This window comes from Salvelinus fontinalis, chromosome 26 (genome assembly GCF_029448725.1).
Source record: "Salvelinus fontinalis isolate EN_2023a chromosome 26, ASM2944872v1, whole genome shotgun sequence".
Taxonomy (NCBI): domain Eukaryota; kingdom Metazoa; phylum Chordata; class Actinopteri; order Salmoniformes; family Salmonidae; genus Salvelinus; species Salvelinus fontinalis.
The window spans coordinates 20,818,082-20,962,260 of record NC_074690.1 but is presented as its reverse complement, the minus strand read 5'-3'; the positions used below and the strand labels follow the sequence as shown (position 1 = coordinate 20,962,260).

Genomic DNA, 144,179 nt, shown 5'->3' with positions numbered 1-144,179 from the left:
TCTGTTGTCCGGGCCTCTGGCAGTCTCTATGGGGGTGCCACAGGGTTCAATTCTTGGACCGACTCTCTTCTCTGTTTACATCAATGATGTCGCTCTTGCTGCTGGTGATTCTCTGATCCACCTCTACGCAGACGACACTATTCTGTATACTTCTGGCCCTTCTTTTGACACTGTGTTAACAACCCTCCAGGCGAGCTTCAATGCCATACAACTCTCCTTCCGTGGCCTCCAACTGCTCTTAAATACAAGTAAAACCAAATGCATGCTCTTCAACCGATCGCTGCCTGCTCCTGCCCGCCTGTCCAACATCACTACTTTGGACGGCTCTGACTTAGAATATGTGGACAACTACAAATACCTAGGTGTCTGGTTAGACTGTAAACTCTCCTTCCAGACCCACATCAAACATCTCCAATCCAAAGTCAAATCTAGAATTGGCTTCCTATTCCGCAACAAAGCATCCTTTACTCATGCTGCCAAACATACCCTTGTAAAACTGACCATCCTACCAATCCTCGACTTCGGTGATGTCATTTACAAAATAGCCTCCAAAACCCTACTCAATAAATTGGATGCAGTCTATCACAGTGCCATCCGTTTTGTCACCAAAGCCCCATATACTACCCACCACTGCGACCTGTACACTCTCGTTGGCTGGCCCTCGCTTCATACTCGTCGCCAAACCCACTGGTTCCAGGTCATCTACAAGACCCTGCTAGGTAAAGTCCCCCCTTATCTCAGCTCGCTGGTCACCATAGCAGCACCTACCTGTAGCACGCGCTCCAGCAGGTATATCTCTCTAGTCACCCCCAAAACCAATTCTTCCTTTGGACGCCTCTCCTTCCAGTTCTCTGCTGCCAATGACTGGAACGAACTACAAAAATCTCTGAAACTGGAAACACCTATCTCCCTCACTAGCTTTAAGCACCAGCTGTCAGAGCAGCTCATAGATTTCTGCACCTGTACATAACCCATCTACAATTTAGCCCAAACAACTACCTCTTTACCTACTGTATTTATTTATTAATTTATTTTGCTCCTTTGCACCCCATTATTTCTGTCTCTACTTTGCACTTTCTTCCAATGCAAACCAACCATTCCAGTGTTTTTTTTTTTAGTTTTTATTTTACTTGCTGTGTTGTACTCACTTCGCCTCCATGGCCTTTTTATATTTTTATTTATTTATACATATATCTGTTTGCCTTCACCTCCCTTATCTCACCTCACTTGCTCACATTGTATATAGACTTATTTTCTTTCACTGTATTTTTGACTATATGTTTGTTTTTACTCCATGTGTTGTTGTATGTGTCGAACTGCTTTGCTTTATCTTGGCCAGGTCGCAATTGTAAATGAGAACGTGTTCTCAATTTGCCTACCTGGTTAAATAAAGGTAAAAAAAAAAAAAAAAAAGGGACTTCAAACATTGTCTTCCCCATTCACTTTCTGAATGGCACACATTCACAATCCATGTCTCAATTATTTCAAGGCTTAAAAATCCTTCTTTTACCTGTCACCTCCAATTCATCTACACTGATTGAAGTGGATTTAACAAGTGACATCAATAAGGGATCAGATTTCACCTGGATTCACCTGGTCAGTCTGTCATGGAAAGAGCAGGTGTTCATAATATTCAGACACATAACAGACATTCTTATTCTAATAGAAAATGTTCCTCAATCTACACACAATACCCCATAATGACAAAGCGAAAACAGGTTTGTAGAAATGTTTGCAATTTCTTTTTTTCTTTTTTTAATGAAACAATTAATTTACATAAGTATTCAGACCCTTTGCTATGAGACTCGAAATAGAGCTCAGGTGCATCCTGTTTCCATTGATCAGCCTTGAGATGTTTCTACAACTTGATTGGAGTCCACCTGTGGTAAATTCAATTGATTTGACATAATTTGGAAGGGGACACACCTGTCTATATAATGTGCCACAGTTAACAGTGCATGTCAGAGCAAAAATGAAAAGATGAGAACGAAGGAATTGTCTGCAGAGCTCAGAGACAGGATTGTGTCGAGGCACAGATCTGGGGAAAACATTTCTGCAGCATTGAAAGTCCCCAAGAACACAGTGGCATCCATCATTCTTGAATGGAAGAAGTTTGGAACAACAAGACTCTTGCTTGAGCTGGCCACCTGGCCAAACGGAGCAATCAGGTGAGAAGGGCATTGGTCAGGGAGGTGACCAAGAACCTGATGGTCATTCTGACAGAGCTCCAGAGTTCCTCTGTGGAGATGGGAGAACCTTCCAGAAGGACAACCATCTCTGCAGCACTCCATCAATCAGGCCTTTATGGTAGAGTGGCCAGACAGAATCCACTCCTCAGTAAAATGACATTATCCATCACGGAGACAGGGAATGTGTCAAAGGGTGTATAGTTCATATTTGTAACATGTTAATCAGTTCAGTCACAAACACATACAAGGCAACATGTAAAGAGGCACAGTAATAGGGGTGATGGCGGCATCGGCATGGAAAAACAAACACAACACTTATCATCCTCTATTTAGATGTCCGCTGTTGAAAAAAGGAAGAGGAGTGCCCCTCACTGCACTGAAGGCAAGCAACAGAGTATTACATTTGATGCAAGCAGCCTCAGGAAGCCAGTGGAGGAGTGGTGTGACATAGGAGAACATGGAAAGGTTGTAACACCAGATATTGCTACATTCTGGATCAGTTGCAGAGGTAGGGAGCTGGACTAGCGGGGAGTTGCATGCAGTAGGGTGCAGAGACAGCAAGGTTGACTCAGAATGGACAGCTCTATGGAACCTGTGGGAATAGCATTACAATATTGAGTGAGATGTCAACTGGGTCACACACACCACTTGTTACTCAGAACAAGACAAATGAAATACCCTGTTACTAACCAATATTATCACGTTTTTAAGGGCATCTCCATAATTACGCTGAGAATCAGTTTCACTTTAAAATGTATGCCAAAAAAAACCATTGATTTCAAAGTTTAACAAACCATACAACTACGCACAGGGACTACATTTAACAATTTCCACCGAACATTTTTCAAAAACTAATTTAGTGGAAGAACTATTTATACTTTGGTAACACAATTAAGGCAGAATTCCCCTCTGGTTTTTATCCACGTTTACCAAAACCTCTTATACTGTATATCTGCTCCGAATTACGAGTGAAGTGGATTTACACACAGTAACAGAATTACATCATGGGATCTGTACTACACATAAATGCATAATTGTGTATATAAATGTCATTCTCCTGATATTTCACAAGTTTGAACATCACAGTGCAGCACAGCAGAGCACAGTAGTTTACAATGCAGTAGAGCAGGGTAGAGTAGAGTAGAGTACAGTGCACTAGAATAGAGTTCAGTAAAGTATAGTAGAGTATAGTTCAGTACATCAGATTACTTGAATTTGAAAACATCTAAACTTTGATTTTGAAGTCAACTTTCCCTTTTATATTCCTTTTGAAAAGCAGGGAATTTTAGGGAATGCACTTTGAAAGATATGGTATAGAAATCAGAGAACGCTCACCTATTTCTCTAGGAACTGGTGTGAGGGACATTGAGGAGTGTCTAGCTTTTGGGGTAGAGCTGCTTGGTTGAGGTCAGCTAAGAGGGAGACACGCAGAGCAATACAAACTCAAAGCATGAAGGGACACTCACAACTGAAAATGATACAATATTACAATTCAAAACCTGATACGGCATCTTCACCTTTTCCTCATCCCAATTTCCCTCGACTGTGCTGATCTTCAGCAATTGAGACAGAAATATACTTTTATTAAACGATGTACAGTACAGTACGTATATTTCTATTATAACAAGGAATGAGCACCCTTATCAATTTACCTGCCAGGTTCCAAAGACTGCATGTGCATTGGATTGTGCTGCAGTAGGTAGCATCTGAGCTCTGATTGGATACGTGGCAAAGAGGGAAATGCAGACCTAAATTCTGTGACGAGCAGTGACAGGTTGGCCAGGACTTGACAATCAAAAGGTAGACGCATTTCTAACAAACTATGAAAGTAGATTGCTCGTGGTGCTACAGTACTATCCTTCTTCAATGCCACTCCTTTCAACCCATGCATGCTCACACACTTGGAGCGATAAACAGACAAACACACTTCTACCCACTACTCTATATCTTTCCTCAAATTCTAATAAAAAACACAACATTCACCAAGCACTATCAAAAAAAATAAGAAAACCACGTTGTAGCCCTGTCGTCTACTTACGGTCTTCCAGGTGGTGAGCAATTGCCTCCACATATGGACACCTGGGGTTGATCACCAAGGAGACAGAGGGACACACGTTGAACAGCGGCGGGTTCTGGAAGTGGGTCTGGTGGAGCCAGATGTACACTGGAATATTGTATGTGTTACTTGCTTGGACAACAAATGATTTTCATGGGTCACTTCAATAAGATGGAGGGAGAGAGTAGTGAACATTTTCTCAAAGTGGCAAGTTAGATAAACAAACTATACTGAACAAAAATATAAACGCAACATGTAAAGTGTTGGTCCCATGTTTCATGAGCTGAAATAAAAGATCCCAGAAATGTTCCAAAAGCTGATAAAAACAGCATGATCATTACTCAAGTTCACCTTGTGCTTGGGACAATAAAAGGCCACTCTAAAATGTGAATTTTTGTCAAACACCACAATGTCACAGATGTCTCAAGTTGAGAGAGCATGCAATTGGCATGCTGACTGCAGGAATGTCCACCAGAGCTGTTGACAGATAATTTAATGTTAATTTCTGTACCATAAGCCGCCTCCAACATCATTTTAGAGAATTTGGCAGTACGTTCAACCGGCCTCACAACCGCAGAGCATGGATTCGTATGTATGGACTCGTATGGGTGAGCGTTTTACTGATATCAACATTTTGAACAGAGAGCCCCATGGTGGTGGTGGGGTTATGCTATGGGTAGGCATAAACTACGGAAAATGAACACAATTTCATTTTATTGATGTCAATTTGAATGCACTGAGATGCAGTGACGAGATCCTGAGGCCCATTGTCGTGCCATTCATCAGCCGCCACCACCTCATGTTTCAGCATGATAACGCACGGCCCGATGTCACAAGGATCCGTTAACAATTCCTGGAAGCTGAAAATGTCCCAGTTCTTCCATGGCCTTCATGTCACCCATTGAGCATGTTTGGGATGCTCTGGATTGACATGTACGACAGTGTGTTCCAGTTCCCGCCAAAATCCAGCAACTTTGCACAGCCATTGAAGAGGAGTGTGACAACATTCAACAGGCCACAATCAACAGCCTGATCAACTCTATGCAAAGGAGATGTGTCACGTGCGTTAGGCAAATGGTGGTCACACCAGATACTGACTGGTTTTCTAATCCTTCCTTTTTGTAAGGCATCTGTGACAACAACAGGTGCATATCTGTATTCCAGTCATGTGAAATCCATAGATTAGGGCCTAATTTATTTATTTCAATTAATCGATTTCCTTAAATGAACTGCACCTCAGTAAAATCTTTGAAATTGTTGAATGCTGCATTTATATTTTTGTTCACTATATTTATTTTCTCACCCATCTACACACAAGAGCTTTGCACACCTGGATTGTACAATATTTGGCAATTATTTTTTTAAAGTATATATTCAAGCTCTGTCAAGTTGATTACTGCTAGACAACAGTGGCGGTCAGTGCCGTTAAAGATGAGGGAGGACAATTTTTACAGCATATTGGATGACTGTTCTTCATATTCCATTCACCCAGTTCAAAGTAACATCAACAGCTTTAGGCTACTACATGACACAACATGTTCCCTATACCCATCATGAGGTTGCTACAACCTAGCCTATGAATGAAAGATTACAGTGTAGGTTGAGGCTATAGCCAGTGACAGATGGACAGACAGTCACACATTTAATACCACCTTGCACACTCTTGCATACATCTAGCTGATCTGGGGTGTAATCATTAGTCCAACCGTTGCAAATGAGTTTCTATTGAACAAATTCAGGTATGTACAGTATATTACCGTTTCGTTCCGTTTGCGTCTGTTTAAGAAACACTTAACAGAATCTGTGAAATGAATACACTATATTTTGTTCACTATATTTATTTTCTCACCCATCTACACACAAGAGCTTTGCACACCTGGATTGTACAATATTTGGCAATTATTTTTTTAAAGTATATATTCAAGCTCTGTCAAGTTGATTACTGCTAGACAACAGTGGCGGTCAGTGCCGTTAAAGATGAGGGAGGACAATTTTTACAGCATATTGGATGACTGTTCTTCATATTCCATTCACCCAGTTCAAAGTAACATCAACAGCTTTAGGCTACTACATGACACAACATGTTCCCTATACCCATCATGAGGTTGCTACAACCTAGCCTATGAATGAAAGATTACAGTGTAGGTTGAGGCTATAGCCAGTGACAGATGGACAGACAGTCACACATTTAATACCACCTTGCACACTCTTGCATACATCTAGCTGATCTGGGGTGTAATCATTAGTCCAACCGTTGCAAATGAGTTTCTATTGAACAAATTCAGGTATGTACAGTATATTACCGTTTCGTTCCGTTTGCTTCTGTTTAAGAAACACTTAACAGAATCTGTGAAATGAATACACCTCTGGTAAACACATTCATAGCAGCCACGTTGTATTCCTTCTCGCATCTATGCGCTATCCTCCTCTCACCTTTTCCCTTCATTTGTGGACTTCAATGCACAACACATTAGCTGTAGGTGACCAGGTGAAAAAAACTTTCCAAACCAAACCATATCATAACCATATCATACAGCCTACATCGATGTCACCATGTTAGCTAAAGTAACATCATAGTCAACATGGCTAATAGTACTAACGCGTTAATAAACCCGCTACAATCATGCAGTAACTTTATGTATAGTCAGTAAGCAATTTAGCAGTTACACCGGCTGGCACCGGCAATAAATTAGTAAATCCAAAAGCTTACCTTGACTTGGAAGAGTTCCAGTGTTGGGTTGGATAGTCATAGCCAGCTAGCTAACATAACATCCCTCTGTTTGAGCCAGGTGTTTGAGTAGGCTAAACTAGCTAGCTGCATTTGTGTCGGAGGAAACACCGTACACCTAGCGACCTGGTCAGCGTGCACTGCGCCCAACCCGTCACAGGAATCGCTAGTGCGCGATGAGACAAGGATATCCCTGCCGGCCAAGCCCTCCCTAACCCGGACGATGCTGGACCAATTGTACGCCGCCCCATGGGCCTCCCGGTCGCGGCCAGCTGCGACAGAGCCTGGGCTCGAACCCAGAATCTCTGGTGGCAGAGCTAGCACTGTGATGCAGTGCCTAAGACCACTGTACCACCCGGGAGGTCTTAGTTTAACCATTTTAAACAAATTAATTTCTTAAATGAAGGAGAAGCAAGAGAGAGAGGTTTCGCAATATTTTTTCAGTATCAGTGAAATGTTCTTGTTACTTACAACCTCATGCTAATCACATTAGCCTATATTAGCTCAGCTGTCCCGCGGGAGGTGAACACCGATCCTGTAGAGGCTATTAATGTGTGGTCCTCAAACACCACATGGGTAAATATATGCATACCAGTGGAGGCTCCACAGAGAAGGAAGGGGAGGACCATCCTCACAGAATTTCATATTTTTTCCTTCCTTTTAGATAAACTATACTTCACTGAACAAAAATATAAAAGCAACATGTAAAGTGTTTGTCCCATGTTTCATGAGCTGAAATAAAATAAATGTTCCATACACACAAAAAACGTATTTCTCTCAAATGTTGTGTACAACTTTGTTTACATCCCTGTTAGTGGGCATTTTTCCTTTATCAAGATAATCCATCCACTGGACAGGTGTGGAATATCAAGAAGCGGATTAAACGGCATGATCATTACACAGGTGCACCTTGTGCTGGGGGCAATAAAAGGCCACTCTAAAATGTGCAGTTTTGACACAACACAATGCCACCGATGTCTCAAGTTGAGGGAGTGTGCAATTGGCATGCTGACTGCAAAAATGTGCACCAGAGCTGTTAAAAGAGAATTAAATGTTAATTTCTCTACCATAAACCACCTCCAATGTGGTTTTAGAGAATTTGGCAGTACGTCCAGCCGGCCTCAAAACCGCAGATCACGTGTATAGCGTTGTGTGGGCGAGCGGTTTATTGATGTTAACACTGAACAGAGTGCCCCATGGCGGGGTTATGGTATGGGCAGGCATAAGCTACGGACAACAAACACAATTGCATTTTATCGATGCCAATTTGAATGCAGTGACGAGATCCTAAGGCCCATTGTCCTGCCATTCATCACCCGCCGTCATCTCATGTTTTAGTATGATAATCCACGGCCCCATGTCGCAAGGATCTGTACACAATTCCTGAAAGCTTAATTAAAATGTCCTAATTGTTCCATGTCACCCATTGAGCATGTTTGGGATACTCTGGAATGATGTGTACGACAGTGTGTTCCAGTTCCTGCCAATATCGTACAACTTCACACAGCCATTTAAACAGGTGTGGACTAACAGTGAAATACTTACTTACAGGTCCTTTTCCAACAATGTAGAGTTAAGTTATAAATACAACATTTAATAAAACAATTGACATAGTGGCACAAGGAATAAATGCACAGTGAATAACGATACAAAAGTGAGAATAAAGTGACTAGGCAAGAGGCTAGATAGACTGTAGAGGCTGGGCAGGAAGCTTAGCGGTTAAAATGGGGAAATCTGCCGTTCTTCCCTTGTGCAAGGCAGTTAACCCATAATCGAATGTCAGGGCAAATCCCATTCTGCTTCCTATTTTAGACAGCTAATTTTTTTTAGAAAAAAATCTATATTTGAATTCCAGTCTGAAAACCATAGTGGCTCATTAATCTATCAACCTTGATTATTTGTGCCATTTTATGATCGTTGTCGACCGGCTCGAGTCATTAAAAAACAAAGAAACATAGGCTATTCATAAACTGAAATGCATGTTTTTTTGTTTGTATTATCTTTTACCAGATCTAATGTGTTATATTCTCCTACATTAATTTCACATTTCCACAAACTTCAAAGTGTTTCCTTTCAAATGGTGTCAAGAATATGCATATCCTTGCTTCAGGTCCTGAGCTACAGGCAGTTAGATTTGGGTATGTCATTTTAGGCAATAAAAAAAGGGTCGGATCCTTATTAAACCAAAAAAGTTAAATTACAACAATTTTATAAAATGGATATATAGCATTTTGGAATGAAACTCTTCAAATGTTAATTGATAATTGGCAGTTCTCTTTCCAAGTGTTTTGCTAGTAATGATATGGGTCCTTTAGTCCTCTGAATAGCACACCTGTAAAATGGAACTGTTAACATACACTGGGTGGACAAAACATTAGGATTAACTTTCTAATATTGAGTTGCACCCCCCACCCATTTTGCCCTCAGAACAGACTCAATTCGTTGGGGCATGGACTCTACAAGGTGTCGAAAGCGTTCCACAGGGATGCTGGCCCATGTTGACTCCAATGCTTCCTACAGTTGTGTCAAGTTGGCTAGATGTCCTTTGGGTGGTGGACCATTCTTAATACACACAGGAAAATGTTGAGGTTGAAAAACCCAGCAGTGTTGCAGTTCTTGATACAAACTGGTGCACCTGGCACCTACTAACATACCCCATTCAAAGGCACTTACATATTTTGTCTTGCCCATTCATCCTCTGAATGGCACACATACACAATCCATGTCTCAATTGTCCTAAGGCTTACAATTATTATTTAACCTGTCTCCTCCACTTCATCTACACTGATTGAAGTGAATTTAACAAGTGACATCAATAAAAGAGCATAGCTTTCACCTGGATTCACCTGTTCAGTCAGTCTACAGTATGTCATGGAAAGAGCAGGTGTCCATCATGTTTTGTACACTCAGTGTAGTTCCTGAATGTTTTAAACAGTAAGTATTTGACAGATTGTAAACTCTGATCTGACTTATTCATCTCATTGTCCAGTGACAGTTATTTTTCCAGTCAGTCATACATTGCGGTTTAGATGTTAATCCCAGTAAATTGTGTTTCTTAGTGTCAACCTTATTTTAAGACATGATCATCCCCGTACATTTACTGAGAGGCATTCTAAGAGGATTCAAAAAGTGTTCTACATCGGATAGGTTTTTCTCCCAATTTAACAAGGTTGTGCTAATGATGCAGGAAATGTGTATTTTGTTCTAAAACAATTAATCAGTCTTAATTTACTCAGTTTAAAATTAGGACTGCATGGGGACAAAAATAAAATAGCAGATTTTTATTAACATATTAAAAATACAAAAGATATCTACATTTAAAACATAGAAGGAGCAATCATCGATGTTAGTATGATAGTAGTTTAACCTTATACTGTATCAAGGGTGACAAACAGTTTTTGATGTAGGGCACATTTTCTACAGCTCAATAAAGCTCAAATGGTTAGTATGCCGTCCTTCTGTCTACCTCCTTCGTGTATAACTCATGCTCCATGCAATGTTAATTGTGATCTGACAGTCACTTGAATTCAAGTAAGCCATATATACATGCAAATTACATCAAACAAATATAAATATATATATAAAAATATATAAATAATCTGTTGAAGGGACAGTTCTTACTTATCTAGGGTGTTGTTGATTAATCTAAACAATTAACAAACAGTTTGTTAGCTGGTTCAAAAGCAACGTTGTGCCATGCTTTAGAATGATACATTTTCCATGCTTTCCAGGATTTTCTGAACAATGTTAAAGAGCAATTCCGCTATTTCTCAACCTTATGTTCATCAACTCCAAGACAAAACCAGTGTCTAAATATGTGAAAACAGGGCATTTCTATGATCTGTGGTTTAAAAGACAAGGTCCTTAAAAAGGCAGAGGTTAGGATTAAAAGTGATTTTCACAACCTTCAACAAGTTTCTAGCCCAATGGAGGCTATTATCTTGCTCCCCAGGTTACCGTGAAAATCACAGATTTTTAAATGTTTTAACTTTTGATGTCTTTTTATATCATTTTTCTACAAAACGCGCAAATGTGCCGTTTTCACATATGTTGACACTGGTATTGTGCTGGACATAATGAGAATGAGGTTAGAAAGTGGTGGAGATGCCCTTTAAGCTAATATACTTAAAAACACCCTAGGTGAGTCAGAAATAGACTAAAACAACTGTCTCTTTCAGGCCTAAGACCTGATGTAACATTTGCATCATCGGCGACTTAGAAAGTGTTGCCTCAACCTTTTCGTGGTTAGGCGTTATACATTTGGGGAGGGACCATAACAAAGGACCTGTTATATCACCTTTTTATGCAGCATGACATTTGATTTCAAATGATTTGTGTAGCCTCTATGCAGGATATTATGAAGGTGTCATGAAGGCTTTATTAGATACAGTACACCTGGTTTAAAGTGTGACAATGTATCTCTGAAGTATACATAAAGCTACATATGTTTCAGTGTGCATGTTACAGCTCTACTCAAATTTGGTGGAATATTTAAGCTATTCCTACGTTTGCGTTGAGAAGAGTCTATGCCATTGTTTTTCACTCTCAATGTCTGATCATCTGCATCTTTACTTATGTAGATCTCAGTTTCTGAACTAAAAAATATAGGCTCATCCATGCTTTTACTACGTTTCAGTTTGTACAAAATCTTTGTCGCCTGCTCAGCGTCAGAAAAATCTTCTGCCTCAAGTTCCACTCCAAAGGACATTTTTACGTCACGCACAATATCAATATTACAAATCTTTTTTAATTTAACCATATATATCTCAAATTACTGACACAGGATAGTACCGGGTTACAGGGTCACCAGTAGCAATCAAAAATAGACTGACCTGACAGGCGTAGAGGTTCTGAACTACAATACAATATATTTACAAAATAACATGGTCACACTTTAAACTCAGCCTGTTTCATTCCAGGAAGATGTTCTCTCCTGTCCCTGTTCACTCCCCTTAATGGATCTGATAGTGGATGTCAAAGCAAAGCTGAATTGTGTAACGTTAGTAAGTGGGCGCTTGTTAAGTCTTGAATCCATGAAGGGGAGTAAACGCAGACTCTTTTATCAGTCTTCATCGCTTCACCTCACATCAAAATGAAGGTAATCCGCAGGAGAGAGAGAGAACCACAGAGAGATATGGAGAGAGGGAAAGAGACGACAGAGTGAACTTGAATTTTATTAAGATCCCCTTTAGTTGACGCCATGACGTCAGCTAATCTCCCTTTGGGGTTGGCGCTATCGCTCGTCACCAGTTACCACAGCCACAAAGTCATAAACCCCGCCTATTTCTACAGTTTATCTTCTTAAAATGTGATTTTAAACCTAACCATAACCTTAACCACACTGCTAACCTTATGCCTAACCCTAAATTAAGCAAATTTTTGTCTTGATAAATGTCTACAATTTAGCCAATTTTGGCTTTGTGTGGCTGTGTTAACTACTGACAACCCAGAAACAGGAGGGCAGCGATGGCACATAGGTCTCCATGTGGTCCATGTGTTCTCCATCCGTTACCTTGGTCCTGGCCCTGGTCCTTGTTACAGCCCTCGCCCTGGTCCTTGTTATAGTCCTGGCCCTGGTCCTTGTTATAGTCCTCGCCCTGGTCCTTGTTATAGTCCTCGCCCTGGTCCTTGTTATAGTCCTGGCCCTGGTCCTTGTTGCAGTCCTGGCCCTGGTCCTTGTTATAGTCCTGGCCCTGGTCCTTGTTATAGTCCTCGCCCTGGTCCTTGTTATAGTCCTGGCCCTGGTCCTTGTTATAGTCCTCGCCCTGGTCCTTGTTATAGTCCTGGCCCTGGTCCTTGTTATAGTCCTGGCCCTGGTCCTTGTTATAGTCCTCGCCCTGGTCCTTGTTATAGTCCTCGCCCTGGTCCTTGTTATAGTCCTCGCCCTGGTCCTTGTTACAGTCCTGGCCCTGGTCCTTGTTGCAGTCCTGGCCCTGGTCCTTGTTACAATCCTGGCCCTGGTCCTTGTTGCAGTCCTGGCCCTGGTCCTTGTTACAGTCCTGGCCCTGGTCCTTGTTGCAGTCCTGGCCCTGGTCCTTGTTATAGTCCTGGCCCTGGTCCTTGTTACAGTCCTGGCCCTGGTCCTTGTTATAGTCCTTGCCCTGGTCCTTGTTATAGTCCTGGCCCTGCAGTGGAAAGAAAGGTTCTCTGTTCAAAAACATGTTCTGTCTCTCAAACAATCAATTATTAGGTCTGAACAGTATGTTATGGATAATGAATTCGCTGATGATAACGATAATAAATATCAAGGTGATGATACTGAGGAGGATTGACATAACAATTGACAATATTTCATTCATGCAACAGAATGGAGCCTTAGAAAATGAAAAACATTACATATTGGATAAAAATATTGGAAATTCATATTTTAGCCATTAATAATGAAAACACATCATCATTTTTTGGACAGTGCTTCAGCAAGATTTGAACCTATTGTCTTCCATTCTCGATCAATGGAATTAGTCCACTGCGCCATGTTTTTTTTTGTTTTTTTTTACACATACAAAGCTGTTAATTGTATTCTATTCAAACAGACCCCATTTCAAAGTAAACAAGCATTCATTAACATCAGGTGTGGCCATGGCCAACCACATGAACATATTTTGATGAGGATAGAGAGTTTTGTTGATGCTGAGAACGGAATGTATATGTTTTAAAATAACATTCTTAGAATGTTCTCTGAACATCACTAAAGTGAAAACAAATTTGCAACATTACTTTAAATAGAACCCTGTAGCAAATGTTGTGATGAAGTACTGAAATTCCCACAGAAGAACATTGTTTCTTAACGTTCTCTGAACTATCTGAGAACATTACCAAAATTGAAATGAAATGTAACCATGTGTGTGACATGTGCTCATCTTAATTGTTCTATGGTATCATGGCGGTCCGTAAACAAATGTTTAAGGTGCATGCCGCCACCTACTTTGCTGGAGTGTGTGAGCAATCATGGTCTGCCTAATAATGTACTACTAAGAAGAAAAAAACATCCCAAACCCCCCAACTCCATTAAACCTGATCTACATCATGCAGAGACAATCCGCCCTTAGGATTATTCAGCATGTCAACAACAATTTGGACAGTAACATCTGTTACCCCCAATAACTATTTTGCCATTTACGAAATAACCTTCAACCTGGCATTTCTGCTTTCCACAATTTCCATGATAAGCTTACCAATGAAAGCTACATATTCACTATCAAAGTGTGCTTTGACACAACTTTCATGAGCACAAATTTTCTGAACAGGCCTCGAAACCATACCAGGACCAGCAGAAGTACCAGCCCTGACAGTAGGTCCACTTACTGCAGGAGCAGCCATGGAAGCTACATCAGGCCATTCTTTAGTTCTACCAATATGTTTCACAGCCTCTGCATGACACATCATGACTGATTTTATATCTCTGAGCTTCTCTAGCCTCTCTCTGCACCTGGCATCCACCAAATGCCAGGTGCAATTACAACACTTCACATTGCATCTAAAACACTGCAATGGGGATGGGACACATTCTCTGACATTGAAACTAAGGAATCCTATCTGTACTTTTCCAGACAAAACCTTCTCAAACCTCAGCAGCACTGATAAGCTTTTTTGACCCGCTTTCCTACTGATGAACCTTTTGTCCTCAACCACTCTGCCTCCCTTCACATTTTCTTTAATATCATCTATGGACATAGATATTGGGACACCAGTGATGACTCCCCTCAACCTAGAATAATCACCAGGGACATGGCTTTTAATGTTCAAATTAAGCTTTCCTTGCTGAGCCTGGCTACCACAAAATATTACTAAACTACCATTTCCAATGAACCGGGCTATTTTGACTTCACTAATCTATTTCTTCACGGCATTGGTTAATCCAAAGCTTTATTTCTCTTGTTCCCTACCCTGGCCCTCTTTGCGCTTTCTATGCGCCACTGCTTTCAGTATCATGATCTCTGTTCTTCTCATTCAAATCTTTGACCTTCATCCTCCCGATCCATATCGTCAGAGCTGTCACCCATATTGATCGCATTCCAGCATAGCTGTTGCTTATCCAACTTTACCTCCATTCGCATCATCGCTTCAACAGTACTACTTGCCACCATTCCATGCGGTCAGGGATTGTCCATACAAAACATGATGCCACAGGCAAGCCAGCAACCATCCTCCCTCAAGCTATCCTCCACTAGCCTGCCCCCAACTTGAGCGGTCTTAATTAACCCAGGTGTATGTATTTGTCTCCAGGTGCACCTCTTTGCAATTAGGGGCAGGGTTGGCTGACATACAGTTCCTTAGGAAAGTATTCAGACCACTTGACTTTTTCCACATTTTGTTACTTTACAGCCTTATCCAAAAATGTATTAATAAATAAAAAAAATATCATCAATCTACACACAATACCCCATAATGACAAAGCAAAAACAGGTTTAGATTTTTTTTTGCAGATTTATTAAAAATGAAAAACAGAAATAACATATTTACATAAGTATTCAGACCCTTTGCTATTAGACTCAAAATTGAGCTCAGCAGGCGTCCTGTTTCCATTGATCATCCTTGAGATGTTTCTACAACTTGACTGGAGTCCACCTGTGGTAAATTGAATGGACATGATTTGGAAAGGAACACACCTGTCTATGCAAGATCCCACAGTTGACAGTTCAAAAACCGTGTCATTGGGTCAAAGGAATTGTCCGTAGAGCTCCGAGACAGGATTGTGTCGAGGCACAGATCTGGGGAAGGGTACCAAAAAATGTCTGCAGCATTGAAGGTCCCTAAGAACACAGTGGCCTCCATTCTTAAATGGAAGAAGTCTAGAAGCACCAAGACTCTTCCTAGAGCTGTCCGCTCGGTCAAACTGAGCAATCGGGGGAGAAGGGCCTTGGTCAGGGAGGTGACCAAGAACCCGATGGTCACTCTGACAGAACTCCCGAGTTCCTCCGTGGAGATGGGATAACTTTCCAGAAGGACAACCATCTCTGCGGGACTCCACCAATCAGGCCTTTATGGTAGAGTGGCCAGACGGATAGCCACTCCTCAGTATACTGCACATGACAGCCTGCTTGGAATTTGCCAAAAGGCGCCTAAAGACTCTCAGACCATGAGAAACAAGAATCTCTGGTCTGATGAAACCCAGATTGAACTCTTTGGCCTGAATGCGATGCGTCACGCCTGGAGGAAACCTGGCACCATCCCTACGGTGAAGCATGGGGTGGCAGAATCAGGCTGTGGGGATGTTTTTCAGCAGCAGGGACTGGGAGACTAGTCAGGATCGAGGGAAAGATGAACGGAGCAAAGTACAGAGAGATCCTTGATGAAAACCTGCTACAGACAGCACAGTACCTCAGACTGGGGTGAAGGTTCACCTTCCAACAGGACAACAACCCTAAGCACACAGCCAAGACAACACGGGAGTGGCTTTGGGACAAGTCTCTCAATGTCCTTGAGTGGCTCAGCCAGAGCCCGGACTTGAACCCAATCAAACTTCTCTGGAGAGACCTGAAAATAGCTGAGCAGCAACGCTCCCACATCCAACCTGACAGAGCTTGAGCAAAGCTGCAGAGAAAAATGGGAGAAACTCCCCAAATACAGGTGTGCCAAGCATGTAGCTTCACACCCAAGAAGACTCGAGGCCAAAGGTGCTTCAACAAAGTACTGTGTAAAGGGTCTGAATACTTATGCAAATGTGATATTTCATTTGTTGTTGTTTTTTATAAATGTGCAAAAATTCTAAAAAAATGTTTTTGCTTTGTCATTATGGTGTATTGTGTGTACATTGATGATGGGGGAAAAAACAATGTCATCCATTTTAGAATAAGGCTGTAATCTAAAAATGTAGAAGAAGTCTAGGCTTCTCCAAAACTGCTCCCTGATGCCACTGATGGTCATTAGTAGCCAGTTACCAAACTGCCAGTTGCTAATGGCCTGGTACTCAGCGCTATATTGTCCATCTAATCACTCTGACATCAATGCAATCCAAAATCAAATCAAAACCTTCATGAGAGCCCCTGAGCTCATGTTACGCAACATTTCCATAGGCTCATGCCTCGAATTTCCTGCCGGCATTGACAACCTAATGCTAAATTTATTTATATTCATTAATGGTCAGTTACCCTGAGACAGGCAATTATTTGCATGACAATCACCAGCTGACAACATTTTGTGACTGCAACAGTCCTAGGCATGCCTCCCTGAGATTGCTGGTACGGATGTTTTTAATGTAACTATATCATGTATCTACATTATGCTGAGCACTTAATGTCAATTGAATGAGCTGTAAACTCTGTGAGAATGGAAACCCTTAGCTAAGAAATTAAAATAGTGTTTCAATTGCAATCATGTCGTCATTTCCATGCTCCACCCCTGATGTGAAGAACCTGTTTTGTTCATGTTTAGTTGTAATTAGTTATTTATTAGAGGTCCTCACCTCGTATGAAAAGGTGGTGAAGCGGCTAAAACCTTAACCTATTACACATTTGAACTTTTAGGTAAGGTCCTGTTAAAGTAAAGTAATTTGTCAAGTTCCTTAAGTGTGCTGAGAATGTTCCAAAGCCAAGCAACTATCCTGTACCATTCCCAGAAAGTTGTGGGAAGGTTGTATACAAAATAACCATAGGACAACCACACTCTCACCAAGCTCTAAGAAACATATGGTTCTCAGAATGTTATGTGATAGCTGGGAAGTGTTCAGTGACCATTACAGTAGAGGAAAATGTATAATTAGTATATTTACCCATGTGGAGGCTGAAGACCACACATCCGGAGGAGTAGTAGTAGCTTGGTCTTTTTGTAGTAGCTCCGACCATCTGCCCTTGTCTACCCATTGCTTCAGGCCTGGATCGGTTGTCATGGCGGAGGAGAAAAGCTGAAAAGTATTTTGGGGTTGCTGATAGAACATACGAAGGCGCTTTGGGGCCTTCAGCAGAATGGTGAAAGTATGGATCGGAGCAGGGATCCAAGCATTGAACCAAACACTGATTGGAGCTTCGATACAAAAATTGATCAGAGCTTCGATCAGAGTATGCATCAGATCATCAGTCTGAAAATTGATCAGAGCATCGATCAGATCACCGATCAGAGCATGTTTCCCAAAATCGATCCGAACATTGCCCTGAACATTGAGCAGAGCATGGATCAGACTATGGATCAGAGCTTCGGTCTGAACATCCATCCGATCATCGAGCAGAGCATCGAGCAGAGCATCCATGAAATCGAACATCTCCAGAAGAGCAAGTGAAGGACGTATGTTGCTGGTGAAGACATCCATCTGAAGCCAGTGGAAGAGCAACACTGCTTTTAGTTAATAATATTTATTTCCATTTTATAATTGCTGAATCTTTTGAACAATTGCTAGAGAATGCAGAGCAACCAATTTTCTCAGATCAAACTATCGTATACTTATAGCTGTTAGACATATACTGTAGAATAGACACTGATAAATATCAAGCACTGAGGTTGTTGCTCAATCAACATGTAGATGCAAATAATATCTAAAATCGTTGCTTTGAGGTTACATGTGTATAGATTAAACAATGTAATATTGTACAGTGTAATAATGTTCAGTCTTAATCAAATAAAACTAATTACCTCAAAACTGGTCAAATCACAGGTTTTAGCCTCAGCAAAGCAAGTTGACAGTGACTCTCAATGACAGATACAAAAATATGCTTCAAAGACGATTTTTATAAACCTGTTCACATGACTGTACGTGTGTTCATGATTGGTTTCTGAAGTAGCCGGATTGTACGTATATGTTCATGATTGGCCCTTGACGGTAAAAAAAAATGAAAACACCCTGTTTTTCTTTGAAGAGAAAACGATAGAAACAAAGGACCTACCAGTGGTCGGAGGTAGGGATGTGGCGGTCATGAAATGTTGTCAGCAGGTTATTGTCACGAAAAAGCCTGCAGGTCTCATGGTAATTGACCGTTAATTAACGTAAACATGTTTAGCATCTCCAGGAATCCACGCTCACAAGCCGCTGATGCGTGCCTTTGGAATATCTACTTTTTGAAAAGTCTAATTAATAAATGTAATATACACCATCACAATACAACCAATATTAGATTTTGTCTGCTCTAAAGAAACATTATGATATCATGAATATGTACCTGTATTTTAGAAGAACAGAATATAGGCGTGATGCAGAATTTTAAAAAAATGCCCGCGCTGAAGACGTCTATAGTGGTCCGCTAATGAAGGATTAGTAAAGGCCCAGTGCACTACTTTTGGGAAAACATTTAAACTAAATGTATTTGAGTGTTTGTCAGCATTTGTAACTTGAGTCTGATAATCATCTGTACGAAAAAGTTAATCTGATAATACTAGTGGAATATAAAAGTTAATTGATATGCTTGATATGTTTTCCAGTTTCTTGAAATACTTTGCAAATGCAATTTATTTCTCTGTGAAAACTGAAATGGTCTATTAATGAATTTTCAGCAGCAGGGGTGTAATGTACTTAGTAAAAAATACTTTAAAGTACTACTTTTTTTGTATCTGTACTTTACTATTTATATTTTTTAACAACTTTTAGTTTTTCTTCACTGCATTCCTAAATAAAATGATGTACTTTTTGCTCCATACATTTTGAATGCTTAGCAGCACATGAAAATGGTCAAATTCACACATTTATCAAGAGAACATCCCTGGTCGTCCCTACTTTCTCTGATCTGGCGGATTCACTAAACACAAATGCTTTATTTGTCAATTGGGTGATTATGCAACTTCTAACACCATTTTACCAGTATTGTACTTGTCTTTGATTTATCTAGAATCTATATCTGATAATGTCTGCGATCGTACTATTCAGGAATTTATATATTTTTGTCATTTTTCCCAGACAGCCATAGACAAATGTAATTTCCATCACGTCAGTAAACATTAATTTTAGTTGAAAAGGAAATATCATACAATTAATTTATAATGGATTTCTTATACATTTGTACACTAACTTGTATTGAATATTATTTAAAGTGATTTTTTAAGGTTTTCCGGATATTAATAATTCAACACGCCTGAATGTATAAAGTGCATACTTACAATAAATATTGATATACATTTTATTTAATTGACTCTTTCTGTAGTACATGACATTATATAATGTGTAATTATTAATGTTTTCTCATAGAAAAACAGTAGAAGCTTAAAAGTCTGGGTCAGAGACAAGGGAAAAATAGTGAAATTGAGGTTTAAAATGCATCTGAAAAGTAGCTAAGATACTTGATAGAGAGGTGTTTAAAAACGTATGGGGTGATTCCAGTGTGAACTTAATATACAAATATTTGTATTTGTTTTATTTTTTATAAAATCCCCAAAATTGACCCGAGGACATGGAAGTGCCCGTAGTTGCAGAATCACCCAATCATGTCTGAGTGTTGGAGTGTGGCTATCCATACATGTAAAAAACAAGAAATTTGTGCAGTCTGGTTGGCTTAATATAAGGTATAAGAAATTATTTATACTTTTGATACTTAAGTATATTTTAGCAATTACATTTACTTTTGATACTTAAGTATATTTAAAACCAAATACTTACATAGTATTTTACTGGTGGAAGTTCAATTAGGTATTTTTACTTTTACTCAAGTATGACAATTCAGTATGTTTTCCAACACTGTTCAGTAGACACACATATCTATAGCAACTTACAGTAGTGAGTGCATATGTGTTCGGTACTGGTCCACCGTGGGAATCAAACAGACAACCGAGCATTGCAAGCCACATGCTCTACCAACTGAGCCATGCTGAAGACAGGCTTCTGTTCTTTCAGAATTCCATTAGAATGACAACCCCAGAGAAAGGGACAGGGCAAATACTTTTACAATTCCAACTATTGAATCTTGCACGATACTGTTCTTAATAATACAACTACCTTTTTTGCCAAATGCAGGTTCGGGAGAAACAAACGCTACAGACCTACGCTACAGACCTCTATATCGGTCTGGTCAGGCTGGGGCTGGGCTCAACACAGTCTCACATTAAATTCGCGCATATATGTACAAAATGTATTTCAGCAGATTTCGTGCGTTTTTGTGCGTTTTCGTCTGGCTTAATTCGTGAGAAAAGACACGAATTTATGTGCTTCTTAATTCGTGCGAAAAGACACAAATTTAACCAGTAGGCTACACAAGCCTTTGCAACAACCATATAGACGTGATAATTTGTATTTCATTTTTGTTCTTCTTAATGGCTAATTCAACGTCATGAATATACAGAAATGTTGTCTTTGTTTAACCATGTTTTAAAATGTGTCGTTGTATGCCTATATGTACTGTTTTAGACTTGCTGAACAGAATTTTTTAGAAAAGACGCACATTTATGTGCGACTTAATTCGTGGGCAATATTGTTTTATTAATGCCAATGCTGTTTTCTGTGCTTGATTTCACTTAATACTTTGGATACTGGTGCACTTGTAATCAGAACGCCTTTTTGTCATGTAGGCAACCATACACGATTTTCTTCATAACCCATTTCATATTTCGTGGAGCCTAAATTACACCATTTTCTTCATAATGCATGTATTACATGTTAATGTAAAATAATGAATTATGTTGGCTTACACTTATGGCCTTTCCAAGGCCTTTCCATACCTTAAGGGAACATTTTAGCACTCGCCATATGGTTAGTGAGAAACGCCACATTGCAAATGTACGGTCCCTTACTAGACGTCCTGCAACGTTTCTAAAATTTGCGGACGGCGTCGGGCCGTGCCCAGGGGAGAGATCTTTCAGGAAGTCCTCAAACGAAATCTCTTGAAAGCTAGGTTTCCGTTTTATAAAAATAACACATTTTGGTCATTTTTCCGCAGTCTCGGAAATTCCCACCAGAGGGAAAATAAATAATATTGCAAATGCACAAGCACATTGCAAATGCATGTGGCCTTTTCTCCTAAACGGAAAATATTTCGAAGACGTAATGGGCAGTTGGCCCCGAACAAGATGGCGTCGAGGCCTCCACGCTTTTTGAGTTATGACCATTTTTCTGGGATTAAAGGTCAAAAACGCAAAGTAGGGTGCTAATTTGACCGCTTCACGTCAAAGTACATAAGCATACGGTGTCAGGAAAAAAAGAACCAGCCATTTATCTATCGTAATTTAAGAGAAATCGTACATTGACAAATAGGTAATGTTCACAAAAAGGAGTTAAAAAAAAAAGTTACAGATCCAGTTGCAGTGTGTTCAGACAAATTTTTTTTAAGTGGGCCTCGAAGCTCTGCCAGAATTCTGCGATTTTATGTGATTTTATGAAATAACACACACTCATTTAACCCCCTGTAAATAAGTCAGTTCTTAACATAAAGACTTAAAACTCAATATTATATAAGAGCCTACCCCAAGGAGGATATGTGTTCACTTTCAACTTCCTACGTCAACCGGAAGTACCTTCAAATGGTGCCATAGGGTCAGTTTCGAAGGGTTAAAAAGGTCAGATCTGCCTCCCGGGTGGCGCAGTGGTCTAGGGCACTGCATCGCAGTGCTAGCTGCGCCACCAGAGTCTCTGGGTTCGCGCCCAGGCTCTGCCGCAGCCGGCCGCGACCGAGAGGTCCGTGGGGCGACGCACAATTGGCCTAGCGTTGTCCGGGTTAGGGAGGGTTTGGCCGGTAGGGATATCCTTGTCTCATCGCGCTCCAGCGACTCCTGTGGCGGGCCGGGGGCAGTGTGCGCTAGCCAAGAGGGCCAGGTGCACGGTGTTTCCTCCGACACATTGGTGCGGCTGGCTTCCGGGTTGGAGGCGCGCTGTGTTAAGAAGCAGTGCGGCTTGGTTGGGTTGTGCTTCGGAGGAAGCGTGGCTTTCGACCTTCGTCTCTCCTGAGCCCATACGGGAGTTGTAGCGATGAGACAAGATAGTAATTACTAGCGATTAGATACCATGAAGAAAAGGGGATAAAAGGATGGAGTGAAAAAGTACGGTGCTTAAAGACACACAAAGCCTGCAATGGCATTGCCATTATCTCCAGGCCGTGCCGAGTTCAACGAGATGCCCCGCTTGACCGTAGCTCGCTCGGTCTGAGTGCAGCGACAGGGACAAGAAGAAGGACCCAAATGACCCTTTGACCTCAATTTCATATTTTTTTTGCTTTTGGGAGACAGAGAGAGAACCATTAAGGTTAAATGCACAATTTGACCTCAGGAACGTTCCTAAGGTCCTCCCGATCTGTGCAAGCCTAACATTGACCGTGTGGCATTAACCCTTAACAGTTAAAAGAAGGTGTTTACATCAAACAGTTTACAATGACATGTCTCCCCATAGGAATACATTGCCTGCTCCCCTAAATTCAACCTGAAGCCTATGTGGGTTAATAATGCCTTATGAACCTGTCTTCGATGACAATCCATCAAGCCACTATGAGGTCTACCTGTGTCGATTCTAAGCTTCCTGGAGCAACCGGAAGTGGTTAAATCACCCTAAAAGTGTTTGCCATACCCAACCTGCAGTTCGTGATATATAGTGCATTCAACCCTGTGTAAATCAGTCAGTTCTTAACGTATAGACTTAAAACTCAGGATTCTGTAAAAGCATACCCCGATCAGGATATGTATTTAGTTATAGCTTCCTGTGCCAACCGGAAGTGCCTTAAAATGGGGTCATAGGTGCTGTTTCGAAGGTTTAAAAAAGTCAGATCTTTCCAAAACTTTAAATGTGAATCGGTCAACCCTCATGAACTGTAAATCAGTAATTTCTCTAAACAAAAAAAACAAAACAAAAAAGCTCTCTCACATACACACACACACACACACACACACACACACACACACACACACACACACACACACACACACACACACACACACACACACACACACACACACACACACACACACACAGCAAGGATGGAGTGAAAAAGTATGGTGCTTAAAGACACACAGAGCCTTAAATGCTTTTAGGGGGGATCCAGACTTCCATACCCGCTCTGGGAGCGCTATACTACCGCCCCAAATCAATGGGTGCTGGCCTGAGTGATTTATGGAGGTTTTCAAAAAATATTCTGTTTTTTCTTCTGGAAAATATTTTATGTTTTTTCTTCTCAAGTCAATGGCCTGAGTGATTTATGGAAAAGTCCAAACTTATCGTGCACCTGGTATTTTTGGGGGGTTACCAGGCGTCATTTTTCAAAACGGTTGAAATTGCTTTTAGGGGGCATCCAGAGTGTCACATGACCGGATGAGGTAACTATTCTTGTTCTTCTTGTAACTTTCCGGTAGGCTACAAGCTTTCCGGTGTTTTGCTGCTCGACACAGGTCGACGCAGGTATTGCACTTGATTTATCGTTATCGTAACCGTAGGTGCAGCCAAGTGGAAATACGAAAGCTTTCTAGCTATTTCGCACTGACGGTAATTTGAACACAAGAACGTTTCTAGTGAAAAGGTGCTTACACTCAGAGCCATGTATTTACACTCAGCCACCCTAGCCTTATTACGGGTTAACGTTTTGGTAATTTTGGTTGGCCAACAAAATGTAAGACTACAATGACTACATACGTTTCCCCAAATGTTATACGAAAAAAAAAAGTTTTGTTATTGATGGACAATGGCAAGGCTGCCATTGTATTTTCCAGTTACATTCTGGTCAATAAAAATGGTTTACACGTTTATTTTTTAAGAAATACATGTAACCACAACTGAATAAAACACCATTAACCATCATGCATTGCTTACATTCATTCTATACTGAAAAGTCTGTTCAGAAAAATCGAAAACAGTACATATAGGCATAAAACCACAATGTTTTAATAGGGACTAAAAAAAGACAATATATATATAACCTCTTATGGTTATATGGTTAAAAAAAGACAAAATATCTATATATTCATAACGTAAAATAAATAAATACAGGCAATCGCGTCTATGGTTGTTGCAACGGCTTTTGTGTCGCCTACTGGTTAAATTCGTGTCTTTTCGCACGAATTAAGTAGCACAGAAATTTGTGTATTTACAAACGAATTGAATCACCCCAAAAATGCACAAAAACGCACGGAATCTGCTGAAATACATTTTGTACATATATGCGCGAATTGAATGTGGGGCTGGGCTGGTCTGGTAATATAAGTAAAGGCCCAGTGCACTACGTTTGTTAAAAAATATATATATTTTCAAAACATTCATGTTGTCTTTTATTCTGATTTTGCAGAGAGTGGGTGCGGCAGCACCCTCAGTACCCTTACTTCCTGTGGCAACTTCTATGTTGACCATAAAAGTGATCATTTGAAACAGGTCCTATATGCTAGATTTAGAGTTATTTGCCAACTTTAGTTGTGAATAATACAAACCTTTGACTGTCTGAGAAATCAAAACATATATGGGCTGCATGATGCGACTATAGGCTATTGATGATCTGACAAGTAGCAAAAATAGCTTGTGCTCTGTTCTTTCCCCCAGGCTGCACAGCTGTTCTCTCATCAAGTGATCATATTTTCACCCATCAGACTCTTCTCAGTTTGATCTTGTCTTTATTAATATGTCAAATTAGTTTCGATTTAGAATTGCCCACCATCAAATAGTCAGGAACAGGGGCAGGGGGGGAAGACAAGTAATCTGTATGCACTCGAATAGCGAATGGAGGCCGCGCGCCTTCCCGCCGGTCCGTTTTGTTGGATACTTGGGTTTTATAGCAGAGCATGTGCTTAATATGAGCAGCTGACAAAAATAAATATAACACTTCTTTCACTCCATGTATCAAACACTGTTTGAGGAGAATTCTCTCGCTGACAACAGGTGATATTCCCCACAAACTCTGTATGCCATGGGCTGTCCAACCTTGTTCATGCAGCTTTCCAGTGCTTAATTTGGGAAACCAGATGACATTGTTTCGAGAGCATGCACAATCAATGAACCCACAGCATCGCCTAGGCTATACGTTCTCTCCAAGACTCATTGATATACAATTTGGAGCGTAACATAAGGTAACCAGTCCATCCAGTATGCACAGTGGCGGTTCAAGCTTGTATGGCTCCCTGGGCGAACCCCCCCCCCCCTCACCCCCCCTTCAGCGCCAAAAAAAGCACCATTCTGCACTAACTAACAGATATTTGTAACAACGCAAATAAATAATCATAACATTTAAAACTATATAAATATAAATATACAAAAGTAAGACTCATAAATATAAAATAAGTAACAAAGACAAATAGAAACAAATTGTAGTATATAAATACAAATTTAAAAAATAATCGATTACCCTATTGCTAACAAAAAACACACAAATAAAACTAAATTGCACAAATCCTATATGACACAAATACACACATAGAATAACACACTTATAAAGAAGAGAACCTGATTAATTCACTATTCCACTTCAAACAAGAAACACAAACTAAATTCCACAACTGCCATCTAAACCCTGACCTTTCTTGCCTTCCTTGATGCAAAGTCATCAATTGCATCACCAGTGGTGTGCAGACTGGTTTTATATTATTCTTAACGATTTCGCACAAACCAGAAATAAATGCAACAATATGAATGATTCTTTTTTTAATTGTTGCAAGTCACTGAAAAACAAATTCTTATTTACAATGCAACAATATGTCTGTGAACTATATTCACAGTATTATGAATATTTATTTAAATATATATATATATTTACTTAACCTTAATTTAACTAGGCAAGTCAGTTACAACTACATTGGGATAGGGGGAAGCATTGGGAAGTTTGGATGAAAAGCATGAGTAAATATCCTGTTACTCAGGCCCAGAAGCTAGGATATGCATATAATTGGTAGATTTGGATAGACACTCTAAAGTTTCCAAAACTGTTAAAATAATGTATGTGAGTATAACAGAACTCATATGGCAGGCAAAAACCTGAGAAAAATCCAACCAGGAAATGGGAAATCTGAGGTTTGTAGTTTTTTTAAGTGATTGCCTATCCAATATCCTGTGTCTGTGGGGTCAGATTGCACTTCCTAAGGCTTCCAGTAGACATCAACAGTCTTTAAACGTTGTTTCAGGCTTGTATTGTGAAAGGGGGTCGAATAAGAGCTGTTTCAACAAGTGGTCAAGCTGAAAGACATTAGTTTAGTCTCGTGCTTGGCCGTGAGCGCGACGCTTTGTGCAAGGAGGAGCACTGCCAGAGCCCTGCAAAATGACCTCCAGCAGGCCACAAATGTGCATGTGTCTGCTCACCAATACAATGGTTCCAAACACTGCCAAACTCCTTCCCCCTATGGAAAAAAGTAGGGAGTGACTGGCGTACAGACATTGTATGAGATAACTAACTGGTTCCCCAATTACATTTACATTTAAGTCATTTAGCAGACGCTCTTATCCAGAGCGACTTACAATTAATAACTCCATCCCGTCACATGGTTTAGGAATAGTTACAGACACGTTCCCATAAGAAAACAACGATCCATTCTGTCCTCCTCCCCTTCTGATATTCTACATAGCACCACATGGTTTAACAGATACATTGACTTATGAAGACAAGCCTGACCTCTCCCCTCTCTGGACCCATTCTAATGACAAGTATCTCACAAGCATATGATGAAAATAACATCTTATCTATGTTGCCTAGCTAAATCTGATTCAGCCACAACACTCCCCAAATACAGGTGTGCCTAGCTTGTACCATCATACCAAAAGAAGACTTGAGGCTGTAATCGTTGCCAAAGGTGCAAATTATTGGGTATTGTGTGTAGACTGATGTGGGGAGAAAACAATTTAATCAATTTTAGTATAAGGCTCTAACCTAACAAAATGTGTAAAAAGTCAAGGGGTCTGAATACCTTCGAAGGCACTGTATATTGTGCAGTGTAATAACATACAGTCTTCATATAATGAAAGAAATTATTTACCTGAAATTGGTCAAATCACGGGATTAGCCTTGGCTAATGCTCTTTGTTCAGTACACACAATGTTAGACTCAATCAAGAAGAACCTTTTATAGAAACCTGTTGTCATGACTGTACGTGTGTTCATGATTGGCCTGTGACTGGGACTTTCCATGAGTTTGATAATAATTTAATAAACGCCCCCATTTCCTATGAAGACAAAAAAAATGCTAACAATGTCTATTCGATTAAATAAACCCTACCACTGGTTGGACCTTATTTTCTGTGTTCTTTGAAATTAATCCAAGAGAAAGTGGCCCAGCCAGAGCTTGGACTTGAACCCGATCGAACATCTCTGGAGAGACCTGAAAATAGCTGTGCAGCGACGGTCCCCATCCAACCTGACAGAGCTTAAGAGAATCCTCATAGAGGAATGGGGAAACTCCCATTTAAAATACAGGTGTGCAAAGCTTGTAGTGTCATACTTCAACAAAGTGCTGAATAAATGGTCTGAATACTTACGTAAATGTGATGTTTCAGTTTTTTTATTTTGTATAAATTAGCACAAATTTCTAAACCTGTTTTTGTTTTGTCATTATGGGGTAGTGTGTGTAGATTGAGGGGGGGGAGGGGGGGACGACGACAATTGTTCCATTTTAGAATAAGGCTGTAACGTAAAAAAAATGTGGACCAAGTCAAGGGGTTTGAATAGGCACTGTACATAGTTATCGTGAGGGCCATAAACAATAACCAGCAATGCTGCATACGTAAAGGTTAAAATCTCATCTTTCTGGTAAAAATAGTTATAAATTGATGAGGTGTAGTCACTTTTAAGGACACAAGCTCAAGTACACAGTACAAATATGACATATTTGATGATGTATTTCCTAAATTAGAAATGCTTTCTAAATATAATATAATCAAATTCTAAAAACAACTAACTGAAGATTTCACCTTCCTTAAAACTGTAAACGACATATTTGTATGATTAGTGTTAGAAAAAATTTACACATTTTCTAAACGTCTTCCCCCATCACCGTTACCGTCTCTGAGCTCTAGCTTGGCTTCCTGAACTTGTTTGGAAGCAGTAGCAGTGCGTGGGTAATATCCATGAGGAAGCCAAGCCTGTAAAAAAGCCATATTACAATCTATGTTGTGATAACTGCATTGTTTGCTCTAACAATTTTTTTCAAACGCCCGTGATATACAATAAGGTAGTGACAAAAAAAAGACAGTCACACAGTGGCGGGAGAAAATCAACTACACATACTGCAGTGGCTAAATTGTCAAATATAATTGTCCCAATACAATTTCCATTCTAATCCTTTAGCCACAACGGAGAGTGCTGAAATGTTAGTCTTGATGCATATAAATCCAATGTCCAGAGTTTGATTCAAGTTGAAAAATACACTTATTTGTCGTTCTTCTGGATAAAAAAATTATAGAATGCTACCAAAACGAATTCTGATCATTAAACACAACAGAAATACATCATGAATTGGAAACATGCAAATATACAATATGACCTAATTGGTTCCTACACATACCATTGTTTCATCACAAAACCTGAGAGCAACATCTGTCCAGTGATGTCCACAAAGCAAATATTGCATGTAACAAACAGTTATATCACCTGCAGCATGGTCTAACAAGTTAATGTTGTCAACAGTTTTGCTATGTAAGGACAACCCACAGTTGAACACAGCTCAACACTGATTGGCTAATTATTTAATAAAAAAATTATGAAGGGAGGCCAAATGCTTGCTGGCATCGACCAATCGAATGCTGATGCGAAAATATGTCATACTCTTGTTCCAGACAGTATAAGATACATGGGCTACACATACTGAGAAAGAGGGTCATCGTTTCCCTCGCTCTGATGATTCTCCCATGAGATACAGCCACTTGCAGAATGATAGAGACAAGACATGTTATAATTCTTATTTTTTATTGGTCAACTATTTTGGGGAAGACTGGCTTCCTTTGGCATCCATGAATCCACTCTCCTTTCAAAATAATCTATTTTTTTTGTCCGTCTATGACAAAGTGTTTGTTTAAAATCTGTGAATTATTTTATATGAATATCTAAAAGTCGATATCTGAATGTGCTACCATGATGAAACCACTGTCCTGCTGCGCTACGATGTAACGATTGCAGGCATTTCCTTTGTCAGTGGCTGTGACATACTGTAGGGTTCAGCCAGGAGTTGAAGGGCGAATTAAATGGTAGGAGGGACAGCCCAGTTTCAAGTGGTTCCAGATTTGACATACTATGTCAAACAGGCTCAGAAAATAGCCCTGGATCCAACGGAGACATTATATCTTTCAATTAAACCATTTTGATCTATGGTATCCACAGATCGATTTATAAATGAACATTTCAGTCAGAACTGGTACCAGAACCACGCAGGTCCTCTCAACAGGGGATGTCACAGTTTAGTGTGAACCCATTTTAACTCCACCCAACACAGGATTGAATGTTCTTCAGCACACAACCCAAACACAGAAGACCAGGACAGGCAAGTTTTATTTTCAATTCATGGGTTAACATGGATTGGACCCAGTTTCTGCACCTCACACAGCAGACTGTACGATTTCCCGGACTGTGTCTACACAATAGAGCTCCCCCTCAGGCAGGGTAACCTCCCCTTACTCCCTCAGGTAAGTATCAGGCATGCGAAAGTGACAATGCATTATGCTGATATGTCACTGCAATAATATGGTGATAGTCACTACAAATTTCACTCCACACAGAATTATTCTGGTACGGTACAGCAACAATAGTTATTCTAAGGGAAGGCAATGAAAATAAAACGGTGAAAGGCACTACAATCTCACTCTAGTGCTGCACACAATATGGGTCTCACCCTTGGCCCTGCTCTACTCTGCTCACCTCTCCTAAAGGACTCTTCTACTATGGTACAAAATAGAGAGGGGGAAAGACAGACAACATATAGAGAGGGTGGAGATAAGTTCTCAATTTCTAGGTACCAACGATAACCATACCCCCCAGATGTGCGCTGTACATCTATAATTATAGGCCTCATAACATGATGCAGAGAAAGAGAGAGAGAAAGAGAAAGAGAGAGAGATGGGTTGCCGTTGGTGTTATCCATACGGTAGCAATTAAGGAAATCAGATTGTGTGCTGTCCATTCGCCACACTGGCCCCTGACCCTGCCCTGGTCCTGCAGTGCAAAGAACAACAACATTTGCTGATGATAACGATAATGAAAATAAAGGTTATGATACTGAGGAGGATTGACATAACAATTTAGAAAATATTTCATCCGTGCATCAGAATGGAGCCGTGGAAAATAAATAGCATTCTATACTGAACAAAAAGGCAACATGTCAATTGTTGGTCCCATGTTTCACGAGCTGAAATAAAAGATCCCAGAAACGTTCCATATGCACTGTTAGTGAGCATTTCTCCTTTGCCAAGAAAATCCATCCACTTGACAGGTGTGGCATATCAAGAAGCTGAATAAACAGCATGATCATGTGATGGAAAGTGTTCTGTTTGTGCTTTTCTAATAACCAATTTGACTGGGTTCATGCAAGTGACTGCTTGATAGTGCCTGGGAGGAATCCTCACTATCAGTATTATCAATTTAGCAGTACGCCCAGAATATTGTTTTAATAACCGAAAGGTATCTCAGTTTCAAGGTCCCAGCTTTGGAGAGAAGAAGCCTCGTGAGGTATTGGTCAGTCATGTGCAGAAACTAAAGTTAATGATGAATTAATGATAAATAATGAATAATGTAAATCATGCAAATATAACTATGTAAGCAGTACATAAGAGAACTAACGAGACTGCCCCGGTGGAGCTCCTGATCGACGTGTACAATGTTGCATTGAGTTGGTTGGAATCTCTCCAGCTAGCTGACAAACAATGGTTCATCTAAAATTGACTTCAGGTGTCTCTGGTGGTAATTTCCACGACAATCATTACACAGGTGCAATAAAAGTCCCACTCTAAAATGTGCAGCTTTGTCACACAACACAATGCTACAGATGTCTCTAGTTTTGATGGAGCGTGCAGTTGGCATGCTGACTGCAGGAATGCCCACCAGAGCTGTTGCCAGAGAATTTAATGTTAATTTCATAAGCCGCCTCCAACATTGTTTTAGAGAATTTGGCAGTACGTCCAACCGGCCTCACAACCGCAGACCACGTGTAACCACGCCAGACCAGGACCTCCACTTCTGGCTTCTTCACTTGCAGGACCGTCTGAGACCAGTCACCTGGATTGTTGATGAAACTGAGGAGTATTTCTGTCTGTAATAAAGCCCTTTTGTGGGGGAAAAGTAATTCTGATTGGGTGGGCCTGGCACCCAAGTGAGTGGACCTATGCCCTCACAGGCCGACCAATGGCTACGCTTCTGCATACTCATGTGAAATCCATAAATTAGGGCCTAATGAATTTATTTAAATTGACTGATTTCCTTATATGAACGGCAACTCATTAAAATCGTTGAAATTGTTGCATGTTGCGTTCATATTTTTGTTCAGTATATATAATTGGTAGTTGTCCTGAATTTTTTTTTCTTTCTCATAGGAATTATATCCTGCTAATCCCTGTGTGCTGCTAAATGGGACAAGACAGCATTCAGTGACTGTTACATTCATTGAATATGTGTATAATTATTTACCCATGATGTGGCTGAGGACCAGTTATCCAGAGGAGCAATGTTGTCATTGTGTTTCAGTATCAAATCAAAATCAAATCAAATTTTATTTGTCACATACACATGGTTAGCAGATGTTAATGCGAGTGTAGCGAAATGCTTGTGCTTCTAGTTCCGACAATGCAGTAATAACCAACAAGTAATCTAACCTAACAATTCCACAACTACTACCTTATACACACAAGTGTAAAGGGATAAAGAATATGTACATAAAGATATATGAATGAGTGATGGTACAGAACGGCATAGGCAAGATGCAGTAGATGGTATAGAGTACAGTATATACATATGAGATGAGTAATGTAGGGTATGTAAACATAAAGTGGCATAGTTTAAAGTGGCTAGTGATACATGTATTACATAAAGATGGCAAGATGCAGTAGATGATATAGAGTACAGTATATACATATACATATGAGATGAGTAATGTAGGGTATGTAAACATTATATTAAGTGGCATTGTTTAAAGTGGCTAGTGGTACATTTTTACATAATTTCCATCAATTCCCATTATTAAAGTGGCTGGAGTTGAGTCAGTATGTTGGCAGCGGCCGCTGAATGTTAGTGGTGGCTGTTTAACAGTCTGATGGCCTTGAGATAGAAGCTGTTTTTCAGTCTCTCGGTCCCTGCTTTGATGCACCTGTACTGACCTCGCCTTCTGGATGATAGCGGGGTGAACAGGCAGTGGCTTGGGTGGTTGTTGTCCTTGATGATCTTTATGGCCTTCCCGTGACATCGGGTGGTGTAGGTGTCCTGGAGGGCAGGTAGTTTGCCCCCGGTGATGCGTTGTGCAGACCTCACTACCCTCTGGAGAGCCTTACGTTTGTGGGCGGAGCAGTTGCCGTACCAGGCGGTGATACAGCCCGACAGGATTCTATCGATTGTGCATCTGTAGAAGTTTGTGAGTGCTTTTGGTGACAAGCCAAATTTCTTCACCCTCCTGAGGTTGAAGAGGCGCTGCTGCGCCTTCTTCACAACGCTGTCTGTGTGGGTGGACCAATTCAGTTTGTCCATGATGTGTACACCGAGGAACTTAAAACTTTCCACCTTCTCCACTACTGTCCCGTCGATGTGGATAGGGGGGTGCTCCCTCTGCTGTTTCCTGAAGTCCACAATCATCTCCTTTGTTTTGTTGACGTTGAGTGTGAGGTTATTTTCCTGACACCACACTCCGAGGGCCCTCACCTCCTCCCTGTAGGCCGTCTCGTCGTTGTTGGTAATCAAGCCTACCACTGTAGTGTCATCCGCAAACTTGATGATTGAGTTGGAGGCGTGCATGGCCACGCAGTCGTGGGTGAACAGGGAGTACAGGAGAGGGCTCAGAACGCACCCTTGTGGGGCCCCATTGTTGAGGATCAGCGGGGTGGAGATGTTGTTACCTACCCTCACCACCTGGGGGCGGCCCGTCAGGAAGTCCAGGACCCAGTTGCACAGGGCGGGGTCGAGACCCAGGGTCTCGAGCTTGATGACGAGTTTGGAGGGTACTATGGTGTTAAATGCTGAGCTGTAGTCGATGAACAGCATTCTCACATAGGTATTCCTCTTGTCCAGATGGGTTAGGGCAGTGTGCAGTGTGGTTGCGATTGCGTCGTCTGTGGACCTATTGGGTCGGTAAGCAAATTGGAGTGGGTCTAGGGTGTCCAGTAGACTACATGTCGCCGATAGGAGATAATCCACTGGACACAGACTTCAGTTCAATGTCTAGTTTTGATTTACATTTGTTTGAGTTGTCAACAAACCGTGAATTCAACATGAGATCAACAACAAATGTCACCATGTCATTAAATGTAGGTTAAATTTGGGTGAAAAAAATCCAAAATGCTCTTAGGTTAATGACTTTTTGTATATCCAACAGTTTTCCACGTAAATTCAACGTCATCACATAGATTTTGGGGGGGTTGAAATTATGTGGAAACATTGATTCAACCTGGTTTTTTTTACCAGTGATGTTGTATAATTGTCTCATGTATGTTTATAACTTGTCTACATTAGCTACCTTTACTCTGCTTTGCTTGCAGACAGCTGGTTCTATTGGTACTACTTCTTATGATAATTATGACAACAACCACAACAACAAAAACTATGTTGTTTTCTAATTATTTTTTAACAAATTAATAACTATGAAACATTAGTAAGCACTTACAATATTTGATTTATTCCCATTTTCACAGATCAACATCAAGCACTGAAGTTGCTGCTCAATCATCAACATGTACGTGTGCATCGACAACAATATAGTACAAATCCTTGCTTTGAATTTATATACATTTTAATTCCATGTTGTGGTGTGTAATTTAAAATATATATGTAATGCTGTGTTGTCACCTTGTCGGCTCTGGGATTCGATAATGCAACCTTACGGTTACAGGCTACCTGCCACCAGACTCCTAACATGCATTCAATCTTTATATAGTAAAATAAATAACAAATTACCTGGATATTGGAAGTGCGTCCTGATTTTGCTGAAAAAAGTGGTGAAGTGACTGAAACCTCTCTGTTTACCAGTTGTCATGACTGTACATGTGTGTGTTTGTGATTGGTCCCTGACAGGTCCTGACTTTATGTTTGTTTCATGATTGGCCACTGCTATCAAAGATAATTTCCTATGAAGGGAAATAAAGAAAATAAAGGCACTTTGATCTGAACCAGACTGGTTGACTGGAACATAGTGGTAAGCACTCCTACTCTGAGACACTTTATGAATATGCACCTTGACCTCCAGCAGACATACTCAATGTTCTCCCTTATTGAAGCTATTCTGACGAGCTAATAACGCCATGATTTTGACGAGACAAGTGACTCCAAGTCATAATTAGACTTTTCTGTCAAATCCAAATCTGACGGTCTAGACAAGTTGATGAAGTTAATGGTGAGCAGTACAGTCACTGATAACTCTTACCCAGTCAGAACGCACACCTTCGGCCGACAAATCAAAATGTGTAGGGAATATGTAGTTTGCACATCGGTAAGATGTCACAGAAACATCAGAATAGAATGTTGATGTCTGGCCGACGTATAAACGATGTAGAACTGTAGAATTTAGAATGTAGACATTCTATATACATCTGCAAGACGTCTTGCCAATGTGTTAACACTCTCCATACTCCATCTTCCCAATGTATCATTTATATACATGCATGTGAGTCCACCATTGTAAAAGAGTTTAACAAAAAAGAATATCATACATCACCATAAATATTCAGAACAAAAATACTTAACTGACATTAAGTTATTCTGAATGAGATAACACAACACTATTATCACTATTATCATAGGTTCAGAACTTTTGTGAAATAGCACAGTTACAAATAGAACTGGACGGATATCAGAAATAGAGGAAGGAGTAAAAACAAACAAAATAGAACTATTGTAAAATAGTTTGTGTCTGTAAAATGTGTATAAGATATGTAAACTGAAGGTAGAAGCCTAGGTGTTTATTGGTTTACTCCAATTGGGGGAAGGGTGGTAGGGTTTGCGGGGAATAATAAAGGTATATTCTAAAAAAAGGAATGTATGTCTATATAGGTATGTGTATGCATATATGTGTACTGTATATGTATGCATGCGTGTATGTATATGGATATATATATTTACCCCAAAAATATATGGGGGATTGGAAATGATGCAGACAATTACATTGATGGATTCTTTACGCAATATTATGCTGATCCACACCTTAAAAGTTAAAAAAATTACATTCAAAATGATCACGGTGCTGAGTTTTTATTCCACACATCGATGTTTGGCTTTTTTCCATACCTTTTTAAATAGTTATTCTAATAATAGCCTGCTCTCCCTCCATCCAACTCCAAGGAGATGACATCATGGAGGTCTTGGAAGGTCATAGGCCACACCTGATAACCGTCTCCTTTTCTTTTTTCACTCTGATGACGACTTCCTCCTCTTGTTTTGGGGAGGGGTGTCAGCCTCCTCAGAGCTCTGTCCGGAGCTCGCTTCTCCTCCCTGCTCTGTGCTCGGCTCAGAGTTCTGAGAGGGTCTCTTCTGGCTTTGTCTCTTGCTGGATGTCGGCCTTCCTCTTGAAGCAATTCAAGACGCTTCGGCAGCATCTGACGGTGCATTTACCTGCCCTTACACCACGCCGGGGGCAACTACTGCTTCCTGCTTGCCCAGGTAGAGCAGTCCCATCCTGGGGTGAGTCAGCATCAGTGCTTGGGGCCACTGGTGGGGCATCATCCACAGACAGACTGGGATCCAGATTGAGGGTCCCAGTGCTCCCACTGATGCTATAGACACTGCCCCCGTCGTCCAGAGCCTCACAGACAGGCTGGGACTTCTCCAGGCTGGGGCTAGGGTCTCCAGAAGACACCACTTCCAGGAGGGGTCTTGGTCCCTGGTTAAGCCATCAGAATCCAGTGGAAAAGCATCTCTGCTGACAGTTTGGGTGGCAGCTTCAATCATGTCCACCTCACTCTCCGATGACGAGAAATCCAAATTGCTGAGATCTCTTTCGCTCTTAGGCGTTACGGACGCAGAATAGGTTGTGTAGTCTTCGTTAATACCGCCCTCGCTCTTTTGTAGACGTGAGGCCAAATCACCTGTACCATCCTCACTCTTTGGCATCAGTGTGGCAGAATAGCTGATATGCTCTCCACTTTTTGATGTGGAAGAGTCTGAGTCGCTATATTCCCCCTGATTCGCTGACCAAGATGAGTCATTGACACTGGATGAATCACTTAGTTCTACATAGTTATCCCTGAAGATGGGAACCAGAGTAGGAGGTGAGGAATCACTTGAGTCTTCTAGTTCATCCCATGATGATGGTGTCTGTAAGGGAGTGAAGGATATCTACAGACTTCTAAGCCATGCTGTGACAAAGCCATCATTATTGAAAGGGAATGGCTTAAATCTTGCTGTTGGTCTTGTTGCATGTCTTGATGATCATTCTGTATTTCAACCTGCTTTGGATCGTTCATAACGTGCATGTCTTGTTGGTGATTTGACATGTCACCTTTTTGGAAGCCTAGTTGGACATCTTGCAGGCTGACTGACTGGGTGTCATGTTGGTTGTCCAGCTGATCGTCTTGGCAAGATGTTATTGGAGGAGATGGTGATTCTTCATGGTGGTCTCTTATAGGATGCTTATCATGATCCTGCTCCCCTCTTGGGACTCTTCAGTGACAGGATTCCCCCCATCAATCTGTCCTTACCATCTCTATGAAGTGGGGATTAGACAATCTAGACAATATATAAACATTATGTTACTTCTCAAAGGTCTCACAGTATTGAAAACTGATAGAAATCAAATGTTTCTGTCTGCCACTGTGATTGCTACGGTATTCTAGAATGTTGTAGAACTTGTAGTTTCCATGGAGATTCACTCTTCTAAAAGAGGGCCAGTGACATCACAGTGCTGCTTTGTGACTTCACATTTTCTAACTGTAGAAGGCCTCCTCTTAGTTTTTTATCAATATCACATATTTTGTAGTAGTAGTAGTTTTGATACATTTACATGTAGGCCGTGATACAGGGCAGCTAAAACCTGAATTACGTACACAACACATACAAGTCATTAAACAATGAAACAAAAACAGTAAATCAGGAAGTCCGGATGGGAGCTGAAGCCGTTTGTCTTGGTAGCATCAAACAATGGCTTGAGTGGTGGGAGGCAACATCACAGGTCACAGGGCTGAAGCTTGACGGTCACCGCCGGGGGGGAATTGTGCTAGTACAAACCTGCTTTATTTTGATTGAAATGTATGTGTCTATCTGTGATTAGGTGGTGTAACATAAATAATTATAGCATGTGTGTGTTTTCCCCCTCTACATTTGCATGAATATCAACATTATTTTAGTGTATTTAAAAAGTCATTTTACATGATACTGTAGAATTAATACGATCCTCATTCAGTCCTCCTCTTCAAACTGATGTCCCAGTGCCCTCTGGTGGGGGAAATAACATGCATGTTTCAGTCAGATATATTTTGGTGGTGACCGTAGACTAGTACATCAGTAGGCTATAAAACATAATGCATTCATGCATCACTCACCATCACCCACAGACCTTGGAGCTATATTTCTGTGGCACAACAATGATGAAGGCTTTTTACTGTTAGGAGCACATTCAAGTAGTAATGGGTGAGATTGTCCCTAAGCAGAGTTGGGATTGGGCAGTTGACAAAACTAAAATCAGTCGTAATAAAGTCTAGAAAGGTTCAGACCTAAACTCACAAAATTCAAGCAATTTTCACTTCAAGTATTAGCAGTGTTTTATTGCATTGATAGAACTGTAAGCGTTGTATAAAGCAGGGATTCCCAAACTGACCCACCGATTGAGGTGTCTTTTGAGTCGTGACCCAACATAAGGGTTGAGCTTAAAAAATAAAAAAAACATACACAGACCAAGAATAAGTACCAAACATTATCTTGGCATCTAGATAAGAAAATGTAGCAGTTTCAAAGCTAATCTCCTGCAATTCCACACATCCTGCCATGGAGCTGAAAGAACATTTAGCCATTTTAAAGTCAATTCCCTGCAATTCCATGCATTTTGCCACGGAGCTGAGGTCATTTGTTTTCTCTTTTTAAGCTAATTTCCAAATGTTGACATGGCTGGTGTTCTTATGCTCAAGCATTTTAACAAAATCAATAGGGTCCTGATTGTCTACCTCTATTTTGTTGATTGTAAATTCTCAAAGATTATAGGCTATTATTGAAAAATATATAGGTCCATTATCTTTCCTACATACATTCTATTTGGTTTTAGTCATTTAAGTTTACACTGAAAAGTTTTTCCACTGTTTGGGAACCACTGGATAAAGTGTTACAGCCTTTACCATCAAAATACAGCAAGCATTTGGTCAGATTATTTTGATAGCAACAAGCAGGAACAAAGTTAGTAGCAGTAGCTATATTGAAAGAAATGATTTATCAGAGTAGTGAAAAGAGTTTGGAGGCGATCCAGTCATCATAAATTGTCAGATAAAGCTCACGCAGAGGTCAAGCCGGGTTCACAGACGAAGTCGTAGGTCAGGCCGTGGGGTCAGCATAGAGCAGGAAGCCGGTGAAGATGCTGTCGTTCTCGTTTCTGGAGTAGACCTTTCTCTCCTTGTCTCCCAAGTTTCCCCGGAGCACCAGGCATCCCCATGTTTCCTTGATCTCCTTTCTCACCTATCATAAGAGAGAGAGAAGGATTGGTATCTGAAACATGTCAACATATGAGGATAGATATCAGTCTCAAGCATGAATATTCTATTTTAGATCAAAGTTAGCGATTTGATAAAAAAACAGCACCAGATAGCGACGTATTCAGGAATGAGATAACAGATAGCATAGCAGCTCACACTTTGGACTGTAAATGTATAAACCCAGATTACATCCTTTAACAGTTGTATATGAGAATTGGCAAGTTTACCTTTATCTCCTTCCAGTCCAGTAGCTCCAGCCATTAAATCCAGTCCAGGAGGTCTCATGAGTCCAACATCCCCCGTCATTCTAGGTACACCTGAAAGAAAGCAGGGGGAAGGAGGGGAAGAGCAAAGGTATGAGGGATGGGGATATGAGGAGATATTTAGGAGTACACACCGTGAAGACAATATAACTGCAAGCACACCACATACAGCCTACAGTCATGGTCACAAGCCACTACAGTAAATCAAATGTATTTATATAGCCCTTCTTACATCAGCTGATATCTCAAAATGCTGTACTGAAACCCAGCCTAAAACCCCAAACAGCAAGCAATGCAGGTGTAGAAGCACGGTGGCTAGGAAAAACTCCCTAGAAAGGCTAAAACCTAGGAAGAAACCTAGAGAGGAACCAGGCTATGAGGGGTGGCCAGTCCTCTTCTGGCTGTGCCGGGTGGAGATTATAACAGAACATGGCCAAGATGTTCAAATGTTCATAAATGACCAGCATGGTCAAATAATAATAATCACAGTAGTTGTTGAGGGTGCAACAAGTCAGCACCTCAGGAGTAAATGTCAGTTGGCTTTTCATAGCCGATCATTCAGAGTATCTCTACCGCTCCTGCTGTCTCTAGAGAGTTGAAAACAGCAGGTCTGGGACAGGTAGCACGTCCGGTGAACAGGTCAGGGTTCCATAGCCGCAGGCAGAACAGTTGAAACTGGAGCAGCAGCACGGCCAGGTGGACTGGGGACAGCAAGGAGTCATCATGCCAGGTAGTCCTGAGGCATGGTCCTAGGGCTCAGGTCCTCCGAGAGAGAGAAAGAAAGAGAGAATTAGAGAGAGCATACTTAAATTCACACAGGACACTGGATAAGACAGGAGAAGTACTCCAGATATAACAGACTGACCCTAGCCCCCCGACACATAAACTACTGCAGCATAAATATTGGAGGCTGAGACAGGAGGGGTCAGGAGAGGAGGGGTCAGTACTATGTATACTTTTAGTCAACCTATACTGAAATAAACACAATGTACACTGCTCAAAAAAATAAAGGGAACACTTAAACAACACAATGTAACTCCAAGTCAATCACACTTCTGTGAAATCAAACTGTCCAATTAGGAAGCAACACTGATTGACAATAAATTTCACATGCTGTTGTGCAAATGGAATAGACAAAAGGTGGAAATTATAGGCAATTAGCAAGACACCCCCAATAAAGGAGTGATTCTGCAGGTGGTGACCACAGACCACTTCTCAGTTCCTATGCTTCCTGGCTGATGTTTTGGTCACTTTTGAATGCTGGCGGTGCTCTCACTCTAGTGGTAGCATGAGATGGAGTCTACAACCCACACAAGTGGCTCAGGTAGTGCAGTTCATCCAGGATGGCACATCAATGCGAGCTGTGGCAAAAAGGTTTGCAGTGTCTGTCAGCGTAGTGTCCAGAGCATGGAGGCACTACCAGGAGACAGGCCAGTACATCAGGAGACGTGGAGGAGGCCGTAGGAGGGCAACAACCCAGCAGCAGGACCGCTACCTCCGCCTTTGTGCAAGGAGGTGCACTGCCAGAGCCCTGCAAAATGACCTCCAGCAGGCCACAAATGTGCATGTGTTTGCTCAAACGGTCAGAAACAGACTCCATGAGGGTGGTATGAGGGCCCGGCGTCCACAGGTGGGGGTTGTGCTTTACAGCCCAGCACCGTGCAGGACGTTTGGCATTTGCCAGAGAACACCAAGATTGGCAAATCGCCACTGGCGCCCTGTGCTCTTCACAGATGAAAGCAGGTTCACACTGAGCACATGTGACAGACGTGACAGAGTCTGGAGACACCGTGGAGAACGTTCTGCTGCCTGCAACATCCTCCAGCATGACCGGTTTGGCGGTGGGTCAGTCATGGTGTGTGGTGGCATTTCTTTGTGGGGCCGCACAGCCCTCCATGTGCTCGCCAGAGGTAGCCTGACTGCCATTAGGTACTGAGATGAGATCCTCAGACCCCTTGTGAGACCATATACTGACACATGCATATTTGTGGCCTGCTGGAGGTCATTTTGCAGGGCTCTGGCAGTGCACCTCCTGGCACAAAGGCGGAGGTAGCGGTCCTGCTGCTGGGTTGTTGCCCTCCTACGGCCTCCTCCACGTCTCCTGATGTACTGGCCTGTCTCCTGGTAGCGCCTCCATGCTCTGGACACTACGCTGACAGACACTGCAAACCTCTTTGCCACAGCTCGCATTGATGTGCCATCCTGGATGAACTGCACTACCTGAGCCACTTGTGTGGGTTGTAGACTCTGTCTCATGCTACCACTAGAGTGAGAGCACCGCCAGCATTCAAAAGTGACCAAAACATCAGCCAGGAAGCATAGGAACTGAGAAGTGGTCTGTGGTCACCACCTGCAGAATCACTCCTTTTTTGGGGGTGTCTTGCTAATTGCCTATAATTTCCACCTTTTGTCTATTCCATTTGCACAACAGCATGTGAAATTTATTGACAATCAGTGTTGCTTCCTAAGTGGACAGTTTGATTTCATAGAAGTGTCATTGACTTGGAGTTACATTGTGTTGTTTAAGTGTTCCCTTTATGTTTTTGAGCAGTGTATATTCTTTAGTCTACCTGGAAGTCCCCTCTCTCCTCTAGGCCCTGGGGGTCCCCTCTCCCCTGTGGCTCTTCCCGGGGGGGCACCATGGCATCTGGTTGGAACTCTGTGGTGGTGGTCTGCCTGAAGCCCAGACAGGCCGGCATTGAACCACCTCCTCCCACTCCACCACCTCTTCCTCCAGTGCCACCTCCGTGACGGCACTTCTTGGTATTCTGAGACTTGGGCCAGCAGGTGTGTCTGGCTGCAGACAACAAGGTTTCCATCAAGACCACCACCAGCAGGGTCATTAGAATGGCGAGCAAACGAAGAGAGTGCATGTCAGCGGATTTTGGTGTGCGATGATAAGGGTAGTAAATCACATGTAGTAACAAGTAGCTATTAATTCATTAACAATTCTGAGCACTGGCCAAAACAAAAAAAGTTACCTCATATAAAAAGTTACCTCAAATGTAGCGTTCAGTGCTTACCTTTAAATGAAATGGTTTGCTGATCACTCCATTCCCTGCATTTGGTGGTTCCAACAACAAACCCCTCCCCTTTTATTGTGTCTGCTAGCCTCTGGACTTCATAGCTTGACCAATGAGAGGAGACTAAGGGACAGATACACTGGGGAATATGAGGAAGAGTGGGTCGGCAGGGACACAAGGTGAAAAACTGAGGGACATGGTAATGAAGCTCTAGGATAACATACAACACAGGACGTTCTTTCCTTTTGCATTGTGTCTCTGTGATATGATGCTTCAGGATATCAGAACAGGAATTACTCACCTCAAACTGGACAAAGATTTTTTATTTAATGAGTCTGACGCGAAGGATATACTGCTTCTCCGAGACCAGGCACAAATCCCTATCTTTCGCGTGAAGAAAAGACGGAGATACAGGGGTGCAGATCCAGGTGCCTTGTGAGAGTTCGTCGGCGAGTGGGTAACCCGTCTCTACACTCCGTTCTATTGGCCAACTTGCAATCACTGGAGAATAAACTGGAAGAGCTCCGTTTGAGAGTATCCTACCAACGGTACATTAAAAACGGTCATTTCTTATGTTTCACCGTGTCGTGGCTGAACGACGACACGGATAATATACAGTTGGCTGGTTTTTTATATATGGCTGCCACAAACACAGACACACCACAGAGTTAGTAATACAACTTATGTATTTATTTAACTGGGCATCACCCTATATCATCATACATCATACCCTATATGAGATGGAGGCTGGACCTGTACGCTCAGGCGTCAGGACGACCACACCACGCTGACACCACCTTAAAGTGGAAGGGTCCTAAACACAACACAAGGGATAAACACAAGGGATAAATGTCTCAAACGAGCCTCCATGACCAGTGACCACCTTGATGCAACATCCTACCAACCTTTAGGAAACCAAAGATTATGGATATACTGCCAAGATACATGTCTCTCCGCCCTAGCAGTGGGAGTCGTTGTCCACAAAGTGGCACGACGGGCTGTCTAGCTCCAGTACTGCTGACTTTTACAACTCCTCTCAGAGGGCATTATGTCCACTTTCTACCTTGACACTCGTTGGGTGTGGCTTGAAGTTGGACAATTGAGCCCACTGGCATGCTGCGCTGTGGCCTGGTCAGTGAAACCAACACCACCTCCTCTATAGGTACACAACACACCCTTCTGAGGCTGTATAGGTGCCCCATGACAGGGTCCTACACATAGAGATATACCATATATATAAAGTATTCAGACCCCTTGACTTTTTCCACATTTTGTTACATTACAGCCTCATTCTAAAATTGATTAAATAGTTTTTATTCCTCATCAATCTACACACAATACCCCATAATGACAAAACAAAATCAGGTTTTTAGAATTATTTGCAAATATTTATTTTTATTTTTTATTTCACCTTTATTATATAAAAAAATATATGTTTTTTAAATATCACATTTCCATGAGCTTTTCTGACCCTTTACTTTGTTGTAGCACCTTTGGCAGCGATTACAGCCTCAAGTCTTCTTGGGTATGCCACTACAAGTTTGGCACACCTGTATTTGGGGAGTTTCTCCCATTCTTCTCTGCAGATCATTGAGAGACATTGAGAGACTTGTCCCGAAGCCACTCCTGCATTGTCTTGGCTGTGTGGTTAGGGTCGTTTTCCTGTTGGAAGGTGAACCTTCATCCCAGTCTGAGGTCTTGATCTCTCTTGAGCAGGTTTTCATCAAGGATCTCTCTGTACTTTGCTCTGTTCATTTTTTCCTTGATCCTGACTAGTCTCCCAGTCCCTGCTGCTGAAAAACATTCCCACAGCATGATGCTGCCACCACCATGCATCACCATAGGGATGGTGCCAGGTTTCCTCCAGACGTGACGCTTGGCATCTAGGCCAAAGTTTTTCAATCTTGGTTTCATCAGGCCAGAGAATCTTGTTTCTCATGGTCTGAGAGTCCTTTAGGTGCCTTCTGGCAAGCTCCAAGCAGGCTGTCATGTACCTTTTACTGAGGAGTGGCTTCCATCTGGCCACTCTACCATAAAGGCCTGATTGGTGGAGTGCTGCAGAGATGGTTGTCCTTCTGGAAGGTTCTCCCATCTCCACAAAGGAACTCTGGAGCTCTGTCAGAGTGAACATCGGGTTCTTGGTCACCTCTTTGACCAAGGCCCTTCTCCCCAAATTGCTCTAGGAAGAGTCTTGGTGGTTCCAAACTTCTTCCACTTAAGAATGATTGAGGACACTGTGTCCTTGGGGACCGTCAATGCTGCAGAAATGTTTTTGTACCCTTCCCCAGATCTGTGCCTTGACACAATCCTGTCTCGGAGCTCTACGAACAATTCCTTCGACCTCATAGCTTGGTTTTTGCTGTGATATGCATTGTCAACTGTGGGACCTTACATAGACAGGTGGGTGCCTTTCCAAATCCTGTCCAATCAATTGGATTGTGCCTTGACACAATCCTGTCTTGGAGCTCTACGAACAATTCCTTCGACCTCATAGCTTGGTTTTTGCTGTGACATGCATTGTCAACTGTGGGACCTTACATAGACAGGTGGGTGCCTTTATAAATCATGTCAAATCAATTGGATTTACCACAGGTGGACTCCAATGAAGTTGTAGAAACATCTCAAGGATGATCAATGGAAACAGGATGCACATGAACTCAATTTCGAGTCTCATAGCAAAGGGTCTGAATACTTATGTAAATAAGGTATTTCTGGGGTATTTATATAAATTGGATAACATTTTTATAAGCCTGTTTTCACTTTGTCATTATAGGGTATTGTGTGTAGATTGATGACCTTTTAAAAAAAAAAAAAAAAATTAGAATAAGGCTGCAACGTAACAAAATGTGTAAAAAGTCATGGGGTCTGAATACTTTCCGAATGCACTGTTTATGTTCCTATGTTCTATATCTATGGTCCTATTTAAGACTCAGATGAAAGCCTCCTATATGACTTGTTTGTCCCATGAATAAACTCATGATCAATGCTGACACAGAGTGCTCCTTTTTCTATATATTTCATGGGATAGTCACCTGGTGAAGTCTCCTGGGGTAAGACATTTTTTGTACCAGCCTTGGGTCGGCCTACATGGATTTTTAATCACATTCCCAATGTGCTTTTTTACTACAGTCTCTGAATGTCTACTAGCCATGTACTACAAGGTGGGGGTAGGCCCAAACATATTAAACAAAATAATGCAATTTTGGCTTTCCGGAATTATGTTCTTCAAGCAACAGAGAGGGAGAGAATAAGTTAGACCAAAGGAAGGAAGTTAACATTGAGGGACCTTTATCAAAAAAATCTAGGCTCACATTTGATATGTAGAGCCTCTTGCCTAAAGATGTTATTCTTGCAAATGAGAATGTCTGATTAATATGCCTGTGTGACCACTGTGTGGTGTAAAATTGTCCTCTAGGAATTGAGTTTGACACCCCAATATGTCAATGACAGTTTCCTAATAATGTGGTCCCATATAAGATTACGTGTTGGTGCTAAAAAGTGTGTTTTCACATTAGTCTCTCTAGACAGACGGGGTTGCCTCCCAAAACAATGTACCAATGTTCCTGTTGCTCCTAGGTCTATGTTTCAGAGACTATATTCACATGGTGCATAGGCCAGTATTACAATGTGTAGGTTCACAGTCACATTGTTGCATAGTACATTAGCCTGTGACAATTTGTTTGCAGTTTGTGGAAGTACAGAATTATTTTTTTAATGTTTATTAGAATAGTTAAATTAGCTGTGGTAAGACCTCCCTTTACTTGAGAATGATTGGTTAGGTTAGTTATTTCCACTGTGAGCTTATTTGCAAATCTTTGAAATTGTGCAAACCACAAACTGGTATATAAGTTATAAGAGTTATGTAACAATATGCAATGTATGTGTCTATGTAATTGCGATGTAAATACATAGGCTTTAAAGTGGGACCAGTTCTGTTTCATCTCAATTGTAGTGCGGCAAGTAACCTAGTGGTTAGAGCGCTGGGCGAGGTTGCTAGATCGAATCCCTGAGCTGACAAAGTATAAATATGTCCTTCTGCCCCTGAACAAGGCAGTTAACCCACTGTTCCTAGGTCGTCATTGTAAATAATAATTTGTTCTTTAGTTCTTAACTGACTTGCCTAGTTAAATAAATAAAATATCAAATAGGACTGGAGTCAGCCGCCAGAGGGCTACAATATTCTTCGTGTTGTGCTTTGGGTGCTGTTTATAGGTTAGTGGCTATTCAATGGTCACCAACCGTTTCCCGGACAGCCTATGGTGGGCGTGCAGGCTTTTGTTCCATCCTAATACTAACAACTGATACCAGTGGAATATGCTTAATAGGCCTAATAATAAAAAAAAATACATTTGATAATAAAATGTGCAGAGAGGAAAGCTATAGACAGACCTACATAACAAATCCTGAATATTAAGACTATTATAAACACCCTCGCTTGCTGCAGCTGTTGTGATCATGATCCATCATAGGACGTTCTGCAGCAGCTGCGCACACTGTCATCACTGGGGGTGCGCAAGGGGGTTGTTGTTGATGCGGGTGAGTAGAGACTCAATGGGAGCGTTTCCCACACAAAAAACGGGGTCACCGCAAAAACAGGCCACCGAAACTGAAACTCCTACTATGCCCCGGGTGACAACTCCTCCTCACATTCCGGTGAGTCGTCTCCCATTATTCGCGAAGCCTACAATGGGCTACAGACGACAGCGACTTCATAACGAGTTTTGTCGGCGAATCCTCGTGCTCCAGCTGTTATTTCGCGAGCCAAGACAGTCTCACTTGTGTCTTTCAAGTCAATGACTCTGCCCGCTTTCGTCATTCGCTCTTCAGTGTTACATTCCGCTGCGCGTTAAGGCTGGGAATAGCCTGCATTGACAATTTAAAGCCAGTTTGATATATTTATAGCAGTTCTGACATCAAACATTGATGGTGGACGTTTTACATTTTTCCCTTGAACGGATATAATGGAGTGAATTGACCTGGACGAGAGGGGCAACCGTCAACAGTTTTCTTGCGTGTGATGATAGGAGACACAATGACGCTGCTGTCTCTTTTGGGTCGGATCATGCGTTATTTCCTCCTCAGGCCAGAGACATTGTTTCTGCTATGCATTAGCTTGGCCTTATGGAGTTACTTCTTCCACACGGACGAGGTGAAGACCATCGTCAAGTCCAGCCGGGATGCCGTGAACATGGTGAAGGGGAAAGTGGCGGAGATGATGCAAAACGACAGGTTGGGGGGCCTGAATGTCCTAGATGCGGAGTTCTCCAAAACTTGGGACTTCAAAAACAACAATGTAGCAGTGTACTCCATTCAGGGGCGGCGCGACCACATGGAGGACCGATTCGAGGTACTCACCGACATCACCAACAAGAGTCACCCGTCTATATTCGGGATATTTGACGGTCACGGTGGTGAGGTAGGTGCAGTGACGATTTTAAGCATGTAAATCTTGATGGGGCAAACTCCCCAAATGTTTTTAGATGCAGCCACTTCACAACACTAAGCAATACATTAATTGCACTAAAACTGTTAGGGCCTACATAAAGCTGTCCCAAAAGCAGCGCTTTCTTTTCAGCACCATGGAGTGAATCCTTACCACCGCTACACCTGGCTATCAGCGGAGCCTTGTCTGGCAGCGAAACAGTTCATTCAGCCTCCTTTACTGCCTTTAAAAAAAACATAACTGATATGACTTAAACAAATGTGGTTTCTACTGACAATTGAGATGTACAAACTATGGCATAAGGGAACAACGAGCGGATAAGAGGCAATCCGAGCTAGGACTATCATAGTCAATAACTATTTGTTCAGTACTGAAATGTACAGCAAAATAATTCAGAACATGGGCCCTTCTTACAGTATTCTCCCAGTACACCAAGTCAGAACCGTAGGATAAATAAAGGGGGCATATAAGCAGCCAATGATAGCAGCCAATGAAAGCTCTTACAATATTTGATGATGACATTTCTCTAAAACAGGCTATAGACTACATGTGCACCACCAAGTCAGAACAGTAGGCTGAGTTATGAGGGGGAAAGGGACCAAATTATTAGGGCGAGGCACATGGGCTACTAACAGCTTACTACACAACATGCACTTAGTATTACTTTCTTAGCTACAGAATATTACACCATTTATGCAGCAGCATAAAATACATTTTTGGACTCACCTGCTGTGCTAGCTTAAACAGGAAGTTGGCGTGGCTGTCCTTCTTGTGGCCAAATCACTGAGCTAGGCTAAAACACATGCATTTTGGAGCTGCCTTACTCAAGAAGGCCTTACTCAAGAAAGCAAAAAAAGAGACCATGTTTGTATGCAGCTTTATTAACTGAATTATTTAGTTTTTACATCGTTTGCGAACTGTTATGTGACACATATTAATGCCAAAATAACATGCAAAACAGGCAACCCATTATTTTTTTACATATTTTTTTAGCTAAACAGGTGGGTCTCAAAACAGGCGGGGCTCTGCCCCACTTGCCCTGAATGATGGGTCCCACTGGGTAGGTGTCTCTCAAATCCATAGCCTAGTAAAAGAGGCCTATATGTTTATCACCATTAATTAGAAATAATAGCTTAAAACACAAAGGATGCTGCTGAACATCATTCGCATCTGTGGTCAGCACAGCATCCTCATTGGATTTGGAATGAGAGAGTTAAGTCCTAACAAAACATCTTCCCACCCCAGCTTTCAGGGTACATAAAACTAGCAAACAGAGCATTTTGAAAGTCACACGGTCTTGGGGCATCCTAACCATGACCAGAATTTAAGTTGAGTAGGCAGCATCTAAATCCTCTGCAGTACGGTTTACAGGGTCTCTCCGCTGGCCTATTCACTATTTAGTAGTAGGCCCTGTGTATGTCGCCTACCACTACTACCCTTTGATGAAACTAGAATCACCCTCTGTGTTTTTGTGTGTTGTCCTCAGCTCAAAGACATAGGAATTGAATTGCAAACCCACACAAAGAACCAGTCTTGAGGCTTTGTGTGTCGCACATGGTGTGAACCATTTTTTCTCCCTTTGACTGTCAAGGGTCAGGGAATGCCCAAGGTAGCCTTCAGACCACATGTCTAGGGAGCCATCTGCCAATTCAGTGTCCACAGTGAGCTTGGAGCCAGGATTCTTTTTCTCACAGACACTATTACACAACTATTACACACTATTACAAAGCTATTACACACTATAACAAAGCTATTACACAAACACTATTACAAAGCTATTACACACTATAACAAAGCTATTACACAAACACTATTAAACATTATTGCAATACTATTACTCTATTACACACTGTTACACATCTGTTTTAGAAGTCACAGATGCCACTTTAGTATGGCGACTGTGTCTATCTCCACCAAATCAAACCAAATCAAAATACTAAAAGATTTACACTGAGTGGACAAAACATAAAGAACACCTGCTCTTTCCATGACATAGACGACCAGGTGAAAGCTATGATCCCTTATTGATGTCACTTATTAAATCCATTTCAATCAGAGTAGATGAAGGGGAAGACAGGTTAAAGGATTTTTAAGCCTTGAGACATGGATTGGGTATGTGTGCCAATCAGAGGGTGAATGGATAAGACAAAAGATTTAAGTGCCTTTGAACAGGGTATGGTAGTAGGTGCCAGGTGCTCCGGTTTGTGTCAAGAACTGCAACCCTGCTGTTTTTTCACGCTCAACAGTTTCCTGTGTGTGTCAAGAATGGTCAAAGGACATCCAACCGACTTGACACAACTGTGGGAAGCATTGGAGTCAAGATCACTTTCTGAGTCAAAATGCAAGCCAAGATCTACCACTCAGATTTTTGTTGTTGTTGCATGACTTTAAAAAACTAAGCTTACTCAACATTATCCAATTAAAAACAGTTATATAGCAATGCGGTTTGTGCAGTAGGCTATAGGCCCAATGCATGATCATTGACTATGAATACTTGAATTTCCCTGCCAATGTGGTTCCTCTGACCATTTTGAAATTATATTACCACAATTTAGGTGTATGAAGACATTGGTAATAGATCATTTGTTGTATTTCTTGTGAGGCACAGCTGAGTGAGCAAAATAATTCACTTTTTTTCTGCATCTGATGGTCAGTCTGAGGTGAGGGAGGGAGCAGCGGTGAGGCTGCCTCTCACCCGACTCACAGTCCCTCCTCTCTCCCTTCCTCCACTGAGAAAAGGAGACAGTCTTCCAGCTGATGGTGAAACTTAAGTCGCATTGCATTATTTCTGCCTCATGCACCAATTCATGTTGTTACTCCTATGACCAGAGAAAGTAAAATATTCCTTTATTAAAACTTCTTACTAAAACCCGTCAGCGGGACACCTGTCAACAACTTCTGGTGAAATTGGAGGGCGCGCAATTCAAATAATTAATCACAGCTATCAAGGCTATTTGTCACGATCGTCGTGAGGTGAAAGAGTGGACCAAGGCGCAGCGTGATATAAATACATCTTCTTTAATACAATGAAGACGAAACAAACACTTTTACAAACTAACAAAACGACGAACGTGAAGCTATACAAACTAAGTGCTAACATGCAACATAGACATAGACAATTACCCACGAAATACCCAATGAATATGGCTGCCTAAATATGGCTCTCAATCAGAGACAATGAACAACAGCTGCCTCTAATTGAGAACCAATCTAGGCAGCCATAGACATACAATCACCTATACTAGACACTGCCCCCATAAACATACAAAAACCCCTAGACATTACAAAAACACATACATCCCCCATGTCACATCCTGACCTAACTAAAATCATAAAGAAAACAAAGATAACTAAGGCCAGGGCGTGACACTATTCAAATAAATAAATTATGGATATTAAACATTTAAGTACATACAAGTATCTTATATCGGTTAAAAGCGTACATTCTTGTTAATCTAACTGTATTGTCCGATTTAGAATAGGCTTTACAGCGAAAGCATGCCATGCGATTGTTTGAGGACGGCCCCCCACATCAAAATATTTTTCTACCAGCACAGGTTTCATAAATTCACAAATAGCGATTGAATATTACTTTTTGAAAATCTTCCTCTGATTTGCAATCCAAAGGGTCCCAGCTACAACATGTAGTGTCGTTTTGTTAGATAAAATCCTTCTTTATATCCCAAAAGTCAGTTTAGTTGGTGCCATCGATTTGAGTAATCCATTCATTCAACATGCAGAGAAAGGAATCCAAAAAGCTACCGCTAAACTTTGTTAAAGCAAGTCAAAATACGTTTCTATTTAATCTTCAGGTACCCTAAAATGTAATTAAACTATAATATTTCATACGGAAAGAGGTATGTTCAATAGAAAAGTGATATTAGCAGGTGCGCATCCTCTTCATCGTGCGCACACAGACTGATTTCCAGCTCTGTGTTCCTGTATCACAACCCAGAATTCTTTCTTGTTTTGGAAGAAACAAGCCTGAAACCTTGAACAAAGACTGTTGACATCTAATGTCAGCCATAGGAATTGCAATCTGGGAGCTGGATTTAACTTAGTCCCTATACGTTATAATGGAAGAGCATGGGCTCTCAAAAATAAAAATTCTGGTTGGTTTTTCTTTGGATTTTCTCCTACCTTATCTATTGTGTTATAGTCTCCTACATTATTTTAAAATGTATACAAACTTCAGAGTATCTTCTTTCCAATGTTACCAATTATATGCATATCCTGGCTTCAGGGCCAGAGTAACAAGGCAGTTTACTTTGGGCACGTCAGTCAGGTGGAAATTCAGAAAAACGACCCTAGCCCTAACAAGTTTTAACAAAGCAAGCTTATCAAAACACTTTACTATACTCATTCATTGCAGCTGCAGTGCTGGTTGTAGCGTGAGTGGAATTACGGAGAACATGCATTTTATGTCTTATAAAACTGTTGACAAATTGTTGACAGTGCTGAATAACAACTTAAACATGAACTTAAGTTCAAGTGCACCTACAGCCAACAGGGCTGCTGAATCAAGTGCACCTACCGCCAACAGGGCTGCTGAATCAAGTGCACCTACCGCCAACAGGGCTGCTGAATCAAGTGCACCTACCGCCAACATAGCGAAAAGAAAAAAAAATAGGAAGGCAAGGCTTTATCGTTGTTTTTTTACAGAAATGTTTGGTGATCGACTAGGAATGGCTTGGTGATCGACCGGTTGGTGACCACTGTAACAGGTATTCAAGTCTTCCATTTTAAAAATGTATCAAATTTGAGATTCATGTAGATTCATCCTCTCTATCTTTTATCTTTTGTGGGAGAAGTTTAATTTAGTTGTAATTGTTGGCTATTCAACAAGATGTGCATCATGTTTTGGCTGAATTAGCAGTTCTCTCTAGGCTGTTATCAAATCAAATGTTATTTGTCACATGCACCGAATTAAACAGGTGTAGTAGACCTTACAGTGAAATGCTTACTTACAAGCCCTTAAGCAACAATGGTTTAAGAAGTTTTAAGAAAAAATAAGATTAAAGAAAAGTGTTAAAGTATATTGAAAAAACATACTTTAGGATGATTTTGTGACATGTATCAAATAATATCGTAGTCAGGCATCATATTCAACGTTATCTACCTTGTTCCAGAAGCCGAGCCCAAATTATCCTTCGCGCCCGGATTTTTTTTTTAACTGCGCAGGTCTCACAAGAAGTTGTGTTATTCAGTCCAGGGACGAGATATTCGACTCCTTTCAATTCTCACTTCCGCATTACAGTCTGAAGAACGCCTGTGACGTGTCTCTATCGTCCCAAGTCAAATGGCCTTTTATAGAGAAGGTCTTAAAGAGACACATCGCATTTTGGAAAACCCAATTCGGCTGGGAAAATGGCTGTAAAAATATTTCTGTTCGACTTAGAGAAACAATTCAAACCTTTTTAGAAACTACAGACTGTTATCTATCCAACAGTAGTAAATATATGCATATTGGAAAATAAAAAGTTTCTTAGGAGGCCGTTTGAAAATGTGCACACATTTTCCAGTTTTTTCAATATTCAGCGTGCAGCCATAACAGGTTTTAAGTAAGAAAATTGAAAATAAAGGTAACAAATAATGAAACAACAGCAGTAAAATAATAGCGAAGCTATATACAGGGGTATCGGTACAGAGTCAATGTGCAGGGGCACTGGTTAGTCGAGGTAATTGAGGTAATATGTACATGTAGGTAGAGTTAAAGTGACTATGCATAGATAATAAACAGAGAGTAGCAGCAGTGTAAAAGAGGAGTCTGGGTAGCCCTTTGATTAGCTGTTCAGGGGTCTTATGGCTTGGGAGTAGAAGCTTTTTGAACCTAGACTTTGCGCTCCGGTACCGCTTGCCGTGCGGTAGCAGAGAGAACAGTCCATGACTAGGGTGGCTGGAGTCTTTGACCATTTTTAGGGCCTTCCTCTGACACCACCTGGTATAGAGCTCCTGGATGGCAGGAAGCTTGGCCCCAGTGATGTATTGGGCCGTACGCACTACCCTCTGTAGTGCCTTGCGGTCGGAGGCCAGGCAGTGATTCAACCAGTCAGGATGCTCTCGATGGTGCAGCTGTAGAACCTTTTGAGGATCTGAGGACCCATGCCAAATCTTTTCAGTCTCCTGAGGGGGAATAGGCTTTGTCGTGCCCTCTTCACGACTGTCTTAGTGTGTTTGGACCATGATAGTTTGTTGGTGATGTGGACACCAAGAAACTTGAAGCTCTCAACTTGCTCCACTGCAGCCCCGTCGATTAGAATGGGGCGTGCTCGGCCCTCTTTTTCCTGTAGTCCACAATCATCTCCTTTGTCCTGATCACGTTGAGGGAGAGGTTGTTTTCCTGGCACCACATGGCCAGGTCTCTGACCTCCTCCCTATAGGCTGTCTCATCGTTGTTGGTGATCAGGCCTACCACTGTTGTGTCATCGACAAACTTGATGATGGTGTTGGAGTCATGCCTGGCCATGCAGTCATGAGTGAACAGGGAGTAGAGGAGGGGACTGAGCACGCACCCCTGAGGGCCCCCGTGTTGAGGATCAGTGTGGCGGATGTGTTTTTACCTACCCTTACTACTTGGGGGCAGCCCGTCAGGAAGTCCATGATCCAGTTGCAGAGGGAGGTGTTTCGTCCCAGGGTCCTTAGCTTGGTGATGAGTTTTGAGGGCATAATGGTGTTGAACGCTGAGCTGTAGTCAATGAATAACATTCTCACATAGGTGTTCCTTTTGTCCAGGTGGGAAAGGGCAGTGTTGAGTGCAATAGAGATTGCATCATCTGTGGATCTGTTAGGGCGGTATGCAAATTGGAGTGGGTCTAGGGTTTCTGGGATAATGATGTTGATGTGAGCTATGACCAGCCATTCAAAGCACTTCATGGCTATGACCAGCCATTCAAAGCACTTCATGGCTATAGACGTCGTTAGTCATTTAGGCAGCTTACCTTAATGTTCTTGTGCACAGGGACGATGGTGGTCTGTTTGAAACATGTTGGTATTACAGACTCAGTCAGGGACAGGTTGAAAATGTCAGTAAAGACTCTTGCCAGTTGGTCCGCAAATGCTCAGAATACACGTCCTAGTAATCCGTCTGGCCCAGCGGCCTTGTGAATGTTGACCTGTTTAAAGGTCTTAGTCACATCGGCTACGGAGAGGATGATCACACAGTCATCCGGGTAACAGCTGATGCTCTCATGCATGCTTCAACATACATTAGACATGGCGAAATGTATAGAATTGCAAGAAAATTAGCTTTAAACCGGCACAATTCTCTCCACCAACAAGACGGGTGTGAACAGTTTATCATGAACAGTGCTTGTGCACATAAAAATAGACGGGGCTCATGCACGCGCAGGGGGCGCTACATGTTCCCCAATGCTGGAAGGGGGACCCAGAGTGAAAAAGTTTGGGAACCCCTAAAGTAGCCTATGGTAACATCAGTACAGTAGCCTATGGTACCGTCAGTACGGTAGCCTATGATAACATCAGTAAAGTAGCCATCAGTACAGTAGCCTATGGTAACGTCAGTACAGTAGCCATCAGTACAGTAGCCTATGGTAACGTCAGTACAGTAGCCTATGGTAACGTCAGTACAGTAGCCTATGGTAACGTCAGTACAGTAGCCTATGGTAACGTCAGTAAAGTAACCGTCAGTACAGTAGCCTATGGTAACGTCAGTAAAGTAACCATCAGTACAGTAGCCTATGGTAACGTCAGTAAAGTAGCCATCAGTACAGTAGTCTATGGTAACGCCAGTACAGTAGTCTATGGTAACGTCAGTACAGTAGTCTATGGTAACGCCAGTACAGTAGTCTATGGTAACGTCAGTACAGTAGACTATGGTAACGTCAGTACAGTAGCCTATGGTAACGTCAGTACAGTAGTCTATGGTAACGCCAGTACAGTAGACTATGGTAACGCCAGTACAGTAGACTATGGTAACGTCAGTACAGTAGCATATGGTAACGTCAGTACAGTAGTCTATGGTAACGCCAGTACAGTAGACTATGGTAACGTCAGTACAGTAGACTATGGTAACGTCAGTACAGTAGCCTATGGTAACGCCAGTACAGTAGACTATGGTAACGCCAGTACAGTAGACTATGGTAACGCCAGTACAGTAGACTATGGTAACGTCAGTACAGTAGGCTATGGTAACGTCAGTAAAGTAGCCGTCAGTACAGTAGTCAATGGTAACGCCAGTACAATAGTCTATGGTAACTTCAGTACAGTAGCCTATGGTAACGTCAGTACAGTAGCCTATGGTAACGTCAGTAAAGTAACCGTCAGTACAGTAGCCTATGGTAACGTCAGTAAAGTAGCCATCAGTACAGTAGCCTATGGTAACGTCAGTAAAGTAGCCATCAGTACAGTAGTCTATGGTAACGCCAGTACAGTAGTCTATGGTAACGTCAGTACAGTGGACTATGGTAACGTCAGTACAGTAGCCTATGGTAACGTCAGTAAAGTAGCCGTCAGTACAGTAGTCTATGGTAACGTCAGTACAGTAGCCAATGGTAACGTCAGTACAGTAGTCTATGGTAGCGTCAGTACAGTAGCCTATGGTAACGTCAGTACAGTAGTCTATGGTAACGTCAGTACAGTGGACTATGGTAACGCCAGTACAGTAGACTATGGTAACGCCAGTAAAGTAGCCTATGGTAACGTCAGTACAGTAGACAATGGTAACGCCAGTACAGTAGCCTATGGTAACGTCAGTACATTAGCATATTTTAACGTCAGTACAGTGGACTATGGTAACGTCAGTACAGTAGCCTATGGTAACGTCAGTACAGTAGTCTATGGTAACGCCAGTACAGTAGACTATGGTAACGCCAGTACAGTAGCCTATGGTAACGCCAGTACAGTAGCCTATGGTAACGCCAGTACAGTAGCCTATGGTAACGTCAGTACAGTAGCCTATGGTAACGCCAGTACAGTAGCCTATGGTAACGCCAGTACAGTAGACTATGGTAACGTCAGTACAGTAGCCTATGGTAACGTCAGTACAGTAGTCTATGGTAACGCCAGTACAGTAGACTATGGTAACGCCAGTACAGTAGACTATGGTAACGTCAGTACAGTACCCTATGGTAAAGCCAGTACAGTAGCCTATGGTAACGCCAGTACAGTAGACTATGGTAACGTCAGTACAGTAGACTATGGTAACGTCAGTACAGTAGACTATGGTAACGTCAGTACAGTAGACTATGGTAACGTCAGTACAGTAGTCTATGGTAACGTCAGTACAGTAGTCTATGGTAACGCCAGTACAGTAGCCTATGGTAACGTCAGTACAGTAGCCTATGGTAACGTCAGTACAGTAGCCTATGGTAACGTCAGTACAGTAGACTATGGTAACGCCAGTACAGTAGACTATGGTAACGTCAGTACAGTGGTCTATGGTAACGTCAGTACAGTAGCCTATGGTAACGCCAGTACAGTAGCCTATGGTAACGTCAGTACAGTAGACTATGGTAACGCCAGTACAGTAGCCTATGGTAACGCCAGTACAGTAGCCTATGGTAACGCCAGTACAGTAGACTATGGTAACGTCAGTACAGTAGCCTATGGTAACGTCAGTACAGTAGCCTATGGTAACGTCAGTACAGTAGACTATGGTAACGCCAGTACAGTAGACTATGGTAACGTCAGTACAGTGGTCTATGGTAACGTCAGTACAGTAGCCTATGGTAACGTCAGTACAGTAGACTATGGAAACGTCAGTACAGTAGGCTATGGTAACGTCAGTACAGTAGACTATGGTAACGTCAGTACAGTAGACTATGGAAACGTCAGTACAGTAGACTATGGAAACGCCAGTACAGTAGACTATGGTAACGTCAGTACAGTAGACTATGGTAACGCCAGTACAGTAGACTATGGTAACGTCAGTACAGTGGTCTATGGTAACGTCAGTACAGTAGCCTATGGTAACGTCAGTACAGTAGACTATGGAAACGTCAGTACAGTAGGCTATGGTAACGTCAGTACAGTAGACTATGGTAACGTCAGTACAGTAGACTATGGTAACGTCAGTACAGTAGACTATGGAAACGTCAGTACAGTAGTCTATGGTAACGTCAGTACAGTAGACTATGGTAACGTCAGTACAGTGGTCTATGGTAACGTCAGTACAGTAGCCTATGGTAACGCCAGTACAGTAGCCTATGGTAACGTCAGTACAGTAGCCTATGGAAACGTCAGTACAGTAGCCATCAGTACAGTAGCCTATGGTAACGACAGTACAGTAGCCTATGGTAACGTCAGTACAGTAGTCTATGGAAACGTCAGTACAGTAGTCTATGGAAACGTCAGTACAGTAGACTATGGAAACGTCAGTACAGTAGACTATGGTAACGCCAGTACAGTAGACTATGGTAACGTCAGTACAGTAGCCTATGGTAACGTCAGTACAGTAGCCTATGGTAACGTCAGTACAGTAGCCTATGGTAACGTCAGTACAGTAGCCTATGGTAACGTCAGTACAGTAGCCTATGGTAACGACAGTACAGTAGCCTATGGTAACGTCAGTACAGTAGTCTATGGAAACGTCAGTACAGTAGTCTATGGAAACGTCAGTACAGTAGACTATGGAAACGTCAGTACAGTAGACTATGGTAACGTCAGTACAGTAGACTATGGTAACGGCAGTACAGTAGCCATCAGTACAGTAGCCTATGGTAACGTCAGTACAGTAGACTATGGTAACTTCAGTACAGTAGCCTATGGTAACGCCAGTACAGTAGACTATGGTAACGTCAGTACAGTAGACTATGGTAACGTCAGTACAGTAGACTATGGTAACGTCAGTACAGTAGACTATGGTAACGTCAGTACAGTAGACTATGGTAACTTCAGTACAGTAGCCTATGGTAACTTCAGTACAGTAGACTATGGTAACTTCAGTACAGTAGACTATGGTAACTTCAGTACAGTAGACTATGGTAACGGCAGTACAGTATACTATACTTCCTTGGGGGTAGGGGCAGGTAGCCTAAACACGCGCACACACAGGCAAAGATTTTCAGCTGGCAGGTCAGACACTGGATTAACTTTCTGAGTGACAGAGTGAGGGCTTTGGATAGGCGTTTTTTTTGTCGGAATAGAAGAAAAGGCCTTGAACGTAACAGAATGTTATTAACCATTTCTGTTCCTTGAAAAAAATGTGTTTTCAGTTGTGTACCCTGAACTGGTTCCAATCCCTGCTTTCAACCATTGAAAGTTCCACTCTATGACATTCTAATACGGGGTGGCGGGTAGCCTAGTGGTTAGAGGCGGGTAGCCTAGTGGTTAGAGGCGGGTAGCCTAGTGGTTAGAGGCGGGTAGCCTAGTGGTTAGAGGCGGGTAGCCTAGTGATTAGAGGCGGGTAGCCTAGTGGTTAGAGTGCTAGGTCAGTAACCGAATCGAATCCCCAAGCTGACAAGGTAAAAATCTGCCGTTCTCCTCCTGATCAAGGCAGTTAACCGACTGTTCCTAGGCTGTCATTGTAAATAAGAATTTGATCCTAACTGACTTGCCTAGTCAAATAACGGTTAAATATATATATATATTTTAAATACACTCTACGTTATCTAAATAGATTGGCAAGATCCTGTTAAAGGGTAGGAAGCATGAATTTCTAGTAACAACACAGTGTGGTCAAAGACTCAGTAACTTAGTTGTAGTCACAATCTGGTAACCTATAACTACAAACAGTTATGTTTTAGTGTTTTTACATATTTCTGAATTTATTTCCGGATATCTTAGGAACTACGCACAATGCACTATTTCTCAACGTCAGATCAAGAACTCAGCGATCACTGCCTCATTACCTGCATCCGTAATGGGTCTGCGACCAAACGACCACCCCTCATCACTGTCAAACGCTCCCTAAAACACTTCTGAGAGCAGGCCTTTCTAATCGACCTGGCCGGGGTATCCTGGAAGGATATTGACCTCATCCCGTCAGTAGAGGATGCCTGGTTATTCTTTAAAAGTGCCTTCCTCACTATATTAAATAAGCATGCCCCATTCAAAAAAAATTGAACTAGGAATAGATATAGTCCTTGGTTCACTCCAGACCTGTCTGCCCTTGACCAGCACAAAAACATCCTGTGGCATTCTGCATTAGCATCGAATAGCCCCCGTGATATGCAACTTTTCAGGGAAGTTAGGAACAAATATACACAGGCAGTTAGGAAAGCTAAGTCTAGCTTTTTCAAACAGAAATTTGCATCCTGTAGTACAAACTCAAAAAAGTTCTGGCACACTGTAAAGTCCATGGAGATTAAGAGCACCTCCTCCCAGCTGCCCACTGCTCTGAGGCTAGGAAACACTGTTACCACCGATAAATCCACTGTAATTGAGAATTTCAATAAGCATTTCTCTACGGCTGGCCATGCTTTCCACCTGGCTACCCCTACCCCGGTCAACTGCTCGGCACCCTCCACAGCAACCCACCATTTCTCCTTCACCCAAATCCAGATAACTGATGTTCTGAAAAAACTGCTAAATCTGGACCCCTACAAATCAGCCGGGCTAGACAATCTGGACCCTCTCTTTCTAAAATGATCTGCCGAAATTGTTGCAACTCCTATTACTAGCCTGTTCAACCTCTCTTTCGTATCGTCTGAGATTCCCAAAGATTGCAAAGCTGCCGCGGTCATCCCCCTCTTCAAAGGGGGTGACACTCTAGACCCAAACTGCTACGAGCTATATCTATCCTACCCTGTCTTTCTAAGGTCTTTGAAAGCCAAGTTAACAAACAGATTACCGTCCATTTCGAATCCCATCGTACCTTCTCCGCTATGCAATCTGGTTTCAGAGCTGGTCATGGGTGTACCTCCGCCACGCTAAAGGTCCTAAACGACATCATAACCGCCATTGATAAGAGACATTACTGTGCAGCCGTATTCATCGACCTGGCCAAGGCTTTCGACTCTGTCAATCACCGCATTCTTATTGGCAGACTCGACAGCCTTGGGTTCTCAAATGATTGCCTCGCCTGGTTTACCAACTACTTCTCTGATAGAGTTCAGTGTGTCAAATCGGAGGGCCTGTTGTCCGGACCTCTGGCAGTCTCTATGGGGGTGCCACAGGGTTCAATTCTCGGGCCGACTCTCTTCTCTGTATACATCAATGATGTTGCTCTTGCTGCTGGTGATTCTCTGATCCACCTCTACGCAGACGACACCATTCTGTATACTTCTGGCCCCTCTTTGGACACTGTGTTAACTAACCTCCAGATGAGCTTCAATGCCGTACAACTCGCCTTCCGGGGCCTCCAACTGTTCTTAAATGCAAGTAAAACTAAATGCATGCTATTCAATCGATCACTGCCCGCACCTGCCCATCCGTCCAGCATCACTACTCTGGACAGCTATGACTTAGAATACGTGGACAACTACAATTACCTAGGTTTCTGGTTAGACTTTAAACTCTCCTTCCAGACTCACATTAAGCATCTCCAATCCAAAATTAAATCTAGAATCGGCTTCCTATATCGCAACAAAGCATCTTTCACTCATGCTGCCAAACATACCCTCGTAAAACTGACCATCCTACCGATCCTCGACTTCGGCAACGTCATCTATAAAATAGCCTCCAACACTCTACTCAACAAATTGGATGCAGTCTATCACAGTGCCATCCGTTTTGTCACCAAAGCCCCATATACTACCCACCACTGCGACCTGTACGCTCTTGTTGGTTGGCCCGCGCTTCATACTCGTCGCAAAACCCACTGGCTACAGGTTATCTACAAGTCTCTGCTAGGTAAAGCCCCGCCTTATCTCAGCTCACTGGTCACCATAGCAGGACCCACTCGTAGCACGCGCGCCAGCAGGTATATCTCACTGGTCAACCCCAAAGCCAATTCCTCCTTTGGCCGCCTTTCCTTCCAGTTCTCTGCTGCCAATGACTGGAACGAACTGCAAAAATCAGTGACGCTTGAGACTCATATCTCCCTCTCTAGCTTTAAGCACCAGCATAACCCATCTGTAAACAGCCCATTTATCTACCTCATTCCCATACTGTATTTATTTATTTATCTTGCTCCTTTGCACCGCAGTATCTATACTTGCACATTCGTCTTCTGCACATCCACCATTCCAGTGTTTAATTGCTATATTGTAATTACTTTGCCACCATGGCCTATTTATTGCCTTAACTCCCTTATCTTACCTCATTTGCACTAACTGTATATATACTTTTATTTTTATTTTTGTCTACTGTATTATTGACTATGTTTTTGTTTATTCCATGTGTAACTCTGTGTTGTTGTATGTGTCAAATTGCTATGCTTTATCTTGGCCAGGTCGCAGTTTCAAATGAGAACTTGTTCTCAACTAGCCTACCTGGTTAAATAAAGGTGAAATAAAAAATAAATAAAATATGGAGAACCGGTGCTACCTAGCTAGTTCCAGCTGGCTGCTAGTAGCTACTAGCCTTGCTAGCATGTAATTACATTCCAAACCAAGTGTTGGCTCTGGTGAGCTACTATGTACATATACAAAGAAAAAAAACATTAAATAATGCGGAAAAACTGCAACTCTTTTTCTCCTGTGCATTTGGTTTCGGTAGTCGAGTGAGTATTGTAGTAGTTTTTTATTTATTTAAAAAATATATAATATTGTAGTAGTTTTCCGTTGTTTGTAGCTAATACAGTAATACCCACATAGTGCAGTAATACCCACAATGACGGGGTTATGACTCATTTGTGGCTCAAAATTGAGAAGCAAGCTTTGAAGTCGGAACGATTTGTCAGGTTGAAGCGATTAGTTTCGAGCATGGGAACCCTGCGCACGTCTACTGTATGCAGTAATCATTTAACCCAGGAGGGCTTTGGTGGCTTAGTATAACCAGTGGAAGTGTCACGCCCTGACCTCAGAGATCCTTTTTATGTCTCTATTTTGGTTGGTCAGGGCGTGAGTTGGGGTGGGCATTCTATGTTTTGTTCTGTGTGTTGTATTTATATGTGTTTGGCCTGGTATGGTTCCCAATCAGAGGCAGCTGTCAATCGTTGTCTCTGATTGAGAACCATACTTAGGTAGCCTGTGTTTGGGTAGTTTTGTGAATTGCACCTTGCAGAACTGTTTGTTTGTTGTTTTGTTGTTTTTTGTTCAAGTATTCGTATTTATTAAAAGTATTATGAATACTTACCACGCTGCACCTTGGTCTTCTCCTTCTCCCGACAACAACCGTTACAGGAAGGCAGGATTTGGAATGCGAGTTCTTTTCTGTGCTAGACTAGTTGTTCTCTGGCTTACTAGGCTGTGGTGGTTGGCTAGTTTGGCTAGTTATCTGGTTAGCTAGCAGGCTAAAATGACTAACTTTAGCTGGGTGGCTTGCTGGCTAAGATAACTGCATATACCAGTAACATTATTTGATAACTGGTTAGATGCCGTTATATATTTAGAAAACTTTGGTTTACTTTAATGTAGCTGTAAGCTAGGTGTTGATAGCAATGTAACGTTAGCAGGCTAGTTGGCTAACAACCTTGCAAGTAACAATACATACATAAATTATTTGCTTGTAAGTTCCGGAAAATTAAACCAGTAATCATGAGTGTAATCGATTTGGTTTAATTTGAAGTTATACATTTGAAGTTATTTCTGTTACAGTTTACATTATAGGGAATAGGCTGGCTTGCCTGTTTTTTTCCAGCTTTCAGAATTCTGATTCTATGTTTTATGTAATAACTAAAACAAATACAAAAGTCAGGTGTAACTGCATTGGGACTTTTAATGCATATTCCAATGCAAATCCATATGTTACATGTGGTTACGTTTATGGTATCTTACCTTTAAGATAAGGGACGTCCTTGGCCTTGTGTAGTGGAAGTAGGAGGGAGTCTGAAAGGGCAGGCTGTTTACATATCTATCTGGAACTTTCAGACTATTCCTATCCTATGATTAAATATTTAACCTTCCTGTCTTGTTCCCTTACCACCCCTGGTGTGTGTGTGTGTGTGTGTGTGTGTGTGTGTGTGTGTGTGTGTGTGTGTGTGTGTGTGTGTGTGTGTGTGTGTGTGTGTGTGTGTGTGTGTGTGTGTGTGTGTGTGTGTGTGTGTGTGTGTGTGTGTGTGTGTGTGTGTGATCCTGTTACCTTTCCTGTGGTCATGGTGACAGTGACATGCATGAGCTATGACTATGAAGGCGGACCTTGTTCTCAGTGGGAGTTTTGCCAGGAACACACAAATCAGAGCCCCCCCCCCAAAAGAAACACAAACACATTGAACACACAAACACACACACGCTCAAGTCAGAACTTCTTATCTGAAATCCAGTCACAGAGTAAGGGTTTCTGGGTAACTTGATCATCTTTATTAATGCTTATACATCTGTACACCAGTGAATCGACTCCAATCCTGTTGCCTGGGTTAGGTTTGCTAGAGACAGTTGTGTGGGAACATGGAAGACGCCACGCTGAGCTATAAGGTTGGTCAGGTTCACCTTGATGGCTGTGAAATAACCCTTAATACCAGTGATCTGGTGGTGGTTTGAGAATGTGTGATTGATGTAGGCCTCTTTGATCTGTTTGCAATAGTTTCTTGGTAGATACCATGAATCTTTGTTTAGGAGTGGAATGCTTCGTGACTCCCCAGTCTCTTTGTCACAAACTGAACATGATGGCCAACAATCCCCAGAACACATCTGCCTCCTCCTTCGCTCCCTCTTGTGACAAGAACCATACATACCAATCTTTCACCATTTCCAGGCTGAAGCTTCTGTACCTCCTGTACTCGGCCAGCAGGGGGTGTAGTTCCTGCAGGTAGGAGCCCAGAGCTGCATGGGCAGCTGTCCCATTGTCCTACTCCAGGCGAGCTTGGTGCACCAGCATCTGGGAGTGGAAGGCGGCTCAATTGATCCAGTGCTTGAGTGCCCGCGTGCTCATGTGGCCGTCATGCAGCATGGAGTTCTTCAGACGAGTCAGCTGGACACTGAGCTCAGCCTCCAGGCGGCGCGTTTCCTTCAGCAGGCGCTCACTAGCCCCCACGTGCATCCGGTGGAGCTTCAGGTACTCCTCCATCAGATCACGCACTGCTGAAACTTTCTCTTCAGCAAAGACATGGCGGAGCAGGTGGGACGCATCTGGCTGGGGCTCCCCGAGACCTGCTGCGCTGATCTCTAAGATCATGGAGACCACCAGAGCACCAATGCCCACTGCGTTGGGCACACTGCTCAGGCCGGCAAGAGCCGCATCCAGGCTGGCCACGTAGAACAGGGCCTGGCTGCCCACAAAGGCCAGCAGCTGGGCAGAGTGGTCCTGCAGCACGACCGACGAGTTGAGCCCAAAGTACTGCAGGAGGGAGTCGTCGATGCCTACATCGGGCAGGCCCCCTTGATTGTAGAACTGGTTCACCAGGAAGGCCTGGTCCTCCTGAGAAATCACGAGGGGAAGGTTCCACAACATTGTGAGTACTGCCAGAGGCACGTCAAGAGAAACATGCACAGTAGACTAGGTTGCTGAGTGAATGAGTTATAAGCGCATGCATATGGGTATGTGTTGTGGAACTTTTTGTCAGAAGGGGCCGGGGTGAGTGTTGAATTAACCTATCCTGAGCTAAGCTCTTTTGGCAAACATGTGTTGGGAGTAACAGAGATGTGTTAGTTAGAGAGAGCCCCAAACCCAACACACTCAGAGGACTAAATGTTCACCTTTTCAGTGTGAACCTCTCACTTACCCAAGTCTGTAGAAGTCCGCCTTCAAGTCGCAGGAGGGGTTTGTGGGAAATGTGAGGACACATGCTCAATTGCTTTTTTCCTAATTATTTTCTGCGAGTTAAAATAAATGTTTGCTTGTCCCCTGGTATCAAAAGGAGCAAAATGTCTCCTAAACAAATATCGTGTACAGAACAGCTTGTCTCTGTCTGAGCAGTGTGTCCTTAAACTGCAAATATGTAGCAAATTCTCAACTCTATCCTTTTTCAATCTTTTCGCAGTTTAATGGCCTTCATCACCAAAGTCAGACATTTTCAAGATGCAAAATATATATTGAATTGAATGAAAAAAGGTTGAACGCTGAATGTACTTTTACATGGCTTAGTAATTTGGGCTCTTGGATGGGTAACTTTACATTCACTATTCAAGGCTCCCTGTGTTCCTCCCAAACAAATTTAACGAATTAGTGATTATACTCAGAGAGAGAGAGAGAGAGTGAGAGATTACTCACACTGGTGACTAATGAAGACTGTTTTAATAATTTATTTTATTCCATTTCACTTCCTCATTACATGCTCCTCTCTCAAATCAATCTGCTCCTACAATTATCACCATGAGTGAAATTAGTTTGTTCGTTAATATCTCATCTGCTTCGGTTAATTGGATGGCTTGATTACAGGACTGATTAAAACACAAGAACTATTGATTGCAGTGTAAGAATATGCAAACGACGACATGAGTGTGTCGAGTCTCAAGTCTTTAAGACTTTTGAATGCTTCTATAATGAAATATATAAACTTCCAGCAGCTGAATTAATATTCAATAAGATGAACATGATCTGAGGAGAAAGGAGGCAGTGAAGATAATGAAAAGGGCTAAAAAAGAGAGCAGGAAGGAGGGAGGAATGGAGAGGAAGAGAGGTTGTTGAATAATTCAGCACAGAACACCTGGCGAACCTTCCTTCTCCGTTTTCTTTTCCACGTATCAGACTGGAAATAATTTGTCAAATACTGAAAATACACCTCTTTAAATCCAACTAAAATCACATTTCTACGTGTAGTAAAACCAAGGATATTTACTGTTCTTACTCAGGTAACAGTAATTTGAATATATAAAGAGAAACAGACAGTCTCTTTAAACAGCACTGGAAACCAGTGTTAACCTTCATGCCCACCGGGTTTGACCCATGGTAATTGATTAGTCATTATTAATTAATTAATTATTATTGGAAATTAGCAAAGCCACCAAGTGTGCATTTGAGCATACATATTAAAATCTCTTACATACTGCCTCCATTCACCCAGTGCTGTATGTAGACACATTAATTATCTGTAGACAACCTGCTACATTGAAACCCTTTCTACATAGGGTATAAAATGTGCTCGTCAAATATAATTTCTCTGGTCTTGCACTATGTATAGCTTTTGTTTGGATATCTCTGGTAGGTCCTAGAAAACATTGGTGTCATTCCTTTTGGTGTGTATTTCAAATATACTTTTTTGTGTTTTAAACTTGTAGTTTGGGGTCAATGTATTATAAGATAAAGAACTTGTTTGGACTTTGAATTCAGATTGAACAATTTCCATTTTTAAACTAAACGTCTGATAGTCTCTGTTTACATTGGCGGCTATCTCCTGGCTGTATTCTTGCAAAATATGGGCACTAAGACAGACTATTTCTCAAGAACACAGGTTATCAGTCATTTACAGCCTCGTTCAAACATTTAATCTGGATTCATTCGGGTACAGGCAAAAAAACAAGCATTCTGTACCGCTGTACAAGTAAAAGCACAGAATTGTATCAACCAATCATCAGAAAGTTGACCGGTCAAATAACTGAAATTCAACCAAAACCGTGATGAACAACTTTCTAAACACTTATATTGCTCTCTCTCCCCCCCACCCCTTTCCCCTCTCTCTCTCCATCTCTCACAGGCTGCAGCGGACTATGTAAAGGCCCACCTTCCGGAGTCTCTGAGGCAGCAGTTGCTGTCCTATGAAAGGGAGAAGAGGGAGAGCGTTCCCTCCTACCCCAGCATCCTGGAGCAGCGTATCCTGGCTGTAGACCGAGACATGGTGGACAAGCTCTCTGCCAATCACGACGAAGCAGGTGAGGGACTGTAGGAGTGCTGATCTAAGATCAGTTTAGCCTTTTAGATCCTGGATCAGCACTCCTTCTCTGAGATGAGTACGAGGTTGGACGGGTTAAAAATGTGGCAATACTGCGGATTGGTTAAGACATTAAGTCCGATACACACGGACAGAGATGGGTCAGAGGGGGAGAGGCGAATTTTAAACCCCAAATCTATTTTGCATGAAGAAACAACCTGTCATTCATCACAAACTTTGTGAATATCTGGGTTTTGCCTCTTTACAATGCAGAAAGACTGCATTTAATCAGTGGACACCACTCGCTTTTATTACAACACACCTGTCATCATTTTTTTCTTTACTAAAGTAAAGGTTTATTATTAATATTATTATTATTGCTAAGGGTACTACATAGGTGTAAACATACATTTCTTAGCAAGAGATAGCACTTGTATAGCCTCAGAAAGTAGCAGAAATATGCAGAAAGTAGTTTTTAGTGCATTTTATTGAAGGGAAACAATGTCTTGAACTTTTTTGGCAACATAGTGATATATTCTTATATACTGTACAATGAGGAATTCAACTACAAAATACTAGTCTTCTCCCATTTCTTTAAACATTGCCCCCACCCACAAGGTGTATAAACAACAACAATAAATACGAATAAAATAAGATAATAGATACAAAAATATGAAGAACATAAATCAATCAACTCTAATTAGCACATGTAGGACAGTATGCAAGTGTGTGTGCATAGACTATGCAGATGTATTTATCACATGTGCAGCACATAGTGTTTGTTTTACAGTCCTTCTTTGGGGGGCAGAATTGGCATCTCCTCCTCTTGCCTGCCCCAGCTGCAGCCTCAGGAGGATCAGGACAAGATTCAGCCCACTGAACAGCTTTCACAAGCGCTGCAGAGGCTGCTGTGCGGGGGAGGCACTCCCTTCTTTGAATGCGTAGTCTTACAAGTGCCTTTCCCAGTTGTCCAAGAACACCCTCCTCTTCTTTTGCTTATCAGGCATCCAGGTAGGGTTGATCGTGTTCCATATCACAAAGGCATTGTATGAGGACACGTTAATGATGTTATGGAAGATGACCAGGGGCCAGCAGGCAGTCATCCTCCTGCAGCTGTATGTTCCAATCACCTTGTTCAGGTTGTCAACGCCTCCTTTGTTGTGGTTGTAGTCCAGGATGATGGCTTGCTTCCTGTCCTCACGATCACTGATCTCAGCCGTTTTGTGCAGTGTGCTCAGGAGGACCACATTCTTGTTCCTCTTTGGGAGGTAAGAAACTAGAGTGGTGGTGGGGGTGAAGGCAACTTTGATGAGAAGGACTCTCTTCCCCTTGTTGCGAGGAGTGCAGGGGGAGCTCTGGCTTGTTCTTTCTAACTGTGCCAACCATGGTGATCTTCCTCTTTAGGAGCTGCTGGCTGAGCTCATAAGAGGTGAAGAAATTGCCGCACGTGACATTGTGCCCCCTCAGTCCACTTGTCACATCAAGCACAACCCGCATCCCCTGGTTCTTCTCCGGGCCTCCACTGGTAGGCTTCCCTGTGAAGACTTGCATCTTCCAAGCGTAGCTGGATTGTGCGTCACAGGCCACCCATATCTTGATGCCATGAATTTGTCATCTCCAGGATGATTATTTCCGATGGCTGGTGTGATGAACATGTAGAATGTTGAGGAGATGTCCTGGCCATGGGCAACTGCATGTCTTGTGGACCCTGGGGTCATCCTTATGACATTTTGTGCTACCATCCTGCCCTGGTTGTCATATTGTGACAAGGACCATGTTATTTTGCTGTTCTTTGACAAAAATGTCTCTCAGCTTGGGAGATTTCTTCTTCATCTGAAGATGATGCATCGTGCTCTGAGTTGTATTCTTCCCTATCTTCTTCTTCAGATACCTCCTCTTCTAAATCATTGTTCTCTTGTTCCTGGACACTAAAACATGAAACACTTTTTCTAATGTTGGGGTCACTAGAAAAAGTCATCAAATTCAAGTTTTCTCTGCTGTTAGTGGCGGGTCATTTTTTACCCTTAAGACAACACAAGGGTTAAAACAGGTCAGAGTTGACCCTCTTTATAAAATCCTAATCACTTTATGTCTAAAGGGAGAGAAAAAAACATTTTTGGAAATGTATAGTACTTTTTACAGATAGTCTGTTAAAAGTAAAGCCGTATACATCAAATGTAGTATTATTTATTATGGCAGGGGTGAAATGCCTCCATGGGGACAACCTTTGGAAGGTCAAGACACAAGTCAGTGTCACGGAGTACACAAAGCTGCTTTGTTGCCCTGAGAGATTTATTGTCAGCCCTGAGAAATGGATTAGATGAATGTACTGGAAACAGTACCTTATAAATCACTGGATTTTTCAATGGAGGAGGAGGACATGAAAAGGTAGACCTTTGTCAGATACGTTATTAGGACCTTCACTCCTGTTACCTGGACTTTCATAGCTGTGATGGAAATACAGTATGGCTCTCAGTATTGTGGTTGGTTAGCGGACTTTGGTACACTTGTGGTATTCTGAGAATGAGAATCACAGGTGAAAAACATGAACTTAAAGGTTCATTACACTCAGATGTTTTCAGATTATAACAGTAGTCTTATCTCAAGATGAGCCCACGTCCCAGGCCATCGCTTGTGTAGATCATCTATGGTTTTGGAATGTAACGTCCCTTTAAATTGAAATATCACCTCTGTCTCCTTCTCTCAGGTACTACATGTCTGGTGGCCCTGCTATCGGACAGGGAGCTGACGGTGGCCAACGTTGGGGACTCACGAGGCGTGTTGTGTGACAAGGACGGAAACGCTGTGGCATTGTCACATGACCACAAGCCATACCAGCTGAAGGAGCGCAAGAGGATCAAGAGGGCAGGTTAGCGGACCTCCAGCATGGGTGAACAGCACCACAACGCTATGGGGACGTTAAAAAGACGTGTTTGTGTCAAACCGAGCTAAACTCAACACAGTGAATTCACACATTGGGGTGGGTTTCCTGGATCATATTAACCCTAGTCCTGAACTAAAGACCACTTTAATTGGAGAACTGTTTCTTAGTCCAGAACCAGGTTTAATCTGTGTCCAGGAAACCAGCCCTTAGTGTTCAACACAGAAACAAAACACACATACCATTTTTGCGGCTGTGGAAGGTAGTGCATAACGTCATGACGACATAAAATGTTTCCCATACTTGAGCAGATCACAATGGTACGCTAGGATGAATCACTAGAATGAATTAGTGTCAAAGGGAGAGATTGCAGCCTTGACTCACTACCTATTGGCCCTCTTTTGAAGGGCAAGAGAAGTTGAATACATTACTTGCTCTGACAAATGATAGGAAGCACTGATATGCTGAGGTGGATTTGGTAAATAGAATATCTATTAAAAACATAGATATAATGTAATTTGACTGTGATACAGAAATTCCCTTGCTCTGTCTGCACTTTTTTCCCGTGTACACAATCAATGACCAATGTCCCGGTGTGAGATAATAAAGTTACTGAGAGTTTAATCAAAGGGCATTGCACTTCCATTCCTTCACCACCAGGGGGCTTCATCAGCTTCAACGGCTCGTGGCGCGTCCAGGGCATCCTGGCCATGTCTCGCTCGCTGGGCGACTACCCCCTAAAGAACCTCAACGTGGTCATCCCCGACCCCGACGTGTTGACCTTTGACCTGGACAAGCTGCAGCCCGAGTTCATGATCCTGGCGTCGGACGGGCTGTGGGACGCCTTCAGCAACGAGGAGGCAGTGCGTTTCGTGCACGAGCGCCTGGACGAGCCGCACTACGGTGCCAAGAGCATCGTGCTGCAGTCTTTCTACCGCGGCTGCCCCGACAACATCACCGTCATGGTGGTCAAGTTCAAGAGCGGCCCCGTGGGGAGCAAGGCTGAGGAGTAGAGGCGGTGATGAGGTCACGCGTTTGTGACGGGGTCATTGTTATTGTTATGCTATAGATAGACTCTCCTCCATTATGGATAGTGCAGCAAGCAATCAATGGGGAGGATTGGGAACTGTTGCAACATGCATACCTGGCATTCTCTTTGAAACGCACGTACAACCACCCCAACATCCTAAACGATGTAGTTTGTTTTTCATTTCTATGACTTTTGGATAGAGAAGTATTTTTGCTTGAATTATGGCCTTAACTCGGAAGCTGGAGTGCTTGATCATCTTGACACACACACATACACACACACATACACACGTCCATCTGCCGTCTCACACATTGGCATTCGGCACGAAAACACAACTGGAGATCACCTCTTCTTCATCACTGAGAAGATGACTCTGACTCAAACAGTACAGCAAACTGATCTAGTGTTCTCTGCTCACCCTGCTGCAGTGTATTGTACTGTCACAGGACTGATACTGTCCTGAAGAAAATTGTAAAAGAAAAAGCACCTGTTGAGACTTTTCATTTTGGTGGAATGATAAGCCCTTAAGCATCGGCCCATAAAAATGTCCTTGGTCATATACAGGAGCAGTTATACCCTGATCTAGCTCCAGCCCTTGCCTTTTTCGTCAACATAGTCGTAACAGGGCTGATGTTAAGTTACTGTATTATGGTACTGGACCTGTATAGGACATTTGTTTAGCCTATCCGTGTTTAGGAAAGATCTGTGGATTTTAGCACACAGGTGTTGATGCCTTCGATCATGGGAATCGTACGGACTGGGAGGTGCATCTCAGACTGCTTATTAAAGCACCGTTACCCATGACGACTGAGTTAAAGGCTACACAGCTGAAACAGGAAGGCTAATTGCCAGTAATATGGCCACCCGTGTGTTAGTTTTACAAGTGTACTACTGTATTGAATACTACTATTACAGCTGTATTTCCAACACTCTCACAGGCTCACCTCAGAATTTGACGTTCATTCATGTTTCTCAAACGTCAAATTTCGAAGTAGTTCCAAACATCAAATTTCTAAGTGTTTAAGATTTAGGCATTAACTCCACATTTTTAAGGTTAGGGTAATGTTTAGGCATTAACTCAGAATTATTACGGTTATACATTAACCTTTCAGAATTAAGTTTTGGGATAGGCTTAAAACCAAAATATAAAAACAGCTTTCTATCGCTGGATTCGAATATGCAACTTTTGGAACCAAATGCAGATGTTTACGCCCACCCGCCATCCCCATTCACAACGTCCTAGCAAAACCCAAACCTACTGGAAGGGAACAGCACTGACTGTTGTCCCTAGTGGTCGGTTTCCTCTTTATCTCCTGGAGTCATCAGACATGGATGGACATTGAATACTGACTTGTATAAGGGGTGACCAGCATGTTATTTATTTCATAGGTACATAATTTGAATTTAAAATATATATATATACGTATGTTATATTATCATATACACCGAATAGGTGTTGTGTACAGGGTTAACCATAGTATGGTGCCTCTGGAGCAAATTAAGGTTAAGTGCCTTGCTCAAGGGTATATCGACAGATTTTTTATTTTGTCTGGTCGGGTATTCAAACCAGCAACCTTTCAGTTACTAGCACAACGCTCTAACAGGTAGGTTACCTGCTGCCCTATGATGTGGCAAACCGTTTATCATTTAACAATGTACCTTAATTGCCTTATTTATTTTTTCAGTTTTAATCTTATTGTCAAAACAAAACATACACAGATGTTTATTGTTCACCTGTGCATACAGTATGCATAAGTTGATAATGCAACAAGCATCACTTGTAGACAGTTCACCAACAAGTCACTCATATAATCTGCCAAACACAAAATGTATGAATTTGCTGAATGCAGTCTGTCAGTATTAAATCCAATGCCACCATGTCAAATGTTGCTGTTTTTGTTTGTTATTACAGCCAATTTGAAAGACTGTGCAAACAGTCTATTTAGCTACCACTGCACTCTGTGATTTAACACAGTAAATTACTTTGTAACATAAGTCCAATAATTTTTTGAAAACATATAATACAGCAAAGGGATTAATAAACGGGTCACAGATTTGTCTGACCTCTGTTGCTTATTCATGTATGGCAATGTGTATGTGACCTTTCTGTAGCTTACAAACCAAGTATGGCCGCCAAGAAACAGATTTGTGCAGTATTCTCTGGGGCCCGTGAGAAACCACAATGACGCACTCACATACCCAGCCGAACAATCATATCTCTGTATTCATGTTTCTTGCTTCACCAGTGTGCTGGATTGTCACACATTGATGAATACGTCTCCCATCAGTCACGTCATGACACTAAACAATTGATTGGGTTTTATTTGAAAATCCTCAATGATGACAACAAGCATAAGAATGTTTGGGCTGGTGAGATCACAGCCAGAAAGAACACATATGACGTCGTTGATACACTTCTGGGACCGCTAGACACAGGCACAAATAGTTCTGTCTGCGCTATAACTCTAGTAACCAAACACCCTACCACTAGCTACAGAGGCTTGGCAGTTGCTGGCGTGCGTCGCCTAGACAGTGCGCAAGCTAGGGACCAAGTCAAAACTGACGGCCGGTGCCAGGTGGAACCGGCCTTAGAATAGCATGTAGGTCTACATTTGTAAAATAGTCTTATCGAATGTGCAAAATGCCAGAGAGGTGTGGTAACATTCAACAGGCTTTCCGTAAACCAAAGTCACTGTACTTAACGCCGCCTTACAGGAAAGCTAAGCTCATTATTTGGGATACTGAGCTTCTATAAGAAGTATTCGGTCATTGGGCCAAGCGAAACAAGTGTGTAGCAAACAGCAGCACAAGTGAGGAAAGACAGGACCTTTGAGTGTGTTTGCAATTAGGGTCTCTATCTGAGCTTTGGTTCTTCCGGAGCTGACTCATATCTGCTTTTGAGGTGAATTTGGTATTAGTTTTGAAGAATGGGTCAGCGCGGATCCAAGCCCACTGTGGTAGAGGTGTGGGAGCTGTTCCAGTGCTTTGGTGCTCGGGCGCCCGTGAAACGTAATTCAGTGTATCAGAAAATGAACGAAAGCTCCACACGTGCCCTTACTATCCGGTTCCAAGAGACGGTGAAGAGGCCGGACCTCTCTCATGACGCCGGGATTCATGAGAGGAGTACGCGACCCCACTCATGGCACTACAGCCGCCGGGACACGGGACTAGTGTATGTAATGGATGACCCGACCGGTGGAGTTTGGATGAAGCCGAGAGAGAAAAATACAAGATCCTGAAAAATAGGGACGTCTATGGTTTTAAATTGGTCTCTATTCATGAGAAAGTTTAGCCTTCTCTAGTAGGGTGCATCTCGGGCTTCTGCGCAATCGTGCGTAATCGCTGCGGCGTATTTGTGCGGTGTGTCTCTCAAATGGACAGAAGATCAGTGATTGAGAGAAATTTCAGGGGGATGTGCTTGACCGCACCACCTTGCACTGACCAGTGAGAAAAAGGATTACATTGGATTGATTACTCTCTGGGTGCATGTTATCCAGCAGATTGTTATCTACCATCCACTGTCCTAAGGTTAATACACCAAACGTTGTATTATCATGAATTAATCTAATATTTGTGGATGAAAATGCATGCTTGGAAGCACAGCCTAACCAGGTGCCTCCACTCTGGAGTCGATTTAGTCCATTCATTGTGCCATTGTTCTTTGCGCACATTTATCCTACATTTTCTTTGACGTGTTATCCAGCATGAGCAAGTTTCATTTTAACCAGTATGTTCATAGGCCTGCCTATTCAGTGAAAACATATTTAAGCACAATTCATGTGTCAACTATTTAAAAACCTATGGAATGGACTTCATAATAGGCTCGATAAAGTGGATTATTTTGGCACACATGCAGTCCTGGGCTACCAGCTGGCAGAAAAAGATACAATGCCGCCGTCATGTGGATGAGAACATTTATGTCTACATTGACGACAGCAAAGATACTTATTATTATTATTTATTTATTTATTTATTTAGGTTACTAGTCTTCTCATCTCAACCCTTATAAAAAAAGATTGCCGTTTTGAAACTGTAAAAGCGCAGTAACTGCGGTCGACTGTGGTAAAAAAAAACTATTATTTGGATGCAGTATTTTCAGCATACTGCAATTATACTGCACTCTGACTGCAATCTTTTTTTGTAAGGGAAACAATGGTATCAGTAAAACTGAAGAGATATGCCAAGGGCAGGAGCCAGAACCATGAACTTCGACTTGACCTTTTCATTAGATGTTTTTGACATGTCTGGCTACCAGCCAACTACTGTAACGAAATCAATCAACACAACCAGGGTTTGATTGTCGTGTATGTCTTTTTCTCTTTCCAGCCTGAGTTTGGAAATACATTAATCTGTTTCTGTTTAGTGGTGGGCTGTATTTGTAGTCAGGAACTTGATGGGACCCTTTGGCATTTACAGTTTGACGATAGAAATTCCACCGTGCAAAAACTGGTTGAATTAACGTTGTTTCCATGACATTTCAACCAAATAATGAAATGTGATGACATTGAATCAACGTGGGAAACGGATTGGATTTAAGGGAATTTCGTATATTTTCACACAACTTTTATCCTAAATCCAATGACATGGGAACATTTTTTGTTTATTTCACATTGACACACATTTATATTTTAAAAAGTAACGTGTTAACAACACAATATTGCTAATCAACCAGGTTGTCACCAAAATAATTGTAATATAACAGTAGCTTTATGTTCTTTCTTTTTTTAATGCCAATACTGTTTTCTATGTTACAAGGCTCCACTTTTTCATTGTTTTTTTGTGGTATCGATGAAAATACTTGATTGGGGAATGGGGATACGTTTTTATGATGGGAAATGATAAAACACACACAGGAGCATTTACACACATATACACACACTCACAGTGTTTGTACTCATGTTATAGCCAACTCTTGAATTTTGTATGAATAATTTATCAAATATCTGTGTCTAGTTGTCATGTATTCATTATCTATAAATTGTTAAATGTTTGTAGTTAGCATTTTTCCGTAATGATTAACATGGTTAAATAGTCGTAAATCTCTGCTTGATTCAGCTTTTGATATATTTGGCATTTTTATACACATTCTGTATTTCCACTGAAGAAAGCAATAATTAACCAACACACTACTGTAAATAAATGGCCACTGCCTGTTATAAAACGGAAATTGCTCTCCATAAATAAATGCTCAGTCTGAAGCCATTCAGCTATGGGGTTCACAGTCCTACAGTATAATAACGATACAAGTTATATCACTTTAAAAAGGGTTTATTTACAACCTATGGGGTATAGGATGTTGGGAATAGTGGCATAGGAGAGTATGAAATGAATTAAATACCCTAACCCTAAGCTATGTTCAATGTCAGCAGCAATTTCCATTGAGAAATTCTCAGTCTGAAAGCCATTGGCTATGGGTTTCACAGGCCTATAATAATGATACAAGTTATATCACCTTAAAAAGGATTTATTTACAACCTCAGGGGTATAAGATGTTGGGCAAAGTGGTATAGGAGAGTCTGACATATAACCCCTAACTTCAGTTCAGTCTTCACCAATGAGAACCAAGAGGGACCTAGCTTCGTCCTTCCTGACTGGGAAAGGCCTCCATTCAAGGCCGTAGAAAATCCTACAGCCATCTCATTAGAACAGAACAGGGTGGATCAACAGTGATTCATATTACTGGTTTGCATCCTATTAAAATGATAGTTGTGTTTTGCTGCATAACACACTTACATGATTTGCCTACCCATATGATGTGGATCATTGTCAGGTTATTAGATGTATAAGCTTCCGCAACAACAGAACACCATGGTTGTAATGACACTTTAAACAGGTAGTTTGTAAATGTGTAAAATATACTGCTCAAAAAAATAAAGGGAACACTTAAACAACACAATGTAACTCAAAGTCAATCACACTTCTGGGAAATCAAACTGTCCACTTAGGAAGCAACACTGATTGACAATAAATTTCACATGCAGTTGTGCAAATGGAATAGACAAAAGGTGGAAATTATAGGCAATTAGCAAGACACCCTCCAAAACAGGAGTGATTCTGCAGGTGGTGACCACAGACCACTTCTCAGTTCCTATGCTTCCTGGCTGATGTTTTGGTCACTTTTGAATGCTGGCGGTGCTCTCACTCTAGTGGTAGCATGAGACGGAGTCTACAACCCACACAAGTGGCTCAGGTAGTGCAGTTCATCCAGGATGGCACATCAATGCGAACTGTGGCAAAAAGGTTTGCTGTGTCTGTCAGCGTAGTGTCCAGAGCATGCAGGCGCTACCAGGAGACAGGCCAGTACATCAGGAGACGTGGAGGAGGCCGTAGGAGGGCAACAACCCAGCAGCAGGACCGCTACCTCCGCCTTAGTGCAAGGAGGTGCACTGCCAGAGCCCTGCAAAATGACCTCCAGCAGGCCACAAAAGTGCATGTGTCAGCATATGGTCTCACAAGGGGTCTGAGGATCTCATCTCGGTACCTAATGGCAGTCAGGCTACCTCTGGCGAGCACATGGAGGGCTGTGCGGCCCCACAAAGAAATGCCACCCCACACCATGACTGACCCATCGCCAAACCGGTCATGCTGGAGGATGTTGCAGGCAGCAGAACGTTCTCCACGGCGTCTCCAGACTCTGTCACGTCTGTCACATGTGCTCATGTGCTCAGTGTGAACCTGCTTTCATCTGTGAAGAGCACAGGGCGCCAGTGGCAAATTTGCCAATCTTGGTGTTCTCTGGCAAATGCCAAACGTCCTGCACGGTGTTGGGCTGTAAGCACAACCCCCACCTGTGGACGTCGGGCCCTCATACCACCCTCATGGAGTCTGTTTCTGACCGTTTGAGCAGACACATGCACATTTGTGGCCTGCTGGAGGTCATTTTGCAGGGCTCTGGCAGTGCACCTCCTTGCACTAAGGCGGAGGTAGCTGTCCTGCTGCTGGGTTGTTGCCCTCCTACGGCCTCCTCCACGTCTCCTGATGTACTGGCCTGTCTCGTGGTAGCGTCTGCATGCTCTGGACACTACGCTGACAGACACAGCAAACCTTTTTGCCACAGTTCGCATTGATGTGCCATCCTGGATGAACTGCACTACCTGAGCCACTTGTGTGGGTTGTAGACTCCGTCTCATGCTACCACTAGAGTGAGAGCACCGCCAGCATTCAAAAGTGACCAAAACATCAGCCAGGAAGCATAGGAACTGAGAAGTGGTCTGTGGTCACCACCTGCAGAATCACTCCTGTTTTGGGGGGTGTCTTGCTAATTGCCTATAATTTCCACCTTTTGTCTATTCCATTTACACAACAGCATGTGAAATTTATTGTCAATCAGTGTTGCTTCCTAAGTGGACAGTTTGATTTCCCAGAAGTGTGATTGATTTTGAGTTACATTGTGTTGTTTAAGTGTTCCCTTTATTTTTTTGAGCAGTGTATGTTTGTTTTGGGTCCACACTAGTGAGTTAACTTATTTAAATGAGACAGTCGCAGAGGATGTTCTTCTGAATAACTGTTCAGGGCATAACACTTTCCATTCAGCTTTGGGAAACTTTGATGTAAGGCTTGATTACACCTGTAATTACTACTTCTATTCATCACACCCATTGTTTCTTAACCATTGTTCACTAAGTATATCAATGTAATTACACCCAACACAATGTTGAAAACAGAATGCTTCCCAACACTAGATCACATAAATAGGCGTGAGCTGGATGTGATCCCACCGCTGCCACCAATGTAGCAGAAGAAAGTGAACGCTTCAACAGGGACTCTAGACAGGGCTCATACGTGGCAAAGTGAACTCTAACGGCCATTACCATGAAAGCCTAGTATTCCTCTGGGTAGAGGCAGTAGGCCTATAATGCCTTGTTACAATAGCCTAAGTACATAACATGATTGACACGATGGTAATAATCATCATGAAACGGCCTTGGAAGTGCCATAAGTGTAAACCAACATAATTCATTATTTTACATGAACCTGTTCAACTGCAATGATATGGCTTAATTGATCATAGTCCAGACTTGTTATAGTTGCAAATACCATGCAGCTGCACCAGGGGAATTTAAACCAAACAGATTTTTCTTTGCAGGTATTCCGTTTCCCCACATTTATTGATGAATTATTTTCAAATCATGAAAATGTATCCCCATTCTCCAATCAAATACCTTTATCGATACCACAAAAAACAGACAAATACAGCTTTTTACTCCAATCTAGAAACCCTCATAAAATCTGACTAGCACCAGTATCCCATAGTATTAAGCAAAAACAAGCATAGAAAACATAATTGGCATAACTAAAAACAAGAAAACATAAGGCTACTATTTTATTATAAGTATTTCAGTGATAACCTGGTCGATTAACAATATTGGGTTGTTAATATTTTATATATATATATATATATATATATATATATATATATATATATATATATATATAAATGTGGGTCAAAAAAAGCAGTGTAGAACACCACTGCCCAAAATGCACTGCTCCAATAACTTTCAAAAGATTTTTTCTTAAGTTTGCCCCCCAAAAATGATTTTTCCTTTGAATGAAGTTGAAAAAATATATTTTCCTACGAATTAAGTCACACTTTTTTTGTATTTTCACACTAATTAAGCCGCACAAAAACGCACAAAATCTGCTGAAAAACTTTCTGTACATATTTGCACTAATTGAGTGTGAGATTGTGACCAGTATGACCAGTTAGCTTAAATGTAATACTAGGCCTGAAGGCTTCAGGCAGCAACTGAGAACCAAGCAAAAATGTGTTATTTCTTTATTTCTCTCTCTTTCTTTCATCTAAACATCTTTGGAATTGTTCTCCATTGTTTGATATGTAACTATAATGTAAGTTATATTGCCTGCCTGATGGTTTTATTGTGATTTAAGGTATCTGTATCTGTCAGATTGAAATGGAAAATGCAATATATTCTATATGGTGTCCTAATGGCCCATATATTATTTTAGCTATAGGCTAGTTTATACATGACATAACCAATGGTTGTCTTGGCCTTAAGTACATCTGAATGACATAATGATATATATGATATACTGTTATCTGATGATATAGAGGGTGCGTGCGTTCGTCTCCATGCGTATACTTTGTTCAACTTTACGTAAAGGTCAAACAATTCGAGGTGACGCTTCAATGTGTCTTTAGAGCAGGTTAAATACCATGCACATGGAGGATTTTAACATGTGAAGTGTGATAAAAACATGAGGCTTTTAAACCTGCGCATGTGTCACATTGTATTGTTTGTGTCAACAGCGCACTGATTTGATTCACGCTAAACTGGCTCATTTGGTGGATAAGTTCCTAACCAAACAACAGTCATATCTTGCTTCATATAGGACATACTTTGACCCTTGCTTATCGGTGAACGAAAGGTTTATAGGTAGCATGTAATCGCTTACCTGGTAACGGAAAGGCAACGCACTGGGTAAACACCGCAGCTCGAGGCAGAGAACAGTGACATAAGGTGATATCACTGCCTCTCCCTGACTTGCGTCTTTGCCAAGTAGTCGGGTTACGCTTTACCACACATGGGACAGCGGGGATCGAGACCCCAACCCGAGGCCCGAGTTCTCCTATTGGGTCTCGACTCAGCGGGGAAATCAACCCTTCTTTACAAACTGAAATATAACGAATCGGTCAATACCGTTCCCACCATCGGCTTCAATGTGGAGATGATAGAAGCCAAAAAGAAGAGGGAGACAGTTGCTCTGACCGTGTGGGACGTGGGCGGACAGAATACAATGAGGCACTACTGGAAGAGCTTCTATCAGGACACTGCTGGACTGGTGTTCGTGGTGGACAGCTCCGACAGGCGCCGGTTGGACGAGGCCCGGCGGGAACTAGATCACGCCCTGAGGAGTGAATTCTTACGGGGTCTGCCTGTGGTCATCCTCGCCAACAAGCAGGACCTTCCTGAGGCCGTATCCGTCACGGAGATAACGGAGCGCTTTCACCTGAGGACGATGAGCGCTGAGCGGGACTGGTTCGTTCAGCCATGCTCTGCTGTGACCGGTGCTGGGCTTATAGAGGGCTTCCAAAAGGTGGCACACCTGCTCAAACTACCATCAGAGGACGTTCAAGACAATATTAAAGAGACAGTGCAGTATCTACGATCAAAATCAGTCAAGTCAATGGGTTTGTAATGTTTGCAATGATAGGATATGTCAAAAGTTATTGACAAATGATGATAATTTGTTTTTATTGTTTACGGATGAAGATCACATTTCACTATGATCAATGTGTTTCTTTAAAAGGTTGTCACAGTGCAATAGACTACATGGAAACGAAATCAATCCACGAAGCTATTCAATTGACTTTAAATCAGCCTATGACATTTTTTTTCCAACTAAGTTTAATACGTTTGTATCAGATTATTTCCTCTGAGAAATATGGTCATAAATAATGTTAAGTCGCCTATAGACCTAATAATGAACATGTCATTATGGACTTTGGGGAGCAGTGCGTAAAAAACGCACCACAAATGGTCAAATTCACTTTTCATCTTTTATGTAGACCTATAACCTAATATATATACGTCTTGTATCTAATAAAATGTCTTCCCTACATGCTATATTTTTTCCCCACCTAAACATGTAAGGCCTCTTTCACACCTATTACAGTTTTGCGTAAGGCTATATGGCACTTCTTGCGTACTAAAACTCAGGAGTGACTGATTTGATTAATTCGTGTTAGTTTAACATAATAGCCTCTAAACAACACTTGTGAGAGTTATCAAACGTCATTATGTTGACAGTGAAGGTCAGTTAGCCTGGTTCTCTCAGCGATGACATACTGTTGGAGAGGCGCAGGTGGACGTGTCCGGTTCCTGTTCTTGTCCCGCTTGCTCCGTGGTCTCCAACCGACCTCTGTCTCCCTCCCGCACGGTCTCCTCATATGTTGGCAAGTACTTCACCTCATCGTAGGCGGGTAGAGAGACAGGGGGAGCTAGGTCAGTAGCAAGGCTATGCGATGTGTAGCTCTCCAGGAGCGGGTCCTGAGATACCGTTATCCGTCCGTTGAGGAGCGGGTGCGGATCATGGCTGTCAAGCTGTCGCCTGGGTCTCGAGCAGGCAATCCGCTGGATGAAGTAGCCCAGGGCAAACAGAAGGAGTAAAAGGAGGACCCCGGAGAGTTTCCGCGTAACCATTGCGATGTTGTAGAAGGTGCTGTGAACCGTGTGCCTGCAACAGCCGACGACGACACTGTCGTTACCGTGCGCGCAGCATATTTGGTCGTCTCTGCAAAGGATCTCTCCACAGTTTCGGAGCGCATGTCCAATGGTTATAACAAATAAGGAGAAAAATGTAAAGCTCGGCGTGTGACCTTTGAGATAAAAACACATTATTCTTAAAGAAAATGCTAGAAGTCTTCTGTTTTGATTGTAAATATGTCAAGTTGGTTTGAACGACGCACGCTATAGTTTACTAGAGGCAATGTGCAATGAGCCAAAACCATAGATCGATAGCACTGGGTGAGCCGTAGCATCTGAACATGCGGTGTTGAAAAATGAATCTGGAATTGTCATCCATATTGTCTCTCCGAACGTGTTTACATAGCAAGCTCACTGAGCCAAATGCTTGTAATGTAATTTCTGTGTCTGATTATAAACGGATGACCTCCATCACTAGGGTACAACATTGGTTGTGGTTAATCAAATTAGGCCCTTTATGCATATAGAGCGTTTATTTTGGTCAATTTTCTTTTTCGGTTCAAAACAACCATCGCCAGACCATTGTAGATAGTATTGACTGGAATACATATCTAGGCTACGGGCCTTTTAAAATGTGCTTTGTTGAAATAGTCAACTCATTGCATCATCCAAAGACTAAGTGCCTTTGGAGTGCACTTCAGTGTCCACTTTCAGGGCATTACATCCAAATGAGCAATTATCTGCCTGCTATTAAATCATTAGCGGGCACCCAATGGCCAATTGTTGGAGGGTTGTCATGAGATACAGTAACTGTTACAAGTAAACAGTTGGCGCCGGCGGACGGAGAGATCAATTTGTTGTCTGAGTTGTACTCAAGATCAGTAATGATAAACCCAGAAATCGATAGGCTACAGTTATGTTCGGTCTTGTTGTAGATGAGTGATAACTCTGGTGCAACTACAACAAGCCTATCGTAGGCCTACGACGGCTATCGTGAGTAGCTGGCTCTCCATGGTCTTGACACCCGTTTTGGGCGTACACTGACCTATGGTACTGAACAGTCACGAAGTAGACTAATCTTGGTTACCCAGAAGTATATTTTCACAGAAATGTGTGTTGTTTTTACGTTCTCATTCTTGACAATTGTCTACCTGTTTAGAACAAGCACTCTAGCATCCAATGTTCCATGGGGATTAGAAACAGCGCAGGCCAATGTTCCATGGGGATTAGAAACAGCGCAGGCCAATGTTCCATAGGGATTAGAAACAGCGCAGGCCAATGTTCCATAGGGATTAGAAACAGCGCAGGCCAATGTTCCATAGGGATTAGAAACAGCGCAGGCCAATGTTCCATGGGGATTAGAAACAGCGCAGGCCAATGTTCCATAGGGATTAGAAACAGCGCAGGCCAATGTTCCATAGGGATTAGAAACAGCGCAGGCCAATGTTCCATAGGGATTAGAAACAGCGCAGGCCAATGTTCCATAGGGATTAGAAACAGCGCAGGCCAATGTTCCATGGGGATTAGAAACAGCGCAGGCCAATGTTCCATGGGGATTAGAAACAGCGCAGGCCAATGTTCCATGGGGATTAGAAACAGCGCAGGCCAATGTTCCATGGGGATTAGAAATAGCGCAGGCCAATGTTCCATGGGGATTAGAAACAGCGCAGGCCAATGTTCCATGGGGATTAGAAACAGCGCAGGCCAATGTTCCATGGGGATTAGAAACAGCGCAGGCCAATGTTCCATGGGGATTAGAAACAGCGCAGGCCAATGTTCCATGGGGATTAGAAACAGCGCAGGCCAATGTTCCATGGGGATTAGAAACAGCGCAGGCCAATGTTCCATGGGGATTAGAAACAGCGCAGGCCAATGTTCCATGGGGATTAGAAACAGCGCTGGCCAATGTTCCATGGGGATTAGAAACAGCGCAGGACAGTCTTCCATGCAATGTAGAAACGATGGGAAGAAGTAATGCTGCATCTCCATTCGTAGGCTATCAACAACCTGCACGACAAGGATTTAAAGGTGCATTCTGCAGTTCAAACAAAACAGATTCTGCGCCACCTTTTGCGTAAATAGTTTAGGGATGAAGCTGGAGAAATCCAATGTAACCCCCCAAATTCAAAGATAAAGCTATGGATGCAAGGACTGACCATCTATGAGATGAAAATGATAGTTTAAACAATATTTGAAGCTATACAGTGTTTGTTTCAAATTTCATCGTTTACAAATAATGGAGTAAAACAAGATTATATTTTGGGTTCTGATGGTGTATACAGTTGAACTAATAAGCCATTATTTACAAATTATATTATCCAAGAAGCAATGGCTACATATAGTTCATTAAAGGTAAAAAAAAAATAATAATAATAATGTACAGACATGGCCAATAGTATTGGTACCCTTGCACTTTTTTCAAATAATGCACAATTTCTTCCGGAAAACTGTTGAAATAAAACAATATTTTGGTATCCACATACAGTATATATATCTTTGGTTTGCAGTTTAACAAAACAAAATCTGAATTTACTAAATGTTAGCTAATTACACAAAGAAATCCTAAAATGGCCAGGACAATATTATTGTCAGTTGTGGTGAGTTGCAGGTGCCTGCAATATAAAATTACTAATTCAACCAGTTTGAATAGAGAAAATGGCTCATTCTCCTGTTTTGTGTCACTGTATGTACCGCAATGAGCATAGAGAAAATAAATAAAACCAGAGAGTTATCTGAGGAAGTCAGACACAAGATTGTAGCCAAGCATGGACAATCTCAAGGTTACAAGTTCATCTCCAGAGACCTTGATGTGGACAGATGAGACCAAATTAGAGCTATACTGTAAAGCACACCATCTCTATGTTTACACAAAACAAAATTAATCCTTCAAAGAAAATAATACCTTCCCTACAGTCAAACATTGAGGAGGTCCAGTGATGTTCTGGGTGCCTTGAACGTGTGCAAGGCATCATGAAATCTGGAGAATACCAAGGCATTTTGGAGTGCAATGTCAGAACCAGTGTCAGAAAGCGTCTCCGTTGAAGGTATTGGGTCTTCCAGCAGGACAATGACCTCAAACACACTTCAAAAAAACACCCAGGAATGGTCCAAGACAAAACGCTGGACTGTTCTGAAGTGGTCATCAAGGAGTCCAAATCTAAATCCCATTGACAATGTATGGAGGGATCTGAAAACAGCAGTTGGGAGAAGGCACGCTTCAAATCTGGGAGAACTAGAGCAGTTTGCTCAGTTTGGAGTGGACCAAATTGCCAGAACAGATTGCAGTTATTTTGATTGCAGTTACTTGACAAAAATGCATGGGTTCCCCTATTTTTGGCCACGACTGTAGCAATCGCAGATTAATAACCCTTAATAAAATATATCCAGGCGTTGTAAGATCTGGCAGATAAACACACACCGTTACTTTCAAGTATGGGTAGAGGCGGCCCAATACGGCGACCAGAATATGAGCGAGTGGGTGTGTCAAACTGTGTTCGCGTGTGTGTAAGTATGAAAAATGAATCAGCTAATTGGGCAGAATTGTTGCCACTCAAGACCATTTTGCGTGACTGATTGGGCTGCACGACAAGTTAATAAGACTGCAACCAGCGCACTGGTGATGTATCAAGGTGCCTGCGGACGGGAAGTGTTTCCTACTGGGTATTAGGCTGCAGTCGTGTCGGCGGCGGTAGCTAACGTGGCCATTTTTTCCCACTCCCATGATTTAATTTCAAGTAGAATAGCAGCCTACACAAGAAATAACAGATATTGATAACCATCTAGATGTCACCTTGATACATACAAAGCCTAAAAAATACTACTGAATGGGAAGGGCTTGAACGCAACAAAACCGGGACACAGTGCCCATTGCTCTTTTTTTTTATTGCTTGACAAGCACTAGCCTACTGATGGGTTTAGTGTTGCTTCACGCATACCACGCATGAAGCAACACTACACCTATCATCGGTATCTTTTATAAAAATAAACAATGTCTTCAAAACAGAAGTCCAAACTCTTGTGGTACGGTAGCTCAATGTAAAGCAGTTCATTCAAAACAGCTCAATCAAAACCATCTCATCAATGGAGTTAAGGTCAGGGCTCTGTGCAGGCCAGTCAAGTTCTTCCACACCGATCTCGACAAACCATTTCTGTATGGACCTCGCTTTGTGCACAGAGGCATTGTACTGCTGAAACAGGAAAGGTCCTTCTCCAAACTATTGCCACAAAGTTGGAAGCACAGAATCGTCTAGAATGTCATTGTATGCTGTAGCGTTAATATTTCCCTTCACTGGAATTAAGGGGCCTAGCTCAAACCATTAAAAACAGCCCCATACCGTTATTCCTCCTTCACCAAACTTTACAGTTGTCACTTTGTATTGGGGCATGTAGCGTTCTCCAGGAATCTGCCAAACCCAAATTCACCTGTCGTACTTCCAGATTGTGAAGCGGGATTCATCACTCCAGAGAACGCATTTCCATTGCTCCAGAGTAGCTGCTCGGCCATGGAAACCCATTTCATGAAGCTCCCAAAAAACAATTATTGTGCTGACGTTGCTTCCAGAGGCAGTTTGGAACTCAGTAGTGAGTGTTGAGGACAGACAATTTTTACACGCTACGCTCTTCAGCACTTGGTGGTCCCGTTCTGTGAGCTTGTGTGGCCTACCACTTTGTGGCTGAGCCAATGTTGCTCCTAGACATTTCCACTACACAATAACAGCACTTACAGTTAACCGGGGCAGCAATTTGACTAATTGACTTGTTGGAAAGGTGCCATCCTATGACGGTGCAACATTGAAAGTCACAGAGCTTTTCAGTAAGGCCATTCTACCGACAATGTTTGTCTATGGGGATTGCATGGCTGTGTGCTCGATTTTATACACCTCTCAAAACGGGTGTGGCTGAAATAGCCGAATCCACTCATTTTAAGGGGCGACCACATACTTTCGTATATATAGCATGTAAAACAGGTTTTAAATATGTAAATTGTAAATTCAATCTGTAATGTCTTTTCATGTGTCAACCCACAGTAAGACTAGCTGTCACCATTGGCGTCAGCTAATGGGGATCCTAATAAATCAAATTTCTTCTGGGTCCGCGCCAAAGACCAGTGCTAATGCTGCATTCGTAACCAAGTGGGAAGGTGGAAATTACCAGTTGGAAAGTTCTAAATACCATTTGAATACATTCACTATTGTCAATCCGTCTGCGTTGACAGTGATACGGCCTCTGCAGAAGTCAGGGCATTCATACGTCTTGCACTGCACCGAGCTGTTTGTGAATTTGTTATACAGGACCTACCACCCCCACCTAGCATCAAGTCAAGGCAGAGCCCTCCATGTAACAATCTTGCTTCCGTCCCTCTCTTCGCCCCTACCTGGGGGTTGCACCAGGGACCCTCTGCACACCAGTCACCCACGAAGCACCATTACCCATCGCTCCACAAAAGCCGCAGCCCTTGCAGAGCAAGAGGAACTACAAGGTCTGAGCGAGTGACATCGCCGATTGAAACAGTATTAGGGCACACCCCGCTAACTAGCTAGCCATTTCACACCGGTTACATCCACATTGCAACATTTGGGAGGCACACAGCAATGTGGCACTTGATGTCCTCCGGAGGCTCTGCCATTTCATCACACCCTCCCTACAGAGCCTTTAGCACATTTAAAGCATAAAATAGCTTTAATGGGCAACAAGCAGACACCATAAAAAGTACAGCCATCATGTGTAAATAAATTGTTCAATAACCTTAAAGCGTTCTGTTAATTTCAACTGCCCGAAAAGCAGGGAATTTCCTTAGGTGAATTAAGCACTCAGGAATGAGTCATTTCCCACTGGTATTTACTAGATGGGCATTTAAATAGATTTTGCCCAGTCGTATGTGGTAAATGCCACCTTCACGCTTGGTCATGAATGCAGGGAGTCACGCATTTCATAAATCTTGCAGTTCCTTATGCTACATACGAGTCATATTTTACACCTGCTACATGACAGGTTGGAGTGCTGAGAGCAGTGGGTCAGACTAACCCATGCTGGCAGCAGAACATTGTACGTGCTCCAGAGGCAGCGGCTTAGACTGCTAAACCACCCCAGAACCATCATTTGACAATCCTATTGCTTGACTGTTAATGATCCAGGGGCAAGCATTGACGCAAACTGATAAATTAACGGAATAGCTAAAAACAAAATCAAATAAGCAAACTACGGATCTAACATTTTTATTTGCATTGGCCATGGTAATGTGAAATGGAACAGAAGATGAGCAACAATATTCTTCAAAACAATTTGAATTCACATTCATTCTTTAAAAAGGACCTAGAACTTAGTTAGTGGTTTAAGCCAAGGGTTGGTCAATTGCCATCCTGAGTCAATCGTTCAAGTTCCACAGTAGACTTCCTGCACAGCACCCTTCAATCCAGTGAGATGCCATCTTGTGTGACTGGAAAGACATTCATGGTGTTCACAGCAGTGCCTTTCTCATTCAGAAAGTGTGCATTTCCTGCCTTCACTTTTGCAAGTACCGCCGGTGCCGTAGAGATGTCTGCTGGCACAACAGTTGTAGCTTCCTGCAGCTCTTTGGAATGGACTGCTGCCGAGTCTACGGTCTCACCCAATGTCATTTTTGAGCGGAGTGTCGTGGAGACCGTTGCCAAGGTGATAACTTCCTTAGCAGGGACAACAATCAGGGGCCCCAAGATGGTAGTCTTGCTCCACTCTGAAATTACATTCTGATTAAGCTAAACCTCAAGTTAATTTTAGAAAACATTTATTGGTTGTCAATGACATTCAAACAGTTCAAGAAGTGTTCCAAATCTTTTTCCTGTATTCTAGCTAGAGCACATTGCTGAACTGTTCATCTTAAAATATGCAACCAAAAGTCACATGGGAGAAAAGCATAGTCTGGAGCAATAGCCAATACATACTAAGCATGCAATGCATCTAGGTTGCCTCTGATTGGCTTTGCTTCATCCGTAACCCACCTGTTGTGTCCGTTCCCCTCTTCCAGTCACCCGAGTAAGGCTTTTTGGATCTGGGCTCAACCTTTTGGAGCTGCTCTGTGCGAAACTGGAAACTGGATGAATTTGGTTTGGGAGTAGTAGTCTTAGTGTTGGTTGTAGTCATGGGGGCAGTAGACTCCGCAAAGCGTTTGGAGACTGCACAACTTATACAGACCTGGTCGTTCCCATCTGCTGACCTCCAGCTGGAATGAGTGAAGATCTGGTTCGATTGCAGCTCAAAGTTAAATAACTTGCCCTCATTAAGGCCATGCACAGTAAATACTTAACAGTATCCATCAATTAACCTCACTATTTTTAAGGTCTACTCCTACAGTCAATATTGTACAGAATGAAATCCCCTGGCAGTGCTAATGAAGAAACCCATTAATGTTTGCTGCCATCCTAAATTTCAGTTTTAACAAGAGGCAGGATGCCCCATCTCATACCTGTTCTCAATGAAGGAGCACGCTCGACTCATTGATTTCACAGAAAACATGGCAGCGACAGCTTTCATATGGCAGGTGATGAAGATCTGTGGTGACAGAATGGAGATCAGAATGGCCAAAAAGGTGCAGAACACAAGACAAAAAAAAATAAAAGGAGTGGGCACTTGCCATATTGGAATCCTCCTGGTAGAATCTGAAGGCATCCAGCATGATATGCAGCTTGTTATCCTGGACCCTGGGCATGTACCGTGAGTTAGAGCCGGTCAGCTGGGCATCAGTGAAGCATCTAATTAGGCAAGACAGGGAGCTAGGTTAGGGAATGGAATTAGCCAACTAGATGGCTTTCTACAGTTGTTTACCCAACCACAGTTGTGAGCCAATAGCCAAGCATTGGAGACTGGAAATATATCCTACTATACTATGGCAAGCTGAAGCAACCATCACCAGTCAATACTTTCTAGATGACCTTACCCGTAGTACTCTATGAAGTTGTGTCTAGGGTTGGAGTCTGCGTCAGGAGTTGCTGTGGCCACACAGTGGTCCACATACACACGGAGGGGCATGTGGTTGCCCATGGTGACAGCTGCCTCCAGGTGTATGGTTTCACCCAGGAAGTAGGCATTTGATCCCCTTTCAGAGCGCCAGTCATCTGTAGAGAAGGTGGGGATGAGCATGTGCAACAGAGCCATTTGGGGATGCTTATACTAGTGTATAATACCTGATGTTTGAATTTTACATAATATACCAGTCACATTGAACGGAGATCACTTCATTTGACCCATTGATGCAAACATTATCAAATGGTTTACGCTGCTAACATGACACTGGTCTACACTGGCAACTTGCACACTAGAGTACATGTTTGTGTGAAAAGTTTAAGGTCCTTGAATAACTGAAAAAGTACAACTTAATGAAGTGAACAAAACAAAGCCTACCCGTGATGAGGCGGAGGCTGAATTGCAGATAGTCCTCAGCAGTCGCTGTTGAGGCAAAGGGGATCCAGGTGGGAGCCAGGGCAGCACTGTCAACAGCATACCTCCTAAACACATTCACATTATTTAAGTGTTTAAAAACACATATCAAAATAGTAACTATCAATGTTTACTACAGGTAACTCACTTTCCGTAATGACATTCGATGGGAATCACAGCCGAATCAAATCTGACGACACCAGAAGAGGGTACAGGTGAATAGCTGAGAATATTGGAATAAACCAGCTCCGTCTCCATAAACTGTGGAAGAGGTGGAGTGGTTAGGTGTCTTACATGTGCAGCTTGAAGAGTCATAAAGGAAGTTCAGCTAATTTGTTTCCTCAAGTTGCAATTTGAGCATTGACTGCTGTGTATATGCAGATATTAAAACACTTAACTCCTGAATACAAACCTTAGACTAACAATATAATTTCTGCAAAAAAAGAAAATGTTTTGTCACCTACATTTATTTTCAGCAAACTTTAAGTGTAAATCTTTGTATAAGATGCAACAACTGAGACAAACTGAACAAGTTCCACAGATGTGACTAACAGAAATTGAATAATGTGTCACTGAAGGGGGGGGGGGGGGGGGGGGGGTCAAAAATCAAGTCAGTATCTGGTGTGGCCACCAGCTGCATTAAGTACTGCAGTGCATCTCCTCATGGACTGCACTAAATTTGCCAATTCTTGCTGTGAGGTGTTACCCCACTCTTCCAAGGCGCCGGCAAGTTCCCAGACACTTCTGGGGGGGGCCCTAGCCCTCACACTCCGATCCAACAGGTCCCAGACGTGCTCAATGGGGATCTGGGCTCGTCGCTGGCCATGGCAGAACACTGATTGTCTTGCAGGAAATCTTGCACAGAATGAGTAGTATGGCTGGTGGCATTGTCATGTCAGGAGGAACCTGCAGGAAGGGTACCACACGAGGGAGGAGGATGTCTTCCCTGTAACGCACAGCGTTGACTGCCTGCAATGACAAGTTCAGTCCGATGCTGGGGCAGTGTCCCAGACCATAACAAACCCTCCACCTCGAGCATGCTCCAGAGTACAGGCCTCGGTGTAATGCTCATTTCAGCGACGATAAAAACGATTCCGACCAACACCCCTGGTGAGACAAAACCATGACTCGTCAGTGAAGAGCACTTTTTGCCAGTCCTACGGTGGGTTTGTGCCCATAGGTGACGTTGTCGGTGAGGACCTGCCTTACAAGCCCTCAGTCCAGCCTCTCAGCCCATTGCGGACAGTCTGAGCACTGGAGGGATTATGCGTTCCTGGTGTAACTCAGGCAGTTGTTGCCATCCTGTGCCTGTCCCGCAGGTGGGATGTTCAGATGTACCGATCCTGTTCAGGTGTTGTTACACGTGGTCTGCCACTGCGAGGACGATCAGCTGTCCGTCCTGTCTCCATGTAGAGCTGTCTTAGGCGTCTCACAGTATGGACACTGCAATTTATTTCCCTGGCCCCATCTGCAGTCCTAAGGCACGTTCACGCAGATGAGTAGGGACTCCAGGCATCTTTCACCTGGTGTTTTTCCAGAGTCAGTAGAAAGGCCTCTTTAGTGTCCTAAGTTTTCATAACTGTGACCTTAATTATCTACCATCTGTAAGCTGTTAGTGTCTTAATGACCATACCACAGGTGCATGTTCATTAATTGTTTATTGAACAAGCATGGGAAACGGCATTTAAACCTTTTACAAATTAAGATCTGTGAAGTTATTCAGATTTTACGAATTCTTTGAAAGACAGGGTCCTGAAAAAGATACGTTTCTCTTTTTGCCGAGTTTAACATGGCCTTGGGCGGTGTGCCCCTTTCTGTCCATGTAGCCATGGATTCACAAAACCATTTGTAGCTGCGGAGTCCATGGATACCTTCCTGCCCATGGAAGCGTTCTCAAGACATTCTTTAGATAGTCCTTTGGCTCGGCCCCCCTGCAAGAGTCTCATAGCTTTGTATAAAAAATGTAATACGTGAACCTAATTAGCCTAGATCTGTGACATGATTAACTTAAATTAAGAAATTCTTAACTTACTGCGAGTTTGGTTCCACATGCGGTCAACTGTGCAAAGATGATAAACTCTGCCTCCCCCGTTGAAACCGCACTGCAAGAATCTTCAACGCCCTTGCTACCCATTTTATTGGAACCTAGGTGCAAATCGCTGCCGTCCACCAGAATGCCCATGTCAAATAGGTCAGCTTTCACCACGACTTCAAGAGAATCTTCGTGGCACTTCACGAGGACTGTTCTCGTCCTAGGAGGACTGGTTGGCTCTGCACTCGGTTTAAAGGATTGGGCCAGACTGGCATCTTTATAACCATAACCACGAGGATTAAAAGGCTGATAAGAATCAGCAAGTAAAGAAATTGACAGGAGGGTCGCGACCAACCACGGAGATTTTTGCAGAAACTCCATTTGTGACCTTGCAATCTGAATGTACTTTGGCGGCTTCGCAGACCCACTGAATTTCTTAAACCGAAATACAAACATTTATATGACAAAAATGTCCAAGCATAGACCAATCATTGAGAACAGGTGGGGTTACCGCACCTGTGTCAAATCAGCGCTAATTAAAGATGAAAAAGTCCTGTGTAACCTAATGCCTTTATTTTGACAGTACCGTGCACCTTCCACTGGGTGTCAGTGGTACACTTCCATTGAATGAAAATGACTGATATTTGTCTGTAGGCTTTTGATTGAACTGTTAAGGACAGGTAGCATGTCGTTCGGAATTGTTATACAAATATACAAAATATAGACTGCTTTGTACTCGCCATCTTCTCAACTCCATTAAATTGTTGACCAATCGCACCCCTTCACCGACGGTGCAGTCTAATGTACCAACCTTGTCCTCGTGCCCATCACATAAACCTACCATGGTTATCGTTCGAAAACATTCAATGCCCACAAATAGACATGTTATTCCTCGTCAACATAGTCTTTATAAATTCACACCTGTTTGAATTTATTGAGGTAAGACATTTATTACCCGAAGGATAACTTATTATTGCACTTGTTCGCCCTGGCCTAGCTACTAATAATGGGAAGAACATAGGCCAATATAGCCGAACATTAGGCCATTTGTGAGCTCAAACCGAATGCAAAAATCTGACTTTCGATCAATGTGTCAGTCAGCCTTTTCGACTGCATGCAGGCTCACGTTTCTCGAGAGTGAAAAAAGGACCAATGCGAGGGAGTCACTTGGCTGTGTTCAGTCAAAACCCTACCACCACCGAAAATAATAGAGCATAGGAAGGCCTAGTAGTAAGCTACATGTCATCATGTCTGCTTATTCTATACGCCTACACAAATGTATGGTATTTTCTGAACTTTCTCTTTGGTCTTCACTTCGTCCTCAAAATAACCGCCCACATTTTGCACACAGTTACAGTAGGCTATGATTCCAAGTGAAATTAGTATAATTGACCAGTGTAGGCCTACAAGAACGAGTATATTGTGTGGTTTGGCCACCACCCAAATCAGTGATATGTTGTCACCACTGTGTATTTTCCTGGAAATAAATCTTACGGTTTCTCATTATTTAACTCAGTTTAATGTATTGACTATATATGGCAAAATATTCTACACACACATTATTCTTGTGGGGGCCAAACCATTTATTCTCATTCAAAATCCTATTTTCCCTAACCCCTAACCCTTAACCTAACGCTAACCTTAACCACAACCTTAACTCCTAATCCTAATTGTAACCCTAAACCTAAACCCTAAGACTAAAATAATGGGGACTGGTGATATGTCCCCACTTGTCCAACACTTCTGGTCCTCACAAGGATAGTAAAAACCCCAAAACACACACACACATACAAACAGACAGAGGGAGAGAGAGAGAGAGAGAGTTTGAGTAAAATATCATGAAAACAAAGAGAGAAATAAAACACCTGGCTATTTTGATTCATTGCTAAATGTATTTTATTTTGGAGATGTTTAAACAAAAACTGTGTAAACATTGAAATAAGTTATATTGATATGTATAAAATAAATATTTTTAAATCATAAATTAGGCAAATAAATAATACAACCCATTAGGTTGATAATAAATATCACATTTAATATTATTTAGCTTTTCAAGTTAAAAAAATCAACAAATAAATACTTAGATTAAATACTTATATATTAAGTCATAAATACTTGACTCCTGTAAATTGTAAATCCTCAATAGCTTTATCAGACTGTTATTTGATGATAATATTAAAGAACACTTGTCCACAGGACAAGGCAACTTTGTTATGGTCATGAAAACTGGATTATTTTTCCCTTGAGAGAATGGCGATGATGACGATGATGGTGATGAGGAATAGTCTCAAACCGCATAGGCGCCTGCCAGGTCCATGATGACATGCCAAATTACATATTGTGTTCCCCAGCATGAATATATCCAATGATTCTGTTGATGGTTACGGTGCGAACCTGGAGCCCCTTCAGCACTTTACACAGATGTACCCTTTCATCAAAGGAATTTTGGTTAGCAGTACCTTGAGTAGGCCTACAACCTTGTGTATCCTGAAAAGAAACATAGTTTACACTGTGTCAAGTTAACTTTATCTCTATTTGGTTACACACAGTTGACATACAAATGACCATATTTGGTTAGGAGATATTTTAGGGACCATTAATTCCACCACCCACATCCCAATGTAATCCCTGCTAAAATTAGACTGAGTCCGTGAAAGGCCTCTTTATGTTAGTCACGGTTGCTTTTGAGAATCTCTTACCTGCTGAGAGGACCAGACTCCCAACAAAGACGAGGAGAAGCAGTTCTGTTTAAAAAACGAAAGCAAATGAAATGGTGAGAGAAGAGGCAATATATGTCAGTAGACTTGTGTATCCTAAACCTGCACCTACAATGACTTTCGTATACAAAACTGGTTGTGTTAGAAATATCTCAAAAGGAAAATTTTTAGGTCATGTCCTCAGTATTTTGGCATAGTTATTCCCAGATATTACCTCCTTAATCTCTCCTATGTTCTGCAGCACATTGGGTCCAAGCAGTTTAGGGTCAATAGCTTGTAGCATGTCACTATAACAACGCAGATCCTCCTCAATGTTCCTCAGACACTTGTCCTATGTGATACACAGGAAAAATTACATGTAAAAAAGTTACCAATTCAGGCAGACAGTGTGTTAGATTTGCCCCCTTTAGACTGGAAATAAACATGACATTTCTTATGAGAAAAACTGTTGCTCTGGGCAACAACAGTAATATGTAATTTATAGACAACGGCAAATAGCCTACCTGATCAAACTTTACATTTGTCACTCTGGAACATGTTGAGTGCTGTTGAGTGCTTTTGGTCTATAAAACACAGTATAGATTATTCAGCAAATGCTTTCAACATTGATCTTATATAGCCTTATATAAGGAAATTCACATTATTGTCTGAAAAATTTGAATACAGATCAAATAATGTGGTTATTTTCTTACTTTTGGCGCACACACTTGCACCGTCTGTGTTCTCGTGTTCAACTCCATACCCTGGTCCGTGCAGTTTATTCCTTTGAACAGGTGTTCCTAGTATTGATACGCATTTAATGAATGGGCTACAGATATGAATTAAATAAATAGTCAAGAACAGTATTGGAAAATGTGCCTGTGTCTCACCTGTGCAAGCGCCTCTGTGATGTTCCAAAGTAGTGTTTGCGCAGTAGTAAGACAGTTGTCAGTTATCGGGCGGTTGCGCGACACCAATGGGCTGGACATGTTCACGTGCCAGAGAGAACAAGTGAGCGCGACCAAGAGCAGCCAAGTTACAAAATCTGACAGGTTCAAGAACAACGTAGAACAAAGACTTAAAACTGAAACTTTCTATACAAATACAGTTGTCAATAATATGCCAATAATTTTTAGAGGATTTTGCAATATTCTCATGCAGGAAAAAAATATTCTCAGATAACCTGACCTATTCTAACTTTAAGCAAATAATAAATAGGCTACCTACTTTATAACAATCATTTTGTTAGAAGAGAAAGAGATATAGGCTATAGATTACTCACAAAGCTTGGCGTTTGGCATCATGGTAATAACAATGTTTATCCTTGGTTTATCCTAATTCTTTTGTGTGTCTTGCTTCATCTCTCAGTGTTTTTATACTTGCCCTAGCAGGGAATTCCCTACCACAATAACAATGTTTGAAAAAATAAATTGAAAGTAAATCAGGTAACAATGTCATTGTGTGTAATTTTCCTAGATGCCAGCGATATCAATATAATGAAACGTTTTCCCAGAGTGGAACTGGAATTAACATTACCTGGAGTTGAGTTGGTTGTATTAGATGTTTTGTTTGTGGCCACTATTACATTTACATTCACATTTAAGTCATTTAGCAGACGCTCTTATCCAGAGCGACTTACAAATTGGTGCATTCACCTATAACCACAGCAGTTTCTCACAGTTTGGTAGAAAATATGTGGTCGCCTCCTCTGCTTTCTCGTGGTTGGCTAGGCCTAGGTCTAGGTAATGATTCAGTATGGGCTTTCACTATGGCCAAAACTCAATTACAAAAGTGTTTGGAGCATTGTAGTGCAACATGAGAAAGTAGGGAAGAAACTGCCTGTTTTGCACACACATGCAACAGTCACTTGCCTATATTCAGATATGTCATAGCATTAATGCCAATTTAATGATGTAATTGTTAACACCCGTAGAAGAAAACAGCTAGTAGGCTACTCTAACCTTATCCAATTTGTAGTTTGGTTCGTATTTATAGGTTTTATGTGTTTATATATATTTATAAGGCACATGTAGGCTAATGTAGCCTTCTTAGGTCCCTCAAACATCCTTCTGTACAATTCAGTCATTCATTTGGACTGTCGCATCTACTTTCAGTTAGATCTGGTTCAGATGGCTATCAATACTGACCATAACAACACAACATTGAACTAATAAAGACACGCAAACACTTCAAACGTTTATCTATAATTTTAATCTCTGTACACAAAACGTTTTCCGAATGCAGCATAATACAGTTGAAGGACATTAGTATAATACGACGGAGAATAATAATTTAAAAAAGAGCTGCTGGAAAATGACATTCTCTAAATGCTGAAGATGGACTAATCATACTGAACATAGATGTCATCTTGAACCAGGCCACAAGGCATCCAAGTCTCTTTCCTGCTCAGCAACGTTTTTTTATTTAGCCCAGACCGACCAGCTATCACTTTACCAGTGTCAAGAACAGTCAGCTCAGACATCTTTAGTTCTTAACCATTGAGATTTGACTTTGTCAATAATATTTTGTCTTAAAATACATCGTTTTTCTGTGGAGTAGCATTTGGGTCACAAAGCAGGGATCGAATTACATACCGACCTTTGGTGGCGCCCTAAAAATATGTTAATATTTTGAACATATGGGTATCAATATTAGTTAAGCGCCCCCATTATTTGAAGTCTGCCACAAAAAACACCAAAAGGACTCTTATCTTCCATTTAATTTAAAGTGCAGACAAAAATAAGGTCACTGCAATCTGTTTGTAAACATTTGGCAAAATCAAGGGTCAACCAGTAGAGCTTCAAAACATCAGAATGTTTAAACAGGTGGAATTATGCAACAGCAGCTGTACTACATCTATTTGTGTGTCTAAATTATTCATACAAGATCTGTGGAGTTGCCGCAATGTTTTTACACTGGGAAGCCTAGGAGCTAATTCCTTAGCAACAGCACAAACAGCTATGTGTGTTTAGTATTCTACAAAGCACCATGACTGGCTGAGCTGGGCAACAAACAGAACCCTAGTCATCTTCTGTGATCAAACTGTCACTACGACACATGGTTTATGACTGGGGCCCGGAGTTTTGCCTGAACACTTAAAACTCAGGACTTTGTATGACTCCTGGTTGGGTTTGGTCCCTCTGTAGCCGTGGACAACAACCCTCGTTCTGGAGAGTTAAAGCATGTCCAGGCTTTTGTTCCAGCACTAAAACAACCCTGAATTACCAATTGCCTAGTCATCAAAGGTATTAACCAGTTAAATCAGGTGTGAAAGTGCTGACCTGGAACAAAACCCTGCATGCCTTATTGGTCTCTAGGACCAGGGTTGTTGACCACTGCTCTGAGTTGGTTGTGCTGTCATGTGACATAGGTGATGATGGGGACAGGTGCCTATGGGTTTTATTTGGAGAGGGTTTTCTCTGCCATGTGTCTCTGCTGGCTCTGAGCATGCCTGTGACAAGAAAGAACAACAAATAACAGTTACATTAAAGAATGCATGAAAAATCATCATGAGATCCTTTTAAAAAAAGACTAGTTTGTTTTCAGAAGATTGTATTTTAGCTGAGACTTTCCATGGCATTTGACCTCCAGAACTAAGGTTACTACAGAGGCCTAATGGTGCTGCTATTAGGGGTGTTGGAGCGCAAGTGTGTGTGTGTGTGTGTGTGTGTGTGTGTGTGTGTGTGTGTGTGTGTGTGTGTGTGTGTGTGTGTGTGTGTGTGTGTGTGTGTGTGTGTGTGTGTGTGTGTGTGTGTGTGTGTGTGTGTGTGTGTGTGTGTGTGTGTGTGTGTGTGCTTTAATGCATGTATGTGTGTGTGCTTCTATGTTCACAGTACTGTACAATATGATCTTCACCTGGTCAGGTCCTCTATGTCCACCAGCATGGCATCCTGCTCCACATGGAGCTCATCTCTCATCAGCAGCAGCTGCACCAGCTCCTCATTCAGGCCTGCAACGTCACCACAACGTTATCTTAACATCTCATAGCCCCTGGAACAACAGACTTATGATGGTGGTGATGAAAGGTAGATTGGGTGTGTACCACAGGTGGCTAGGGCCACCTTAATTGAGGAGGACGGGCTCAAAGTAATGGCTGGAACGGAATTAATGGAATAGTATCAAACACATGCATTCTATGGGTTTTAATACCATTCCATTTATTCCATTCCAGACATTATTATGAGCCGTCCTCCCCTCACCAGCCTCCGGTGGTGCGTGTGCATATGTACGTGTGTGTACTCACTCTGTATCTGCGAGTGCAGATCGTTGGTGATGACCTGAAGCTGGCCCAGGCTCATGTCCCTCATGTCTCCCCTCCTCAGACTCCTCTTCATCAGACCCTCGCTGATATGGGGCAGGTGGGGCAGCTGCACACAAACAGACATGGGGACATCATTAGAACATTAACTAGACAAGCAGGGGAACATTAGGTACAGTCATGTTTAGAGAGAAACAAGGCAACATACAGTGCAGCCTTGACTTTCTCCACATTTTGTTATGTTACAGCCTTATTCTAAAATTGATATTTTAAAAAAAATCCTCAATCTACGATACCCCATAATGAAAAAGCAAAAACAGTTTTTTAGGAATTTTTGCAAAAAATAAATAACAATAACAGATATACCTTATTTACATAAGTATTCAGACCCTTTGCTATGAGACTCGAAATTGAGCTCAGGTGCATCCTGTTTCCATTGATCATCCTTGAGATGTTTCTACAACTTGATTGGAGTCCACCTGTGGTAAATTCAATTGATTGGACATGATTTTGAAAGGCACACAGCAGTCAATATAAGGTCCCACAGTTGACAGTTAATTTCAGAGCAAAAATCAAGACATGATGTCGAAGGAATTGTCCATAGAGCTCCGAGACAGGATTGTGTCGAGGCACAGGTATGGGGAAAGGTTCCAAAAACTTTCTGCACCATTGAAAGTCCCCAAGAACACACTGGCCTCCATCATTCTTAAATGCAAGAAGTTTGGAACCACCAAGATTCTTCCTAGAGCTGGCCACCCGGCCAAACTGAGCAATTTGGGGAGGGAGGTGACCAAGAACCCGATGGTCACTCTGACGGAGCACCAGAGTTCCTCTGTGGAGATGGGTGAACCTTCCAGAAGGACAACCATCTCTGCAGCACTCCACCAATCAGGCCTTTATGGTAGAGTGGCCAGATTGAAGCCACTCCTCAGTAAAAGGCACATGACAGCCCGCTTGGAGTTTGCCAAAAGGCACTTAAAGGACTCTCAGACCATGAGAAACAAGATTCTCTGGTCTGTTGAAACCAAGATTGAACTCTTTGGCCTGAATGCCAAGCATCACGTCTGAAGGAAACCTGTCATCATCCCTACAGTGAAGCATGGTGGTGTTTCAGTGGCAGGGACTGGGAGACTAATCAGGATCAAAGGAAAGATGAACAAAGCAAAGTACAGAGAGATCTTTAATGAAAACCTGCTCAGGACCTCAGAATAGGGCGAAGGTTCGCCTTCCAACAGGATAACGACCCTAAGCACACAGCTAAGACAACGCAGGAGTGGCTTCGGGACAAGTCTCTGAATGTCCTTGAGTGGCTCAGCCAAAGTCTGGACTTGATCCCGATCGAAGATCTCTGGAGAGACCTGAAAATAGATGTGAAGCGACCCTCCCCATCCAACCTGACAGAGCTTGAGAGGATCTGCGGAGAAGAACAGGAGAAACTCCCCAAATACAGGTGTGCCAAGCTTGTAGCGTCACACCCAAGAAGACTCAAGGCTGTAATCGCTGCAAAAGGTGCTTCAACAAAGTACTGAGTAAAGGGTCTGAATACTTATGTAAATGTGATATTTCAGTGAAAAATAAAAATACATTTAAAATGTATTTTTTTAAATCACACAAATTTCTAAAACGTAACAAAATGTGGAAAAAGTGAAGGTGTCTGAATACTTTCCGAATGCACTGTATTTGTGCCTTTGGGGTTAGGGTGATTACAGTGCTTTCAAAAAGTATTCACGCCCCCAACTTTTTCCACATTTTGTGTGTGTTAAAAAGTGGGATTGAAATGGATTTAATTGTCTTTTTTTGTTGTCAATAATACGCACAAAATTCTCTAATGCCAAAGAGCTTTGCACACCTGGATTGCACAATATTTGCACATAATTTTTCACATTATTTAAATTCTTCAAGCTCTGTCAAGTTGGTTGTTGATCATTACTAAACAGCCATTTTCAGGTCTTGCCATATATTTTCAAACTGATTTAAGTCACAACTGTAACTAGACCACTCAGGAACATTCAATGTTGTCTTGGTAAGCAACTCCAGTGTATATTTGACCTTGTGTTTTAGGTTATTGTCCTGCTGAAAGGTGAATGTCTCCCAGTATCTGTTGGAAAGCAGACTGAACCAGGTTTTTCAATTGGATTTTGCCTGTGGTTAGCTATATTCCATTTCTAAAATACTCCCTAGTCCTTGCTGATGACAAGCATACCCATAACATGATGCAGCCACCAGAATGCTTGAAAATATGAAGAGCGGTACTCAGTGATGTGTTGTGTTGGATTTGCCCCAAACATGATGCTTTGTATTCAGGACATTAAGTCATTATCTTTGCCACATTTTCTGCAGTTTTACCTTAGTGCCTTATTGCACACAGGATGCATGTTTTTGAATATTTTTTTCCAGTCCAGGTTTCCTTCTTTTCACTCTGTCATTTAGGTTAATATTGTGGAGTAACTAAAATGTTGTTGTTTCATCCTCAGTTTTCTCCTATCACAGCCATTTTAAACATGTAACTGTTTTAAAGTCACCGTTGGCCTCATGGTGAAATCCCTAAGCGGCTTCCTTCCTCTCTGGCAACGGAGTTATGAAGGACGTCTGTATCTTTGTAGTGACTGTGTGTATTCATACACCATCCAAAGTGTAATAAACAATTTCACCATGATCAAAGATATTCAATGTCTGATTTTTATTTTATTTTTTACTCATCTACCAATAGGTGCCCTTCTTTGTGAGGCATTGGAAAACCTCCTTGGTCTTTGTGGTTGAATCTGTGTTTGAAATTCACTGCTCGACTGAGGGACCTTACAGATAATTTTATGTGTGGGGTACAGAGATGAGGTAGTCATAAAAAAATATATATTAACACTATTATTGCACACAGAGTGAGTCCATGCAACTTATTATGTGACTTTTAAAGAACATTTTTACTCCTGAACTTCTTTAGGCTTGCAATAACAAAGGGGTTGAATACTTATTGACTCAAGACATTTTTGCTTTTGATTTTTAATGAATTGGTAAATAAAAAAATAAAAACATTATTCCATTTTGACTTTATGGGGTATTGTGTGTAGGACAGTGACACAACATCTCAATGTAATCCATTTTAAATTCAGGCTGTAACAACAACAAAATGTGGAAAAAGTCAAGGGGTGTGGATAATTTCTGAAGGCAGTGTATATGCAAATAATTCAATCCTTTCTGTTATCCTGATTTTAGAGCAGTTTCTTTAGACCGGGGCGAGTTAAATGCCATCATCTCACCATTGTTTGTTTAGGTACTGACACACACATCAACAGTTCAGTGAAACTCCAGTCAGGGGGGAATTTGCTCGGTCTGACACATAATGACTGTATGGTCGTATTTACAACTAATTCACCACAATCGTTGGGGCGGGGAAAATATAAAAATTACACTACATCTAGGTAGCTACCAATTTCTTAGAAGTGCTAAAGCTTGTTCCAAAAAAAGCACTAAGTCGACTACCAAGTTTATTCCAGTAAATTACTAGGTCGACCGGCTGAGGCTAATAAACGCACTGTCCCTCCCCGGCTCCCTGTCAGGCCTCTTGCATGCACACAGTCACACGCACACAGTCACACACACAAGTCACACACACACACTGAGGACGGAGGACAACCCAATCCGGATGCCATATTCTACTTATCTTTGTTTGCAATCATAATAAGAGTAACCTGCTTAATTGCTTGCTCATAAGTTAATTGCTTGCTCATAAGTTAATTGCTTGCTCATAAGTTAATTGCTTGCCCATAAGTTAATTGCCTTCTCATAAGTTAATTGCATGCTTATAAGTTAATTGCTTGCTCATAAGTTAATTGCTTGCTCATAAGTTAATTGCTTGCTCATAAGTTAATTGCGTGCTCATAAGTTAATTGCTTGCTCATAAGTTAATTGCGTGTTTATAAGTTAATTGCTTGCACATACACTAACGTTCAAACGTTTGGGGTCACTGAGAAATGTCCTTGTTTTTGAAAGAAAGGCATATTTTTTGTCCATTAAAATAACATCAAATTGATCAGAAATACAGTGTACACAATGTTAATGTTGTAAATTACTATTGTAGCTGGAAACGGATGATTTTTAATGGAATATGTCACGTATACTCCCTCTCCGGCCTCTAGGTCATCAGGCTGCTGATTATCCCGCACACCTGTCACCATCGTCAAGAGCACAGGCGCCTCATGACACTCACCTGGACTCCATCACCTCCTTGATTATCTCCGCTATATCTGTCACTCCCCTTGGTTCTTTCCTCAGGTGTTATTGACTCTGTTTCATGTTGGTGCGTTGTTTGAGTTTTGTGTTTGTACACTCACTCCCTGTACTTGCTTCCCGACTCCGAGCGTAGAAGGCCAGCAAGGCCAGCATCCCGGAGTCACCTCTTCACTGTTGATGTTGAGACTGGTGTTTTGCGGGTACTATTTAATGAAGCTGCCAGTTGAGGACTTGTGAGGCGTCTGTTTCTCACACTAGACACTCTAATGTACTTGTCCTCTTGCTCAGTTATGCACCGGGGAATCCCACTCCTTCTATTCTGGTTAGAGCCAGTTTGCGCTGTTCTGTGAAGAGAGTAGTACACAGCGTTGTACGAGATCTTCAGTTTATTGGCAATTTCTTGCATGGAATAGCCTTCATTTCTCAGAACAAGAATAGACTGATGAGTTTCAGAATAAACTAGTCTACAGAAGGCCAGTTTCATTGCTTCTTTAATCAGTTCAACAGTTTTCAGCTGTGCTAATATAATTGCAAAAGTGTTTTCTAATGATCAATTAGCCTTTTAAAATTAAAAACTTGGATTAGCTAACACAATGTGCCATTGGAACACAGGAGTGATGGTTGCTGATAATGGGCCTTTGTACTCCTATGTAGATATTTCATTTAAAAATCTGCCGTTTCCAGCTACAATAGTAATTTACAACATTAACAATGTCTACACTGTATTTCTGATCAATTTGATGTTATTTTAATGGACAAAAAAAATTGCTTTTCTTTCAAAGACAAGGACATTTCTAAGTGACCCCAAACTTTTGAACGGTAGTGTAAGTTAAAATGGTTTGAAGTACAAGTGTTTTTCCATCACCCTGGGCCTCAGATCACACAGGAAAGAGTTCTCAAAGGCCTCAGGAACTCATGACAATCCAATGTGGAACTGGCTGAGACGGCAGAATTTCACTCTCTGTACCAGGAAACATGAAAACGTCTCATTGTTCTCATTGTTTGACTGCAAGTGGTATCAGTTTCATTTCAACCAACATCTGATCTTGAGAATAATTGGCTTCTTAGCCATTACATTAGGGCTTTTTAGCAAGTGCTTTTAACACCAACAACTGTAAACGGAAATATCATGCTATTCATTTTGTACTAGGCCCTTGCATCTAAGATGTAACTTGATCTCGCATCTTGCATATTGAATGTAAATGCATGTACCCAGAATAATTCTAAATACATATTTTTCTGACATGGGGAAAGATAGAGGTTGTGTCAAAGGGCAGTAGCCTGGATTCTAACCTATGTCAACACTAGACATGTGTGCCTTAAGCTGCGGCTTAGACCGCTACACCACCCTAGGTATTAAATGTGTTATTCTGACTGCACCATGGTCTCCAGCCAAGTCAACTTATCAGAAATGACAGGTCTACAACACACACACTGACCAGGTCGGCGACGGGCGAGCGGCGGTGGATCTGGATCTGTCTCTCCACCTCTACCTGCATGCGGGCCATAGGGCGAGCCAACGCCAGGGCCACCCGTGCCTCCTCTTGGAGCCGCCGCTGCACCCGCCAGAAGCCACAATCCTCCAGGGGGTCTGAGTCCTCCTCTCCCGTGTCCCGGTCTGACAGGGATGAACTCTGCTTGCTCTGGATGGACGCACACATACACCACAGTAAGTACACATACACATGCTAGTTATACAGAATCATAGATTGTAATGTAAATACATGCATACTTCATAGTCATCAAACACAAACACATTGGTGTGTGTGCTCACACACACATTCCACAGTCAATTAGCTTAGTTTTCTCCTGTTAAGTCCTGTTATGTCAGGTTCCAAAGTATCAGTTGTGTGAATGAGAACACACGCCACACACACATCTACATCTTTAGCGTGTACCACAGGTGACAGCGGCGTGTCCAGGCTGGTCTCTGTCCTGCTGTCCTCTGCATCGCTGTCCTTGTCACTGTTGCTGTCATTCACAAAACACACCTGCAGGTTCACACCGCTTTGAGGCCTGACAGTGAAAGAGAGAGAGAGAGAGAGAGAGGGACAGGAGATAGAAAAGGAGAGGGGGAGAGATAGATTGAACAATCAAATCACAGTCTGAAAAAAAGGGGAGCAGGAGGGAGAGGCATACAGTTAGATGAAGGAAGGGTGCGAGATAATCGCTCAATTCCAAATGTATCCATATAACCCTACCCCTGATCCATATAACCCTACCCCTGATCCATATAACCCTACCCCTGATCCATATAACCCTACCCCTGATCCATATAACCCTACCCCTGATCCATATAACCCTACCCCTGATCCATATAACCCTACCCCTGATCCATATAACCCTACCCCTGATCCATATAACCCTACCCCTGATCCATATAACCCTACCCCTGATCCATATAACCCTACCCCTGATCCATATAACCCTACCCCTGATCCATATAACCCTACCCCTGATCCATATAACCCTACCCCTGATCCATATAACCCTACCCCTGATCCATATAACCCTACCCCTGATCCATATAACCCTACCCCTGATCCATATAACCCTACCCCTGATCCATATAACCCTACCCCTGATCCATATAACCCTACCCCTGATCCATATAACCCTACCCCTGATCCATATAACCCTACCCCTGATCCATATAACCCTACCCCTGATCCATATAACCCTACCCCTGATCCATATAACCCTACCCCTGATCCATATAACCCTACCCCTGATCCATATAACCCTACCCTGATCCATATAACCCTACCCCTGATCCATAAAACCCTACCCCTGATCCATATAACCCTACCCCTGATCCATATAACTCTACCCCTGATCCATATAACCCTACCCCTGATCCATATAACCCTACCCCTGTTCCATATAACCCTACCCCTGATCCATATAACCCTACCCCTGATCCATATAACCCTACCCCTGATCCATATAACCCTACCCCTGTTCCATATAACCCTACCCCTGATCCATATAACCCTACCCCTGATCCATATAACCCTACCCCTGATCCATATAACCCTACTCCTGATCCATATAACCCTACCCCTGTTCCATATAACCCTACCCCTGATCCATATAATCCTACCCCTGATCCATATAACCCTACCCCTGAGCCATATAACCCTACCCCTGATCCATGTAACCCTACCCCTGATCCATATAACCCAACCCTGATCCATATAACCCTACCCCTGATCCATATAACCCTACCCCTGATCCATATAACCCTACCCCTGATCCATATAACCCCTACAAATCCTGGCTGCATTTCATTCACTGTCCTTCGCTAATCTGAGGTCTGACTTTCAAAAAACATGAAAGGTGGAGCTATTGCTTTTACACCAGTAACCTAGTCATAGAGGCGGCAGGTAGCCTAGCTGTGAAGAGCATTGGGCCAGTAACCGAAAGGTAGCTGGTTTGAAACCCCGAGCCGGAAAGGTGGAAAAATCTAGCCCCCGACAACAAGCCTTCGATTAAGAAAGCGACTCCGCACCTCTCTGATTCAGAGGGGTTGGGTTAAATGTGGAAGACACATTTCAGTTGAAGGCATTTAGTTGTACAACTGACTAGGTATCCCCCTTTCCCCTTCCCTTCACTCAGATCCACACAGGGGAGTGAATGAGGGCAGAAGGGATTGTGTGCAACCTGGACTCAGGGGTAAACGTAACACAGTAAACGTGAATTGGTCACCCTCCATTTAGTATGATATGCTATGTTTCGTATGGTATGTATTAATTTGTGGATGTCCATCATCCATTAAATATAATATGTTATGAATTACAATTTATATATGTTACGAATTGCAATTCATATAATATGTTATGAATTTGCAATACGTATGATATTTTACGAATTCACGAAATGTTGTTGCTAACATTAGCTAGGTGGCTAACATTAGCTAGACTAGGGGTTAGGGTTAGGAGTTAGGTTAAAGGGTTAAGGTTAGGGTTAGGGAAACGCTTAGCTAACATGCTAAATAGTTCCAAAGTGGCTAAAAAGTAGTAAGTTGCTAATTAGCTAAACTGCTAAAGTTTTCTATGATGAGATTCGAACACACAACCTTTGGGTTACTAGAAGTTTGCTGTATTTACCTTCTGTCTTATGCAACCATACCAACAGTAACATATCATACTAACTTGAGTGTCCTGGATTTATGTTTACTATGTTACCTTGGGCATTGTGCGGTTTCGTTTGGTAACATCATATATTGTCACAAGCAATAACAAAAAGGTAAATTAAACAACCAGACCCATAAAATGACATCATAATTGGAACCATTGAAATCTCTCAGCCACAGTGATGACGAGTCAAACAGACTCTCAGTCACCTTCAGTAAGCAAGATTTTTCAGTCATCATAACAGTCCATACGTCATTCATTCAAGAAGCTCTCACTAAACAAGATGTGAGAATTTGGTTGAAACCTAGACTCCTTGCTTCAAAGTTGGAATAGGAATCGCACTCAACCCCTAAAAGCCTGTTAGCGTTGGAATTTCCACCTTACAATGTACCGGTAGGTACACTTTGACCTCCACTAAGGGTCATGTGACTAGAGAACGTTCAATAGGAGCAGTGGACAGAAAGAGGCAACACTTCTTTATTTCCAGTAGCTTGACCACAGACAGATGAGCACTTCCCTAAACTAGACTGAAAAGGGGCGGCCCCCTTTATTTAGGATAAACACCAACCCCTTTTCCAGGAAAATGTGTAGGTACTCAAGTTCACTCGTCAGAGAGACTTGCCGTTTCTGAAGGCATGGCGTAATCTTGTGTGTCTATACTCATAAACCTAGTGTGAGGGTGTAGTATGCTTTGGGTTTGTGGGCTCAGTGGTTACGTGTGAATGCACAGTATTTTAGTGTGACATTTGTGTCATTTGAAGTGACATTGTGCATTTGTTTTTGTGTGTTTGCACTATGCTATGAGCTGATGAGTATTTATAAGTCAGTGTGAGAAGATTACGTTTATCAGTGTGTGCATGTGCTGTATGCTTATTACATCTGTATGCTTCCCCGTTCAGCCATTTACAGTCAGTGACTCTCGTCTTGCCCTTTAGAATGAAGCTCTTGTGTTACTGTTACTGGGTGAAAAACAGAGAAAACAACGTAGCTTTCCGGGAAGCCACTCTGTCTTTCTCTATACATTTTCTTGTCTCCCCCTGTGGGATTTTCTCCGCTTAAATGACTCATTTCAGGGAGGATAATCTAACACTTTGACATGAATATACATTTTAAAAAGGCATCTGCTGCTTCCAGACAAAGGGCCAATCCCAAACTTCCCCCTATCCCTTAGGCCAGTGGTTCTGTTGTTGCCCAGAAGTAACTCGCTCAATGGCTTGGTAATTATAATGAACACAAATATAAAAGCAACATGCAACAATTTCAACGATTTTACTGAGTTACAGTTCATATAAGGAATTAAGTTAATTGAAATAAATTCACTCGGCCCTAATCTATGGATTTCACATAACTGAGCAGTGGCACAGCCATGGGTGGGCCTGGGAGGGCATAGGCCCACCCACTTGAGAGCCAGGCCTAGCCAATCAGAATGAGGTTTCCCCCACAAAAGTGCTTTATTACAGACATAAATACTTTTCAGTTTCAACAGCTGTCTGGGTGGCTGGTCTCAGACGATCCCGCAGGTGAATAAGCCCGATGTGGAGGTCCTAGGCTAGTGTGGTTACACGTGGTCTGCGGTTGTGAGGCCAGTTGGACGTACTGCCAAATTCTCTGAGGCAGCTTATGGTAGAGAAATGAACATCCAATTCTCTGGCAACAGCTCTGTTGGACATTCCTGCAGTCAACATGCCAATTGCACGCTGCTTCAAAACTTGAGACATCTATGGCATTGTGTTGTGTGACAAAACTACACATTCTGACTCTCTGAGGTCATTAAAGATCCCATGGCACTTATCGTAAGAGTAGGGGTGTTAACCCCGGTGTCCTGGCTAAATTCCCAATCTGGCCCTCAAACCATCATGGTCACCTAATAATCCCCAGTTTACAATTGGCTCATTCATCCCCCTCCTCTCCCCTGTAACTATTCCCCAGGTCGTTGCTGCAAATGAGAACGTGTTCTCAGTCAACTTACCTGGTAAAATAACGGTAAAATAAATAAAATAAATAAATAATTTTAGTGTGGCCTTTTATTGTTCCCAGCACAAGGTGCACCTGTGTATCGATCATGCTGTTTAATCAGCTTCTTGATATGCCACACCTGTCAGGTGGATGGATTATCTTGGCAAAGGAGAAATGCTCACTAACAGGGACGTAAACAAATTTGTGCACACAATTTTAGAGAAATAAGCTTTTTATGCATATGGTATATTTCTGGGTAATTTTATTTCAGCTCATGAAACATGGGACCAAAACTGTTGTGTTAATATTTTGGTTCTGTGTACTGTGAGCATGCTTTTCCTGTGTGAGTTTGTGGATCCTCCATAATATCTGGCATGCTCACGTGAGAGATGTAACACCTGGTTCTGGTCTACTTAGGGAGGGATCACAATTTACAGCATGGTTACCTGGAGGAAGATGGGCGAGGGTCATCGCTTTTTACATTTCAGCCAAAGGAGGGTTTAGTATTTTGTCATTGTAATTGATGGAATTTCTATATTTCTCAGTGTTTTATAATCAGTTGCTTATTAGGATATATATATCAATGTGTGCCCGATGCCGCCCCTCATCTCTGATTCTCTGCTGACTGTGCAATATCAAGGGCGCCTATAGGCTATTTAGTGTGGTCTCAATCAAATGATCCATAGCCTATAGGCTACGAAGTGCATGCTCGGAGAAGCACAGAGCAAAGTTGTATTTCTAAGATAGCTGCTAGGATGGTGTAAATAAAACTAGGCTGCATTGGACATTACAACCCTGAGCCCCGGCCTGTTTGCTCTTCCTGATCAAAAAAAAGTTTTTCTGTGCCTAACCAATTGCTGTGCTTTGTAGGCCTACGGTTGCAGTTCAGGAGAAGAGTCAAAGGCTTCTCCCGAAAATAATTGTTGATTAGGCCTAGTCTAAAAAAATGCACTATCTTGCGTGCGGACTAGTCTATAGCCTATGTTCTGTTCAGTTTGAGGAGGAGAGCGCGAAGGTGAAGAGAACTAATTTGATAGCTTGCTACTACTATAATTGAAACAATATGTTTCTTGCCCATGATGCATTTATCAGAGTTATTGACATCACAATTAAGCCAGATTTCAGTAACGTACATTGTGGTGCTGAAACTTGAAGCAGCAGCCGCAGCACAATGAATCCGAAATGGACCGCTCATGGTGCTGAAAGTAGTCAAATTCCAGTAGGCATAATTCATTTAAACCGTCTTAATTTTAATTAGACTTTACTAACAACAAGAGGGCTTTGTGTTGGAGCCTATTTCTTCCTATTTACGAAATATGAGGTCGGTCTACCTGTTTTACAGACTAAATTAGGCTATAAGCTGCTATATCCATAGATTTGTCAGTCAATTCCTCCACTCGCCATACACTCTTTAAATAGCCTACCTCCGTGTCGGTGAAGGGCTGTAAAGTTAAAGAACATTTTAAAATGCACAGGCCTACCCCTTGTTAGTTTTGAAGAAAAGAAACCAGATCTCATTAGTGCTTTAGCCCACAATGCTTTATGCTAGAAACAAGCTGTAAAAGACGTGACTCGGATGCATATGGGGATATTTTGTCCTGTTTCTTTGATATTCAGATGCTGAGCTACAAACTTCTATAGCCGAGGAGACAAAACATGGACTTTGCTTGGGAAGTAATATAATTCTGTCACTATCAATTGATGAAGGTATTCACTTCCTGTACAACAGGCCTAGAGTATGTTTTAACCCAGACAGTTTATAGGGAAACACTTGTGACCTTGTCTCGTTGGGTTAAGCCATGGAAGAAGAGTAACGTTAGCCAGCAGTTAACGCTTACATTTCTTTCCGTCAGTAGGCCTACTCTGTGTGGGGTGGAAAGATAAGCCTAATTTTTGAAAGTACCATGCTCAGATTCCTAATGACATCTCAGATTAAATTATTTGCAAACAGGGACAGTTTCGTTGCAAACACGACACACTGATTTGGCATTAAGAAATATGATCAAATGAACACACAGGCCTATCTCTCTGTCCATTCTTAGCCTGTAATTTCGGTAATTTGTGTGGTAATAAAAAAGATTCAGCTAATATGTACATGGCATAGAATTGCATGACATTTTTATAAAAGGCTATTTTTTCTCGGACCTGCAAACATGATGATAGATTCATGCAATGCTTTGACTATAAAGGAGATATTTCCACCCCTGCTCTTGTCCATGGTTGGTCTGCAAACCCACAACCTTCTGGCCCACAGTTCTTTGCTCTATCAAAATTTGTGTGCTGCCATCTAATGCTTACAGGATAAAGAACAGTTTCTAAAAGTGCATATCTACGCTCTGGTCTGTCCAAGAAGTGAGAGTAAACGGTAGGCATGTTCTCTGCTATCCACTTGATGTTTTATTATTATTTTTTGAATAGGGGAGGGTCATTTGTTTTTAAGCGTTCAGGGAGGGTTTAGGGAAAATATGTTTTGCTGAAGGGAGGGCTATCCATTTCTATTTCAGAGAGGTCTGATTTTCTCCATGTAAACCTTATTATAAATAACGTTCACTCTCTTATTGTCCCCTCTCGTTCGCCAGTGAGATGTTTTGCCCAGGGGAAATAAGTAGACCAAAATGGACCTGCCCCAAAAATAAAAAATAGGGAGTGGGGTGTATCGATTTCTCTACCGTCTCTGCTCTCTATTCAAGGAGTAGAATGAGGCTACACCTAGAGAAGATGATCAGTTTTTAACAGAAGGAATGCTGATCCTAGACCTGTGCCTAGTTCTCTTCCGCTAGAACACTCACTGAGCTCCACAGCATCACACCATCTAGTGGTGGAAAGGGTGCAACACAACTGACTCAATATTTTTAGTATGGCGCTATTATCGCATACTGATACCGCAGCAGCTAAAACTGTTTTAAAACTATGGTCGATCCCATATTTCATAATACTACAACACACACTAAATTAAACTCAAAATTACAAATGAACCTACCTATTTCAGATAAAGAGCTCAAGCAAGCAGCCAGACACATGCACACACGAACACACGCACACTATCAGGTATACTCATGCATTATCACCATCAGACAAACCCACCGGGAGGAAATGCCATTCTTGCTGCAGCTGGTGTAGATGGCTGGCTCCTCGTCGTCATAGAAACTGCCAAAGGCTAGCTTCTGCCTGATTGACTCTCTGTCATTCCTCTGGGCCTGGTGGAGGCATATAGAAGAGACCAATACTCCAATAATACCACAGTACAATAATACAACAATACCACAATAAACCTGAAGTAAAAACCCTGATGATAAAAACAGTTCATTGGCGTTTTTAAGAGGCATAGAAGACTAAGATGACTGGACAACATTAAAATATAGCCTACAACATTAAAATATATAGTAGGTGGGCCAATTAAATAAAATGTGAAAACTATAGTCAGTATAACAACGAATAACACATAGTATACTATTGCTTAAACCAAGGGAATAGAGAGATGTAGAGTTGGGGTATGGTCATACAAGCACACAAAGAGAAGAGATGGGTGGAGGAATGGAGGGAGGATGAAGAAGAAGGGATGGACGGAGCGTTTTAATGGAGTCTGACTTGCTGGGATGCTAAATCACTGCGGACTCAGTGAGTGGTGAAGAGAAGGGAAAGAGCAACGCATCCAGGCGGAACACACAGAGATAAATGTCCAGTCACCTCGCATTGATTTTATCTCATCTTTCTTTGTCCTCACCTTTAATATCTTTTGTCATCTTAGCTCTCATATACTCTCTCCTCTCCTCCTCCTCTCTTTACCTGGTCTGTCCCATCTCCCATGTCTGACTACTTTTTGATCTCCCTGTATCTCTATTTTTCTGTTCTTTCTGTTTGTACTCTACACACACGACATCCAAAGAACATTGTGTCCTAGGCAGGTTGTTTGTGTCACATAGCTTTTAGGTCGACATACAGATCCTTTCTTCATAGAGGCCTGCTCCTGCAACCACATAGATAGAGATCCAATGGAAATGCATCATGCAACAGTAAACATGATTTTCCTTTCCAAATTTTATGTTTACAGTCTGTGACTGCGCCCAGATCCCTAAGGGCCACTGACAGTTTGGGACATCACACACGTATGAACACATGTATGTTACACACACACACACACACACACACGCACGCACGCACGCACGCACACACACACACAAAAACACATTTAGACTCTACCCACACTTCCTCAAGCCCACTCGTAGACTGTGCCACATCAGATGTGTACACACACACACACACACGCGCATAGTGATGAGATGGTGCTGTGATGTAACGTCATAAATCACAGATGGACGCTCCCATTGTAGAGGAAGCAGCCAATGCTCCACCCCCTCTAGTCTCCTCACACTGGTGACCGAGCCAGTTACTGTCTTACTGGGTAGATAGACCATCTACACACAGCCAGTTACTGTCTTACTGGGTAGATAGACCATCTACACACAGCCAGGTACTGTCTTACTGGGTAGATAGACCATCTACACACAGCCAGGTACTGTCTTACTGGGTAGATAGACCATCTACACACAGCCAGGTACTGTCGTACTGGGTGATAGACCATCTACACACAGCCAGGTACTGTCTTACTGGGTAGATAGACCATCTATACACAGCCAGGTACTGTCTTACTGGGTAGATAGACCATCTACACACAGCCAGGTACTGTCGTACTGGGTGATAGACCATCTACACACAGCCAGGTACTGTCTTACTGGGTAGATAGACCATCTACACACAGCCAGGTACTGTCTTACTGGGTAGATAGACCATCTACACACAGCCAGGTACTGTCTTACTGGGTAGATGGACCATCTACACACAGCCAGGTACTGTCTTACTGGGTAGATGGACCATCTACACACAGCCAGGTACTGTCTTACTGGGTAGATAGACCATCTACACACAGCCAGGTACTGTCGTACTGGGTGATAGACCATCTACACACAGCCAGGTACTGTCTTACTGGGTAGATAGACCATCTATACACAGCCAGGTACTGTCTTACTGGGTAGATAGACCATCTACACCACAGCCCATATGAAACATAAACAACACACACTGTATGATGTTTTCGGTATATGATACTGAATGTCTTAACTGTAAAAAGCATGGCATTAACATACTCTCAAACAAAGTCTCACGCATTGTACAAAATGTACACACCAAAATGTACACACCACATAGGCGAAACACTAACATACCTCACACGTACACATACACCTAGCAGCACATTCGCAGAAATGCACACCTCCAAACAACGTACACAGCAGAAATATACACAGACAGGATGGCAAACCAAAAACTACAGGCTAATATATGTAGTCGGAAATAGACGTGCAATCTTGTCAAATATACGCACGGACACACCCTGGTGTGATACAATCACACACACATAAATACATAACCCACAGATTCATCTAACATACTTATATGAACCTAACATAGCTATATGAACCTAACATACAGTATCTCAATACATGTGAACACATTATACAACAAGAACATACACACACCATACAAACAAACACACACCTGGTAAACACGTTTCTCCTGGTGCACCATTCTTCAGCACATTATACAGGCAGCAGCCCTACCCTTCCATACACTGCAGTGAGCCAGACCCAGGAGACCCACTCATATACCTCAGCTACATGCAGAAGGGAGGGTGGAAGAAGAGGGAGAGGGGGAGGGAGTGGGATGGATAGAGGGAGGGGAGAGATTCTGCTCAGCTGATGGAAAGACGTAGGCGCTCTCCACTACTCTCCTCCGTGTGACTGTTTAGCATGTCTGCTGCTTTCTAACCTGCTATCTGCTCCTCCATCTCTCTCTTTCTCTTTGTCCTCCATCTCTCTCTTTCTCTGTATCCTCCATTCCCCTCTTTCTCTTTATCCTCAATCTCTCTCTTTCTCTGTATCCTCCATTCCCCTCTTTCTCTTTATCCTCAATCTCTCTCTTTCTCTGTATCCTCCATTCCCCTCTTTCTCTTTATCCTCCATCTCTCTCTTTCTCTGTGTCCTCCATTCCCCTCTTTCTCTTTCTTTCTTACATGTTTTAACATTACAAAACATACACAAGTAAAAGGGCTCACGAGTGGCGCAGTGGTCGAAGGCACTGCATCTCAGTGCAAGAGGTGTCACTACAGTCCCTGGTTTGAATCCAGGCTGTATCACATCCGGCCGTGATTGGGAGTCCCATAGGGTGGCGCACAATTGGCCCAGCGTCGTCTGGGTTTGACCGGGGTAGGCCGTCATTGTAAATAAGAATTTGTTCTTAATTGCCTTGCCTATTTAAAGATATAAAAAAAATACAACAGATGCACATAAACGACATCACATCTACCCAGACCCAGCTGTTTTCACACCTGCCCAGACCCAGCTGTTCTCACACCTATCTCCTCAAATTGCACCATTTTGTTCCTCTCCATCACCCACACTCTTTCAATATTAGGATAATGAAGCATATTATTTGCTAGAGTTACAGTTAAGTACATATATATTTTTAAAGAGAAGTGACGAGAACAGAATCGTCCAACCATCGGGTATCTCACTGCACCCTCATATGCCATGTCTTGAAATATACAGACAGACGGATTCAAAGTAGATTTACATTGGAATACTTCTGACAGACAACTTTCTAACTCGGCTCATAACTTTTTAACTTTATAGCATTCCCAGAAGGCACGGATTATTGAGTCATTGTTAGTGTTACAATTAAGACATGACTCTGCCGTCGTCTTTTCTATAATACATTTTAAACATGAATGTAAGCTGAACTAAGCTTACGTTTTCGTTAACTGTAATTTCGTTATTTATGTTCCAACATTCCCTCAATATTGTGCCATTATTAGACATCTTTAAGTCTTGATTCCAATAGTTTATATTTTTTTCTAAGAGATTGTCAGTTACATAGAGGTTTTTATATATCTTACCTATAATATGCATATCCTTTTCTGACTCAAATCTCTCTGTGTTTCTATACCTCCATCTTTCTATCTCTCCATTCCACCATGGGAACACCATGATTGATAGAGCGTGACATGGAAAGATGGCAAGATGAAAAAATGTGAAGGGAGAAATTCAAGGACATGTTGAGATAGATAAAGAATTAGGATGGGAGTGAATGGAAGACAAACAAAATCAATGGTGGCGAGACCAGGCTAATAGGTGTGTCAAAACGTTGGACTGCTCCTGTATGTTTTTCAGTGCACACTTTGCTTGTTTTCCTCCAAGAGAATTGTTCTTCTTTCTTGACCATCATTCCTCGTGTGGTGAGTCATAAGACACATAGAAGGCACACACGCACGCACACACACGCACGCACGCACGCACGCACGCACGCACGCACACACACACACACACACACACACACACACACACACACACACACACACACACACACACACACACACACACACACACGCACACGCACACACAAACACACAGAGGCTGCTGTGTCACTATGCAGCAGTGGCTCACTGTGGCTGATTAAACTAATTAACCTATGAGTCATACTCCATTACTTCCCCTCATCTATTAACGATATACTGTGACTATAAAAGAGTTGGAGAGGAAATACTAGTCCACATGGTACAATTGAAACCCAGTGATGGGATAGATGTGTCACAACACTCTTTAATGGTACCCCACTTCCTCATGACCTCTGATCGGTCAAAGGATGGATCAGTTTCCAGCTAATTGCTTACTCTATTCTATCACTGGCTGGCTGAGGTATGCTGTGTTATATTCAGTCTGTGTTGGAGTGGAAGGGACTAAAAGAAAAACAGTGCCATCAACTAGACAATCTGTACACACACACACTCTCTACCTTTCATCACCACCATCATAACACAGAGATAAAGAGAGAGAGAGAGAGAGCACTTACAGTGGTGTCGAATAATCTGCTTGTTCTCCTTTGACAGTCAGCCTCAGCCACAGGAATGAGAATGTCCTGCAGCTCCTCAGCCCAGCTCAGACTGTTAACCATCCTGCCTCTGCCCTTTTCTCTTCTTCCTTCCTCCATCTCCTCACATGCATCTTTGTTGCACTCGCACCACTGCTCTGTGACCTTCTTCATGTAGCCCTCTTCCTCTACATCCATGTCAAAGTCCTCCATTAAATGACCCTGACTGTGGAAAGAGCCTGGTTCAAGCATGGGGGAGGGGCTGAATTCTTGGTTGGGGCCTGAGGCAGGCCTGGGATAGAGGTCAATTCTTATCTCCATCCTTTCCTCCATTTTCCTGAGAGGAAGAGGATGGATAAAGGAGTGCTATTGGTATGCAAATGTTCTCATTAGGCAACACAGCAAAGGTTTACACTAGGCTCTGATGTCATTTGTGTAACATCATACGTCGCTCACAAATAGGCCCCCATACGTGATTACATCTAATGTGATGTTGAGAGAGCAGCAAAAAGCTGACCGGATCTCCATCTGAACATACTGTATGTAAACATCCCTTCAGAGTGAGGGCTCACAGAGAACCGATATAGTGTTGCTACGACAGTGTTACTCAAAGACAGAGAACGGTCAGTAAACAATCAAATTACCATGCGAGTATCATGGAACCATATAATGTAATTCTGACATGCCATGCCATCACATATCTATTACCCATGCCAAAAATAACACAAAAAAATGGTACTTACAGTCATTGCAGAGACACACTTGCTTCTGAAGAGACTAGTGATCGAAATGCCAACCCACCGAGGGACAGCGATGAGCCGAGAGTGAAACCATTGAGCCGGATGTAAAGACCGCTTCTGGACGATACAGGGAGAGATGTAGTGTGATCGCCCAAGGATATTAGTCATCTCCAGCATCTGTCTTGGATCACTAGAGCCGGAGACTCAAAGCCCTATGGCAACTAACCAGCTGACATTCAAGACTTTCAAGAAAAGATACACGAAGACAAACACCCCTGATCTATACTAGACTTTCAAAGACGCTGACACTTCATGTTCCGTAGTTCTTGTGACTGAATTCCAGGGATGACGACACAGCAATGTTCAATTGTCTGTGTGTGTGTTCTGTAGAGTAGGATATGAAAATATATAGTGGTGGACAGAATGGGGTGAACGAGAGGGGCCTCCGTGTAGTCAAACAGTATCATCAGGAGTGAAACGACTGGAATTGACAATGAAGACAAAGAGGAGACCGGTATTAAATATAGGGAGAATCTCAATGGCATACTCCTCGTGTCCTTTCTTCTCACCTCCTCAAAAGGAGATGAAAAATCCAGAAGATGAGAAAATCCATAGGTCCCGCCCCTCTGACCTTCTCCTCCAATGGGTTTTGAGAAGGAAGCAAGGCGAGAGGACGCAAGGAGTATGCAATTGAGATTATCCCATAGTGGACAAAATGTGGAATTGAAGCAAGGGAAGAGGGAAAAGTCCAACCGGGTATAAACCCAGGTTGTTATTGTAAAACATAACTGTGTAAGTCCGCTGAGCTAAAGCCTAGGCATTATTTTGGCAAAAAAACATAAGCATAATTCACTGAACAATTGACTAAACCACCTCCGAGTAATAAACAAAGTCAAGACCAGAATGGTTTAAAATTGTGTGTTGGAAGTGTATATCATATACACTTGGAGATAAAAATAAAAATGTCTTTATTTATTTTACCTTTATTTAACGAGGCAAGTCAGTTAAGAACAAATTCTTATTTACAATGACGGCCTACCAAAAGGCAAAAGGCCTCCTGTGAGGACGGGGGCCTGGGATTAAAAAGAAAAAAACAAATACAATATAAATATAGGACAAAACACACATCACAACAAGAGAGACAACACAACACTACATAAAGAGAGACCTAAGACAATGACATAGCAAGGCAGCAACACATGACAACACAGCATGGTATCAACACAACATAACAACAACATGGTAGCAATACAACATGGTAGCAGCAAAACATGGTACAAACATTATTGGACACAAACAACATCACAAAGGGAAATAATGTAGAGACAACAATACATCACACAAAGCAGCCACAACTGTCAGTAAGAATGTCCATGATTGAGTCTTTAAATGAAGAGATTGAGATAAAACTGTCCAGTTTGAGTGTTTGTTGCAGCTCGTTCCATTCGCTAGCTGCAGCGAACTGAAAAGACGAGCGACCCAGGGATGTGTGTGCTTTGGGGACCTTTAACAGAATGTGACTGGCAGAAGGGGTGTTGTATGTGGAGGATGAGGGCTGCAGTAGATATCTCAGATAGGGGGGAGTGAGACCAAGAGGATTTTATAAATAAGCACTAAACTAGTGGGTCTTTTTATTTATTTTTATTTCAACTTTATTTAACCAGGTCGGCCAGTTAAGAACAAGTTCTCATTTACAACTGCGTCCTGGCCAAGATAAAGCAAAGCAGTGCAACAAAAACAACAACACAGTTACACATAAACAAACGTACAGTCAATAACACAATAGAAAAATCTAAGTACAGTGTGTGCAAATGTAGAAGAGTAGGGAGGTAAGGAAATAAATAGGCCATGGAGGCAAAATAATTACATTTAGCATTAACAAGTGACAGATGTACAGATGATGATGTGCAAGTAGAAATACTGGGGTGCAAAAGAGCAAGAGGATAAATAACAATATGGGGATGAGGTAGTTGGGTGTGCTATTTACAGATTGGCTGTGTATAGGTACAGTGATCGGTAATGTCACGTTCTGACCTTGGTTCTTTTGTATTTTCTTTGTTTTAGTATGGTCAGGGCGTGAGTTGGGTGGGTTATCTATGTTTTGTGTATCTATGTTAGGTTTTTCGTTTGGCCTGATATGGTTCTCAATCAGAGGCAGGTGTTAGTCATTGTCTCTGATTGGGAACCATATTTAGGTAGCCTGTTTTCTGTTGTGTTTTGTGGGTGGTTGTCTTCCGTGTTTGTGTGTTCCACACAGAACTGTTTTGGTTTTCTTATCGAGTCACTTTGTTATTTTTGTATTGTTGTCGTGTTCAGTGTTATTAAATATAATGGACACTTACCACGCTGCGCATTGGTCCGACCTTTCAGATGAGGAGGACGAATTCCGTTACAGGTAAGCTGCTCTGACAGCTGATGCTTAAAGTTAGAGCGGGAGATATAAAACTCAAGCTTCAGTGATTTTTACAATTAGTTTCGTCATTGGCAGCAGAGAACTGGAAGGAAAGGCGGCCGAAGTGTTGGCTTTGGGGATGACCAGTGAAATACACCTGCTGGAGCGTGTGCTACGGGTGGCTGTTGCTATGGTGATCAGTGAGCTGAGATAAGGCAGGGATTTACCTAGCAAAGACTTATAGATGGCCTGGAGCCAGTGGGTTTACGGTTAATATGTAGCGAGGGCCAGCCAACGAGAGCATACAGGTCGCAGTGGTGGGTAGTATATGGGGCTTTGGTGACAAAACGAATGGCACTGTGATAGACTACATCCAGTTTGCTGAGTAACGTGTTGGAGGCTATTTTGTAAATTACATTGCCGAAGTCAAGGATCGGTAGGATAGTCAGTTTTACAAGGGTATGTTTGGCAGCATGAGTGAAGGAGGCTTTGTTGCAAACTCAGTTTAATTTTGGATTGGAGATGCTTAATGTGAGTCTGGAAGGAGAGTTCACAGTCTAACCAGACAGCTAGAATATGTGGACAACTACAAATACCTAAGTCAGAACCGTCCAGAGTGATGCTAGTCGGGCGGGCGGGTGAGGGCAGCAATCTGTTGAAGAGCATGCACTTAGTTTTACTAGCATTTAAAAGTAGTTGGAGGCCACGGAAGGAGTGTTGTATGGCATTGAAGCTCGTTTGGAGGTTTGGTAGCACAGTGTCCAAAGAAGGGCCAGATGTATACAGAATGGTGTCGTCTGCGTAGAGGTGGATCAGAGAATCACCAGCAGCAAGAGCGACGTCAATTCTCGGCCCGAGAATTTAACCCTGTGGCACCCCCATAGAGACTGCCAGAGGTTCGGACAACAGGCCCTCCGATTTGACACACTGATCTCTATCTGAGAAGTAGTTGGTGAACCAGGCGAGGCAATCATTTGAGAAGCCAAGGCTATTGAGTCTGCCGATAAGAATGCAGTGATTGACAGAGTCGAAAGCCTTGGCCAGGTTGATGAAGATGGTTACACAGTACTGTCTTTTATCGATGGCAGTTATGATACTGTTTAGGACCTTGAACGTGGCTGAGGTGCACCCATGACCAGCTCTGAAACCAGATTGCATAGTGGAGAAGATACGGTGGGATTCGAAATGGTCAGTGATATGTTTGTTAACTTGGCTTTTCAAGATTTTAGAAAGGCAGGGCAGGATGGATATAGGGGCTATTCGATGCTAATGCAGAACGCCACATGATGTTTTTGTGCTGGTCAAGGGCAGTCAAGTCTGGTGTGAACCAACGGCTCTCTGTTCTTAGTTCTACATGTTTTGAATGGGGCATGCTTATTTAAGATGGTGAGGAAAGCACTTTTAAACAGCAACCAGGCATCCTCCACTGACGGGATGAGGTCAATATCCTTCCAGGATATCCGGGCCAGGTCGATTAGAAAGGCTTGCTCGATGAAGTGTTTTAGGGAGAGTTTGGCCGCGGACCCATTACGCACGCAGGCAATGAGGCAGTGATCTGTGAGGGGAAAATTATGTATTCACCTTATTTGTTGGATATGTAACAATTATTCACTTAACGAACAGTAAGATATTTCTGTCCTGCTAATGATGTGTTTTATGGTCTCCACTCTAGGTGTTGAGGACATGGGTTCTACTAGAGATAGCTTGAAGCTGACAATTGACTTGTGTTGGTGATAAAAACGTAAAAGCTAGCATTCTGTAGACAAGATGTGGTGTGTGTGACTTGATATAGAGAGAGCCTGGAAGAGTTAAGAACAATGCCTCATTGTCTCATCTTCTGGCATCTGGGAAACTAAGTAAAAGACCATCCTGTGTAGATAACCAAGGTGGCTTATGGGAAGGTTAGAAGTGACTGACTAAGCAATCTTGCTATCAGCTATATAAAAACTGTGCATCATCTGTAAAGGCTAGACTCTCAGCCTAACAGTCAGTCAAGACTGGTGGGCTGACGCTCTCATTATTGCAATAATTCATCTATATTAAATAAAGATGATTGTTGGCCTCCCGGGTGGCACAGTGGTCTAGGGCACTGCATCGCAGTGCTAGCTGCGCCACCAGAGTTTCTGGGTTCGCCCCCAGGCTCTGTCGGCCACGACCGGGAGGTCCGTGGGGCGATGCACAATTGGCCTAGTGTCGTGAGGGTTTGGCCGGTAGGGATATCCTTGTCTCATCGCGCTCCAGCGACTCCTGTGGCGGGCCGGGCGCAGTGCGCGCTAACCAAGGGAACCAGGTGCACGGTGTTTCCTCCGACACATTGGTGCGGCTGGCTTCCAGGTTGGAGGCTCGCTGTGTTAAGAAGCAGTGTGGCTTGGTTGGGTTGTGCTTCGGGGGACGTGTGGCTTTCGACCTTTGTCTCTCCCGAGCCCGTACGGGAGTTGTAGCGATGAGACAAGATAGTAATTACTAGCGATTGGATACCATGAAAATTGGGGAGAAAAGGGGATACATTTTTTTAATTTTTATAAATAAATAAAGATGATTGTTTGAAGAAATGACTAAGACCAAGTCTCTCTCAGTACTGAATTTCCATTTTTTTTTTGCTGAGATCCTGGTTGAAGACAGCAGAGGTACTGTATATTTAGAGGGCAAGTTGGTCAGGATGATATCTAAGAGGGTGCACATGGTTATGGATTTTGGGTTGTACCTGGTAGGTTCCTTGATCATTTGTGAGACTGAGGGCATATAACTTAGATTGTAGGACGGCCGGGGTGTTAAGCATGCCCCAGTTTAGGTCACCTAACAGTACGAACTCTGAAGATAGATGGGGGGCAATCATTTCACATATGGTGTCTAAGGCACAGCTGGGGACTGAAGGGGGTCTATAACAAGCGGCAACGGTGAGAGACTTGTTTCTGGAAAGGTGGATTTTTAGAAGTAGAAGCTCAAATTGTTTGGGCACAGACCTGGATAGTATGACAGAACTCTGCAGGCTATCTCTGCAGTAGATTGCAACTCCGCCCCCTTTGGCAGTTCTATCTTGTCAGAAAATGTTATAGTTAGGGATAGAAAATTCTGGATTTTTTGGTGGCCTTCCTAAGCCAGGATTCAGACACTAGGGCATCCGGGTTGGCGGAGTGTGCTAAAGCAGTGAATAAAACAAACTTAGGGAGGAGGCTTCTAATGTTAACATGCATGAAACCAAGGCTTTTATAGTTACGGAAGTCAACAAATGAGAGCGCCTGGGGAATGGGAGTGGTGCAGGGGGCTGCAGGGTCAACCTCTACATCACCAGAGGAACAAAGGAGTAGGATAAGGGTACGGCTAAAGGCTATAAGAGCTGGTTGTCTAGTGCGTTCGGAAAACAGAGAGTAAAGGGAGCAGATTTCTGGGCACGGAAGAATAGATTCAAGGCATACTGTACAGACAGGGGTATGGTAGGATATGAGTACAGTGGAGGTAAACCTAGGCATTGAGTGACAATAAAATAGGTTTTGTCTCTAGAGGCACCAGTTAATCCAGGTGAGGTCACTGCATGTGTGAGTGGTGGAACAAAAGGGCTAGCAGGCATATTGGGCAGGGCTGGAGGCTCTACAGTGAAATAAGACAATAATCACTAACCAAAACAGCAATAGACAAGGCATATTGACATTAGGGAGAGGCATGTGTAGCCGAGTGATCATATGGTCCAGTGAGTAGCAATAGATGAGTCAGGGAGACAATTCAGTAGTCGCTACTACACTAGGCGAGCTGGAGACATGGCGATTCAGACAGCTAGCAGGCCGGGGATAGCAGATGGGCTTCCAGGGACGTCGGAACAGAAGTGCCTGTTGAAACCACCCCGGACGGTTACGTCGGCAGACCAGTCGTGATGGATCGGCGGGGCTCCGTGTCGGCAGTAAAGGGTCCAGGCCAATTGGCAAAAGAGGCATTGTAGCCCAAGAATTGGCTGATGGACGTCTTCGGCTAGCTGGGAGATGGGCCTAGCTCGAGGCTAGCTCCAGGCTAACCGTCTTGCGATGGGTATACAGAGATGACCAGTTTACAGAGGAGTATAGAGTACAGTGATGTGCAGGGATGCAAACTGGTGAGGGCCCAAAAAGGTGACACTTTTGTTTGCACTGAAACACGCAAAAAATCCCTGCTAGGGGGAAATGCAGGTTTTAACTAATTAAACAACAAAGAATATGATCTACATGATCAGTCTCTGTGTGTAAAATAAAAAGTGGTTAATGTGAACCTAACTCACAGCTAAAAAATGTAAAGCAATCCAATGTTATTTTTTGCCTAGACTTTCCTGCAAAAGACAGTCAAGTCTGAGAAAAAACAATACACTAATATTGCAGTTAGTCATGACAGCCTTTATAATAGAACGCTTGTTACCATGACAGCCTTTATAATAGAACACTTGTGACCACACACACAAATCTAAATATTGCACTTGGGGAAAAAACATATTAAAGTAGAAATGGAATGAAACAAACAGGCATTCTATTTTCACTCTATTATAGTGGCCTCTATAGTAGACATCGATCAAGTGCACAAGGCTACATGCATGCAAAAATAATGTTCACCGAGTAAAAAAAAGTATAATCCCCCCTCACTCACACACAAGTGTTACTGTCAAGTTCAAGACAACATAAGCAAAAGCTACACTGCACAGTATTACAATTGTAGACTTTCTGCCTGTGGACTTCTGTTCTACAATGTGCCAGCAGAGCATGATACCCTTTGTTGGCATAATTGATCTCTTTCAGGCAGAGAGTACACCTGGCATACCCTTTTTTATCCACTGTATTGAAAGAGGGAAAGTGTGTGGTGTTCCTTTCACCTCACCTTTATAGTGGCATCCAGCTTAAGCCAGGCCCAGCTACACTTGATCACTGAATGCACTTGTTTAACAAGCCATGCCTCATTTTCACCTAATTCTCTCATTCTGAAAATTAACCACATACTGTAGAGGGGAAATATTAGTTCAGAGATAGTAGTTTGTTCGTTAGCTAGTTAACATTTCACACAGATTGCCAAGGTCCAGTAAGCAACTAATGCGTTATAACTTGAATGGCAAGGAGGTCGTATACCAGTTATTACAATAGCGAATTGGTTAGGTTACTAACGTTAACTCATATGATGTTGTAACATTAGCTAGCTAATGCTACCTGTCTGACTTTATTAGCCAGCTAATTTTCACACCATAAACTCAATTATTTGATCAGTTAAGTTGGCAAATGTTGCTCAACATTTCTCTGGCTAGCCAGCGGAGAATTTGATCCAGCTAGCAAGACACTTAACAATGCTAACAATACTTGTTCCATCACACTTTCTCCCTCACCTCTAACTTTCCAAATGACAGTTGTTTTTCGGTTACTACTCATGAAGTACGCTTCATCACCTTATCACCCCCTTCTCCGTGGTCAGGTTTCTCACCCACCTCTTCTTTATCGTCCAGGGGACGTACTGCTGTAACTAACAAACTACCTTTCTACTCTCTGCTGTCTTTTCAGGGCGCACGCGCTTATGCTGTAACTAGCAAGTTGGTTGTCTCTTCTCTCTTCAGTCGCGTGCTGCATTCTGTTGTTATGTGAACGATTGGCTGAGCCTTGAATACAACCAGTATTGCTCCAAACGCGCATCACTCGTTCGCTTACAGCCAGTAGTGATCCAACCCCCCCCCCCCCTCCAACCTTTTCTCATCGGATCTACACAAAATATGTAGGTCACCTATTTTGGATTAAAAATGGCGAATTTTGCCGAAAGGTGACTAGTTTGCTTCCCTGGATGTGTCCTATATGGAGTATTTGTGGCAAATCTGATGGCCGAATGGTAAAGAACATCTAGCTGCTCGAGAGCACCCTTATCTATAAATTATGTCTCCATAATCTAGCATGGGTAGGATGGTCATCTGAATCAGGGTTAGTTTGGCAGCTGGGGTTAAAGAGGAGCGATTACGATAGAGGAAACCAAGTCTAGATTTAACTTTAGCCTGCATATGTGCTGAGAGAAGGACAGTGCACCGTCTAGCCATACTCCCAAGTACTTGTATGAGGTGACTAGCTCAAGCTCTAAACCTTCAGCGGTAGTAATAACACCTGTGGGAAGAGGGGCATTCTTCTTACCAAACCACATGACCTTTGTTTTGGAGGTGTTCAGAACAAGGTTAAGGGTAGAGAAAGCTTGTTGGACACTAAGAAAGCTTTGTTGTAGAGCATTTAACACAAAATCCGGGGAGGGGCCAGCTGAGTATAAGACTGTATCATCTGCATAGAAATGGATGAGAGAGCTTCCTACTGCCTGAGCTATGTTGATGTAAATTGAGAAGAGCGTGGGGCCTAGGATAGAGCCTTGGGGTACTCCCTTGGTGACAGGCAGTGGCTGAGAAAGCAGATTTTCTGACTTTATACACTGCACTCTTTGAGAGAGGTCGTTAGCAAACCAGGCCAAAGACCCCTCAGAGACACCAATACTCCTCAGCCAGCCCAAAAGAATGGAACGGTCTACCATATCAAAAGCTTTAGCCAAGTCAATAAAAATAGCAGCACAATATTGCTTAGAATCAAGGGCAATGGTGATATCGAGGGCCTTTAAGGTTGCAGTGACACATCCATAACCTGAGCAGAAACCAGATTGCATACCCGAGAGAATACTATAGACATCAAGAAAGCCAGTCAGTTGATATTGACAAGTTTTTCCAACACTTTTGATAAACAGGGCAAAACAGAAATAGGCCTATTACAGTTAGGATCAGCTTGATCTCCCCCTTTAAATAAAGGACGAACCGTGGCTGCCTTCTAAGCAATGGGAACCTCCCCAAAAGGGAGAGAAATTAAAAAGGTTGGAGATAGGCTTGGCAATGATAGGGGCAGAAACTTTAAAGAAGAAAGGGTCTAAACCATCTCACCCAGATGTTTTTTTGGGGTCAAGTTTAAGGAGCTCCTTTAGCACATCGGACTCAGTGACTGCCTGCAGGGAGAAACTTTGTAGCGGGGTAGGGGAAAAAGAAAGAAGCATCGGGGATAGTCACATTAGAAGGGTTGGGAGATGAGGAAGTGTTGGACGGAATCCTGACTTAAGGAAGTGGTGATTAAAGGGCTCAGCCATCTGCTTCTTGTCAGTAATAACCAGATCATCAACATTAAGGGACATGGGCAGCTGTGAGGAGGAGGGTTTATTCTCCAGGTCTTTAACCGTTTTCCAGAACTTCTTGGGGTTAGACCCACAGAGAGAACTGGCCTTCCAGATAGCCTGTTCGCCAAATGCAATTCTTAAGGTGGAGTACGGTAACTCCGCAAGATCACGGTCGAACCAGGGGCAGAACATGTTTTTAATTCTCATTTTCTTTATGGGGGCGTGTTTGTTGACAATAGCACTCTATCTTTGACAGAGGGGATCAAGCTGATTCTATACCATTTTACAGAGGTCAGTTCATGAAGGAAGGCTTGCTCATTAGATTTTTAGCAAGCGTCTATTTCAAATCAGGACAGGTCGTTTCACTGAGCAGCCATTATGAACACAGGCTGTAAAACAGTGATCACTAAGGTCATTACAGATAACACCAGACTGATACCTATCAGGTTTATTTGTGAGGATAACATCGAGGAGAGTAGTCTTTTCTAGGTTTTTGGAGTCATACCTTGTGGGGTTGGTAATAATCTGAGAAAGATTTAGGGATTCCCATTGCTTTAGTACTTGGTCAGGTGGTTTAAGCATGTCCCAGTTTAGGTCACCTAGCAGGACAAATTCAGACTTAGTGTAAGGGGCCAGGAAAGAGCTTAGGGCAGGCAGGGTACAGGCCGGTGCTGATGGAGGACAATAGCACCCAGCAACAGTCAACAAAGAACTATTTGAAAGTTTAATGTTTAAAACCAGCAAATCAAATTGTTTGGGGACAGACTTGGTGGAAACAACCGAGCACTGAAGGTGATCCTTGGTAATGACTGCCCCTCCCCCACCTTTGGAAGATCTGTCTTGCTGAAAAAGGTTATAACCAGAAAGGTTAACATCAGTATTCAAAACACTCTTCCTTAACCACGTCTCAGTAAGCCAGTAATTAGATTCACTTATGACTTATGACACTTATGACTTATGACATTTTAAAAAGGGGGAAATAATTTAATGAAAATTAACTTTACTGTATGAACAAATCTGTATTATCCTGGATGGTGGTGGGTTAAATAAATGTATGTATTCATTGACGTGAAAAGTTCTTTGAACATATAGTTTCCTTCTGGGAGGTCAGAGATAGTGTCAAAGATCGGGAGTTTAAAGCTATACAGCATTTATTTGAAATTGATCATAGCAGAAAATATATACAGTACATGAAAAAGTAGAAAATTGTAACTTCTTTTTTTGATACTTGATCCCTGAGCTGTCCCCAAGTCGAAGAAGTTTGGGACAATTACAGCATGACGTGTAATTCCGAGTACATTCACGAGACAAGAGCGGCTTACAGAAGAAAGTGCATACATTTTCATACCTTGTTCATAATGCTCCCCCGTGGGAATAGAACCCACAACCCTGGTGTTGCAAGTGCCATGCTCTACCAACTGAGCCACACGGGACGTAACTAGCCTGCTTTACAGAAACATTACAAATACATAGTAAAATATCTATCACCATCTTAGTAATGAGCTCTGTAAATATCTATCACCATCTTAGTAATGAGCTCTGTAAATATCTATCACCATCTTAGTAATGAGCTCTGTGATAACAGCCAGAAAACGATCAGAACACATGGAAACGTCTCTAACAAGCCCTTAATTTCCTCAGTATTCTTTACTGTATTGTGTGTCAGTCCATGTTAGCGTTGAGCGGCTCCTCTTGTAGTCAGTTACCTCTGGTAACTTGATCCCGGGCAGAGGTAACGCATAATCATAAACTCTGGGTTATCTTCAGTTGGCACGTAAAACGCTTGGAAATTGACAATCGGATAAAAGTGTTTCAAAGTACCTACTTAAGACCCTGTACTAGTTGTCAGCTGGGTCTGTGTTGAATTCCAATTAGGTTCATTGAATCTGTGACAGGTCTGAATCTGTGACTGTGTTGAATTCCAATTAGGTTCGTTGAATCTGTGACAGGTCTGAATCTGTGAGAATGGAAGAAAGATTTGTTAGTGGGCTACTATAGCACTAATATAAAAAATAGGACTATCAGTCCAAAAATGTTTGTTGATGATTATTTTATATTGTGAACTATTATGATTGGCAGCATGGGACAAACATCTACATTAGAAAACACTTTTCATGCAAAGATGTGGTGTATTTAATTATGCCTCACACTATGTTCCCATCCAACCATTTTTATGCAAGTAAAGAATAAATAACCTGTCAGATAAAAAAAATTCATGACAGGCCTGAAGGAAAACAGCAAAACTTTATTGTTGTATATTTGCAGTCACGCGATGCTATGTTGTGGTCCTCCCACTATGACTTGAAAAAGCATGAAGGGTTAAATAGGCTACAGATTAAATTAATTAAGATAAACTTCACAGGATTGTGAAAGTGTACGGCGATGAGCTTGATGGTCATTTCCAATAGGTTAAATATCAAGGATTATTATTTGTAGGCTATGCTGTTGACATGATTCTTATCCATAACCTCATCGTGGCTGCGTTCACACAGGCAGCCCAATTCTGATATTTTGCCACAAATTGGACTTTTGACCAATCAGATCAGATCTTTTGCCCATAATAGGCAAAAGATCAGAATTGTAGCACACCCTCTCCGCAAAATGTTGTCTAGCGAGCATGCACCAAGACCAGAATGGGCATGTTTGCTTTATCAGAGCACAATGTGACAAAACCATCAGTATAGTTGAAAATGCAATGGAAACACATTGAACTTCGTTTTTTTTATTTGAGACATGAAGACATGATGCAAAGTTCTTTATATGTGCACTGCATCAATACCCACGGCATTTTATCTGCAACAAGACAGTTTGATGGAAACACACCTCAGCTGGTAAAATGTGCATCTTTTTTTATGCAGGTAGAAGATAATTCACTTAAATATTTCAACAAGTGGATGGAAACCTTGCTAGTGCTGTAATACTCACCAGAGCTTCCACGACTTCCATAGGCTTCATCTAAAATGATAAGCAAAGGCAGAAATCAATATTAGTAGTATAGTACAGTAGTATTATAGTAGTATAGTGTACTGTACTGAAGGAAAATCACGGGCTTAACATGCTGACTAGACCACCTTTGCGAGCAGGTTGATTTTGTCCAACCACTCTAGACTCGATCAGGACACGCAGGTTGAAATATCAAAACAAACTCTGAACCAATTATATTAATTTGGGCAATTTATTTAATTTATGGAAATTTAGCTAGCTAGCTTGCTGTTGCTAGCTAATTTGTCCTGGGATATAAACATTGGGTTGTTATTTTACCTGAAACCCACAAGGTCGTCCACAGATAAAAGGGTAAACCGAGTTTGTTTCTAGTAATCTCTCCTCCTTCTTGATATGACGGTTGGCAACAAACTTTAAGTTGCATTACCACCACCAACTAGACTGGCGTATGGACCTCAGTTCATCTTTCAATCACCCATGTGGGTATATGCTCCTAAAAACCAATGAGATGGGAGAGGCGGGACTTGTAGCGTATCAAGCGTCACAAATAGAACCAAGTTCTATTTTAGCGCCTGGCTACGCAGATGCTCGTTGGCGCGCTCGAGCAGTGTGGATGCAATGATTGAATAACATGTGTGTACATTTATTTTGCGGTGTGGTCAGTATGTTAGGGCTTAATAAAGCCATTTTTTGTTTAGACGCAAACGTGACAATGCGTCAAAAAGCCCTGTAGGAGAATACTACACTCTGACGTCAGGACCTTGACAAAATTAACAGTGGGTGATAGCCATGAAAACACACAATACTTATGGCTATAGCTATGTTCAACAAGTATATATTATTCTGTCTTTATCTAGCTTTATTTGTGAGAGCTAGATAACCTTTCATTACGTGGCCAGGAAGTTATGATCTCACCGTTTTCACCTTCAGCATCGGGGGCATTTGTAAGAACTTCTCTCTCAGAGGACAGATCGACTACATGAGCCAAGAAAAGAAAACATTTTATGCCATTATTCTTTTTCGGATACCCGCATCTAATAAAAAATGAAAATAGTCAGGGGAATCAATCTATTTAATTTTCACCACTTGTTAAGAGTTGTTTATCATTTTCTAATTGACCTCATGTAATAATACTGCGCATTAATTGAATACTTACCAGAAGTGGTTTCACCTCCTTGATCTAAAATAATCAATACACAAAGACATTAAAACACAATGAAAAGAGGTCCTGGAAACGAGACACCTATCCCAAGAATGAAACTCACCAATCAAACTCCCTCCATCTTGAGATCCCAGGGCAGCATTCTCTTCAGGATTAGCTGGGAAAAATCATTTCCCATTAGTCTAGAACCTAAGTTCTATGTACAGTATCATACAATGTTTGGTTCCACATGGAGAAGAGTCTGTATGGCTCTGATCAAGCCAGTGTTTTAACACTTCTAACAAAACATGAGTCTAACTAAGGAGAATAAGTAATTAACCAGCATGGTTAGTACCTTGGTTAATATAATGCACTGTATTCATCGGTTGAGCACCCTTGTCTCTGTTAATGTTAGGCTGACATTCATTTGGTTTAATAGACTATACTCACCAGCCAAATGTCCATTACGCGCAGATCTCAGTCTGTTTTTGAAAAACCATACAACAACAACAACAAAAACAACAACAGCAGGTAGGCAAACAAATAGTCCAATATAAGCTGGATATGATCCCTCCACTTGACTCTTCACTTCTGAATGTTTTTTCACCTCTGTAAGCACACAAGAACACACAGTAGTCATTCCATTGGTTTCTGCATAGTTGTTATACAAGTGTACAAAATCCAACGATAATCTTTGAATGGTGTCCACTAAATTTATCCAACATTTACTAATTCTGACCTTAGAGACCATTTGAATTGCTCATAAACATCACAGTGTCCATGCTTTGAAGTAATTTCAAGACATTGAATTGAAAACAACATTTTACCCCAAGTGTTTTTCCGTGTTCCGGGGAAGCTTTTATGATTGACCACACATTGATACACTTCAGACTCGGAGGCGTTAATCATCACTGTCTTTCTCAGCTGGTAGGTATTGTCTTCGTTAGGTCTGACCCCTGATGACCGGACACCCTCCATCTCTGTTAAGTTTACATTGTTCCTAAACAGATTCATTTCGATGGGTGAGGAGCTGGGATAGGTTCCGGTTACTAGACACGTCAGGTTGTTGTGCCCAGGTTTTAGATAGCCACGAGGGACAGTGTAGATAAGTGGATCAGCTACAACATTGCAGAGACATAAGAATACATGGTTAATTACAGAACATAAATATGAGACCTGGAAAAAAAGGTTGTAAATACAGATATGATTGACAGTGGGATAGGTGATAAGAATGTGATTCATACAGTTGGTGATTACATGACTTGATATACAGTAGTTGAATGCACTGACTAAGTGGCTTTGGATAAGAGTATCTTCTAAATGACAAAATGTAAATGAAAATGTTCTGAAAGAACGAACATACATCTGGAACAGCTTATGAAATTATAAATATGCAAAACCAATGACAAACCAACAGTTACACTCACATGAGTTATTGTACCGAGTTGCATTGAGTTCAAATTTCAGAAAATTATCGAGTGCCGAATAACATTCCACATTCAGAAAGTTGGATATTTGATATTTGATGCTCTCTTTTTTGTTCCAATTGTCTATAATTAACTGAGCAGCATAATCTGCTGGAGACCATTTATTTGTGTTATGAATGAAGTTCACTGTTGTTTCTCCATCATAGGCAAACTCAGCAAACAGGGTTTCCTCATCGTGAACAGGGTTGCGTTCAGGGATGTTCTTACAGCCAAACCTCATCTGCACAATAGCACCGCCTACAACAAAGATGAGAGGGATGAAAACAACGCTGATAAAGCAAAGATGGTAAACTATGAAATAATAGCTGCAACTCACTTTGATTTTTTGTCATGTGCCTCTTCAGGTCTTCAGCTCTGGATAAAAACCACTTATCAATCTTCTGTCGACTTGTAATACTGTCTTGCCAGTACTGATTCCCAAAGCTTTTCTCCTTTTCATTCCAGATTTTTTTAGGTACAGGGGACTTGAGAACACTGCTGTAGAAATCCATTGGTTCCCCATCCAACAAACCAACAACTTCATAGTGGGAAGAATTAAAGAAGGTGTACATGTACTCAAGTATATGTTCCTCTGTGAGCAGAGGATGTTGGGAGAGAAAGGGAGAATGATAATTAAAACAATTTTATTAAAAAACAGAACAAATAATAGGCTACATTTACATTTTAGTCATTTAGCAGACTTACAGTTAGTGCATTCGAGAAATTGAAAATAAATGTAAGTGATTTCTTGTCTGAATAGATAAACATCTCGACAACATAAACTGTTAGAATAAGCTTGACTATGATAACATAAGCGTGAAATAAAACCTATGCAATTAACGTTAATGAGTTTGTTCTAGGTTTCATTTTCGTTTTACATTAATGGATATTTCGCCTTATCAGTTGAGAATCCAATGTTTTGTAGCCTAAAGGTGATGCAAAAATGTCATTTTTCTAGTTTTTCAGTTGCCTACTATACATAAAACAATTTAGAAAATACCAAACCCGGTATTTTGGGTAGCTGATGGTGTACATAATGCAATGGACAGTAGCCTATGTGAATAGATGCAAACATAATATATTTATAGAATCCATTCCCTTCCGTATCTAATTATATGTTCTAGATATTCTGTATCGTATTGTAACGACTTTATGATCTAGTCAGGTCATTACAGTATTCCTTATAACGAACAAGTTCAATTAAAAAGTTACATAGACTATCAGAACAGAACCTCAAAACAGCCCTAGCCAATTAATTTTGTAAAAACATAACTTACCTTCAGAGCCTGACTTTACATCAGTTTGGGAAATTAACGAGAAAAGCATGAATATACATAAGTATAGGAACATCATTTTGTGGGCTAATGATGGTAGCGTTAGATTCTTACGATCAAACCACCCTCGCGGGTTGAATATTCTTTGCATTGCAGTCAATTCCCCTCCTAACATATTTATTTTTCTTCAGGTGAGTTTGAGCCAATTACATGTCAACAAATATGACAGTCACGTGTTGTTAGGTGAAAATCCTTGCGATAGGTTCCTTCCATCTCTAGAAATAAAGATTCCCAATACAGTCAGTGTAAATTAGGCTAGAATCTTCGGGGAAAAAATTATTATATCACTTGCCACACTAATATATAAAACCCTTTTGTAGGATACATAGAACCTTTTTCTGAACGTTTATAACATTTCGACCAAATAACCAAAATGTTCTATATAGCCTACAAAAGGGTTTTATATAGAACCTTTTAGGCTGCCATATGTTGCAACCTGGTCTCAGAGCATTTCTTATTCTGTATGTAAATCTGACGTCCTCCATTTAGTACACTATGTTATGTTTCGTATGGTTATGTTTCGTATGTCCATCATGAATTTTGTATAATATGGCACAAATGACAATTCATATATGTTTCGAATTGCAATCTGTACAAAGGTTAAGACTTTACAAAACGTACAATATGTTACGACTTTGCAAAAAGTATGTAATGAATTCCAATTTGTTGTTACTAACGTTAGCTAGGTGGCTAAGTTTCTAACGTTAGCTAGGCTAGGGGTTTGTGTTAAGATTAGGAATTTGGTTAAAGAGTTAAGGTTAGGGTTAGCTAAAAGGGGTTGAGGTTATAAGGGTAAGCTACAACCAACCATCCTCCTTTTGTTTTTTCCTTAAGTAACCATCTGTCTTATGTAACCATACCAAATGTAACATATTATAGCAAGATGGCGCCCTACTGGATGGCTGCCGTTCTGCAAACTCCGACCCAACTTTGCTATTTTGTGATTATTTTGTTTTTATTTTTACTTTATTTTCAAGAACAACCGACAAGAACTTTTGAACATCAGAGCAGCAGTTACTTACCCAAATTCCGGCTTCAACTTTGACTCATCTGTCCTGAGCACTCTCTGTAATTTCGACCCAATTTTCGGGCTACCCAAGAGGAAACGCCGGCATTACAGAGGCAAGAGGGGGGGATCCTGGTGAGATTAAGGCGAAGAGAAAACCGGCCACCTCTTCCCTCCATTCTACTGGCTAATGTACAGTCACTTGATAATAAGATGGAGGACCTTCGATCTCGGATCTGCTACCCACGGGACTCTCGAAACTGAAATATTCTTTGCTTTTCTGAAACATGTCTCTCGGACAATTGGCTATCCAACTCAATGGATTCTCCATTCACCGAGCAGAAAGGACAGTGGAGTCGGGGAAATCGAGGGGGGGGGGGTCCCTTTTCATCAACACCAACTGGTGTGCCAACTCCAGCGTGTGGAAGTACCACTGTTCACCCTTCTTGGAATACCTGATGGTCAAATGCCGACCCTTCTACCTCCCAAGGGAGATTTAAGCTGTTATCGTTACTGTTATATACGTTCCACCTCAGGAAAATAAAAATAACAAGCTGGCACTTAAACTGTACAAGACTATAAACAAGCAGAAAACCTACATTCAGAGGCTGCTTTTCTGGTTGTTGGCAGATTCATCTAAATCTGCATCACTAAGACACGTGATGCCCAACTTCCATCAACACGTCTCCTACACTACTAGGGGCGATAAAGTCCTAGACCGCTGTTATTCTACCCACAAACAAGCATACAAGGCCCTCCCTCGTCCACCATTCAGCAAATCAGATCATGACCCCGTACTCGTGCTTCCTGTTTACAAGCAGAAGCTCAAACAGGAAGTACCCATGACTCTCTCCGTTGAGAAATGGTCACCAGAATCAGAGATTATGCTACAGGACTGGTTTGCTAGCGCTGATTGGAATATGTTTCAAGACTCCGCCGATAACATTGACGAACTATCCACCTCCGTCACTGGCTTAGTAAATGCATCAAAGACGTTGTCCACACAGTGAGGGTTCACTGCTTCCCAAATCAAAAGCCCTTGATTGGCGCTAAACTGAAGGACAGGGCTATCGCTCAGAGCTATTATAAACAACACTGAGGCTACGGCTGAGGACAGGAATAAGTACAAGAAGTCCAGCTATGACCTCCGCAGTTTCAACAAATGAGCAAAAGGACAATATAGGAATAAGGTGGAATACACGGGCATGTGGCAGGGGCTGCAGTCCATTACAACAGAAGACCCAACCGTGATCTGCTCAACGATGCCTTTCTACCAGACGAACTCAATGCATTGTATGTATTCTTTGACAATCACAACATTATGCCAGGTGTGAGGTCCACTCTCCGAGGCTGACGTGAGAAAGGTCTTTAAATCAGATCAACACCCGCAAGGGCGCGGGGCCAGACGGTATTCCAGGGCACGTTCTCAAACATGCGCAGAACTGGCAGGCATATCCTTGGTAATTTTCAACCTCTCTTTTCCCAGTCTGTAATCCCCATGTTTTAAGATGACCACCGTCATTTCTGTTCAAGAACTCTAAAGCTTCATGCCACGTCTACCGCCCTGTAGCACTCACTTCTATAATCGCGAAGTGCTTTGAGGTGCTGGTTATGGCACACATTAACCCCACCATTCCAGACACCCTACACCCAATCCAATTTGTATACTGCTCCAACAGATCAATAGAAGACACAATCTCAATCTGAACACCTCCCTCTGCAATTGGATCCTGGACTTCCCGACGGGCCGACCCCAGGGCGTAAGAGGAAGGAACACCACCTCCGCCACGCTGACCCTAAACACAGGGGCCCCACAGGGCTGTGTGCTTAGTCCTCTCCTTTACTCCCTGCTCACGCATGACTGTGTGGCCACGTACGACACCAACACCACCATCAAGTTTTCTGATGACACGACGGTGATAGGCCTGATCACCGGCAACAATGAGTCAGCCTACAGTCAGGAGGTCAGAGACCTGGCAATGTGGTGCTGGAGCAACAAACTCTCCCTCAATGTCAATAAGACCAAGGAGCTGATCGTCCAAACACACATGCCGAGTCTTGAAGAAGGCTCAGACAGTGCCTCTTCCCCATCAGGAGGTTGAAAAAGTTTGGCATGGGCCCTCAAATAGTTCTACAGCTGTACCATTGAGAGCATCTTGACTGGCTGCTTCACGACTTGGTATGGCAATAACACCGCCCTCGATTGCATGGCACTACAGAGTGGGGTGCGGACAGCCCAGTAAATCACTGGGGCCGAGCTTCCTGCCATCCAGGACCTCTATATCAGCGAAAGGAAGGCCCAGAAAATTGTTAAAGACTCCAATCACCCAAGCCATAAACTATTCTCTTCCGAATGGACTAATATTTCCCTGTGTATAACTGCGGTCAAGCTATCCTGCAAATGAAAATCCTCAGTCAAGCAATCCGCATTGTAGAATTTCCTGCTCACATGCACTGCACATTATGGTAGGCATATCAAGTAGAATATGCTTGACAGGACACTGACAGTACTGCATCATGGGCAGCGCCATAGATGCAGCAAAGAGGTCAAACGAACTCAACTGGGTGGGACTTCAAACTTCATTGGCTGATCCCTCCTGGTGACCATGTTTGAGTCATGTCCACCTGGGTCATCAGGAGGGGTCAGTCAATGGCAATTCCATTGTTTTGCTCGAGTTTGATTGACCTCTTTACCGCATCTATGGCACTGCCCATGATGTCACAAAGGCTATAATGGCACACATACAAAGAAGAGTTGGCATTTAGCAGTCACTACTTCTAAACCTGAAAAGAGACAACTTCTACATGTTATGCAAGGAAAACAGCTAAATATATCAAAATCTGACTTAAGTAACCACATTGTGGGCCTGTTACAATATATAAATCATGACGGATTTAGCGAATATCCACTATAAGATCAGATTTGTTGAATGTATGCATATCCTTTACCGCATCTATTGAGCATCTTCAATTTGAAGTAGTACAATTTCTTCTTCACGATTACCTGACCTCTCCTGATGACCCAGGTGGACATGACTCAAACAGGGTCACAAGGAGCCAATGAAGTTGGAAGTCCCACCCAGTTGACTATGTAAAATAGTGAAAGCCTATTGGCGCTGCTCATGCTAATATAGCCTTTTGTCCACTAGAGGCCTCTGTCATTCTCTGTTGTATTAACCAATGATTTACAGTGCATTCGGAAAGTATTCAGACCACTTGACTTTTTACACATTTTGTTACAGCCTTATTCTAAAATGGATTAAATCATTTTTTTACACAAAAAAAGAATACAATAAAAATACCTTATTCAAATCAAATGTTATTGGTCACATACACGTGTTTAGCAGATGTTATTGTGGGTGTAGCGAAATGCTTGTGCTTCTAATTCTGACAGTCCAGCAATATCTACTAAGTAATACCTAACAATTTCACAACAAATGCCTAATACGCACAAATCTAAGTAAAATAATGGAATTAAGAATATATAAATATATGGATGAGCAATGTCAGAGCAGCATAGAATTGTGAGGGTCGACGCTGGAGACAGGAAGCGAGTGCAGGGAGAAAATGTAATAAATAACGGACATGAAACAGGACAGGAACAGCGTCTGGACAGGGGAAAAATAACGACATCAATGCAGACACAGGGAACAACTGGGGAAGCAGACAGTTATAGACAAGGCAATCAACAAAGGGAAGGAGTCCAGTTGAGTCCAATGAGCGCTGCTGCGCGTAATGATGGTGGCAGGTGTGCGTAATGAAGGGCAGCCTGGCACCCTCGAGCGCTAGAGTGGGAGCAGGGGGTGACAACACTAAGATACAGTATATACATATGAGATGAGTAATGCAAGATATGTAAACATTATTAAAGTGGCCAATGATTTCAAGTCTGTATATGTAGGCAGCAGCCTCTCTGTGCTAGTGATGGCTATTTAACAGTCTGATGGCCTTGAGATAGAAGCTGTTTTTCAGTCTCTCTGTCCCAGCTTTGATGCACCTGTACTGACCTCGCCTTCTGAGTGATAGCGGGGTGAACAGGCAGTGGCTCGGGTGGTTGTTGTCCTTGATGATCTTTTTGGCCTTCCTGTGATATCGAGTGCTGTAGGTGTCCTGGAGGGCAAGTAGTTTAACCTACTTAGGTTAAACTACTTTAACCTAAGTAGGTTAAAGGGGGGTGCTCCCTCTGATGTTTCCTGAAGTCCACGATCTTCTCCTTTGTTTTGTTGACATTGAGTGAGAGGTTATTTTCCTGACACCACACTCTCAGAGCCCTCACCTCCTCCCTGTAGGCTGTCTCGTCGTTGTTGGAAATCAAGCCAACTACTGTTGTGTCGTCTGCAAACTTGATGATTGAGTTGGAGGCATGTATGACCACGCAGTAATGGGTGAACAGGAAGTTCAGGAGGTGGCTGAGCACGCACCCTTGTGGGGCCCCAGTGTTGAGGATCAGCGAAGTGGAGGTGTTGTTTTCTACCTTCACCACCTGGGGACGGCCTGTCAGGAAGTCCAGGACCCAATTGGGCAGGGTTCAGACCCAGGGCCTCAAGCTTAATGATGAGCTTGGAGGGTGCTATGGTGTTGAATGCTGAGCTATAGTCAATGAACAGAATTCTTACATAGGTATTCCTCTTGTCCAGATGGGATAGGGCAGTGTGCAGGCAATTGCATCGTCTGTGGACGTATTGGGGCGGTAAGCAAATTGAAGCGGGTCTAGGGTGACAGGTAAGGTAGGGGTGATATGATCCTTTTTTCCATGTTTTATTTTACCTTTACTTAACTTAATCAGTTAAGAACAAATTCTTATTTTCAATGACGGCCTAGGAAAAGTGGGTTAACTGCCTTGTTCAGCGGCAGAACAACAGATCTTTACCTTGTCAGCTCGGGGATTCGATCTTGCAACCTTTCGGTTACTTGTCTAACGCTCTAACGCTCTAACCACTAGGCTACCTGCCACCCCTAAGTATCTCAAAGCATTTCATGATGAACGAAGTCAGTGCTACGGGGCAATAGTCATTTAGTTCAGTTACCTTTGCATTCTTGGGTACAGGAACAATGGTTAAAATCAATGATCCCTGTCTGATCCCTACACAGGCTCATGAGTCTGGGAGGGAGGGCAGCACAGCTTGTTGCCCATAACCCTTCTAAATCTTCCACTGTGAATTCCTGAAGTCCCAGATACTTTTCTGCCGCAGCCACAATCACATTAAATTTGTTTGAGCCGTGCAGTTTATCACAGTTGCAATGAACGCCACAAATCCACTTTCTTTACATACAGCATGTCCGCTTCTCTTGGTTGACAAATAGGCTTTTTCACTCTGGGCATTGGTGCAACCACTACCATTTCTTCAACTTCACTTGCTGTCTTTTATTTTTTATTAACAACAAATCAATACAAAAGATACACGGGGAACACAAGTATATTTAAAGAATATAAAAAGGGCAGTTGGGCTAGGGGGTGCAATAAGACATTACACAAAGACCTTAAGGAACATACACAAATTGATAATTCTAACATTTTTTGTTGGTAGAGTATTTAATTGTCTTAAAATAGTTAAATGTGTTTTTGTAAGGTAAGAAAAAGTGGTGTTTTGTTTGTAAATGTAAATTTGTGAATATGAAATTTTGGCCAAAAATGATTAAATAAATTACATGAAATTGTTTCTAATTATTGATATCGTAGGTAAAGCATCCAAGCAGTACATATCTCCATAATAGGGTAACATCTTCATAAATATGTTCAAATATACATCTGATGTCTTGCCACAGATTCCTTACATGAATACAATACCAAAAAAGATGCAACACAGTTTCTGGGTGGTCATTGCAAAAGGTACAATATTAATTTATATATTTTTTTTACTTCTTCATATAGTGGGTGACAGGATAATATTTATTCATAATTTAAAAATAAATGTCCTTAATTTTGTTAATAAGTAAGTACAGTACGTGTGAGGAGACATCCCAACTCTTTCCCAACAGATATTATCAATAAAACCATTCCAATAAATGCTTGTATATCTATATTGTTGTTGAATGGACCAAAAGAAAAACAAATCTTTCCTACTAATGAGTCAACAGGGGTAATCGAAGGTTGGTTCTGAGGGTCAGGTCTTCACATGTTCCTGAATAATAAAGCAACACATGAGGGAATGGCATCTCAATCAATTGCAAAATCTTTAGGTGTTACAGGGATATTATAAAGTGATAATTCTTTACATCTAAGTAAAAGACCCTCTGCATTTACAAGCTGGCTCACAAATAGGTGTCACGTTCATCATAATGATTAGACCAAGATGCAGCGTGGTATGTTTCCATCCCTTTTATTAGGAAGAGAAAACTCAAAGAACAAAAACAATAAAGCGAACAAACGAAACGTGAAGCTCAAAATAGTGCTCGCAGGTAACTATACCTAGACAAGATCCCACAAAGCAAAATGGGGAAGCACAATGGCTACCTAAATATGATCCCCAATCAGAGACAACGATAAACAGCTGCCTCTGATTGGGAACCATACCAGGCCAACATAGAAATATAATTCACCTAGATAACCCCCCCCTTAATCACACCCCGACCTAACCAACATAGAGCTCTCTAAGGTCAGGGCGTGACAGTACCCCCCCAAAGGTGCAGACTCCAGCCGCAAAACCCGACTCAATAGGGGAGGGTCCGGGTGGGCATCTACCGTTGGGGGCGGCTCCGGTGCGGGCGAAGTACCCACTCCGCTCGTGGACACGTCATCGGAGGAACCAGACCGTGGGTCGTCGCCGGAAGTACCGGACCGTGGGTCGTCGCCGGATGCTCCGGGCCGTGATCGTCGCCGGAGGAACCGGACCATAGATCGTCGCCGGGGACTCCGGACCGTAGGTCGTCGCCGGAGTCTCCGGACCGGGAACCCCCGCTGGAGGCTCCGGACCTGGAACCCTCGCTGGAGGCTCCGGACCTGGAACCCCCGCCGGAGGCTCCGTCGTAGGAGGTTCCGGACCGCGGACCGTCTCAGGAGGTTCCGGACTGTGAAACGTTGCCGGAAGCTCTGGACTGGGAACTGTCGCCAGAAGCTCTGGACTGGGAACTGTCGCCGGAAGCTTTGGACTGGGAACTGTCGCCGGAAGCTCTGGACTGGGAACTGTCGCCGGAAACTCTGGACTGGGAACTGTCGCCGGAAGCTCTGGACTGGGAACTGTCGCCGGAAACTCTGGACTGTGGAGGAGCACTTGAGGCCTGATGCGTGGGACCGGTACAGGTGGCACCGGGCTGATGACACGCACCTCAGAGCGAGTACGGGGAGGAGGC

General features: G+C 42.2%; 6 protein-coding genes and 1 long non-coding RNA gene across 10 annotated transcripts; 2 read left to right on the top strand and 5 right to left on the bottom strand.

The window, feature by feature from the left end:
- Positions 1-38,616: 38,616 nt before the first annotated feature.
- LOC129824532 (uncharacterized) lies at positions 38,617-39,873 on the bottom strand. Its single transcript, XR_008754759.1, has 2 exons — positions 39,787-39,873; positions 38,617-39,542 (listed from the first exon to the last, which is right to left on the bottom strand). It is a non-coding gene; the product is annotated as an uncharacterized LOC129824532 (long non-coding RNA).
- A 7,459-nt stretch (positions 39,874-47,332) lies between these two features.
- On the top strand, positions 47,333-76,885 carry LOC129823892 (protein phosphatase 1L-like). 3 transcript variants are annotated; one of them, XM_055882968.1, is made up of 4 exons: positions 47,333-48,261; positions 67,859-68,033; positions 70,740-70,901; positions 71,574-76,885. In XM_055882968.1, the coding sequence occupies exons 1-4, from the start codon at positions 47,863-47,865 to the stop codon at positions 71,924-71,926; spliced, it is 1,089 nt and encodes a 362-aa protein (XP_055738943.1). In that variant the 5' UTR covers positions 47,333-47,862; the 3' UTR covers positions 71,927-76,885. The 3 variants fall into 3 exon arrangements, with proteins under 3 accessions (XP_055738943.1, XP_055738944.1, XP_055738945.1); XM_055882969.1 differs by lacking the exon at positions 47,333-48,261 and adding an exon at positions 64,554-64,700; XM_055882970.1 differs by lacking the exon at positions 47,333-48,261 and adding an exon at positions 64,723-65,677.
- A 3,535-nt stretch (positions 76,886-80,420) lies between these two features.
- Positions 80,421-82,569, top strand: arl14 (ADP-ribosylation factor-like 14). Its single transcript, XM_055882966.1, has one exon. It carries the CDS (start codon positions 81,487-81,489, stop codon positions 82,099-82,101), a length of 615 nt encoding a protein of 204 aa, XP_055738941.1. The 5' UTR covers positions 80,421-81,486; the 3' UTR covers positions 82,102-82,569.
- A 6,738-nt stretch (positions 82,570-89,307) lies between these two features.
- On the bottom strand, positions 89,308-94,004 carry LOC129823890 (zona pellucida sperm-binding protein 3-like). The gene is made up of 8 exons (XM_055882965.1): positions 93,553-94,004; positions 91,669-91,781; positions 91,485-91,588; positions 91,021-91,198; positions 90,718-90,835; positions 90,550-90,635; positions 90,086-90,306; positions 89,308-89,820 (listed from the first exon to the last, which is right to left on the bottom strand). The coding sequence occupies exons 1-8, from the start codon at positions 93,931-93,933 to the stop codon at positions 89,516-89,518; spliced, it is 1,506 nt and encodes a 501-aa protein (XP_055738940.1). The 5' UTR covers positions 93,934-94,004; the 3' UTR covers positions 89,308-89,515.
- A 1,463-nt stretch (positions 94,005-95,467) lies between these two features.
- On the bottom strand, positions 95,468-98,373 carry zmp:0000001127 (interleukin-12 subunit alpha). The gene is made up of 6 exons (XM_055882964.1): positions 97,139-98,373; positions 96,962-97,048; positions 96,773-96,832; positions 96,484-96,600; positions 96,252-96,296; positions 95,468-96,039 (listed from the first exon to the last, which is right to left on the bottom strand). The coding sequence occupies exons 1-6, from the start codon at positions 97,235-97,237 to the stop codon at positions 95,884-95,886; spliced, it is 564 nt and encodes a 187-aa protein (XP_055738939.1). The 5' UTR covers positions 97,238-98,373; the 3' UTR covers positions 95,468-95,883.
- Positions 98,374-98,440: 67 nt separating this feature from the next.
- zgc:153615 (uncharacterized protein LOC777747 homolog) lies at positions 98,441-119,823 on the bottom strand. Of its 2 annotated transcripts, XM_055882962.1 has the most exons (8): positions 119,489-119,823; positions 118,728-119,082; positions 113,910-114,022; positions 106,632-106,749; positions 106,173-106,376; positions 100,492-100,615; positions 100,104-100,197; positions 98,441-99,699 (listed from the first exon to the last, which is right to left on the bottom strand). In XM_055882962.1, the coding sequence occupies exons 2-8, from the start codon at positions 119,076-119,078 to the stop codon at positions 99,648-99,650; spliced, it is 1,056 nt and encodes a 351-aa protein (XP_055738937.1). In that variant the 5' UTR covers positions 119,079-119,082; positions 119,489-119,823; the 3' UTR covers positions 98,441-99,647. The 2 variants fall into 2 exon arrangements, with proteins under 2 accessions (XP_055738937.1, XP_055738938.1); XM_055882963.1 differs by lacking the exons at positions 118,728-119,082; positions 119,489-119,823 and adding an exon at positions 116,379-116,520.
- A 10,304-nt stretch (positions 119,824-130,127) lies between these two features.
- LOC129823886 (zinc-alpha-2-glycoprotein-like) lies at positions 130,128-136,006 on the bottom strand. The gene is made up of 10 exons (XM_055882961.1): positions 135,827-136,006; positions 134,887-135,141; positions 134,511-134,807; positions 133,911-134,201; positions 133,534-133,692; positions 133,208-133,261; positions 133,099-133,122; positions 132,858-132,917; positions 131,925-131,954; positions 130,128-130,956 (listed from the first exon to the last, which is right to left on the bottom strand). The coding sequence occupies exons 1-10, from the start codon at positions 135,996-135,998 to the stop codon at positions 130,925-130,927; spliced, it is 1,374 nt and encodes a 457-aa protein (XP_055738936.1). The 5' UTR covers positions 135,999-136,006; the 3' UTR covers positions 130,128-130,924.
- Positions 136,007-144,179: the final 8,173 nt, after the last annotated feature.

Coding starts and splice junctions, on each gene's coding strand:
- arl14 (XM_055882966.1), top strand. CDS start 81,487: ATGGGACAGCGGGGATCGAGACCCCAACCCGAGGCCCGAGTTCTCCTA.
- zgc:153615 (XM_055882962.1), bottom strand. CDS start 119,078: ATGGAGGAAAGGATGGAGATAAGAATTGACCTCTATCCCAGGCCTGCC. Junction 106,377..106,631: donor ACACGCCGCTGTCACCTGTG/GTACACGCTAAA, acceptor GCGTCCATCCAG/AGCAAGCAGAGTTCATCCCT. Junction 99,700..100,103: donor GACATAGAGGACCTGACCAG/GTGAAGATCATA, acceptor TTCTTGTCACAG/GCATGCTCAGAGCCAGCAGA.
- LOC129823890 (XM_055882965.1), bottom strand. CDS start 93,933: ATGGAGTTTCTGCAAAAATCTCCGTGGTTGGTCGCGACCCTCCTGTCA. Junction 91,782..93,552: donor CATGTGGAACCAAACTCGCA/GTAAGTTAAGAA, acceptor CCTCTTCCACAG/TTTATGGAGACGGAGCTGGT. Junction 89,821..90,085: donor GAGGGGAACGGACACAACAG/GTGGGTTACGGA, acceptor ATGTAATTTCAG/AGTGGAGCAAGACTACCATC.
- LOC129823886 (XM_055882961.1), bottom strand. CDS start 135,998: ATGTTAGGAGGGGAATTGACTGCAATGCAAAGAATATTCAACCCGCGA. Junction 134,202..134,510: donor AACTCGGTACAATAACTCAT/GTGAGTGTAACT, acceptor GCAATGTTGTAG/CTGATCCACTTATCTACACT. Junction 133,123..133,207: donor AGATGGAGGGAGTTTGATTG/GTGAGTTTCATT, acceptor TGATTATTTTAG/ATCAAGGAGGTGAAACCACT.
- zmp:0000001127 (XM_055882964.1), bottom strand. CDS start 97,237: ATGTCCAGCCCATTGGTGTCGCGCAACCGCCCGATAACTGACAACTGT. Junction 96,601..96,772: donor CAAATGTAAAGTTTGATCAG/GTAGGCTATTTG, acceptor TGTATCACATAG/GACAAGTGTCTGAGGAACAT. Junction 96,040..96,251: donor GAGTCTGGTCCTCTCAGCAG/GTAAGAGATTCT, acceptor GTTTCTTTTCAG/GATACACAAGGTTGTAGGCC.
- LOC129823892 (XM_055882968.1), top strand. CDS start 47,863: ATGATAGGAGACACAATGACGCTGCTGTCTCTTTTGGGTCGGATCATG. Junction 48,262..67,858: donor TTGACGGTCACGGTGGTGAG/GTAGGTGCAGTG, acceptor CATCTCTCACAG/GCTGCAGCGGACTATGTAAA. Junction 68,034..70,739: donor TGCCAATCACGACGAAGCAG/GTGAGGGACTGT, acceptor TCCTTCTCTCAG/GTACTACATGTCTGGTGGCC.